Source organism: Chiloscyllium plagiosum, unplaced genomic scaffold, assembly GCF_037043375.1.
Source record: "Chiloscyllium plagiosum isolate Xiang-an unplaced genomic scaffold, Cpla_swu_hap1 HiC_scaffold_44, whole genome shotgun sequence".
Lineage (NCBI taxonomy): Eukaryota > Metazoa > Chordata > Chondrichthyes > Orectolobiformes > Hemiscylliidae > Chiloscyllium > Chiloscyllium plagiosum.
In genome coordinates this window covers 13,954,579-14,097,318 of record NW_028270182.1, presented here as the reverse complement: position 1 = coordinate 14,097,318, position 142,740 = coordinate 13,954,579, and the positions used below count along the sequence as shown (strand labels likewise).

General features: G+C 49.5%; 4 protein-coding genes across 5 annotated transcripts in view; 2 read left to right on the top strand and 2 right to left on the bottom strand.

Annotated features, from left to right (window-relative positions):
* mcm7 (minichromosome maintenance complex component 7) overlaps positions 1-29,913 on the bottom strand; it is a 37,141-nt gene extending 7,228 nt beyond the window's left edge. Inside the window, exons 1-13 of the mRNA XM_087982861.1 lie at positions 29,841-29,913; positions 27,805-27,884; positions 26,276-26,440; positions 25,374-25,498; positions 23,779-23,959; positions 21,255-21,392; positions 20,838-20,987; positions 18,473-18,587; positions 16,938-17,069; positions 12,906-12,989; positions 9,981-10,192; positions 8,616-8,797; positions 5,026-5,109 (exon numbers count right to left, since the gene is read on the bottom strand). Of these exons, the coding sequence (XP_087838987.1) occupies positions 5,026-5,109; positions 8,616-8,797; positions 9,981-10,192; positions 12,906-12,989; positions 16,938-17,069; positions 18,473-18,587; positions 20,838-20,987; positions 21,255-21,392; positions 23,779-23,959; positions 25,374-25,498; positions 26,276-26,440; positions 27,805-27,884; positions 29,841-29,862 (1,670 nt within the window). The 5' untranslated portion in view covers positions 29,863-29,913. The remainder of the gene's footprint in view (positions 1-5,025; positions 5,110-8,615; positions 8,798-9,980; positions 10,193-12,905; positions 12,990-16,937; positions 17,070-18,472; positions 18,588-20,837; positions 20,988-21,254; positions 21,393-23,778; positions 23,960-25,373; positions 25,499-26,275; positions 26,441-27,804; positions 27,885-29,840) is intronic.
* A 2,525-nt stretch (positions 29,914-32,438) lies between these two features.
* ap4m1 (adaptor related protein complex 4 subunit mu 1) lies at positions 32,439-51,991 on the top strand. Of its 2 annotated transcripts, XM_087982684.1 has the most exons (15): positions 32,440-32,600; positions 34,787-34,872; positions 36,343-36,449; positions 38,790-38,886; positions 40,239-40,349; positions 41,028-41,108; positions 41,376-41,438; positions 41,652-41,718; positions 42,426-42,479; positions 45,260-45,366; positions 45,641-45,732; positions 47,701-47,748; positions 47,852-47,902; positions 49,954-50,071; positions 51,510-51,991. In XM_087982684.1, the coding sequence occupies exons 1-15, from the start codon at positions 32,543-32,545 to the stop codon at positions 51,699-51,701; spliced, it is 1,332 nt and encodes a 443-aa protein (XP_087838810.1). In that variant the 5' UTR covers positions 32,440-32,542; the 3' UTR covers positions 51,702-51,991. The 2 variants fall into 2 exon arrangements, with proteins under 2 accessions (XP_087838812.1, XP_087838810.1); XM_087982686.1 differs by lacking the exon at positions 40,239-40,349 and having other exon boundaries at positions 32,439-32,600.
* Positions 51,992-52,566: 575 nt separating this feature from the next.
* Positions 52,567-112,662, bottom strand: stag3 (STAG3 cohesin complex component). Its single transcript, XM_087982683.1, has 37 exons — positions 112,502-112,662; positions 110,965-111,134; positions 110,037-110,136; positions 104,358-104,483; positions 103,645-103,782; positions 97,724-97,861; positions 93,478-93,612; positions 93,173-93,269; positions 90,913-90,989; positions 89,802-90,006; positions 89,035-89,186; positions 88,708-88,781; positions 88,330-88,453; positions 85,541-85,639; positions 85,253-85,332; positions 84,242-84,349; positions 83,297-83,411; positions 82,504-82,621; positions 81,604-81,707; positions 80,497-80,589; positions 79,721-79,810; positions 79,389-79,592; positions 77,752-77,822; positions 74,384-74,471; positions 72,775-72,855; positions 68,497-68,589; positions 67,593-67,761; positions 65,972-66,096; positions 65,250-65,351; positions 64,613-64,761; positions 63,099-63,227; positions 62,299-62,492; positions 60,734-60,917; positions 60,416-60,523; positions 59,515-59,614; positions 56,419-56,490; positions 52,567-52,976 (listed from the first exon to the last, which is right to left on the bottom strand). The coding sequence occupies exons 2-37, from the start codon at positions 111,120-111,122 to the stop codon at positions 52,968-52,970; spliced, it is 4,209 nt and encodes a 1,402-aa protein (XP_087838809.1). The 5' UTR covers positions 111,123-111,134; positions 112,502-112,662; the 3' UTR covers positions 52,567-52,967.
* Positions 112,663-126,548: 13,886 nt separating this feature from the next.
* fis1 (fission, mitochondrial 1) lies at positions 126,549-136,338 on the top strand. Its single transcript, XM_043683596.2, has 5 exons — positions 126,549-126,671; positions 128,371-128,503; positions 128,906-128,982; positions 129,293-129,398; positions 133,836-136,338. Exons 1-5 carry the CDS (start codon positions 126,567-126,569, stop codon positions 133,931-133,933), a joined length of 519 nt encoding a protein of 172 aa, XP_043539531.2. The 5' UTR covers positions 126,549-126,566; the 3' UTR covers positions 133,934-136,338.
* Positions 136,339-142,740: the final 6,402 nt, after the last annotated feature.

Genomic DNA, 142,740 nt, shown 5'->3' with positions numbered 1-142,740 from the left:
GATGGGGGGGAGGGCGAGGGCGAGATGGGGGGAGGGCGAGGGCGAGATGGGGGGAGGGCGAGGGCGAGATGGGGGGGAGGGCGAGGGCGAGATGGGGGGAGGGCGAGGGCGAGATGGGGGGAGGGCGAGGGCGAGATGGGGGGAGGGCGAGGGCGAGATGGGGGGAGGGCGAGGCGAGATGGGGGGAGGGCGAGGGCGAGATGGGGGGAGGCGAGGGAGAGATGGGGGGAGGGCGAGGGAGAGATGGGGGGGAGGGCGAGAGAGAGATGGGGGGAGGGCGAGAGAGAGATGGGGGGAGGGCGAGAGAGAGATGGGGGGAGGGCGAGAGAGAGATGGGGGGAGGGCGAGGAGAGAGATGGGGGGAGGGCGAGAGAGAGATGGGGGGGAGGGCGAGAGAGAGATGGGGGGAGGGCGAGAGAGAGATGGGGGGAGGGCGAGAGAGAGATGGGGGGAGGGCGAGAGAGAGATGGGGGGGAGGGCGAGAGAGAGATGGGGGGAGGGCGAGAGAGAGAGATGGGGGGAGGGCGAGAGAGAGATGGGGGAGAGGGCGAGAGAGAGATGGGGGGAGGGCGAGAGAGAGATGGGGGGAGGGCGAGAGAGAGATGGGGGGAGGGCGAGAGAGAGATGGGGGGAGGGCGAGAGAGAGATGGGGGGAGGGCGAGAGAGAGATGGGGGGGAGGGCGAGAGAGAGATGGGGGGAGGGCGAGAGAGAGATGGGGGGAGGGCGAGAGAGAGATGGGGGGAGGGCGAGAGAGAGATGGGGGAGGCGAGAGAGATGGGAGGCGAGAGAGAGATGGGGGGAGGGCGAGAGAGAGATGGGGGGAGGGCGAGAGAGAGATGGGGGGAGGGCGAGAGAGAGATGGGGGGAGGGCGAGAGAGAGATGGGGGGGGGCGAGAGAGAGAGAGATGGGGGGAGGGCGAGAGAGAGATGGGGGGAGGGCGAGAGAGAGATGGGGGGAGGGCGAGAGAGAGATGGGGGGGAGGGCGAGAGAGAGATGGGGGGAGGGCGAGAGAGAGATGGGGGGAGGGCGAGAGAGAGATGGGGGGAGGGCGAGAGAGAGATGGGGGGAGGGCGAGAGAGAGATGGGGGGAGGGCGAGAGAGAGATGGGGGGAGGGCGAGAGAGAGATGGGGGGAGGGCGAGAGAGAGATGGGGGGGAGGGCGAGAGAGAGATGGGGGGAGGGCGAGAGAGAGAGATGGGGGGGAGGGCGAGAGAGAGATGGGGGGAGGGCGAGAGAGAGATGGGGGGGAGGGCGAGAGAGAGATGGGGGGAGGGCGAGAGAGAGATGGGGGGAGGGCGAGAGAGAGATGGGGGGAGGGCGAGAGAGAGATGGGGGGAGGCGAGAGAGAGATGGGGGGAGGGCGAGAGAGAGATGGGGGGGAGGGCGAGAGAGAGATGGGGGGGAGGGCGAGAGAGAGATGGGGGGAGGGCGAGAGAGAGATGGGGGGAGGGCGAGAGAGAGATGGGGGGAGGGCGAGAGAGAGATGGGGGGAGGGCGAGAGAGAGATGGGGGGAGGGCGAGAGAGAGATGGGGGGAGGGCGAGAGAGAGATGGGGGTGAGGGCGAGAGAGAGATGGGGGGAGGGCGAGAGAGAGATGGGGGGAGGGCGAGAGAGAGATGGGGGGAGGGCGAGAGAGAGATGGGGGAGGCGAGAGAGATGGGGGGAGGGCGAGAGAGAGATGGGGGGAGGGCGAGAGAGAGATGGGGGGAGGGCGAGAGAGAGATGGGGGGAGGGCGAGAGAGAGATGGGGGGAGGGCGAGAGAGAGATGGGGGGAGGGCGAGAGAGAGATGGGGGGAGGGCGAGAGAGAGATGGGGGGAGGGCGAGAGAGAGATGGGGGGAGGGCGAGAGAGAGATGGGGGGAGGGCGAGAGAGAGATGGGGGGAGGGCGAGAGAGAGATGGGGGGAGGGCGAGAGAGAGATGGGGGGAGGGCGAGAGAGAGATGGGGGGAGGGCGAGAGAGAGATGGGGGGAGGGCGAGAGAGAGATGGGGGGAGGGCGAGAGAGAGATGGGGGGGAGGGCGAGAGAGAGATGGGGGGAGGGCGAGAGAGAGATGGGGGGAGGGCGAGAGAGAGATGGGGGGGAGGGCGAGAGAGAGATGGGGGGAGGGCGAGAGAGAGATGGGGGGAGGGCGAGAGAGAGATGGGGGGAGGGCGAGAGAGAGATGGGGGGAGGGCGAGAGAGATGGGGGGAGGGCGAGAGAGAGATGGGGGGAGGGCGAGAGAGAGATGGGGGGAGGGCGAGAGAGAGATGGGGGGAGGGCGAGAGAGAGATGGGGGGAGGGCGAGAGAGAGATGGGGGGAGGGCGAGAGAGAGATGGGGGGAGGGCGGAGAGAGAGATGGGGGGAGGGCGAGAGAGAGATGGGGGGGAGGGCGAGAGAGAGATGGGGGGAGGGCGAGAGAGAGAGAGATGGGGGGAGGGCGAGAGAGAGATGGGGGGAGGGCGAGAGAGAGATGGGGGGAGGGCGAGAGAGAGAGATGGGGGGAGGGCGAGAGAGAGAGATGGGGGGAGGGCGAGAGAGAGAGATGGGGGGAGGGCGAGAGAGAGAGATGGGGGGAGGGCGAGAGAGAGAGATGGGGGGAGGGCGAGAGAGAGAGATGGGGGAGGGCGAGAGAGAGAGATGGGGAGGGCGAGAGAGAGAGATGGGGAGGGCGAGAGAGAGAGATGGGGAGGGCGAGAGAGAGAGATGGGGAGGGCGAGAGAGAGAGAGATGGGAGGGCGAGAGAGAGAGATGGGAGGGCGAGAGAGAGAGATGGGGAGGGCGAGAGAGAGAGATGGGGAGGGCGAGAGAGAGAGATGGCGGAGGGCGAGAGAGAGAGAGATGGCGAGGGCGAGAGAGAGAGAGATGGCGGAGGGCGAGAGAGAGAGATGGCGAGGGCGAGAGAGAGATGGCGAGGGCGAGAGAGAGATGGCGAGGGCGAGAGAGAGAGATGGGGAGGGCGAGAGAGAGAGATGGGGGAGGGCGAGAGAGAGAGAGATGGGGAGGGCGAGAGAGAGATGGGGAGGGCGAGAGAGAGAGATGGCGAGGGCGAGAGAGAGATGGCGAGGGCGAGAGAGAGATGGGCGAGGGCGAGAGAGAGATGGGCGAGGGCGAGAGAGAGATGGGCGAGGGCGAGAGAGAGAGATGGGGAGGGCGAGAGAGAGAGATGGGGAGGGCGAGAGAGAGATGGGGAGGGCGAGAGAGAGATGGGGAGGGCGAGAGAGAGATGGGGAGGGCGAGAGAGAGATGGGGAGGGCGAGAGAGAGATGGGGAGGGCGAGAGAGAGATGGGGAGGGCGAGAGAGAGATGGGGAGGGCGAGAGAGAGATGGGGAGGGCGAGAGAGATGGGGAGGGCGAGAGAGAGATGGGGAGGGCGAGAGAGAGATGGGGAGGGCGAGAGAGAGATGGGGAGGGCGAGAGAGAGATGGGGAGGGCGAGAGAGAGATGGGGAGGGCGAGAGAGAGATGGGGAGGGCGAGAGAGAGATGGGGAGGGCGAGAGAGAGATGGGGAGGGCGAGAGAGAGATGGGGAGGGCGAGAGAGACGGGGAGGGCGAGAGAGACGGGGAGGGCGAGAGAGACGGGGAGAGAGAGAGAGACGGGGAGGGCGAGAGAGACGGGGAGGGCGAGAGAGAGATGGGGAGAGAGAGAGATGGAGAGAGAGAGAGAGATGGGGAGAGATAGAGATGGGGAGAGAGAGAGAGAGAGAGATGGGGCGAGAGAGAGAGATGGGGAGAGAGAGAGATGGAGAGAGAGAGAGATGGGGAGAGAGAGAGAGAGAGATGGGGCGAGAGAGAGAGATGGGGAGAGAGAGAGAGATGGGGAGAGAGAGAGAGATGGGGAGAGAGAGAGAGATGGGGGAGAGAGAGAGAGATGGGGAGAGAGAGAGAGATGGGGAGAGAGAGAGAGATGGGGAGAGAGAGAGAGATGGGGAGAGAGAGAGAGATGGGGAGAGAGAGAGAGATGGGGAGAGAGAGAGAGATGGGGAGAGAGAGAGAGATGGGGAGAGAGAGAGAGATGGGGAGAGAGAGAGAGATGGGGAGAGAGAGAGATGGGGAGAGAGAGAGAGATGGGGAGAGAGAGAGAGATGGGGAGAGAGAGAGAGATGGGAGAGAGAGAGAGATGGGGAGAGAGAGAGAGATGGGGAGAGAGAGAGATGGGGAGAGAGAGAGAGATGGGGAGAGAGAGAGAGATGGGAGAGAGAGAGAGATGGGGAGAGAGAGAGAGAGATGGGGAGAGAGAGAGAGATGGGGAGAGAGAGAGAGATGAAGAGAGAGAGAGAGAGAGAGAGAGATGAAGAGAGAGATGAAGAGAGAGAGATGAAGAGAGAGAGATGAAGAGAGAGAGATGAAGAGAGAGAGATGAAGAGAGAGAGATGAAGAGAGAGAGATGAAGAGAGAGAGATGAAGAGAGAGAGATGAAGAGAGAGAGATGAAGAGAGAGAGATGAAGAGAGAGAGATGAAGAGAGAGAGAGAGAGATGGAGAGGCTGCAAGAGACAGAGACACACGGGAGCGGGTGGAGGCTGGAGAGAGAGAAAGAGACCAGCCATCACTGACTTGATAGAGGCATGCAAGTTTTGATAGGCATAGATAGAGTGGACAGCCTTTTCCCAGGGCGACAATATCTACCACAAGGGGACATGATTGTAAGGTGATCGGAGGACGGTTTAGGGGAGATGTCAGAGGTAGGTTCTTTCTTCAGAGAGTGGTGAGTGTGTGGAACACACTGCCAGCCGTGGGAGTAGAGTCAGAGACATCAAGAACATTTAAACGATTCTTGGATATGTATGTGGAAGATAGTGCAATGTAGGTTAGTCTGATCTTCAAGTGGGATAAAAGGCCGGCACAGCATCGAGGGCCGAAGGGCCTGTACCGTCAATCGGACCAGGTTTAAAGATCAGAAAGTGGAATCATTTGGCTGCTTTGCTGTGACATTACGCCTTGATGATGATATTCTGTCTCTCTTATCAACCTTGGTCACCTGATGCTTTCTTATAACACTAGTACGCTTTCGGCCAATGCTGAGACAGAGAGTCACTGTACCTCATCAGCTTCATGTCCAGGGGCTGGAACTGCGAGGGAGGCTGCTTGCTGTGCTGGTGGACGTAGGTGATGTGCTGGGCCAGCCTAGAGGTGGGAGAGACACAGAGCGGGTTACTCACACACACAGATAGAAACATGATACACTGGAGCGACACGGCGAGAGAAGTGAGACTGAGGCAGTCCCACCGTCCAGGCCAGGCTGCGCCCCACCCTGAGGAAACGGCCTCGCTGTCAATGGGTAAATCGCACAGTGGCAAGCACCCAATTGCTTTCACCAACTCGACACCACCCCCACCCCCACATCTCGTTTGAAACAAACCAACACAGAGCTGTCGAGACGTACAGCCTGGAAATACCCTTCAGCCCAACGTGTCCATGCTGACCAGATAACCAGCCTACCTTTCAGAGTTCATAAGGAGATTAGCGACCTCTTAAAACAAGTTTGTAATCCGCAGATTACTCCCAGTGGGGGGGGGGGGGGGGGGGGGGAGAGAGATCGGATGTGCCAGTGGTGCTGGAGAAAGGGCTTTGGGATGGAGATGGAGTAGCTCAGTCTGAAAAGAGCCAGAACCGTCAGAGTGGAGAGGAAGCCAGGTGGTTTCAAAACAGCGTGACCCAAGGCCAACAAAGGATTAGGGGACGCAAATCCAATTACAGTAAAAACAAAGGAAAACTGGTACAGAATCACTACAGTGTGGACGCAGGCCATTCAGTCTATCCAGTCACACCGAATCCCAGAGCTTAAAAATGTGTTGCTGGAAAAGCGCAACAGGTCAGGCAGCATCCAAGGAGCAGGAGAATCGACGTTTCGGGCATGAGCCCTTCTTCAGGAATAAGGAAGGTGTGCCAAGCAGGCTAAGATAAAAGGTAGGGAGGAGGGACTTGGGGGAGGGGCGTTGGGAATGCAATAGGTGCAAGGAGGTTCAGGTGAGGTTGATAGGCCAGAGAGGGGGTGGGGGCGGAGAGATCGGGAAGAAGATTGCAGGTCAAGAAGGCGGTGCTGAGTCCGAGGGTTGGGACTGAGAAAAGGTGGGGGGAGGGGAAATGAGGAAGCTGGAGAAATCTGTATTCATCCCTTGTGGTTGGAGGGTTCCTAAGTGGAAGATGAGTCGCTCTTCCTCCAGGCGTCGTGTTGCCATGGTCTGGCGATGGAGGAGGCCAAGGACCTGCATATCCTTGGCGGAGTGGGAGGGGGAATTAAAGTGTTCAGCCACGGGGCGGTTGGGTTGGTTGGTGCGGGTGTCCCAGAGGTGTTCTCTGAAACATTCCGCAAGTAGGCGGCTTACCTCCCCAATGTAGAGGAGGCCACATCGGGTGCAGCGGATGCAGTAAATGATGTGTGTGTAGGTACAGGGAAATTTCTGATGGATATTGAAGGATCCCTTGGGGCCTTGGAGGGAAGTGAGGGGGGAAGTGTGGGCGCGGGTTTTGCACTTTTTGCAGTTGCAGGGGAAGGTGCCGGGAGTGGAGGTTGGATTGGTGGGGGGTGTGGATCTGACAAGGGAGTCGCGGAGGGAGTGGTCTTTCCGGAACGCTGATAGGGGAGGGGAGGGAAATATATCCTTGGTGGTGGGGTCCGTTTGGAGGTGGTGGAAATGACGAAGGATGATCTGATGTATCTGGAGGTTGGTGGGGTGGTAGGTGAGGGCTAGTGGGGTTCTGTCCTGGTGGTGATTGGAGGGGCGGGGTTGAAGGGCGGAGGAGCAGGAAGTGGAGGAGATGCGGTGGAGAGCATCGTCAACCACGTCTGAGGGGAAATTACGGTCTTTGAAGGAGGCCACCTGGGTTGTTCGGTATTGGTACTGGTCCTCCTGGGAGCAGATGCGGCGAAGGCAACGGAATTGGGAATATGGGCTGGCGTTTTTACAGGGGGCAGGGTGGGAGGAGGTGTAATCTGGGTAGCTGTGGGAGTCAGTCGGTTTATAGTATACGTCCGTGTTGAGTTGGTCGTCCGTGATAGAGATGGAGGTGTCTCGGAAGGGGAGGGAGGAGTCTGAGACGGTCCAGGTAAATTTGAGGTCGGGGTGGAAGGTGTTAGTAAAGTGGATGAACTGTTCAGCCTCCTTGTGGGAGCATGAGGTAGCGCCGATACAGTCATCAATGTAACGGAGGAAAAGGTGGGGGGTGGTGCCAGTGTAGCTGCGGAAGATGGACTGTTCCACATATCCGACGAAGAGGCAGGCATAGCTGGGGCCCATGCGGGTGCCCAGGGCTACTCCTTTGGTTTGGAGGAAGTGGGAGGATTAGAAAGAGAAGTTGTTCAGGGTGAGGATCAGTTCAGTCAGTCGAAGGAGGATGTCAGTGGAAGGGTACTGGTTGGTACGGCGGGAAAGGAAGAAGCAGAGGGCTTTGAGGCCTTCATGATGGGGGATGGAGGTGTACAGGGACTGGATGTCCATGGTGAAGATAAGGCGTTGGGGGCCGGGGAAGCGAAAATCATGGAGGAGGTGGAGGGCATGGGTGGTGTCCCGAACGTCGGTGTGGAGTTCCTGGACTAAGGGGGACAGGACCGTGTCAAGGTATGCAGAAATGAGTTCGATGGGGCAGGAGCAGGCTGAGACAATGGGTCGGCCGGGGCAGTCAGGTTTGTGGATTTTGGGCAGGAGGTAGAAACGGGCGGTGAGGGGTTGTGGGACTATGAGTTTGGAGGCGGTGGATGGGAGATCCCCTGAGGTGATGAGGTTATGGATGGTCTGGGAGATGATGGTTTGGTGGTGTGAGGTGGGGTCATGGTCAAGGGGGCAGTAGGAGGAGGTGTCCGCGAGCTGAAAGGATTAGGGGACGCAAATCCAATTACAGTAAAAACAAAGGAAAACTGGTACAGAATCACTACAGTGTGGACGCAGGCCATTCGGTCTATCCAGTCACACTGAATCTCAGACCCACCCACCTAGCTGAGATCTGTAACCCTGCATTTTCCAATGGTTAACCCACCTAGCCTGCACACCCCTGGACACAATGGATAATTTAGAACGGCCAATCCACCCTAACCTTTGGACTGTGGGAGGAAACTGGAGCACCCGGAGGAAACCCATGCGGACACAGCGGAGAAAATGCGAACTGCAGACGGACAATCGCCCCGAGACGGGAAGCAAAGCTGGATACGCTGGGGTTACCGGGGCAGGATAGGGGGATGGGGAATGGGTCTGGGCTGGACGCTCTTCTGGGGGCACTCGATGGGCTGATTGGCCTGCGCACACATTTGAGGGGGTGCAGAAAAGATGGAATTACGAAGAATAATTCCTGAGTTTGGCTTTGGGGCGAGATCGGAGAATTCTGGAATATCCCCAGAGAGGAGAAATTGAACACGGATGTATCGCAAGTGTCAATTCAGAGCAGCTAAAATGGTTATCTATCTGCAGTAGGGGCTAGGAGCAGGGGGTATTGATTGAAGGTGAACAGCACTAACTACTGCATGGATAAACTTCCTTCCTCTGTTCCTGCCAGACCCACCCTACCCCCGCCCCCAACAATGGCAGTGCCAACAAGCACCACGCTATCCCCACGATCGCCGCCCCTCAGTGACCACCCTCTGCCTTCCTGGTGTCAGCTGTGCCCCATTAGCCCGCACCCGCCCAAACCGGTCGCACCTCAGATCGTTGTCTCGGTCCGGCTTGTCCTGAATGAGCCACAGCAGGTCGAATCTGGACAGCAGCGCCGCTGGCAGCTGGATGTTCTGCTCCACCGTCTTCTTGGGATTGTAGCGGCCGTAGGCGGGGTTAGCTGCCGCCAGGATGGAGCAGCGGGCGTTCAGCGTGGTCATGATGCCAGCCTGTGAAGGAAGCACACGGTCTCACAACAGGGGTGGTGTCTCGTCCCCGGCACTGCCCCGGAGACGGGACAGGATGGAGGAGGGGGCTCACATCGAACCAGGTAACGAGAGGCTGGAATGGGGCACTGGTAACCTCAGAGTGTTGGGGGGGGGGGGGGGGAGCGGGGATCAGTTTGGGAACAAACAACTTTGCACCGAATCTTTCGGGTTTCACTCTCAAGCCAGGGCTAACTGGGAAAGAGACACGGCAAAATCAGGAATGGGAGCATAACATATCCTGAAAAGGCACAGATAGAGTCATAGAGGTGTATAGCACGGAAACAGACCCTTCGGTCCAACTCGTCCATGCTGACCAAATACTCTAACCTTCAGATTAGTTTCACAGGTCAGCGCAACATCGAGGGCCGAAGGGCCTGCACTGTGCTGTAATGTTCTAACCTAATCCAGTCCTCTTTGCCTGTATCCCTTTAAACCCTTCCCATTCATACACCCATCCAGATGGCTTTTAAATGCTGTAATTGTACCAGCCTCCACCACTTGCTCTGGCAGCTCATTCCATACACGCACCACCCCACTGGGAAGTGGAGTGGCTGCAGCTGAGATAAAATAAAGGCAGGGTAACATCGAGTCAACCATCAGCAATTTTCCAGGGCCAGAGACGAAAGATGCTGACAGATTAATCACAAAACTAAGTGCAGTGTTCAGACCATCTAATAACGAAAAGGAGGGAGGATATGCTAAATCTGTATCGACGTTAAACGGTTGTACCCAAAACGTTGACTTCTCTGCTTCCTGATGCTGCCTGGCTTGCTGTGTTCCTCAACGCCCTACTTGTGTACTCTGGTTTCCAAATTTGGTCTCTAAATCTGTAACAAACCGCAGCAAGGCTACATTTTGCAGCCAGTTCTGGTTGGCATGTTAGATAAAGGATAGAGAGACACTGAAGTGGGGGGGGGGGGGGCAACTCCGAAGGACAATACTAGGGTACAGAATCAGGAGGAACAGAACAGAAAGAAAAAGGTCGAGGAGTCTGAAAAGTGGCAAAAGCTCTGGTGGAGTAAATCAGTGGCCAATATAGGGTTGCCCAGGACTTGCGAGTGGTAACACGTAACGTTGTGGTCCAGCTGAACAAACTCCCCCCTTTCCCACCCCGATCCTCGGCCCCACTGCAAACGCCACTCACCTTAGCGATGGAGATGGTCTGCTGCTCCATCACCTCGTGAATGGCAGTGCGGTCGGAGTCCATCATCTTGTCAAACTCGTCGATGCAGCAAATGCCTTGGTCGGCCAGCACCAGAGCTCCGCCCTCCAGGATCATCTCCCCGGTAACAGGGTCCTTCATCACCGCAGCCGTCAGACCCACGCCCGAAGACCCGCGGCCTGTGGTGTACTGACCTGGGGACACACGGAGGTCAAGGTCAAGTCAGCACAGATCCTATCAGCAACACTCTTACTGCCACTGGAACGCTTATTCCGAAAACAAAATGAGGCGTGGCTCAGCAGGCCGTTATTGGCCACCCCTAGGGCAAGGGGGCCTGTTTTCGACTTATTTGGCAAGTTACAGGGAGTGGTACTCAGCTCCCCTCCATCCTGTATTCCTACATCCTTCACCACCCCATTCCCGTTTGGCTGACACCGTGCCCACTTCCCGTTCTCAGTTCTGCAGCCTCTCGCCCTCTCTCCTCACCACCATGCTCCGCCATCAGAGCTACACAGGGACAGCAGGTACTGGCACAATTCCCTCTCCCCTCCCCTCATCAGATTTGTGAACACATGTCTCCCTTATGTTAGAGCTGACCCTTCTCTGTAGCCGTAACACCATATTCAATACTCGGCTCTCATGTAGGACTTACCTGGACTGCACACAAAAACAATACTTTTCACACTATCTCGGTGCAGGTGACAATATTAAATCAAATCAACTGAGTGACTTGTTGGTCGAAAAGTGTGGAGCTGGAAAAGCACAGCAGGTCAGGCAGCATCCAAGGAGCAGGAGACATTCCTGACAAAGGGGCCGAGATGTCGACTCTCCTGGTCCTCGGATGCTGCCTGACCTGCTGTGCTTTTCCAGCACCACACTTATCGACTCTCGATCGCCAGCACCTGCAGTCCTCGCTTTCTCCCGAGTGACTTGCTCGGCCATTCCAGAGGCCTGTCAAGAGTCAACTACCTCGCTGCGGGTCTGGAGTCACGTGGAGAGAGGACGGGGGTAAAGACGGTTGATTTCCTTCCCTTAAAGACATTCATGACCCAGATGATTTGTCTAGCTATCACCATTGTTAACAGCTAACCCGAGAATGCAACTTTAAAGAAAAGGGTTTTGTGATTTACACATGAAAGTGAAACTATCACTGTATTCTAACAGATGAAAGGCTTAACAGACAATCAAATTTTCAATATATAATTTCAGTTACATTACTGTAAAGTTTTGCTATAAATTCTGTGTGTTAGGATGGAGCCCTCCACTATCACCTGCTGAAGCAGCAGCACTCTGAAAGCTAGTGTGCTTCCAATTTACCCTGTTGGACTATAAACTGGTGTGGTGTGATTTTTAACTTTGTATGACCCAGATGGGTAGTTTAAATTTCTGATTCAGATCTCTAGTTCTGTTTTAATTTGTTTTTTTCCCATAATGACAGCCGATGATGGTTACCATGGTCACTGCCAACAGGGGTTACCTTTACATTCCACATTTGTTAACCAACTTTAAATCTCACCATGATGGGGTTTGAACCTGCGCTCCCACAGCATGAGTCGGGACATTGAGACTCGAGGTCTAGTGACATTACTGCTAAGCCAACCTCATTCCTAAATAAGACCGTAAAAAATAGGAATAGGGGGTGCCTCCAGACTACTGTGCAATTCAACAGGATCTCCGATATCCCCCCTTCCCATTAACCCTCCACTCCCTTATCGATGAAGAATCTATCAACATACACAAGGACTCTGCCCCCACAGCTCTCTGTGGCAAGGAGTTCCAAAGGCAGCCAACGCTCTGAGGGAAGAAATTCCTCCTCATCTCAGTCTTAACTTGGCACCCCTTTATTCAGAGACTATACCCTCTGATCACAAACCCTTGCTTGAGGGGGAACAACATCTCAACATTTACCCTGTCAAACCCCGAAACAATACTTCTCACACTACCTCAATGCACCGGACAATAATAAATCAAATCAACTAAGTGACCTGCTGGTCGAAAAGTGCTGCAAAAACACAGGTTGCATCTGAGGAGGAGACATTCCTGACAAAGGGGCTGATTGCCGAAACATCTATTCTCCTGCTCCTCGGACACTCATAAGATGATCCCTCTTTACTAGGGATCACCGGAGTCAAGCTTCTCTGAACCTCCTGCAACGAAATAAGGCGACCAAAACTGCTCCAGATGTGAATATCGTGCCCGTGCTTAAAATATGCCAACAGTGGGGTGCTAAGAGATGAGGAGATACTGCCAGTCAGTGCTCCTTGATGTGGAGCAGTGCCCACAAGCTACAGACTCTGGCAACCTGTTCGAGGGGAAAAGAGCTACAGGAAAAGGCGCAAGGTCAGAATTGCTTCACGTGGACGGACTGAAGAAAAAGGTTTCATGCACGTAAATAACCAAATTTTCACAAATCTGTTTTGGACACAGCAAAAGAGCCTGGAGAAATGATTAGATTAGATTCCCTACAGTGTGGAAACAGGCCCTTCGGCCCAACCAATCCACACCGACCCTCCGAAGAGTAACCCACCCAGACCCATTTCCCTCTGACTAATGCACCTAACGCTACGGGAAACTTAGCATGGCCAATCCACCTGACCTGCACATCTTTGGACTGTGGGAAGAAACCGATGCAGACACGGGGAGAATGTGCAAACTCCCCACAGTCGCCAGAGGCCAGAATTGAACCTGGAACCCTGGTGCTGTGAGGTAGCAGTGCTAACCACTGAGCCACGTGCCACCCATAAATCTAATCCTACTCTAAACAGTGCAAGCTTGCATTGTAACTGGAAAAGGATCTAACATGCATTATATAACTGAAACCCGTTCCCACCCAGACGTTGGAACATCATGGACAATGTCAGTGAATAAATTCCCGGAGCCCGGCAGCTTCAGAGGTTGGACACTTACTCCTTGGTGCAAGCCGGTCGATGTAGCAGAGCAGCTGTGATTTGGCCACACCGGGATCACCCATCAGGCAAATGTTAATGTTTCCTGAAAGCAAACAGCAGGGAAACAGAGCTATTAGAATCACAGCTTCCATACAGTGCAGACAAGAGGCCTCCGAACGGCCCCTCACCCGGTCCCATCCCACATTTAGCGCGGCTAATCCACCTAGCCTGCACATCCCCGGACTGTGGGAGGAAACCGGAGCACCCGATGGAAACCCACGCAGACACTCACCGGAGACTGCACTTGAGCCTGGTCTCTGGCACACAGTCAGGCAGCGGTGCTAACCACTGGAACCACCCTGGGGAACATGTTGAACAGTCAAGGGGGCAAATGGCACAGCCGTCAGGATCTTTCTACAGTCTTACAGACACCTCCGAGTGAGCCTGGCTCATTCACCAGCTCCTGAACACAGCTACCCTCAGTGGGGACGATGCTTCCCAATTATTTAACGGAAGTCTGAAAAGGTTATCGGGATACGCACAAATGGAGATTTTAGCTTATAATCAGATCAGCCACAGACCTATTTAACAGTGGACGGGTCAGCGTTAGAGTTGAGGAGTCACAGAACTCCTTGTTTGTACATAATCAAGGTTGCATTACAGAACGCAGAAGCACGTTTTCAGAATATACATAGTTAAAGAGAGGTTACAAGATATTTTAAAGTCAAGTGGGCAATTCGTAGCTAGATACAATGACTGAATAGTGTTCGTGAATTGAGAGAACGAGGGATCAGAGACCTACACTTACAGCATATCCAAAGTCTGGGGAAGGGCGAGGATGAGTGGATTCTCTCTGGGTGCGAAACTGAAGAGTTTGGATTTTTATTTTCAAGATTCTATCGTGGGATGTGGGTGTCGCTGGTGGGCCACTCCTGTTGGTCAATGACAAGGTGGGGGTGAGCTGCTTCTTGACCCACTGCAGTCTGTGTGGTGTAGGGACACCAACAAAAAGTGCCCTTAGGGAGGGACTTCCAGGAGGGTGACCAGGCTACACTAAAGGAACGGCTCTGCATTCCCAAGTCAGAATGGCGAGCGGCTCAGATGGGAGCTCGCAGGGGGTGGTGTACCCATGTACCTGCTGCCCTCGCCCCCTCTAGATGGCAGAGCTCATGGGTTTGGAAAGTGCTGTCCAAGGAGCCTTGGCAAGTTGCTGCAGTGCATTTTGTGCAGGGTGTAACACTGCTGTGACTGAACGTCAGTGGCAACTGAATGTTTTAAGATGGATTGGCTGTTTTGTCTTGATGTTGGTCAATAAGTGTGGTGCTGGAAAAGCACAGCCAGTCAGGCAGCATCCGAGGAGCAGGAGAGTCGACGTTTCGGGCATAATGAGTCCTTCAGTCCTGATGAAGAGCTTCTGCTTGAAACATCAACTCTCCTGCTCTTCGGGTGCTGCCTGATCAGCTGTGCTTTTCCAGCACCACACGTTTTGGCTCTGAGCTCCAGCATCTGCAGTCCTCACTTTCTCCTTGTCCTGGATGGTGTCAAGCTCCTTGAGTGTTGTTGGAGCTGCACCCATGCAGGCAAGTGGGGCGTATTCCATCGCACACTTGACTTGTGTTTGTAGATGGTGGACAGGGTTTGGGGAAACCAGGTGAGATACTCGCTGCATGTTCCAAGCTCTTGTGAGCACTGTATCGGTATGGGCAGTTACTGGTCACTGGTAAACGCCAGGATGTTGATAGTAGGGAGGCTTCAGTAACATCAACAGGTGATGGACAGATTCTCTCTTTTTGTAGATGGCCTTTGCCAGGCAGTTGTTGGGCATGAATGTTATTTGCCAGGACAAAGCTAGACTGAATAGGCAAGGAAGTAAGAGAGAGATTAGATTGGGCAGGATGTCAGAGAGTACAGTAATAAGATACAGATTAGTGATACTAGAGAGCTATTGAGAATGGATGTGGTCTGGGTTAGACAGCAGGTTTAAGATAAGAAGCCCTGAATGATGGAAAAGATTGCCTCAATGGACCAAACACAGCCATGCAGCATGGAAACTTCAGGCTAACTCGCCCATGCTGACTAAGTTTTCCAATTAGACTAGTCCCACTCGCCTGTGTTTGGCCCATATCCCTCTAAACCTTCCCTGTTCAAGTACCTGTCCAAATGTCTTTTCAAGCTGGTAACTGTACTTGCGTCTACCACTTCCTCCCAGCTGCTCAATCCACATACGAACCATTCTCTGCGTGGAAAAGTTGCCCCTCAGGTCCCTTTTAAATCTTTCTCCTCTCGCCTTAAAAATATGCCACAAAGTTTTGAAGTCCCCCTCCCCCCAGGGAAAAGGCCTCTGCTATTCTCCCTATCTATGCCCCTCATCATTTTATAAACCTCTAGAAGGTCACCCCTCAGCCCCGTACACTGTACAACTCCCCAGTGAAAAATGTTCGCGGCTCTCCTCATAACTCAAACTCTCCAGTCCCAGAAACATCCTAGTAAATTCCTTTTGATTTGACGACTGTAAAGGTCTTTCTACGTAGACTGAGATAGTTGTGTTTAGTTCAGACCTTTACTATCATGTCCTGCTGTGGGAGGGATGTTATCGGAAGGGGGCAACCCAATAACATCCTTCCCACAGCAGGATATGATAATAAAGGTCTGAACTAAACACAACTATCTCCATTCTACACAGAAAGACCTTACAGTCTTCAAATCAGCTCTACCCAGAGTGAAACTAAATAGATTTCTGGTGTCCACTTCATCAGCGGGACAAGAGTCTGACCAAGTTTGGTGAGGCCACTTTTGGAATATCGCGTGCAATTCTGGTCTCCCTCCTATCGGAAGGATGTTGTGAAATCTGAAAGTGTTCAGAAAAGATTTCCAAGCATGTTGCCAGGGATGGAGGGTTTGAGCTACAGGGAGAGGCTGAATGGGGGGGGGGGGGGTGCGGTTTATTACCCTGGAGCGTCAGAGGCTGAGGGATGACTTTACAGAGGTTGATAGAAAGGATAAATGGACAAGATTCAGAGATGCTGGTGTTGGACTGGGGTGTACAAAGTTAAAAATCACACAACACCAGGTTATAGTCCAACAGGTTTAATTGGAAGCACACTAGCTTTCGGAGCGACGCTCCTTCATCAGGTGAATGTCACTATCACCTGATGAAGGAGCGTCGCTCCGAAAGCTAGTGTGCTTCCAATTAAACCTGTTGGACTATAACCTGGTATTGTGTGATTTTTAAATAAATAGACAAGGTGATTTTCCCTGGGGTGGCAGGGAGTGCAGAACTAGAGGGCATAGGTTTAGGGTGAGGGGAGGGGGAATTTAAAAGGACCTGAGGGGCAACGTTTTCACACAGAGGATGGTGAGAAGCTTTAACCTCTGTGTTGCTGGACAGAATTGTGTCAAGGTACTTTGATTCAACAAACTAATGACCCTTACTTGCGTACAGACTGCATTCAGTTGATTCTTTTGATAGATCTTGAACCAAGAGGTCCCTCTCGAGGGGTCATAAATTTTCATTATTTGAATTACATTCAAAAATTACACATTATTTATATGTTTAAGAGACAGTACAGCCTTAAAGACCAATCAAATGTAATAAGGTGACACGATTGACAACAGGCTAATCCAATATTATTCCCTGGGAAAGGGGTCTTGATTACATAAATCGTCATACCATGGTAGCAGTTCAAGGTTGGTTTGAATACCAAATCACTGTCTTCTGATTCATGTTATGTAAACTCTATTGTTTTCTCTTATCTCTGAATACAACCAACTTAGCAAAGCATCAGTTCAATTTCAATTTCAGGAATGAGCTGCCAGAGGAAGGGGTGGGGGCTGGTACAATTACAGCATTTAAAAGGCACCTGGATGGGTATATGAATAGGAAGGGTTTGGAGGGATATTGGCCAGGTGCTGTCAAGTGGAATTAGATTAGTTTAGGATATCTGGTCGGCATGGACAAGTCGGACTGGAGGGTCTGTTTCTGTGCTGTACATCTCTACGACTCTTAAGTCTACTCTGAGGCATGAAGCCAAGTTAATTCAGCAGCTCTTACCTCTGATCTTCATTCCTTTGGGAGACTGATCGACCCCTCCAACCAACAGCAGGAGCAGAGCCTTCTTCACGTCCTCGTGCCCGTAGATTTCAGGCGCAATCGAGGCTGCCAGCTTCTCATAGAAATCCTCTTCTGCAAAAGGGGGGGGGGGGGGGGACACGGTGGGTCAGCTCACGTCACCCACGACCGGACACAGTGCCAGCGCAGGGGACCAGGGCCACTGCAACCGGGCAGCTCCTAAACCGCAATGGTGCTCTGCCTTATCGAACTTTTACCCACTGACAGCACATCACCAGAAACACTCCGTTCACCAAGTACCCCAACAGCACGCTCACTCCTGCCCCTACATCAAGGCACAGGCCTTTAACCTGCTGGGATCACACTTGCAGCCGCCCAGTAGTGTGGACGGACAGGTTGGAGCCACTGGCATTTTGTAAAAACATCATTCAGTCACGGGGTGAGGGCATCGCTGGCGAGGCCAGCATTTATTGCCCATCCCCTAACTGCCCAGAGGGTAACCACGTTGCTTGGGTCTGGAATCACATTTGGTCCAGGCCGGGTAAGGATAGCAGTTTCCTTCCCTAAAGGGAACCAGACGGGTCCTTCTGAGCATCAATAACGGATTCACGGTCATCATTAGACTTTGATTATAGATTTTGACCGAATTGAAGTTCTACCATCTGCCGCGGCGGGATTTGAACCCACGTTCCCCAAGGCACGTGACCCAGAGGCCCACCCCTAAATGCCCAAAGGGTAACCGCATCGCTGTAGGTCTGGTGTCACATGTCAGTCAGACTGGGTAAGGACATCAGTGGACCTGATGGGTTTTTCCGGCAATGGATTTACTGTCATCACTCAAACGCTTAATTCCAGATTTTTATGGAATTCAAATTCCACCACTGTCATGGCTGGATTTGGACCCGAGTCTGCAGAACATGACAATGGTCTCCGCATTAACAGTCCAGCGACAATACTTCTAGACCATTGCTTCCCCTTCAAGCTGATGCTCAGCGACCTCCTCCCGACCCCTGCCGCAGTGGATTACTCCCAGGATCCACTATGATCGCCCAGAGACGACCTTGCACTGAGACTCTACTCACTCAGAGAATCCCTGCCGTGTGGAATCAGGCCGTTCAGCCCATTGAGTCCACACCGACTCTAATGAGCATCCCACTCAGACCCCTACCCGATCCCATCCCTGTATTTCCCATGGCTAACCCACCTAGCCTGTATATGCCCTGGACACTACGGGGCAATTAAGTGCGGCCAGTCTACCCTAACCCACACATCTCTGGACCGTGGGAGAAAACCGAAGCACTGTGTGGAAACCCTCGCAGACATGGGGAGAACATGCAAACCTGCCCTGACAGGATCCAACCGATGGGAACCACTAACTCAGTATAAACCATCACCCAAACCCGGGGTATAGGTACGTCACACCCAGTCACTACACTGCTCCTGCACGGCACACCAAATCGGCAGTGACCTCTCCCTGTGGTCACGCCTCCCAACCTCCCACACCGCCCTGTACATACCAGTGATCTGTCTCAGCTCTTCATCACTCAACTCCTGTGTCCCCAGCTCGTCGTCTTCAGTCTTGTTCATCTGAGAGATCCTGTGAGCCTCCAGGTAGGTCTCCGAGAGCAGACCCTGGGAGCACAGCGGTTTGATTAAACACCGCGACAGGCGGGAGCGCCTTTCCCACGCGATCCCTCCCTGGTGCTCAACCCACTCCCTTACGAGTGATTCTGCTGCCCCCACACCACTCCTGCTGCAACCTATCCCAATGCGTAACTAGCGTAACTAGGGTCCCCCCGCTCAGCTCGGTGTTATTGCGTGGTCATTCCCAAACTGTGTCTTGTGGTTCTCCAACCTCCTTCAAGCAGCTAGCGTTTCTCTCAATAAACCCTTTCTAAATAAAAACACTTCTCGCCTCTGAGTGCTCTAACTGCAGTGAGCATCAACGTGTGGTAAAATCCATGTGTGCGCGCTTGCCTCTCCGTGTGGGCACTCGCACATGCGCGTCTGTTTGAGAGACTCTTCCACTAAGTAAAAATGTCAAGGGATATGGGGATAGTGTAGAAATATGCGCTTCCTTTTCATTTATTCACAGGATGAGGACATTGCTGGCTGGGCCCAGTATTTATTGTACATTCCTAATTGCCCAGAGGGCAGTTAAAACTTAACCACGTCGGCTGTGGGTCTGCAGTCACATGTAGGTCAGATCAGGTAAGGATGGCAGTTGCCTTCCCTGAAAGACATTAGTGAAACAGATGGGTTTTTCTGAACATCGATAACAGATTCATGGTCATCATTGGACAAATCGCTCTGCTATAACCCGTGTTTCGTTAAAGTGAATTTGCTGTAACGCAATTGACAAACTGGGGAACACTGTTTATAAAGTGCGAATTTTTAAAATGTGCGTTGGATTTGATGCAATTACATCGCTGACACTTCAAGCGCTGTTTCTAAAGCGAGATTTTTCTATAACACAGGGTTGCACAACACAACCATCGCATTATAGAAGAACTACCATGTACCAGATTTCAGATTGTTTATTGAATTTAAACTCTATAATCTGATGATTGAAGGAGCGTCGCTCCGAAAGCTAGTGTGCTTCCAATTAAACCTGTTGGACTGTAACCTGGTGTTGTGTGATTTTTAACTTTGTACACCCCAGTCCAACACCAGCATCTCCAAATCATAATCTGATGGGGTGGCATTCGAACCCAAGTCGCTGGGACACGACCTGGGTCTCTGAATTAATAGTCCAGCAACATTACCACTCAGCTATCGCCTCCCTAAAGGTGTTAATGTAGATCATACTCAAAGCACTTTTGATTAGATTTCCTACAGTGTGGAAACAGGCCCTTCGGCCCAACAAGTCCACACCGACCCTCCAAAGGGTAACCCACCCAGTCCCACTTCCCTCTAACTAATGCACCTAACACTATGGGCAATTTAGCATGACCAATTCACCTGACCTGCACATCTTTGGACTGTGGGACGAAACCCATGCAGACACGGGAAGGATGTGCAAAGTCCACACAGACAGTTGCCCAAGGTTGGAATCGAACCTGGGACACTGGTGCTGTGAGGCAGCAGTGCGAACCACTGAGCCACTAATGGTTTCTTTTTGTTTTAATTCATTTGTGGGGCGCTGTTGGTTGGGTCAGCTTTCACTGCACGCCCCCAATAGGTGGATGAGCGTATGACAGCGCGCAGATTCTGACCCCAGCGCGACAGCAAAGGTTCGTTTATTTTTTTTTAAGGTCCAGAAATGAGAAGGAGCGATGCAGCCCCATCATAGAGGCATAGAGCTGTATCGCACTGCAACAGACCTTTCAGTCCAACACGTCCATGCCGATCAGATATTCTAACCTCATCTAGTCCCACCTGCCAGCACCCGGCCCATATCCCTCCAAACCCTTTCTATTCATACACCCATCCAGATGCCTCTTAAATGTTGCAATTGTACCAGCTTCCACCACTTCCTCTGCCAACTCATTCCATACACGTACCACCCTCTGTGTGGAAACGTTGCCCCTCTCTCCCCAAACCTATGCCCTCTAGTTCTGGACTCCCCCTCTCCAGGGAAAAGACCTTGTCTGTTTACCCTATCTATGCCCCTCATGATTTTATAAACCTCTATAAGGTCACCCCTCAGCCTCTGACGCTCCAGGGAAAACAGCCCCAACCTGTTTGGCCTCTCCCTATAGCTCAAACCCAGGCAACATCTTTGTAAATCTTATCTGAACCCTTTCAAGTTTCACAACATGCTTCCGGTAGGAAGGAGACCAGAACTGCATGCAATATTCTGAAAGTGGCCGAACCAATGTCCTGTACAGCTGCGACCTGACCTCGCCAGTCCTGTCAGGGACAGCTGGACTCTAGCCTTACCTGAATCACCTGCCTGAATCCAGTCCGCATCATGGGGAGGAAGATGCCGGTGATGGTGACATGGTCACCGGGCTGCGCCAGTCTCGTGTTCTCCCCTCGGCTGTACACGGTCATGCTGCGAGGAATATTTCCCACCGGCACCTGGTCGCTCTGGGCAGGGGAAGAAAACAAACCTCTCATTAATGAGGAGTCTGCAGCAAGAAGCACCCCCCCCCCCCAACAACGAGCGCGAGCGAACCCAAATACCGGTCACTTACGTGCCCCCCCCCCCAACAACGAGCGCGAGCGAACCCAAATACCGGTCACTTACGTGCCCCCCCCCCCCAACAACGAGCGCGAGCGAACCCAAATACCGGTCACTTACGTGCCCCCCCCCCCAACAACGAGCGCGAGCGAACCCAAATACCGGTCACTTACGTGCTCCTGGACCTTGACCTCCTGGAACTTGATGAACTTCGACCCTCGCGACTGCAGGTACAGGCGCCCTCCTGACTTGTTGGTCTGACACTCACGGCTGGGGCACATGATCAGGGGCATGAAGGTCGGCGACTGGATCTGAAACAGGGAGCGCTTTCAATCAGGGACGGCTGCGGAAAAAGCCCCGACACGGGGCAGGATGGTTGAGGGGGGGGCAAGCAGGATACATTGCAGAAACGCAGCCGCTCCGTCTCAAAGCACTAATGGGAGCAGTTGCTGGCTCTGCAATACACCCTCCCCCACCGTAACTCCACCACCCACCCACCCCACCCTAACATCATGCTGACCCACTCTGGGAAGCAAAACTCTCCCAGGTCCCGGTAGTCCAAGGCCAGAGGCCGAGTGGACGTAAGATGACAGATGCATCGGTGCAGGAGGAAGTCTGCAGGGCTGATTCCCACGCCCCACCCCTGAGTTTTAAAGTGGAGGGACTCTCTCACGCTGGATCGTGGACTGCTGGCCTGTACTTAGGGAGGACTGGAGTATGAGGACACGATGTTAATCCGCGGTTAAACAAAACTCTGCCCGCACCTCATGCCGTGCAGATCTTAAGGAGGGTCCACTGGCCTTGGGAGAGAATAGGTTACAAGAATGAAATGTGGACTTCAGCAGTTAAGGTACGAGGAGAGATTATACAAACGAGGCCTCTTTTCTCTGGAATTTCGAAGGTTATGGGGCAGTCTGATCGAAATCTTTGAAAATAACAACAGGAAAAGACAGGACAAAGATAACTACTTCCACTGGATGGGGATTCTAGAACTAGGGAGGAGGGTCTGAGAACAAGAGCCAGACCACTCAGGAGAGACGTGAGGAAGCCCCTTCTACACCCACACAGGGTGGGAGAGGTTTGGAACTCTCTTCCACAAATGGCAGTGGATGTTGGATGCAAGTTGTTAAGTTTAAATCCGAGATAGATTTTTTGTTTGCAAACACCGCGTGGCACGGTGGCTCAGTGGTTAGCACTGCTGCCTCATGGCGCCAGGGACCTGGGTTCAATTCCCGCCTCGGCCAACTGCACTTGTGGAGTATGCACAATCTCCCCTGTATCTGCGTGGGTTTCCTCCGGGTGCTCTGGTTTCCTCCCACAGTGCAAAGGTGTGTGCAGATCAGGTGAATTGGCCATGCTAAATTGTCCATAGTGTTAGGTGCATTAGTCAGGGGTAAATACAGGGTAGGGCAATGGGTCTGGGTGGGTTGCTCTTTGGAGGGTCAGTATGGACTTGATGGGCTGAAGGGTCTGTTTCCATACTGTAGGGAATCTAGTCTAATCAGACAGTTGTATGGAGTTAGGCCACAGAGGTCAGCCAGGGTCTCACTGAAAGGTGCAACAGGCTCGAGGGCTAAATGGTCTACTCCTGTTCCTATGGTGTCGATGGTTCCTTTGAAGGGAAAGAGAGATGGTGATGATCCCAAACAGAATATCCCATGATCCAGCTTCCTTGATGAGGTGTAACCAATAAGAGGACAGTCCTTTGATTGGATGGTGGTGAGATGAGATTCACTGTCAGGACACAGCGTATCTAAGCAGGGCACAGAGAGACAGAGATAGATGTAAGGAGGGACAAGTGTCTGACAGCGACAGTGTATGAGGAGTGCACACAAGAAAGCGAGCTCACTTGACAAAGGCGTGTGTATGAGGGAGGCACAGATAAACAACAGGATAAGAGAGACAGAGGTGAGTGGGTATGAGCGACGCACAGAGAAAGAGTGGAGACAGACAGAGGGGACAGCACTTGGCAGTTTGTGTCTCAGGCAGGCAAAGGAGACAAATTGTGCTTCACAGCAAGTGTGCATGAGGGGGGCAGAGAGAACGCATTTGTCAGGGAAATTGAATGAGGGGGCAGAAAGAAAGAGATAGAGAGAGAGAGAGCACTTGACAGGGACAGTGTATGAGAGAGGTGGAGAGACAGAGAGAGAGAGACAGAGAGAGAGACGGACAAACAGACAATGCTTCACAAGGAGATGTTTGGGTGCTGAATAGTACATTTTCGTAAAACCCAAAAGGAGAGGCGGCAGAATTGCTGGGTACAATTACAAAGAGACAGGTGGAATAGACACTGTGGCTCACTCAGACAGACACTTCCTCTACAGGAATGAGACATGGAGACTGCCTTGTGTGGGCAATTCCAGAACAAAGTGGGCCCTGTTTAAAACTTAGGGATCACTCCTTCAGGAACGGGATGCTGCCTCAGTAGGCGTGGACGGGTTACCCATTATTTCTGAGACGGAGACAGACTGTTGCCAGGCAGAGGGGTCAGAGGTTGCCCGGAGTGGGTGGGAATGTGGAAATTGAAAAGTCAGTCACGATCACAGAACGGTGGAGAAAGCTCAAGGGGCAGAATGGTCTCCATCTGCTCCTCGTGAGCCCCTCCCTCCCTCACCAAATCGAGTCCAAACTGTCCACCCCTACCACACAGTTCACAAACTCGCAGCCAAGCTGCCCGGCAAAGTGCCACGCCCTCACCGGCTGGTAGGTTTCGGCTCCGCACTGGTCGCACGTGTATGTAGCCACCACCATCATGGGCTTGACCTCGGTCACACGGGTCACGATGCCTCGGACGGTCACCAGCTTGCCGATGCTGTCCGCCTTGACATCTCGGATCACCTTCGGCTTCACGACGCTCGGAGGTTTGAAGTAAACCTCGCTATGGTTTTGGGGGGGGGAGTGGAGAGAGTGGGGGACAAGTCAGTTAACACTGGGCATCACCAACATCCTTGTTGCATTCTCCAACAGCACTTTCCAGACCCCGGGATCGTTATCATCGACAAAGGACAGGCAGACACATCAGAATACCATCCCCAGCAATTCCCCCTTCAAGCGACTTACCGCCCTGATTTGAAAATACTTCACTGTTGCTTCAGTGTCGCTGGGTACAAATTCTCAAACTCCCTCCCTAACAGTGCTGCGTGGGGTGACTCAGTGGTTAATACTGCTGCCTCACAGCGCCAGGGACCAGGGTTCGATTCCACCCTTGCGTGACTGTCCATGCGGAGTCTGCACGTTCTCCCAGTGTCTGCGTGGGTTTCCGCCAATCCAAAGATGAGCACATTAGGGTGGATTGGTTATGCTGAATTGCCCTGTAGTGACCAGGGATGTGTTGGGTAGTTGGACTAGCCATGGGAAATGCAGGGTTGCAGAGGTAGGGTAGGTTTGGGTGGGATGCTCCTTGGAGTGTCTTCAAATGTGCGCATTCGAACCAGCTTCCACACTTTGGGGATTCTATGAGCGGCAGGGACGCTGCTCACCCTAGGAGCTGGCACTGAGCTAGCTGGGTCAGTGTCATGTACTATACACATGTAAATAAAGAGTGACTTGGTGACAGGATTCTGGTCTTTGTGGAGTTATTTCAGTCTCCAACAGCATTGTGTAGGTCAACCTGGGTGGCACAGTGGTAAACACTGCTGTCTCACAGGGACGTGGGTTCGATTCCAGCCTCAGTCAAGTGTCTGCAACTGTTTGTGTGTTCTCCCCGTGTCTGCGTGGATTTTCTCCCACAGTCCGAAGATGCGCAGGTCAGGGTGGATTGGCCATCGCCCCGTGGTGTCCAGGGAATGTACGTTTGGTGCATACACCACGGGAAATGCAGAGTTACAGGAGCAGGGTAGGGGCGATGGTCTTTGGAGGGTTGGTGTGGATTCGATGGGCCGAATGGCAATTGTATGAACCTGCAGCAGTGGCTGAAGGTGACAGCTCACCATCTTCTCAAGGGGCAGCCGGGCAATAGGTACCAGCCCCAACCAGTGACACCCACCTGCGACTAACAGAAAACCAGCCGTGCCCCATCCCCTGAACTAAATAGGAGGAGTGAGTGTTTTGTTTTTGAACGTTTCGGGGATGGTTTGGGGGGAGGGGGGGGGGGGTTGCTCTTTCGCTGAACTTGCACAGGATAGATGGGCTGAATGGTCTGCGCTAAACAAGAGAACAGGAATCCCAGCACCTGCACCGTGATTCCCAGCCCTGCAAAAGCACCCTGAAGCCGGATTAGGGGCTGCCTCCATCCTCAAAGCCTCTCCCAGACACCTCCTCCACCCTCCCCACGCCCACACGGTTAGACTCACAATCGGCGCAGCAGCTCCTGCGGGTACTGGTTCTGAGCATCTCGGACCTCACCGGGATCACGGGTCCGCTGCTCCATCATCAGTCGGTGCTCGATGTAGACGTCCAGAGCATCTTTGTTGGCCACCTGAAGGCAGAGGCTGCAGGTCACCAACCGAAATGTTCAAATGGGGAGGGGCTGAGGAAAGCGACCAGATATCTCTCTCTCGGAGGGCGGAGGGCGGGGGGGGGCACCGACGAACCCTACCCCAACCCAGGGATCCACCAGAGGAGCCCAGTCGGTGCGAAGCCTGGATTCATGTCAACCCTGTGTGGGGAGTCATTCACCAACAAGGAGGCCCTTCAGCCCATTGAGTTTGTGCCAACCTGCACTAATCCCACTCGCCAACACTTGTCCCACAGCCTTGAATGTTGCAGAATCTACATTACAGGAGGAGGCCATTCGGCCCATCATGTCCGTACTGGCTCCCAAAAGAGCCCTCCAGCTTAGCACCACTCTCCAGCCCAATCTCCATATCTCTCCAACCTCACCACTTTCAGATATACACCCAGTTCTCTTCTGAAGCCTCCTATGACATCTGCCTCCACCACTCTCCCGGGCAGCTCGTTCTAAATCCAGGCAACTCGCAAAGTAAAGACATTTCTCCTTATCTCAGTCTGAGCTGACAATCTTAACATTGTGGCAATAACAGAAGTTGCTGGAAAAGCTCAACAGGTCTGGCAGCACCTGTGAACAGAAATCAGAGATAACACTAAGGTGGCCCTTCCTCAGGACTGCTCGAAGGGTCACTTGTGCCCAGGTGGTTTGCTCTTTGGAGGGTCAGTGCGGACTCAACGGGCTGGACGGCCTGTTTCCACACTGTGGGGGCATAGTGACCCGTGCGATTACTGCGCTCCGACCTACCTCCCGCTGCCTGTACCGCGGCAGCAGCTCCTGGACTGCGTCGGCAAAGAGGCTGACATAACGGCGAGTGTTCTCACAGATCGAGTCCACCAGCTCTGGATCTTCCTCCGCGACATCGTCGAGGTCAATGTACAGCGCTACCTGCTCACGGTGAGCTATCTGCACCTGTAGGGGTGGGGGAAGCAACTCAGGAGAGTTAGCATACCCTCACGAAACTCCACGCGTTACACACCCAGCTACACTTGCAGGAGGGAGGGGGGACAGAATGACCCCAGGAGAGTTAGCACACCCATCCGAATCTCCATGCGTTACCCACTCAGCTACACCTGTGGGAGGAAGGGAGGGGGAACATGAACGACCCAAGAGAGTTAGCACACCCACCCGAATCTCCATGCGTTACCCACCTAGCTACACCGGTGGGAGGGAGGGGGTACATGAACGACCCAGGAGAGTTAGCCACACTCACCCGAATCTCCATGCGTTACCCACCTAGCTACACCTGTGGGAGGGAGGGGGAACAGAATAACACAGAAGAGTTAGACCCACCCGTATCTCCATGCGTTACCCACCCAGCTACACCTGCTGAACAGATCGACCCAGGAGAGTTAGCAACCACCCCATACCCCCCACATCTCAACGTGTAAACCCCGAGCACCATCCAGTTCCGGAGACTGACATAACAGATGCCGAGTGGCAGGAATTAGCAAGGATCGAACATTCCGGCTCCCAGATTACAGGGTGGGGGAGGGAGACAACAGGTTTGCATTGCTGCTGCGTCTTCAAGTACAAAAGAACAGCTTTGAAAGTGCTTCACGCTCCTCCACTCCCCCAAACCCCAGCACTTTTTGAAACGTGCCCAACCGCCTTTATTTTGTCTGTGCACGTGAGCTCCTGCAGGAATCACAAACAAGTCATGCAGATCTGTCATAGACAGGTACAGCACGGAAACAGACCCTTTGGTCCAACTCATCCGACCAGATATCCCAACCTAATCTAGTCCCATTGGCCAGCGCTTGGCCCATATCCCTCCAAACCCTTCCTATTCATATACCCATCCAGACGCCTTTTAAATGTTGTAATTGTACCAGCCTCCACCATTTCCTCTGGCAGCTCATTCCATACATGCACCACCATCGGTGTGAAAAAGGTTCCCCTTAGCTCCCTTTTAAATCTTTCCCCTCTCACCCTAAACCTATGCCCTCTAGTTCTGGGCTCCCCCATCCTGTGGAAAATACCTTATCGATTTATCCTATCCATTCCCTTCATGATTTTATAAACTTCGGTAAAGTCACCCCTCAGCCACTGACGATCTAGAGAAAATAGCTCCTGCCTATTCAGCCTCTCCCAACAGCTGTTCTTGTGATTACCATGGTTGACTCAGGCTCACTGGACATGAAGGTATGAGGTTAATGTGTCTGGGACACAGGAGAGGGAGAGATTGAAGGTATGTGTTTGGGCCTCAGGGAAAGCTGAGGACACAGGGACTACAGGCAGAAAGGGCTCAGCGAGCGTCTGAGGGAGATGCTTACCAACTGGTCTGCATATTTGAAATGTTTCTTGCCGAGTCCCGTGTCAGTGTAGAACTCCAAGAGGAACTTGGTGCACTTCTCTGTAACAGATAAATACAGGAGACTTTCAGCATCTTCTGGCAGGAGGCAGACAGACGAGACCTTTGGGATGAGGGAGGGAAGGAGGCAGAAATGGGGTGGGTGGGTGTTGGGCAGCAGTGGGGGTAGGAAAAGAGGGAATAAAGGGAAAGAAGGGTAGGCGATGGGATTATTAGGTCTCTCTTACATCTAAGTAACAATTCCCCCTCTTTGAACCACTCCGTGTGTACATTGGGCGTATTTACCCCTCTCCATGTGTGTACACTGGGGGCATTTCCCCCTCTCCCTGTGTGTGTACACTGGGGGCATTTCCCCCTCTCCCTGTGTGTATACACTGGGGGCATTTCCCCCTCTCCCTGTGTGTATACACCGGGGGCATTTCCCCCTCGCCCTGTGTGTATACACCGGGGGCATTTCCCCCTCGCCCTGTGTGTATACACCGGGGGCATTTCCCCCTCGCCCTGTGTGTATACACCAGGGGCATTTCCCCCTCGCCCTGTGTGTATACACTGGGGGCATTTCCCCCTCGCCCTGTGTGTATACGCTGGGGGCATTTCCCCCTCTCCCTGTGTGTATACGCTGGGGGCATTTCCCCCTCTCCCTGTGTATATATGCTGGGGGTATTTTCCCCCCCTCCCTGTGTATATACTGGGGGTACTTCCCCCTCTCCCAGTGTGTGTACATGTTGGGGGTATTTACCCCTCTCCCAGTGTGTGTACATGTTGGGGGTATTTACCCCTCTCCCAGTGTGTGTACATGTTGGGGGTATTTACCCCTCTCCCAGTGTGTGTATATGTTGGGGGTATTTACCCCTCTCCCTGTGTGTACATGTTGGGGGTATTTACCCCTCTCCCAGTGTGTGTATATACTGGGGGTACTTCCCCCTCTCCCAGTGTGTGTACATGTTGGGGGTATTTACCCCTCTCCCAGTGTGTGTACATGTTGGGGGTATTTACCCCTCTCCCAGTGTGTGTACATGTTGGGGGTATTTACCCCTCTCCCAGTGTGTGTATATGTTGGGGGTATTTACCCCTCTCCCTGTGTGTACATGTTGGGGGTATTTACCCCTCTCCCAGTGTGTGTATATGTTGGGGGTATTTACCCCTCTCCCTGTGTACATGTTGGGGGTATTTACCCCTCTCCCAGTGTGTGTATATGTTGGGGGTATTTACCCCTCTCCCTGTGTGTACATGTTGGGGGTATTTACCCCTCTCCCAGTGTGTATATGTTGGGGGTATTTACCCCTCTCCCTGTGTGTATATGTTGGGGGTATTTACCCCTCTCCCAGTGTGTATATGTTGGGGGTATTTACCCCTCTCCCTGTGTGTATATGTTGGGGGTATTTACCCCTCTCCCTGTGTGTATATGTTGGGGGTATTTACCCCTCTCCCAGTGTGTGTATATGTTGGGGGTATTTACCCCTCTCCCAGTGTGTGTACATGTTGGGGGTATTTACCCCTCTCCCAGTGTGTGTATATGTTGGGGGTATTTACCCCTCTCCCTGTGTGTACATGTTGGGGGTATTTACCCCTCTCCCTGTGTGTATATGTTGGGGGTATTTACCCCTCTCCCTGTGTGTATATGTTGGGGGTATTTACCCCTCTCCCAGTGTGTATATGTTGGGGGTATTTACCCCTCTCCCAGTGTGTATATGTTGGGGGTATTTACCCCTCTCCCTGTGTGTATATGTTGGGGGTATTTACCCCTCTCTTACCCCTCTCCCTGTGTGTATATGTTGAGGGTATTTACCCCTCTCTTACCCCTCTCCCTGTGTGTATATGTTGGGGGTATTTACCCCTCTCTTACCCCTCTCCCTGTGTGTATATGTTGGGGGTATTTACCCCCCCTCCCTGTGTGTATATGTTGGGGGTATTTCCCCCTCCCCCAGTGTGTGTATGTTGGGGGTATTTCCCCCTCCCCCAGTGTGTGTATGTTGGGGGTATTTACCCCTCTCTTACCCCTCTCCCTGTGATAGTCCATGGCGGATCCTGGAATCTGAAACTGGCGCGAAACCGGGGACCACGTGATACTTTACGGATTCAGCCACGTCCCCTCAGAAATGGGGGAGATCTCACAGACCGTGGGCCGAAATAAAGACACAAACAGCAACGGAATGAAGAGGGGGGAAACGCCCGGCTAGAAGATACTTGGTGTTTAAACTCAGAACCAGACTGAACCCCGGACAGGAGCCTCTTGGTGCAGCAACACAATCAATATTTAACTTCCACCCCCTCCTTTCAGATGGAAGAGTCCTGAAGGCGCCAATCCACATAGGTCCCGCCCCCTCAACGTCACATCCGTGTCCGAACCCCGGTTCACTCCCCAACATACCCTTTATAATCCGCATCACGTATAATATACTTACATACCGATAAGATGTATATCCCGCTTCTAATATAATACACACCCTCTACACCTAACAGATATATATATTCCACATTCTGTATAATCTACACACTATATACCAAACAGATGTATATTCTACATCCCATGTAATACACACCCTATATATCAAACAGATGCATACCCATGTTCCTTATAGCTCACATCCTAGATGCCCACCCAATACATATCCCGCATCCTGTAGAATCCACACCATTTATAATCAATAGATGTTTACCCTACATTCTATGTAATATGCACCCTATCCACCCAGTTGTATGCCCTGTATCCAGTATAATCCACATTTCAAATATCTAACCAATGTATTTCCCGTATCCTATATAATCAGCACACAATATACACACAAGGTACATCCCGCACCTTGTGTAACACACACCCTACATACTCAGTTGTATACCCCGCATTTTGTGCAATTCAAAATGCAAACCTTGTGTAATCCAGACTCTCTAATACTGGAGAAAGTAAGGACTGCAGATGCTGGAGATCAATGTCGTCAGTGTGGTGTTGGACAAGCACAGCAACCAAGGAGCAGGAGAATTGATGTTTTGGTCATAAGCCATTCATCAGGGAGGACTGTAATACCCCAACCCCTTGCATAATCGACACCATATATACCCTATACCAGGTGTAATTTGCATATGCTATGTACACCACACAGAATCCACACCCTGTATAACTGCAACCAACATATCCCACATCCTGCATCCAATACACCCTACACCCTGTATAATCTTCACATTGTATAATCTAAACCCGATATATTTTATGTCATGTGTAATCCGCAATTTATATATCCCACAATTTTACAATACACTACATTCTATATAATCCATACCCTATATCCCTCATAGCCTGTATATCCTGCACATTGTATAATTCTAAACCTGTATAAGCCACACCCTGAATAGTCCACACTTTAGATACACATCACCCTACTAAATATGCGCCCCCACACTGCACACCCTGTATATCCCAAACCTTAATTCCCCACATGCCATATAATCCACATTCTATACATCCCATACACTGAATAATCTGCACTCAATATACCCCAATATACTGCACACTTCATATACACTTTACCCAGTTTAATCTGCACCCTTTATATCCCACACCCCATGTATCCTGCAATTCATATCCTCTACACCCTGTATAACCCACATCCTACATACTCCACACCTTGTATAACATGGACCCTGTACAATGCACAACTTGTATATGTCACACCTTATATAGTCCACACCACATATACTGGGCACTCTATATATGCCACACCATATGTAATCCACACTCTACATGCTCCACACCCTGTATATCCCACATAGTTTGCACCCTACACCTCATGTAAGACCCCAAAACCTGTAAAATCTTCACTATATATATATATCTCCTAGTATGTATACCCCCACTACATAATCCACATCCTATATACCCTGTATAATCCAGACAAAAAATACACCACACCTTATTTAATTCATATCCAATATATAGTCGAATTATGTATAATCCATACCCAATATATTCTAAAATCTGTACAATCAGCATCCTATATTCCCACAGTCTATATATCCCACAATTTAAGTACACCGTACCCTGTTTTAAGGGCATCTTGTATATACTACACCTTGTATATCCTACTCCCTTTGTCATCTGCACCCTAGACATCCCACACTCTGTAAAATTGACACATAATATACCCCAAACCCCATATACACACACATATATGTCACACCCTATATATTCCTCATCCTCTGAACCCTAAAACCTTGTATAATCCAAACCCTACATCTTCTAAACACTGTATATTTGGCATCCCATATAACCCAAACCCTACACCCTATATAACCCTACAGCCTATATAACCCATCTCATGGATATCTGATATATATATATAATCCACCCCCATATAATCTCCCACAGGATATATTTTATATATTTATACTCTCTGTATAATCCCACATCCTATATAACCCACCCCATATAATCTCCCACACAATATATATTACATGTATACTCCCTATATAACCCCACAGCCTATATAAAGAGCACGCTAACCATGCTCCTCTCTCTGATTGGCTCTCCCTCCCGGTTGCTGTGGTGACCGGACGCTGATTGGCGGCGGTTTGCTCCAATCGGGAAGCGGAGCCGGGTTAGGCCCGAAGCCTGGGGGTCGGAGTGAGTGAGTATCCGGGACATCTCTCCCTGTCCCCCCGTGTGGGTGAGCAGTGAGCTGTCGGTGGGACGGAGAGAGAGGGCGATGATCTCTCAGCTCTTCATCGTGTCGGCCCGAGGAGACCACCTCATCTACAAGGACCGTATCCCAGAGAGAAACAGCCCCCACCCCCAGACACCCTGATCCCCACAGCCACCCCCCCCCACACACTCTGATCCCCACACCCCCTGATCCCCACGGCCACCCCCCACACACACCCCCTGATCCCCACCCCCACAGCCACCCCCCCCACACACACACCCACAGCCCCCACACCCCCTGATCCCCACCCCCACAGCCCCCACCCCCACACCCCCTGATCCCCCCACACCCCCTGATCCCCACCCCACAACCACCCCCCCACACACACCCTGATCCCCACCCCCACAGCCACCCCCCCCCACACACACACCCACAGCCCCCACACCCCCTGATCCCCACCCCCACAGCCCCCACCCCCACACCCCCTGATCCCCCCACACCCTCTGATCCCCACCCCACAGCCACCCCCCCCACACACACCCTGATCCCCACCCCACAGCCACCCCCCCACACACACACCCTGATCCCTACACCCACAGCCACCCCTCCCACACCCTGATCCCCACACCCCCTGATCCCCACAGCCACCCCCCCACACCCTGATCCCCACACCCCCTGATTCCCACCCCCATAGCCATCCCCCCACACACACCCCCACAGCCTCTACCCCCACACCTCCTGATCCCCACAGCCAACCCCCCCACACACACACCCTGATTCCCACCCCCACAGCCACCCCCCCACACACACCCACTGATCCACACCCATCATCCCACCCCCGATCCTCACCCCCCACACACACACCCACTGATCCCCACCCATCACCCCACCCCCTGATCCTCACCCCCCACACACACACCCACTGATCCCCACCCATCACCCCACCCCCTGATCCTCACCCCCCCCCACACACACAAACACTGATCCCCACCCACCCAACCCCACACACACACAGATCCCCACCCACCCTACACACACTGATCCTCACCCTCCCCACACCCACTGATCCCCACACACACACCACCACCCCCCCACCCACACACCCAGAGAGACAGGTGGGGGCACAGTGCATGGGGACGAAAAAGGGGACAGGGGTGTGTGGGTGTGATGGGGGGGGGAACAGGATGTGGGGATGGGGGTGGAATGGGGCAGGGTGTGCAGGTGATGGGGGAACGAGGGTACTGGGGATGGGGTGGGAAGTGTGGGGGGTAGTGGTGGTAGAGACGGGGAGAATGGGGGCAGTGTGTGGGTGTGATGAGGGCACGGGGTGTGAGGATGGGGGGACGTGGGGTGGGGACGGGGGTGCCAGGGCGAGGGAGGTGGGGACAAGTGGAACTGGGGTTGGGGTTGGTGATGGGGATGGGTGTGTGGGGATGCGGGGGTGTGGGGAGCGGCATGGGGATGGAGTGATGGGAGGACAGGGCATGGGGTGGGGACAGGGTATTAGGGTGTGGGCATAGGAATGAGGGGACAGGTCATGGGGGTGGGATATTGGGGGGACTGGGGGGGGGGGGGGGGGGGGGAGCAGGGCCCAGGCATGGAGTATTGGGGGACAGTTTCAGTTTGTGAGGGTAGGGACGGGTGGACAGGGCAAAAGGTTGGGGACGGGGGTGTGGGTGGACAGGATGGGACGGCTGCATGAGGGACAGGGGGTGGGGAGTGTGTGTCAGTGTTAGAGTTCATGCATTAGCTTTTCTCCCTGTGGAACATCCTGGAGGCTTTAGCTGTGTACAGTGGGTACAGCTCTGTGCTTGTAGGGGAAGGAGGTCATGTGGAGGTCCCTGTCCCTGAAGGAGGGGGCCTGGGGGAGATTCCCGGCCCTCAAGGATGGGGTCATGGGGAGGTCCACGTTCCTGGGGGAGGGGGTTCATAAGGAGGCCCCTGTCACTGGGGGAGGGGGTCATGGGGACATCTGTTTACTCAGGGTCTCTGTACTAAGAGGGTCTCTGTCTCTGGGAGAGTGGGAGGGGGTCAGTGTCCTTGGGGGACTGGGGAGTTTCTCTGTTGGAGACTAGGTGTCTCTCTGATCCTGGGGAAGTGGGAAGAGCTCTCTCTGTCTCTGGGGTGTTGGGGTGTCTCTGCCCCTGGGGAGTGGGGAGGTCTATCCCTGGGAGAGTGGGGTCTCTGCACTGGGGTAGTGTGTCACTGTCCTTGTGATAGCCTCTCAGTACTTGGTGAGCGGTGTGGAAGGGTGCTGTCCCTCTCTCTCTCTCTCTCTGGCTGTTTTCCTGACTGTGCTACATTCAGTTCGAGGGGAGGAGTCAAAGGATGTGGTCGATATTTTCTACCAGAAGGTGAGGTCTTTGCCCCGAGACCAGGCCCCTGTTGTCATGGTGAGTAGATCAGGCTTATTATCATCCGTATTCATAAACTATCTCCCACTTCCTTCCCTCTTCCCTCCAACCCCTCTTCCATGTTCCCCTCACCCTCCACCTCCTTGTCCCCTCCACCCTCCGTCCCTTCCACCCCCCACTCTCCATTTCCTCCTCACCCTCACCTCCACCCCCCCTTTCATCTCCTCCATCCACCCTCACCCCGTACCCTATGCAGACACATGTTGAGATTCTCTGGAACTGCCTTCCTCCTTAGGCAATACAGTTCGAGCCTGGGGATGTTTCTCTGGTGATTCTGGGTAGATTCTCGACAAGGGTGGTGGGGGTGCGGGGTGGGTGAAAGGTTATCGGGGTGGGGAGGGAGGAAGCAAGGCAGTGAAGGTGAGATACACGGTTCGGCCACGGTCTTATCCAACGGCTAAACAGGCTAAGGCAGACGATTGGCCTTACACAGTTAATGGTCAGGTCCTGGGAAGTATTATCGAACAGATGGACCTTGGGGTGCGGGTACACAGTTCCTTGAAAGCGGACTCTCAGCTAGACAGGGCAGTGAAGAAGGCGTTTGGCACACTTTCCTTCATCGCACTGAGTCCAGGAGGTTGGGATGTTGTATTGTAGCTGATCATGCCAGAGTAATATGTAACATTCTGGTTGCTTGTGGAAGGATGTTGTTAAACTGGCAATGGTGAAAGAAGAATGTTACTTGGTGGTTGAGCTCCAGGGAGAGGCTGTTTTCCCTGGAGCGTCGGAGGCTGAGGGATGATCTTAGATTAGATTACTTACAGTGTGGAAACAGACCCTTCGGCCCAACAAGTCCACACCGACCTGCCGAAGTGCGACTCCTTCACCTAACACTACAGGCAATTTAGCATGGCCAATTCACCTAACCTGTACATTTTTGGACTGTGGGAGGAAACCGGAGCACCCGGAGGAAACCCACGCAGACGCTGGAAGAATGTGCAAACTCCACACAGTCACCTGAGGCAGGAATTGAACCCAGGTCTCTGGCGCTGTGAGGGAGCAGTGCTAACCACTGTGCCACCATGCCGCCCACACATCTTATAGAGGTTTATAAAATCATGAGGAGCATGGATAGGCGAACTAGACAAGGTCTTTTCCCTGGGGTGGGGGTGTCCAAAACTAGAGGGTATAGGTTAAGGGTTAAAGGGGAAAGATATAAAAGGGATCTAAGGGGCAACTGTTTCACACAGAGGGTGGTGTTTGTATGGAATGAGCTGCCAGAGGAAGAGGTAGAGACTGGTGCAATTACAGCATTTAAAAGGCATCTGCACAGGTACCCAAACAGGAATATGGACTAAACAGAGGCAACTGGAACTCACTCGGTTTAGGAAACCTGCTCCCCCATTTCCCTGACCCCTCCCACCCTCTGCACCCCTATTTCTCCACCCCTTATTTCCCTTGCCTCTCCCCATTCTAATAGTGTCGTCTGTTTGTTTCTCACTCTGCCAGCATCACCAGGGCCTGCAGTTTATTCACATCCGACAGGACACGCTCTACCTGGTGGCGACCACACGTTGCAACGTCTCTCCGTTCACTGTCGTCCAGTTCCTCGTCAGGTACCGAGATGATTCACCACCTCCCAGTGACCGGGGCATGGTGTGGGTGGGAGGTGTGGTGGTTCTGGGGCTGGGGGTCATCAGGGTATCCTCTGTCTCTGGTCACTGTCCAAGGGGCTTTGTCTTACCTAGCCCAGAGCCTGGATTCTCTCAGGTAGGGCGGGTGCATCTGCACCCACCACGCACACGCTGACTCACAGACTCTGTCACACAGACTCGCGGACTCTGTCACACACGCTGTCATAAGAACATAAGAGCTCGGAGCAGGAATAGACCGTCCAGCCCTTCGGGCCTGCTCTGCCAGTCAATAAGATCATGGCTGATCCCATCGTAGACTAAGCTCCACGTACCTGCCCTCTCACCGTAGTCCTGAATTTCTTTACTGTTCAGAAAATTATCTATCTTAGCTTTAAAAACATTTACTGAAGAAGGGTCAACCACTTCACTGGACAGGGAAGATTCACAACCCTCTAGATGAAGAAGTTCCTTCTCAATTCCGTTCTAAACCTGCTATTTTGAGGCTATGCCCCCTTGTCCTAGTTGCCAGTGGAAACTTCCTCCATACTTCTCCCTTACCTGTTCCCTTCATAATTTTATATGTTTCTATAAGATCCCCCCCACATTCTTCTGAATTCCAACAAATATAATCCCAGCCTACTCAGTCTCTCCTCATAAGTCAACATCCCTCAGCCTGAGCGACAAATCTTCTCAAAACTTGCTAACATCCCCCCCAACTCCGGAATCAACCTCGTGAACGTCCTCTGCACCCCCTTCAGTACCTGTACATCCTTTCTGAAGTAATGAGACCAAAACTGCATGCAATACTCGAGGTGTGGCCTCACCAGCACCCTGTACAGCTGCAACATAATTTCCCTGCTTTTGATCTCAATCTCTTTCGCAATGAAGGACAAAATTCTACTTGCCTTCCTAATTGATGTACCTGCAATTCAACCTTCTGACCTTCATATACAAGGACACCCAGGAGCCTCTGTGCAGAAGCATGCTGCAACTTTTTATCATTCAGATAATAGTCCTTTCTACTGTTATTCCAGTCAAGAACTACACCTCATTCCCTGGACTGTATTTCCAGCTGACCCCAGCAGTGTGTGCCACCAGGCTGCCCTCTGACCCCAGCAGTGTGCGCCACCATAACCCAGGCTGCCCTCTGACCCCAGTGGTGTGAGCCACCATGACCCAGGCTGCCCTCTGACCCTAGCAGGGAGTGCCACCATGACCCAGCCTGCCCTCTGACCCCAGCAGGGAGTGCCAGCATGACCCAGACTGCCCTCTGACCCCAGTGGTGTGAGCCACCATGACCCAGGCTGCCCTCTGACCCCAGCAGTGTGCGCCACCATGACCCAGCCTGCCCTCTGAACCCAGCAGGGAGTGCCAGCATGACCCAGGCTGCCCTCTGACCCCAGCAGTGGGTACCACTGTGACCCAGGCTGCCCTCTGACCCCAGCAGTGTGCGCCACCATGACCCAGCCTGCCCTCTGACCCCAGCAGGGAGTGCCAGCATGACCCAGGCTGCCCTCTGACCCCAGCAGTGGGTACCACTGTGACCCAGGCTGCCCTCTGACCCCAGCAGTGTGAGCCACCATGACCCAGGCTGCACTCTGACCTCAGCAGTATAGGCCACCATGACCCAGGCTGCCCTCTGACCCCAGCAGTGTGTACCACTGTGACACAGGGTGCCCTTTGACCTCAGCAGTGTGAGCCACCATGACCCAGTCTGCCCTCTGACCCCAGCGGTATGTGCCACCATGACCCAGGCTGCCCTCTGACCCCAGCAGTGTGTACCACCATGACCCAGGCTGCCCTCTGACCCCAGCAGAGCATGCCACCGTGACCGAGGCTGCCCTTTGACCCCAGCAGTGTGTACCACTGTGACCCAGGCTGCCTTCTGACCCCAGCAGAGAGTGCCACCATGACCCAGGCTGCCCTCTGACCCCAGCAGGGAGTGCCACAATGACCCAGGCTGTCCTCTGACCCCAGCAGGGAGTGCCACAATGACCCAGGCTGCCCTCTGACCCAGCAGGGAGTGCCATAATGACCCAGGCTGCCCTCTGACCCCAGCAGAGAGTGTCCTCGTGATTCAGGTTGTCACTCATTGTTGACCTTTCCTGAAGCCCCTCTTGCTGGGTCTCTCCTCACTGAACACCTCGGCCAGTCCCAGATCCCTATCCCTATTTCGGGCAATCGTTCAAACCCTGTGCTCCTCTGGTGTTCTTCCCCGATTTCTGCTCCCATGACAAGACAGTTAAAAATCTTTTCATTGCAGTTTCTTTTGCCCAGAGTTTGTTGCGAAGCGAGCAGAGATGTAAACGTTTGTGTCCTCAGGTTGGTCAGTCTCATTAAGGATCACTGTGGAACTCTGAATGAGAAGACGCTGCAGTTAAATTTCGCTCTGGTCTATGAACTGCTGGATGAAATGTTGGTGAGTTTATACAGAGTGGGTTCCAGGGCAGGTCAGAGACATCGCCCAATCTTCAGACAGAGAATGGGGCTGAGACAGTCCCCTTTTTCAGACAGAGACAAGGACTGAGACAGTCCCCTTCTCAGACAGAGACTGAGGCTGAGACAGCGCCCTCCTCCTATACAGTTCCCATCTCAATCAGACTGCCGACACGACCATCTTGGTCTTCACATGCCACGAATTGAATCAACCTCTGCAGTGCCCGGTCAACAACAGGAACCACCTCCAACCCCACTCTTTTCAAATTGCCCATCAGAAGGGAGCAGGGGGTGGGATTAGTTTGGGATCGGGAAAGGGCTGTGCAGACAGCTTGGGACAGTTGGATTAGTTTGTGATTGAGAGAGGACTGTGGAGAGATTGTGGGGCAGTGGGATTAGTTTGGGTTTGACACAGGGCTGTGGGGAGAGAGCAGGGCATTGGGATTAGTTTGGGGTTTGATACAGGGCTTTGGGGAGAGAGCAGGGCAGTGGGATTAGTTTGGGGTTTGATACAGGGCTTTGGGGAGAGCAGGGCAGTGGGATTAGTTTGGGAATTGGCACAGGGCTATGGGGAGACAGCAGGGCATTGGGATTAATTTGGGATTGGTACAGGGTTGTGGGGAGAGAGTGGAGCATTGGGATTAGTTTGGGGATTGATACAGGGCTATGGGGAGAGAGCAGGGCATTGGGATTAATTTGGGATTGGTACAGGGTTGTAGGGAGAGCATGGGGCATTGGAATTAATTTGGCACTGGTACAGGGCTGTGGGGCAGTGGAATTAGTTTGGGATTGATACAGGGCTGTGGGGAGAGCAGGGCAGTGGGATTAGTTTGGGAATTGATACAGGGCTGTGGGGAGAGAGTGGGGCAGTGGAATTAGTTTGGAGATTGATACAAAGCTGTGGGGAGAGAGAGCAGGGCAGTGAGATAAGTTTGGGATTGATACAGGGCTACGGGAAGAGAGTGGGACAGTGGGCTGTAGGAGTGAGGAGAGCTGAGTGACTGAGAATTGAAAACGTCGCTGCTGATTCTGTGGAAGTAAAAAGAGGGAAAGAAATTTGCCCATCCGTGTGAAGTTATTCCGGGGGCTGAGGATTCTGATCCATGGGGAATCCCAGCAGATAGACATAACAATCAGGACATTTTCCCAGAACATCACACGCTCTGTGGGGATCTGGCGGAAGGGAGGGGGGAGTGGGTGGATGCACCCACCAGCGATCTGCTCTGAATGGGGCTGACCAGCCCCATTCTGGTGGGACAAGGAATGGGCCCTGTAGGGTGGGAGGGTGGGGGTGACAGGGTGTCGGTGGAATTGACCGGACTTTCCCCCACACAGGATTATGGGTACATACAGACCACCTCCAGCGACATCCTGAAGAATTTCATTCAAACGGTGCCAGAAACATCCAAACAATTCAACCTCTTTGAACTCAGCAACATTGGCCTGGTGAGTGTTGGGAGTTGAGCCCCTCCACCCCTGAATTCTCCCCTCTCATCCTCCCCTCACCCTTTGGCCATTCCCCCATCCGTTCCTCCATCCCCACTTGTCCATCCCTCCCTTCCCTCATCGATTACCCCCTCCGTCCATCTTCCCTTGTGCTCTTCCAATTGCCTCCTTGCTCCCCTCGTCCAATTTCCCCCTCCCTCCCCTCCTCCGTTCCTCCACCCACACCTCTTCCATTCCCTTCTCCTATCCTCTGTTCATCCCTCACATCGTCCATTCTTCCCCCCCACTCTCTTTCCCCTCCCTCTTGCTCCCCCACACCCATCCCTCCCCCTCTCCCCATTCCTCCCCCTCTTTCCCTCACGCCCCCCCTTTGCTTCACTCCATCCCCGCTGTCTCTCCCCCACATGTACCCCTCTCTTCGCTCGCTTTCCCTATATTCCACTCTGTCTCCCCACCCCTCTCGCTCGCTTTCTCCCTACCCTGCTCTCTTCCCCCAACTCCTCCCGCCCCCCCCTTCCTCTCATCCCTTGTACTTCCCCGTCCTCCTGGCCCTCCCCAGGGTGTGCCTGAATGTGCTGGGGGAGCGTGAGGTTCAGGGCTTACAGAGAATCCCAGTTTGGGTGGAGCTCTGTTGGGCTTCAGAAGCCCCATGTCTCTAACCTATGCTTCCTTTTGCAGTTTGGAGCAGACACCCAGCAGAGCAAAGTGGCTCCCAGCATCGCTGCAAGCAGACCGGTGTTCGCAATGCGCACTGAAGAGGTGATTATCAGGAGCTGCACCCGGTTGTGGGGGGGTGGGGAGGGGTGTTACCCGCTGGGCCTGAGACAACACTCCTCCCAGTTTCTCAGCAAGGGTCTCCTGAGTAGAGGCCCCCAGGACAGTGACACCACTCCCTCAGATAGAAGTCCCCTGAGAAATGACTCTCACTGGGGAATGGGACTGTACGACGGGTACGGGTCCTCTGGGATTGGTCTGGGGGTCCAAACGGAACATTTAATACATACAGATTTTGTATCATCACCACAGGGGCTGAAGACGGAAATCTTTGTGGATGTCATTGAGCGACTGACGGTGGTCATCGGAGCCAACGTGAGACAATGTTTTATCAGAAGGATTGGTATCTGGGGGTGTGGGAGTGTGTCAACGCTCTGTATCAGGGCTGGGAGGGTGTGGGAGGTATCGACGCTCTGTGTCAGGGCCCAGGGGGTGTGGGAGGTGTCGATGCTCTGTGTTGGGTTCAGTGTTATCGGGGCTGTGTTCCTGATCTGTCATGACTTACCTCTCACTGGGAATGTGTTCCAGGGCAGTTTGATGAGGGCGGATGTTCAGGGAGAGGTGCGGATGAAATGTTTCTTGCCCAGCAGCACAGGTACATGTTCCAGCTCAGCCCTAAACTAATTCCTGCACAAATTCAGGCTGTAAACATGCCAGTCTGTCTGCCTGTCTGTCCCCTTCTTTCTCCCAACTCTATTCCTTCCACTCTCCCAGCTTCTCTCCCTCCCTCTCTTCTCCCCCCCTTCTCTTCTCCAACTCTCTTTGCCATCCTCTCTGTCTTTCACTGTCCCTCTCTCCTTCTGTTGCCTCTTTTTGTTCTTCTTTCTCCTTTTTCTTTCTCTCTCTCTCTCTGTCCCTCCCTGCCTTTCTCTCTCACCTTTATCTTCCTCCTTTTTCTCTTTCTCTCCTTTGCCCCTCTCTCTATCCTTTTCTCCTACCTTTCGTCTCTCACTTGCCCCCATCTCTCTGCCTCCTTTTCTCCTCCCTCTTTTCTACTCTCCCTCTTTTTCCCTCACTTCTGCCCACTTTGTCACCCCCTCCTTCCATCTCTCTTTGTCCCCACTTTCCTTCCCTCTCTCTATCCCCCCTCTCCTTCCCTCCTCTCTGTCACCCCCCCCCACCGTCCCTCCGTCTCTCTCTCCATCCTGAACCTGTTCACATTTGATGATCCTGCTAGCCCTAGCTTCTCCCCATCACCATCCTAATCTCGGTGTCTCTCATTCTGGGCGGGTCTTAGTAACTTGCAAGATTTTGCCCTCCTCCGGTTATGAATGACACTTTTTTATTTGTCTCTCCTGCCAGAAATCCGAATGGGGTTGAATGAGGAGTTTAGCATTGGGAAAGCCGACATCCGAGGTGAGTGGGTTCGACAGGAGGAGGGTTGGCGCTCAGGGGATGTAGGGCGTACGGGGTGAAATGATCATGCACTCCGACAAGCCATGCCAACACTCAGTTTCTGTCACCTCACGCACTGCCTGACCTGCTGAGCTCCCCCAGCCTTCTGTCTGTCTGTTTGTTTCAGACGTCCAGTCTCCGCGGTGTTTTGCTTTTATAGAATCCTGGCCGATCCAGTCCCTCTTCACACGTCAGTCCTGCCATCCCAGGAATCAGTTCTTTATACATAACAGCGCAGTACAGGCCCGTTCACAGGATCCGGGTGTTGCTGGGATAGTCCAGCTTTTATTGTCCTTTTCTTATTGCCCCTTGAACACGGTGGCTGGTCCACGTTGCTGCGGGTCTGGAGTTACATGTAGGCCAGACCGGGTAAGGATGGCAGATTTCCATACCCTAAAGGGCATTAGTGACTCAGAAGGGTTAGCGCTCGCCTTCTCATTCCAGATTTGGTCACTGAGTTTGAAATGCTACCACTGACCGTCGTTAGAGTATCACCTTTCGAAGGTTTAACACAGTCCTCTCTGTTCGGAATACTGTTACAACACAGAGTAAACCCCTCTGCTAATTTAAACCCGACACACAAAGAAGCTCACTTCACGCTACAATCTGTTAAATTTTGAGAGGCAAAGACCTATTCCAGAGTCACTATTTAAAGTAAAAATAAACAATTTTATTCTTTAAGTCCAAAAAAGAACATTAAACAACTGTTTATAACTCCTTCCTCTTAAACCTACCTTTTACCTCCCACTCGACAATACTGGTCCGATCTGTTCTCCTTGGTTGAGGGGTCAATCATGAGCAGGCATTTCTTTAGGTAAAGGGTGGGACATTCAGAGGGGATTTGGGAAAATACTTTTTCACTCAGTGGGTGGTGGGAATGTGGAATGCACTGTGGCTTGCGAAGGTCATGGAGGCTGGAAACCTGACAACCTTCAAGAGGTGTTTGGATGAGCACTACAGTATTCTGCCTCACAACTCTTTCATATGATCAGGTACCTTTCAGAGAGCTATTCTGCTAACATCTATACTTGTTGGTGTTCTTGGCAGTTCTCCCCCTAACTGTTCAAAATGTTGGTTTTATACCCCCGAAGCATCGAATCATTTCATTGATTTGATGTCATCCCAAACAGTAAAATGCAAATTTGATTGGACTTTGACAGTAAAATGCAAATTTGGTTGGACTTTGGTATCTGGGGAATAATTTCAACTAATTGGCCGAATTTGAATTTGTTGTTGTTCCATGGCAACCCAGAACCAGCTATTTGTGTCAACCAAATGTTACGTTTTTACTTTGTTCAGGACACTCTGTGCTTTCAGTCAGTCCTTGTTCACTTCCTCTCTCTATCTTAAAGGTACAGTACACACCTACACCTTGACAACAATACCTCCAAGTTTCGTGTCATCTGCTAAGTTTGAAACTGTGTCCTGGCCAGTTGAGGAGGGATTGCTCCAGATTGAGGGGGTAGGGAGAACTGTTTTGATGAACACCGAGATATTGGAGGCTCTGTTGGGCTTAAAAACAGACAAGTCCCCTGGCCCGGATGAACTGCATCCCAGGCTGCTGTGAGAAGCAAGGCAGGAAATTGTAGCACCTCTGATGCAAACTTTTAATTAGAGTCATGCAACACGCACATAGACCCTTCGATCCAACCAGTCCCTGCCGACTATAATCTCGAACTAAACTAGTCCCATCTGCCAACGCTTGGCCCATCTCTCTCCAACATTTGAGTGACTGCAGTCCAGCGGTGTTCCACAAGGATTAGTACTGGAACCCTGAATGTTTGTTTTATATATATAAATTATATAGATAAACATGTGGGGGGAATGTTAAGCAAGTTGACAGATGACACCAAGACGGGGGAGGCGGTGTTTTGTGATTGGGATGGGTGAGCTGGGTGGGGATGTTTTGTGGTTGGGATGGGGGTGGGTGGGGTGTTTTGTGGTTGGGATGGGAGGCTGGGTGGGGGTGTTTTGTGGTTGGGATGGGGGTGGGTGGGGTGTTTTGTGGTTGGGATGGGAGGCTGGGTGGGGGGTGTTTTGTGATTGGGATGGGAGGCTGGGCGGGGGGTGTTTTGTGATTGGGATGGGAGGCTGGGCGGGGGGTGTTTTGTGATTGGGATGGGAGGCTGGGTGGGGGGTGTTTTGTGATTGGGATGGGCGAGATGGGTGGGGATGTTTTGTGGTTGGGATAGGGGTGGGTGGGGTGTTTTGTGGTTGGGATGGGAGGCTGGGTGGCGGTGTTTTGGGAACATGATGATGATGAATATCAGAGTTTGGGATCTGGGTGGGGACAACTCTGTCCTGGGATGGGGAGGAGAGCGAGGTGGGGTGGGGGGGATGGAGTGCAGCTGTGTCCCGGGATTGGGGGAATGGGGAGGCTGTGTGCCAGGATTGGGGGCATGGAGGAGACTGTGTGCCAGGATTGGGTAGGGATGAGGTGCAGCTGTGTCCTGGGATTGGGGAGGCTCTGTCCCAGGATTGGGTAGGGATGGGGTGCAGCTGTGTCCCGGGATTGGGGGTTGGGGATGGGGGAGGCTGTGTCCCGGGATTGGTGGGATGAGGGAGGTTGTGTCCTGGGATTGGGGGGATGGGGTGCGGCTGTGTCCCAGGATTAGGGGGATGGGGGAGGCTGTGTCCTGGGATTGGGGGGATGGGGTGCGGCTGTGACCCAGGATTAGGGGGATGGGGGAGGCTGTGTCCCGGGATTGGGGCTGCTCCTCTCATTGCTCTCTCGGCCTCAGGATACGCAGCTGCCGTCAAGGTCGACGAGTGCAGCTTCCATCAGTCGGTCAATCTGGACGAATTCGAGAGCGACCGGATCCTGAGAGTCGTCCCTCCCCAGGGAGAGGTAACTCATCTTCAAACGTGCCCCCCTCCTCCCCTTCCTTTCTATCCTCCTGTAACCTGCCACACCCCAACCCATTTTCCCTCTCCAACTGCACTCCGTTCTCATCACATCATCCCCCCCCAAACCTGTCCCACTTCACTCCCCCCTCCCATCGCATCCCTCAGCCCCCACAGTTCTTTCTCTCTCACTACCTCTCCGATACATTCTGTCTCTCCAGCTGACTCTGATGTAGTCTCCTTTCTCTCTCTCTCTCTCTCTCTCTGTCTCTCCCCAGCTGACTGTGATGCAGTATTCGTTATCGGACGATCTTCCAGTCTCTCTCCCGTTCCGACTGTTCCCAACTGTGGACAAGGACACCGACAGCAAGTGAGAAACTTCACCTAAAAACTCCTCCCTCACCAGAGTAGTGTACTGAGAGGTTTAGTTGGGGGTAGAGTTGAGGGAATAGTTTGGGTTAAGGAGCAGGGGCCAAGTTTTGTTTTTCCCCCCAAAAGAATCCCCCCCCGAGCTCTCCTCTCGCTGATTACACTTTGAATTCCAGGGGCCATGTTTTGTTTTTGCAGGGGCTCCTTTATCTTTCGCAGTAAGTTGGTGCAGTCTCATATAAATACCATCATCTGTATTTGTGTTGATGTACGGGGTATTCGAACTTTCCAAACAGTTGGATTAGTAGAATTCAACAATGTCTTTTTGCAAAGTCTTGGAATGTTATCTCTTTTCTAATTAAAACGAGAAAGTGATTTCACTCATTGGCAGGATTGAAGGTCCGAGTCCCAACGTATCTCTTTCCTCTCAGTTCACTGACAAATTTCCCCTTAGAAAAATCTGTTGCTGGGCAGTAACTTTTTGTAATCTTCAAAGATTATTCATATCAGCAGGTCTTAAATGTACCAGCCCAGTTCCCAGTAAAGTGTAATCATTCAGTGACCACACAGCTCCACTTTTCCTTTGAGGTGTGGGGTAAAGCACCTAATAACTGAATTATTATTTCCTAATAAAAATCTGTTGTCCTTGCACGACATATATAAAGTAGGCGTTGGTTTCCCAGAGACCACATGTTTAATTTGGCACAAGACAGTAGTCATAAGTTAGCAACGAGAGATTTTTTTTAAAAAACTGACACATGCTTCCACACACAAAATAGACCATCGCCCTCAATACAAATGAGGACCATGAGCTGGAGTAAGCCATCCGGCCCTTCGAGCCTGCTCCACCAATCAATATGACCATGGCTGATCACCTACCCTCTCACCACAAACCTTCATTCCTTTACTGTTCAAAGAATTGCCTACCTTAGTTTTAAAAACATTTACTGAGGAAGCCTCCACCCACTTCACTGGACAGGGAATTGCATGGATTCACAACCTTCTGGGTGAAGAAGTTCCTTTTCCATTCCATCCTAAACCTGTTCCCCCGAATTTTGAGGCTATGCCCCCTTTGTCATAGTTTCCCCTGCCAGTGGAAACATCCTCTCTACTTCTATCTTATCTATTCCCTTCATAATTTTATATGTTTCGATAAGGTGTTCCCCCCCCCCCCCCCCCCTTATTCCTCTAAGTTCCAATGAATATAATCCCAGTCGACTCAGTCTGTCCTCATAAGCCAAACCCCTCAACTCCAGAATCAACCTCGTGAACCTCCTCTGCACCCCCTCCAGTGTCAGTACATCCTTTCATAAGGAAGGAGACCAAAACTGCACGCAGTACTCCAGGTTTGGCCCCACCAGCACCCTGTGCAGCTGCAGCATAACCTCCTGTTTTCAAAGTTATGCAGCAGACCCTTAGTCCAACACGTTCATGCTGACCAGATTTACCAAACTAAACTAATCCCATTTACCCACTTCCCTCTAAACCTTTGCTATTCACGTATCTGTCCAAACGTGTTGTAACTATACCTGCAATTACCATTTTCTCCAGCAGTTCATTCCACACACCCCTCTGTGTGGAAAACATTGCCCCTTGGGGCCTTTTTAAACCTTTCTCCTCTCGGCTTAAAACTGTGCCCTCTAGTTCTGAACTTCCGTACCCTCGGCAAAAGAGACTTTTGCTGTTTACCTAATCTGTGTCCCTCATGATTTTATTAACCTAACCAGCTGTGCACAGGTGAGGTTACAACTGAACACATCTCTTTCTTCACTCTGGTCACCACAGGGATTGTGTTGCAGACCTTCAGGGAGAGAATTTTCCCTCAGCCCTGAGTGTTTGGAGCATTTAGTAGGGGGATGTTGGGGTGGGCATCTGTTTCTTTTCTTGCTTTGTATCTCTTCTGTCTCAGTGTTTAATTATTGTCAACTATATTGAGCTCTGCTCAATTTTCCCTCTGTCCCTCTTGCAGCCGCCTCATGGTGTATCTCAAACTCAGGTGTGATTTGTCTCCAAAGAGGTGAGTAGCTGATCCTCTGGGCTCACACGAGATGTCAGCGCTGATATTGCTCAGTTTTAACCCCTGACCCGAGTCACTAATTGCCTTTTGTTTTGATCTACAGTCAAGCTTTGAACGTCACTGTACACCTACCTGTGCCCAAAGGGACAACAAGGTCAGAAAATACATCTTGCTTTACTCTGTATCTAAGCTTGTGCTCTGTCTGTTGTGGGAATGATTCAGACGGAGCTTTACTGTGCGCCTAATCCTGTGCCGTCCCTGCCCTGGGAGTGTCTGGTGGAGATTAGCACTGCTGCCTCACAGTACCAGGGATCCAGGTTCGATACCAGCCTTGGGCAACTGTCTGTGTGGAGTTTGCACATCCTCCCCATGTCTGCGTGGGGTTTCCTCTGGGTGCTCTGGTTTCACAATCCAAAGATGTGCAGGTCAGGGTGGATTGGCTATGGTGAATTGCCCATAATGTTCAAGGATGTGTAGGTTCGGTGCTTTAGTAAGAGGATCGGGGAATGAGTCTGGGTGGGTTACTCTTTGGAGGGTTGGTTTAAGATTTGTTAGGCCAAAAGGCCTGTTTCCACACTGTAAGGATTCTATGATTGATTCTGCTTTCATTTTAATAAACTAGAAAGCTGGCTGTGGTGGTGTTTGTTGCCATGGAGAAGGTGATGGTGAGCTGCCTTCTGAAACTGCTGCAGCAGTCCCACCCATACAGTGCCGTTCATAGAATCCCTACCTCTGAAGGCATCTTTCTCATACCACCCCTGCCATCCCTGTAACTCTGCATTTACCGTCGCTCATCTACCTAGCCTGCATACCCCTGGATACTACAGGCAATTTAACATAGCCAATCCACCCTAACCTGCACATCTTTGGACTGTGGCAGGAAACCCATCCAGACATGGGGAGAACATGCAGACTCTAAGACAGTCACCAGAGGCTGAATTAAACCTGAGTCCTTTGTACTATAAGGCAGCAGTACTAACCACTGAGCCATTATATCGCCCTTTTGACTCTGACAGTGAAGGAACAGTGCTGAGTCAATGCTGGGTGGTCCATCTAGTTTAAGTCAACGGCTGTGTCGTCTGTGCCTCAGGCTGGTTAAGAATCAAACCCCACTGCTGTCGGTCTGGAGTCTCCTAGACCAGACTAGGTAAGGACAGCTGATTTCCCTCCCTAAGGAACAGGAGTGACAGAGACCAACATTTACAACCACCAGCCGTAAAGAGAGTTGGAGCTGATCACTGAGCTCTGGTGATGTAATAAAAACAGAACTATGGAGTTAGCAGCAGGATCACATCCTGGATTAGATCCGGTCTGAGGGAAGATCTGTTCCTGGACTTGGATCCATTCTGGGACAAAGTCTCACTGTGGATCAGGATCCTTTCTGGAACAGTGCCTCAAGACGGTTCAGGATCCCGTCTGGGTTAGGTTTCCACTCCTGACTCTAAATCTATTCTGGGGCAGTGGCTCATTGGAGACATGGAATCCAGGCTGGAGCAGGATCAAATCATTAGATTTACAGTCTGTCACAGGGGCTATCACTGACTCTGGGTAACAGTTTACAGTCTGTCACAGGGACTGTCACTGACTCTGGGTAACCGTTTACAGTCTGTCACAGGAGCTGTCACTGACTGTGGGTAACCGTTTACAGTCTGTCACAGGAGCTGTCACTGACTGGGTAACCGTTTACAGTCTGTCACAGGGACTGTCACTGACTCTGGGTAACCGTTTACAGTCTGTCACAGGGACTGTCACTGACTGTGGGTAACCGTTTACAGTCTGTCACAGGGGCTATCACTGACTGTGGGTAACCGTTTACAGTCTGTCACAGGGGCTATCACTGACTGTGGGTAACCGTTTACAGTCTGTCACAGGGACTGTCACTGACTTTGGGTAACCGTTTACAGTCTGTCACAGGGACTGTCACTGACTTTGGGTAACCGTTTACAATCTGTCACAGGAACTGTCACTGACTCTGGGTAACCGTTTACAGTCTGTCACAGGGACTGTCACTGACTGTGGGTAACCGTTTACAGTCTGTCACAGGGACTGTCACTGACTGTGGGTAACCGTTTACAGTCTGTCACAGGAGCTATCACTGACTCTGGGTAACCGTTTACAGTCTGTCACAGGGACTGTCACTGACTGTGGGTAACCGTTTACAGTCTGTCACAGGGACTGTCACTGACTCTGGGTAACTATTTACAGTCTGTCACAGGAGCTGAGCAGTCCCGATCAGCGTGCAGAGCTGGACTCAGTCACTCGGTCTGTGCACTGGACCATCCCACGTTTCCACGGAGGCTCTCAGCTCTCTGCCCTCTTCAAGGTGAGTGGAGTGGGGCAAACAGTTTGCGAGGAGTGGTGGAAATAGACAGTTGAGGAGGGGCGCGAGAGAGAAGGGAGCTGGGTAAATTTGTTCGGACACGTCCAGAGTTATGCAAGATTGAGTCAGGAAGAGTGCTAGCGATCAGCAATAAGGTAGATTTAAAAAGTAGGCTTTAGCTTTAAACTTTAACAATTAAAAAGCTCGAAAGAATTTTCCCTAAAGTTTCAATACCCCAAGTAGGTGGATTACTAACAGTCGTAAAACCCGGCTATTGCATAAAGGCCGTTCAACTCATCAAGTCTGCAGAAACCCGAACAGCATCCCACCCAGACCCTAACCGCATAACCCTCCATCTTTACCATGGCTGATCCTTATATGCAATGCTGCAATTCACCGTGGCCAATCTACCTAACCTGCTCACCTCTGGACAGTGAGGACACTCGTGCAAATGCCACATCGTCACCAGAGGCTGAAATCAAACCCAGGTCCCTGGTGCCACAAGGCAGCAGTGCGAGCCATCGTAGATCAAAAAAGAAAAAGGGGTGTCAGGGGTGAGGGAGTGTTCGTGTGAATCCCTGTAGCAATGCCAGGGAGCAAATTGTGAACTGTTTGAGTGGGGAAGGCTTGGCGGAGAATAGACAGAATCAGCAGCATACTTAATTCCAGCTTCACACAAGGTACTGGGGAGAGGACAATCCTCTGTTGATTAAAGATTCACTTTACATGAACAAAGACTGGGACAGGGGTTAACGTACAGATAGACCGATCAGTGGAATATGGCTAGTATTTTCCCGCAAGGTGGTGTTCATTGGGAATTCAATTATTCACCACTATTACTAATGGACTTGGGATGACGGAGTGGAAAAGCCCATACAAATGGCAAGTGTTGGCCTAATCTCAGCAATGCAGACAGACGCATAAAATTGCAGCTGTCTGACAGACTATAGGTTACAGTCGTTCCTGTAGAAAAGGCTCAAAAGAAGAGGATCCAAAACTACAACTAAATAGAAGATAGAACAAAGAAGTGACACCAGAAGATGTTCCAAGGGGACAGCAGTGGGCTGGCCATCAACCTGGAGAAAGGAATTGACTCACGAAGCAAGAGGCAGATTTTTGTTAGTGTGCATTTGGAGAGAAGGCTGGGTGATGCAGTGGTTTCAGATTCACAAAGGCCTAAGATATGGAATGTAGAACTGGGCAGAGCAGGTGAGCTCTATGTTTTAGATGGTCGGATGACTGACTGCAGTTTGGGTTTGTTTGTACACAAATCACCAAGTTAACATGTCAGTGTTAAGCAATCAGCCAGAAATATGTCTGTGTTTGGATGGGTTTATGGAGGGTGATGCTCCTCACCCTTTTGCTGAGGAACGTGTTAAGGGCTGAGGAATGCGAAGTGACCATTCTAACTGGTGTCCACATTTTTCCCCACCCTCTGCAGCTGGAGGTTCCAGGATTAAGCGCCTCGTCTCTGCTGGAGCTGGGTCCCATCTGCATGCAGTTCGAGCTCCCCATGAGCACCTGCTCAGGGCTGCAGGTTAGGTTCCTGCGTGTATCCAGCACACATCCCCCACTGCCCCATCGGTGGGTCCGCTACGTCACACACAGCGACTCCTATGTCATCCGCCTGTGAATGGGAAGGAGTGGGGGCCTCCTGGGTCTGTAAAGTGGTCTCAGGCGAGGGGGCTTGACCGAAAAGCGAAATGGTCTCTCTTCTGGAGCGAGGACGGCCCTGGGTTGCTTCAAGTCAGCACCTCAGGTCACAGCTATGAGGGGAGCCTCTCCAACACACCTTGCCACTGATGCAGATCATGCCAAAAACTGTGCTCAACCATGTCTGAATGGGATATGGCGGGGGATGGGGGGAGGGGATTTTTCTAAACAAGCGTACAAATAAAAACCTGAGATGAAGTTGTCAGTAGACAGTGTAGAAAGTGTTCAAGTTTATCCTTCAATGGGATTTGCAAGGCTGGCATTTGTTAAAATCCCTGATTGAACTGGAGCTTGCTGACCCATTCCCAGGGACAAGCGCTGGAAAGTAGGATGAGAATAGTAAGGTGCCCATTTTTTGACTGCTGCAGACTTGATGGGCTGAAGGACATTTTTCTGTGCCATAGGCTGGAAGAACACAACAAGCCAGGCAGCATCAGAAGGTGCAGACGTCAACATTTCGGGTACAACCCTTCCTGAAGAAACGTTGACTTCTCCACCTGCTGCTGCCTGGCTTGCTGTGTTCTTGCAGCCTCCTGCTTATGTACTGCGGATTCCAGCATCTGCAGGTTTTTGTTTGTCTCTAAGTAGGCCAGACTGGGTGAGGCTGGCAGATTTCCCTCTCTCAAGGCCTTTGTTGTTAAAATCTATCAATATACACGAGACAGGTGTTCATCCTTATGCTTACTCCACCATTCAATAGGATCATGGCTGATCCTCACATCCAGTTTTCTGTGTTTTTCCTTTAAGCCTTCATCCACAAGACATGACTCACAATATGCCACAAATTATGTGAACGCGATATAACTTTTAATAATGGCTGATAAACTAAACAACAAAATCTCTTTACATCAGAACTATACAAAAAAAAGTTCAACTATACAACAGAGGCAAGAGACCCTGTCCGGATCCTTACTTGTGGGGGGGGGGGGGGGGGGGGAGAAAGAGAACACATTCACCTGCTCTCGGTGATTAAACCTCATCCAAAAATCACTTTTGCAGACACGTGATCAACAAATACAACTGAAATCAGTGCCTTTGGTTTTGTCACTGCGAGCAACTGGCCTCTAGCACAGAGAGACCCTCAAACACAAAATCGTTCCCTCCCCATATCCCAATTCACTCCAGCCAATGACAGCTCCACGGTGCAGGACTGAAGGCCAGACGTCGGCAAGTTCATTCAGTTGCTTCAGAAATCCTGAGAAGACAAGAGGCAAGAACTAGAGGGGCAGCGTTCTGGGTCAACATGGGATACAGTAACAGCGAGACTGATTGAGCCCAGATCCCACCCCCACCCACCAGTTAGCTGCAGAATGGTTTGGTGAAAATTACAGACGACTTGGGGTCAGATGGATGGCCCTCCAGCTTGATCTAATTACCTACCCGTGCCCCACCCTGCATGCTTTCATCACCTCATTCCATGATTCTTCCACTTCTACATCATAGCTGAACAGCTTTGGCTTGGACTCGCTGGTGTTCAGAGGAACAACAGGGGAAGGGGATCTGATTGAGACACAAAGTGAGACTGCTGACTTATTCACTGAGCTTGTAAGTTGGTTGGCAGGAATTTCATCACCGTACCAGCGCGCCTCCAGATGAATCGTTGGCGTTCTGTCCTGCGTGCATATGTTTACGTGATCCCAGTTTGCTGAGGTGGGTGCCATCACTTCTGGCTATGTTTGTTAATGGTTGGTATATGGGGTCTAACTTGACATATTTGTAAATGGACTTCTGGGTGGAGTGTAAACAAACTTACCAGCTCAGCGAGCAAGTCAAATTACTCACCCACAGTCTCAGCTACAGACCTTCAGATGTATAAAATGCTAAACGGGGTTGATAAGATAAGGGCATTGGCTTTAAAAGGCAACCATGTAGGGGTTTATAAATCCATGAGGGGCATGGATAGGGTGAATAGACAAAATCTTTTCCCCTAGGGTGGGAAGTCCAAAACCAGACGGCCCAGGTTTAGGGTGAGAGGGGAAAGATATAAAAGGAACCGAAGGGGCAACCTTTTCACACAGAGGGTGGTGCATGTATGATTAGATTAGAGTTAGATTACATTACAGTGTGGAAACAGGCCCTTCAGCCCAACAAGTCCACACCGACCCGTCGAAGTGCAACCCACCCAAACCCCTACATTTACCCCTTACCTAACTCTACGGGCGATTTAGCATCTTTGGACTGTGGAAGGAAACCGGAGCACCCCGAGGAAACCCACGCAGACACGGGAAGAACGTGCAAACTCCACACAGTCAGTCGCCTGAGGCGGGAATTGAATCCGGGTCTCCGGCGCTGTGAGGCAGCAGTGCTAACCACTGTGCCACCGTATGGAATGAGCTGCCAGAGGAAGTGGTGGAGGCTGGTACAATTACAGTATTTAAAAGGCACCTGGATGGGCACGTGAATAGGAAGGTTTAGAGTGATATGGGCCAAGTCATAGAGATGTACAGCACGGAAACAGACCCTTCAGTCCAACTCATCCATGCCAACCAGTTGTCCCCAACCAATCTAGTCCCATCTGCCAGCACCCTGCCCATATCCCAGTGCTGGCAAATGGAACAAGGTTAATTTAGGATAACTGGTCGGCACGGACAAGTTGGACCAAAGGGTCTGTTTTTGTTTTGCACAAGGAGGAATGTCTGTTATAGTCTTGAGCAAGAGGAAGGAGCTTCAAAACTGAGGTGAGAAGTAACTATTACATTCAGAGGTTTGTGAAGCTGTGGAACTGTGTCCTAGAGGGCAGTGCAAGCAGAATAAATCACCAGATTCAAGAAAGAAATAGATAAGTTTCTGGTGAAAAAGCAGGATAAAAGGCTATGGGGATGAGGTAGGAAAGACAGAGGTAAGGGCTGAACTGCCTGCTCCAGCTCCTAACTCCTGTACTCCCACCTTAAAATTATTCAAAGACATTTGAGCAGAGTTCCAAAGACTGAGGACCTGTGACAAAAAAGTCCTTCTCTTCGGTTTTAAATGGGTGAGCCCTGGTTTTTAAATAGCAGTTAGAGAATGACATTCAAGGGAGCAGCTGAGATTTATTGAAATGGTCCCACTGTTGGGGGAATTATAACTACGTGCACGAATATGGAGACACTTTATGATGAATGGCTCAGATAGGGCAAACAAAAGACTGTTCCCAGAAACTGGAGGATGATAAACAGAAAACACAATGAAGCTAATTGACAAAAGAACCAAAGGTGACAGAGTCTTAGACATGTACAGCACAGAAACAACTCGTCCATGCCGACCAGATATCTTAAATCAATTTAGTCACATTTGCCAGCATTTGGGCCACATCCCTCTAAACCCTTCCTCTTCATATGCCCATACAGATTTACAAAATTATGAGGGGCATGATTAGGATAAATAGACAAAAGTCTTTTTCCCTGGGGTGGGGAAGTCCAGAACTAGGGGGCATAGGTTTAAAATGAGAGAGGATAGGTATAAAAGAGACGTAAGGGGTAACTTTTTCATGCAGAGAGTGGTACGTGTATGGAACGAGCTGCCAGAGGAAGTGGTGGGGACTGGTACAATTCCAGCATCTAAAAGGCATTTGGATGGGTGTATGAATAGGAAGGGTTTGGAGGGATATGGGCCGGGTGTTGGCAGGTGGGACTAGATTGGGTTGGGATATCTGGTCGGCATGGATGGGTTGGACCGAAGGGTCTGTTTCCGTGCTGTACATCTCTGTGACTCTTAAGTGTTGTTCTTGTACCAACCTCCACCATATCATCTGGTCAAAAGAAAACAAAAAATTCCACAGCATTTTTGGGTTTCTAAGACTTCCATTTGGTGGACGAATGTCTGACCATGAAACATGGATTCTCTTTCTTTTACTTCTTCCCAGGGTGCGGGTGTCACCTACAAAGCTGGCACTTGTTGCTGAGCTCTAGTTGCTCTCGGACTGAGGATGGTTTAAGTGTCAACCATATTGGCTGTGGGTTCAGTGTCACATGTAGACCAGGAAAGGACAGCAGACTTCCCCTTCCCTAAAGGAAGCTGAGGCCCAGGCTTATGTTGTGGGAACTCGGGTTCAAATCCCAGCACAGCAGCTGCTCCATCTAAAATTCAATTCATCATAACATCCAAAATCCATCTGGTTCGTGGATTCTTTCTCGGGAAGAAAATCTGCTATCCTTACAATGTGCCTGACTCCTAACTGTCCTCGGAAATAGCTGAACAAGCCACTCAGATCAAGAGGTAATCAATCAGAGATGGACAACATGTACTGAGTTTACCAGCAGCACTGACATCCCGTGAAAAACATAAACGAAAAGAAATAATGATTCATGGACATGGAGGGGGTGAGAAGAGGCAGGATGAGGGGCCATTACCTCAAAAATGTAAAATCAGATCATTCAGGGGTAATGTCAGGAAGCACTTCCTCGGATAAAAAGTTAGTGGAAATCTGAACTCCTCCTCCCCAACTTCTAAAAACTAGCCATTGGGACAATGGAGAGAAATGGAACAAAGGACTTTAAAATACAGAGCAGTTTGGATCGAATTGTAGATGGAATAGGCTTAAGGAGGTCAATGGTCTCCTTCCTGTTACTGTGCAGCACATTTGAGGGGCTGAACTCGCCACCCCCTGTACCAGTGAGATCGGCTCGGGGATTTCAGTGTGAACAGGCGCAGTTACTTACATCAATGTCGAGAATACTGGAGTCGAACAGATCCTGCAACAGACCGGCTCGGCCCTGTCTGATCGGCGGAGCCTGAAAGAGCGAGACACACACACACACAATCATAGAAAGGATTTCAAGACAGCTACAAGCCAGCAGCATATAGATCCCTGGAGGTCGACACAGAGAGATAGCAGTGAGTTGGCAAACACCCAACACGGGCCAGCCGTGGCTCAATGACTCTCATTTCAGACGATTGAGTAGATAATCTAAGCTGACAACCAACTAACTGCAGTGCAGCCATGTGGTTAGTCATTTACAGGTACCATCGTGGGCGGGGTAGGGTCAGTCAGTGCCGCAGGAGTGCCATATCAATCCCATGTCAGTCAGCACCGAGGGAGCGCCGCACCATTGAAGGGTCAGTCAGCACCGAGGGAGCGCCGCACCATCGAAGGGTCAGTCAGCACCGAGGGAGCGCCGCACCATCGAAGGGTCAGTCAGCACCGAGGGAGCGCCGCACCATCGAAGGGTCAGTCAGCACCGAGGGAGCGCCGCACCATCGAAGGGTCAGTCAGCACCGAGGGAGCGCCGCACCATCGAAGGGTCAGTCAGCACCGAGGGAGCGCCGCACCATCGAAGGGTCAGTCAGCACCGAGGGAGCGCCGCACCATCAGAGGGTCAGTCAGCACCGAGGGAGCACCGCACCATCGGAGGGTCAGTCAGCACCGAGGGAGCACCGCACCATCGGAGGGTCAGTCGGCACCGAGGGAGCACCGCACCATCGGAGGGTCAGTCAGCACCGAGGGAGCGCCGCACCATCAGAGGGTCAGTCGGTGGCGAGGGAGCGCCGCACCATCGAAGGGTCAGTCAGCACCGAGGGAGCACCGCACCATCGGAGGGTCAGTCGGCGCCGAGGGAGCGCCGCACCATCGGAGGGTCAGTCTGCACCGAGGGAGCACCGCACCATCGGAGGGTCAGTCTGCACCGAGGGAGCACCGCACCATCGGAGGGTCAGTCTGCACCGAGGGAGCACCGCACCAACGGAGCGTCAGTCAGCACCGAGGGAGCGCCGCACCATCGGGGAGTCAGTCGGCGCTGAAGGAGCGCCGCACCATCGAAGGGTCAGTCAGCACCGAGGGAGCGCCGCACCATCGAAGGGTCAGTCAGCACCGAGGGAGCGCCGCACCATCGAAGGGTCAGTCAGCACCGAGGGAGCGCCGCACCATCAGAGGGTCAGTCAGCACCGAGGGAGCACCGCACCATTGGAGGGTCAGTCAGCACCGAGGGAGCACCGCACCATCGGAGGGTCAGTCGGCACCGAGGGAGCACCGCACCATCGGAGGGTCAGTCGGCACCGAGGGAGCACCGCACCATCGGAGGGTCAGTCAGCACCGAGGGAGCGCCGCACCATCAGAGGGTCAGTCGGTGGCGAGGGAGCGCCGCACCATCGAAGGGTCAGTCAGCACCGAGGGAGCACCGCACCATCGGAGGGTCAGTTGGCGCCGAGGGAGCACCGCACCATCGGAGGGTCAGTCGGCACCGAGGGAGCACCGCACCATCGGAGGGTCAGTCAGCACCGAGGGAGCGCCGCACCATCGAAGGGTCAGTCAGCACCGAGGGAGCGCCGCACCATCAGAGGGTCAGTCAGCACCGAGGGAGCACCGCACCATCGGAGGGTCAGTCGGCACCGAGGGAGCACCGCACCATCGGAGGGTCAGTCAGCACCGAGGGAGCGCCGCACCATCAGAGGGTCAGTCGGTGGCGAGGGAGCGCCGCACCATCGAAGGGTCAGTCAGCACCGAGGGAGCACCACACCATCGGAGGGTCAGTCGGCGCCGAGGGAGCGCCGCACCATCGGAGGGTCAGTCTGCACCGAGGGAGCACCGCACCATCGGAGGGTCAGTCTGCACCGAGGGAGCACCGCACCATCGGAGGGTCAGTCTGCACCGAGGGAGCACCGCACCAACGGAGCGTCAGTCAGCACCGAGGGAGCGCCGCACCATCGGGGAGTCAGTCGGCGCTGAAGGAGCGCCGCACCATCGAAGGGTCAGTCAGCACCGAGGGAGCGCCGCACCATCGAAGGGTCAGTCAGCACCGAGGGAGCGCCGCACCATCGAAGGGTCAGTCAGCACCGAGGGAGCGCCGCACCATCGAAGGGTCAGTCAGCACCGAGGGAGCGCCGCACCATCGAAGGGTCAGTCAGCACCGAGGGAGCACCGCACCATCGGAGGGTCAGTCAGCACCGAGGGAGCACCGCACCATCGGAGGGTCAGTCGGCACCGAGGGAGCACCGCACCATCGGAGGGTCAGTCGGCACCGAGGGAGCACCGCACCATCGGAGGGTCAGTCAGCACCGAGGGAGCGCCGCACCATCAGAGGGTCAGTCGGTGGCGAGGGAGCGCCGCACCATCGAAGGGTCAGTCAGCACCGAGGGAGCACCGCACCATCGGAGGGTCAGTCGGCGCCGAGGGAGCACCGCACCATCGGAGGGTCAGTCGGCACCGAGGGAGCACCGCACCATCGGAGGGTCAGTCGGCGCCGAGGGAGCACCGCACCATCGGAGGGTCAGTCGGCACCGAGGGAGCGCCGCACCATCGGAGGGTCAGTCGGCGCCGAGGGAGCGCCGCACCATCGGAGGGTCAGTCGGCGCCGAGGGAGCAGCGCACCATCGGAGGGTCAGTCTGCACCGAGGGAGCACCGCACCATCGGAGGGTCAGTCTGCACCGAGGGAGCACCGCACCAACGGAGCGTCAGTCAGCACCGAGGGAGCGCCGCACCATCAGAGGGTCAGTCGGCGCTGAAGGAGCGCCGCACCATCGAAGGGTCAGTCAGCACCGAGGGAGCACCGCACCATCAGGGGGTTAGTCGGTGCCGAGGGAGCGCCGCACCATCGGAGGGTCAGTCGGTGGCGAGGGAGCGCCGCACCATCGGAGGGTCAGTCAGTGGCGAGGGAGCGCCGCACCATTGGAGGGTCAGTCGGCACCGAGGGAGCGCCGCACCATCGGAGGGTCAGTCAACACTGAGGGAGTGCCACACCATCAGAGGGTCAGTGCTTTGGGAGCACTGACAGTGCCTTGTCCCACACCCTGCCTCCAAGGCCCCTCTATAGATACTGACCAGACTGATCTCGCTGTTTGCATCAGAACGCTCGCTCGTGGCATCTGATATCATTTCTCCTGTCTCTGACTCTTCACCATCTTCCTCCATCAGACTGAGCCTGAGAGAGAGAGAGAGAGAGATAAAACAACATACCCATGAAACTGAGCATCCGAGAGAATTACACATAGAAGAACGATGCTGAACTGAGAAAAGGCCCCTTTCCTTTGGAACCCTCCACCCATATTCCTCCCCACCCCAACCACCCATTTAAGGCTGCTCTGTTGCATGAAGAACCAACCCAGCTGGAGAAACCGAAACTCATCTGACCCTGCCACTTCATTCACTCTCCCCTACTCCAGTTCAGCTACTACATTCCAGAACCAACCTCGTCCGAGTCCTCAAGCCCTCCTTATGCCCAGTAAAGCCACACTGCCCACAGCCCCTCCATCTCTGCTTCACCCCCTCCCCACAACAGAAAATCAAAGACCCCCTGCCAACTCCCTGCTTCTGAGAGGAATGCATTATCCATTGAGTTAAACTGATGCAATGGGCCCTGATGCTGACACAAGCCTCCCCTGTCCTGGTCTTTGCTCGGTCTCATAGCGGTGAGGCACACAACCTGATTTTCCACCTTCAAATCACAATGCTGCCCCCTTGACACTGATTTCCCCCTCCCCCTCACCATGTCAGCACTGCCTGGCCCGTGACACTAACATTCCCAGTGACAGAGTTGCCCTGCGATGCCACCCCCCCCCCCCGCGTTGCTGTCCCTCTCCCGGTGTTGAGCTTTAACGCCAGATCCGCTGTCTCACTGTTGCCCCATGACACCGGTCTCCTCTCCCCGGGGCTGCCAAGGAGGTGGGGTTAAACACTGACAGTGAGGTCCAAGCGCGCAAGTCACCAAAACCCAGTGACGTACAGCTGCTGTTTCTTGTGCCGCTGTCGCATTCGGTTCTTCTGCTGCTGGTCCTTCTGAACTCTCTTGTTCTGCCTCTTGTTCTGACTTTGCGACTCAAGCCAGGAACGACTGGAGAAGAAGGGGGAAAAGGAAGAGGACGTTAGGTGCCTCACACAGGCAGCCACACAATCATACGGACAGCAAACTGGCTTCGGTGAAAGGGGTGTGGATGGAATACTCGTCGACAGTGTTAGTGGTGGAAATGAAAGACAGTCCCAGAAGCACTTCATTGCTTGCGAGAAGCCTGGCTTAATCTTTCAGACTGCAACCCGAACCTACCTTTGTGCAAATTCAGACTCTGACCCCTTCTCCGAATCCTGGTCATCAGAGCTCTGCAGACTTCTCGTGTCCCACTGGGGTGGTCTCAGGATGGTCGAGGTCAGTATCGGAGTTCTCAGTTTACCGCCCACGGGCATGCTGCCACCACTCTGCAGCCACACACCATCCGAACTCAGATCTGAAACTGGACACAGACATGCAGACGTGGGCAGTCAGCAACACTCACAGCCTAATTAATTACAGAGATCCAGAAGCAGCCATGGTCGCCTCTCCCATCCCACACTATCTTCCCAAATGGGGTTCCAGGTCCAATTCTGCACCCATCAGCACAAAAACCAAACGCTTTGAAAGATGGGGTGGAGGCATGAAGCCAGTCAGGAAGATCTATTTATTTTTTGTTTTACAGGATGTTGGCAAGGTTAATGCTTGTTGCCTATTCCCCATTGCCTTTTGAGGCCAGCTAACAGTCAGCTACACTGAATGTGGGTCTGGGATAACACGTAGGTCAGGCCAGGTAAGGACATCAGTGATCTACAGGCAGTTCTGCGATAACACATTTTTCATTAATGCCATTGGGCGAATGGGGAATGCAGTTTCCAAAGCGTGAACTTTTAAAGTGCGTGTCAACTGTAGGGCGATTAGATTGCCAACATTTTTAGGTGTTGTTTGTACTCTGAGATTTTTGTCTAATCCCGGGTTGTGCGGGAACACCACTATCGCATGTTTATTCATAGAATCCCCTACAGTGTGGAAATAGGCCCTTCGTCCCAGCAAGCCACACCAACCCCAAAAGAGTAACCCACCCAGACTCATTCCTACCACATTACTGTACATTTAACCCCGGCTAATGCACCTAACCTACGCATCCCTGAACATTATGGGCAATTTAGCATGGCCAATTCACCTCACCCGCACAGCTTTTGGATCGTGGGAGGAAACCAGAGAACCCGGAGGAAGCCCACGCAGACACGGGGAGAATGTGCAAACCCCACACAGACAGTTGCCCGAGGCTAGAATCGAACCCAGGTCCTTGGTGCCGTGAGGCTGCAGTGCTAACCACTGAGCCACCGTGCCAACCCGCTCTATAACTGCCTGTATGCGGTATTCACAAATCAGATGGAGGGTCTGATGAAGGGTCGCTGGACTCAAAACACCAGCTCTGCCTTCTCTCCACAGATGCCGCCGGATCTAACTGAGATTTTCCAACGTCTTTATTTCAGTTTCAGGGTCAGCTTTCAATTCCAGGTTTTGTTTGGAGCCATTTTACTGAATTTAAATTTAATCAAATGCCAAGTTTGGATTTCAACCCACACCTCCGAAACATGAGCCTTGTTGGCTGGAATACTGGTTACTGGACTATTGGTTATCTTACTACGAGACCATTGTGTTTGTTGAGAGGGAAAGGATGCAGACTCATGGGGAGGAGCAGGATATTAGAAAGGGGGGCTTTGGAGAGGGTGCAGAAATCAGTGAGATGGAGCCCAAGGATGGGGACTGAAGGTGGGTTACAGAATCCTGGGGCAGGGAGGATGGTTTTGGGATGTTGCAGTCCTTCCACTTCTTACCTTCCAGCCTCCTCCTCTTGGCAGACGATGTTGGTGCTTTTTTGCTGCGGGCACTCAACGTTCTGCTGCTGATCACAGACACAGTGTCATCTTCCCCCCGAGCCAGCAGCGAGCGACGGTACAAGGTCAGCGGGAGCCAGCCCTGGGTGCTCAGGTTGACGGGAGCCGGGAACGTCTTGTCCAGGTAGCCGAGGCTGCGGGCAGAAGAGCGGGTTAGCAGAGCATCACCGCCAACACGGAACTGGGATGGCACGGCAGCTTACTGGGGGAGAGGGAAGGGGTTTGGGGGAGAGGTGGGGTAGGGGAAGGGGGGTGGAGGAGGGGGAAGAGAGGGAGGTGTGGGTGGGGGGGAAAGGGGGGAGGTGGGGTTGGGGGAGCGGGGGAGGTGGAGGGGAGGGGGGATGGATTAGGTGGTGGGTGACAGGTGGGTTAGGTAGGTTGGGGGAGGGGTGGGATGGGGAGTGGTCAGGGGAAGGGTGGGATGGGTTGGGTAGGACATGGGGAGCGGGGTAGGTAGGAATGCCCAACGGAAGGTCAGTGCAGACTCAAATGGCCCAAATGTCCTGTTTCCACACTGTAGGAATTCTATGATACTGTGACCTGCCATCTCCCTACCATGTCAACATTGTCTTCTTCGACAATGCTCGTGTGAACTGTCTGGGATGTTGCGCTACACTGGAGATGCTACACAGATTATTTCTTGTTCCACATGCACAGACCCAGGAATAATCAACTGTGCAAAGTTGAACCCAGGCTCGCCCACACACCCTGTGTCCATGCACCTAACCTAGCTTACTCACACTGCCTTCTTGTCCTGACGCAGCAGTTTGACTGAGAATTCACTGATGACATCGAGGAACAGCAGGTTCTGGGGAGGCAAGTCTGAAGCACTCGGATGATACTGCTGGAAGGCGAATCTTATCCCATCCCTACGATGAGAAGGAGCAGACCAGAGGCAGGAGAAAGTGATCAGAATACAGGCAAATAAATCAGAGACAAACTACAGATGGTGAATAAATGCTTGCAACCTTTATGTAAACACATTCACAGACGTGGATGTGATTGGCAAGGCCAGTATTCATTGCCCACCCTAACTGTCCTTGATAAAGTGATGGTCAGTGCCCTCTTGAACTGCTACAGAAACTGGCCTGTAAACGTTAGGGAGTTCCAGGATTTTGCCCCAGTGACACTGAAGTAATGATATACTTCCAAGTCAGGATGCTGTTTGGCACTGAAGGGGACTTGCAAACTGTGTTCCCATCCTTCTGCTTGGCCCTTCCCAACAGAACGGGTTGGGGTCTGCACAGCGCTGTTGAAAGAGCCTTGGTGTGTTGTGGCAGTGTATCCTGTACATGGTCCACGTTGCTGGCACTGTACACTGGTAGTGGAAGGAGTTAACTTTAACCTATAGGATGCCTGTTAAGCAGGCTACTATGTCGTGGATGGTTTTGAGCTTCTTCAGTACTGTTGGAGCCACATCCATCCAGATACAGGGGGAATATTCCATCACACTTGTGCCTTGTCAATGCCGGACAGGCTTTGCAGAGTCAGAGAAGGAGTTACCCACTACGAGATTCCCAACTTCTGTCCTAGCCATCTTTAAAGTGATACAGAGTTCAGCCAGAAACAATTTTTCTCAATTGATCTCCATTTCCCCTCAACCCTAGAATTATTTGTCTGCTTGTATTATTCGTAACGGCAACACGTGTAACGTGAAAAAATATTGTTTAAGTATCACCCTGCCCCAGACCATAAATGTCTGCAAGCCACTAGATCATATTCTCAGGTGGCACAGTAGCTCAGTGGTTAGCACTATGCCTTACTGTACCAGGGACCAAGGTTCAATTCCACACTCGGGCAACTTTCTGTGAGAAGTTTGATATCCTCTCTGCTTGGGTTTCCTCAGAGTATTCCAGTCTCCTCCCACAGTCCAAAGATATGCAGGTTAGGGTGGATTGGCTGTGCTAAATTGCCCATAGTGTCAAGGGATGTGCAGGCTTTGTGGATTAGCCATGGGGAATGTAGGGTTACAGGGATAGGATAGGAAGATAGGTCTCGGTGGGCTGATTTTCGGAGGGTCGGTGTGCACCTGATGGGCTGATTGGCCTGCTTGCACACTGTAGGGATTCTGTGATTCTCAGCCAATTATACGGATGCTTCCCGCAAACATTACAAGACTGAAAGCTCTGCGTGCCCACTGCACAATACTATCGCAACATTCAAAACTGCACTTAGCATCCAGAGACTCACATCCTGCTTCCTAGACCCTTCCCTGCCTTCCCCATAACAGTCCAGATCCAAGTCCCATACTCACAAATGCAGCGAGACCACAGACTGCCTGCTCTTGATCAGGTCTATCCCAAAGGTCAGTGCAAACCTCCTGCCGAGATCTTTAATGGTGCAGAAAGCAACAGAGGATCGGTCGATGACAGGGCCCTGATCTTGGACTAGTTCGTTGAACAACTAAAAGGTGGACGACAAAACACAGTGAGGACAAAACTGGTAAAATATAATGTCAAAAGGACTCTGTGTTGGGGGTGTCCAGAACTAGAGGGTATAGGTTTTGGGTTGGAGCGGGAAGATTTAAAAGGGACTTAAGGGGCAATTTTTTCACTCAGAGGGTGGTGAGTGTATGGAATGAGCTGCCAGAGGAAGTGGAGGAGGCTGGTACAATTCCAACATTTAAAAGGCATCTGGATGGGTCGATGAATAGGAAGGATTTAGAGGGATATGGGCCAAGAGCTGGCAAATGGGACTAGATTGGGTTGGGATATCTGGTCTGCATGGATGAGTTTCCATGCTGTACATCTCTAGGACTCTGTAGTTCAGATGGATAGCAATGTACATTTGGTGACCTTACCTGGCATTAGAACATACTGAATAGCTCATTGGGTTAAAAGGGAGTCGTTGTGCCTGTTGTGCTGGAAGACTGATCATGCTGACACACTCACCTGCTGTAAACTGAGCAGGAGAGTCTTGGCACACTCCACTTTATCAATCAGCCGTGCTTTAGCCAACATCTCCTTGATAATGTCACCATAGTCACCATAGTACTGCAATGAAGAGGACAGAGCTATCAATGTTTGACCCCAAACCATTGGTCCATAGGGCCCTATTCATTTGTAACTTGCTCAGCATCTCCCCAACTGCCTGTAAGCTGTCACTCCAATCCACATGCACCACTTGCTCTATATCCTCATACTTCTCGAAATTAAATGCACCCTGCTACCTCCGACCTCAGACAAAATGTAACTACTTCAGAATCCTACAGCCATCCAAAATCCTTCCCCAGCCCCTTGTTCATTTCTCCACCACGGAGCCTGTTACACTGTTCCCCCAGACTACACAGACCTTGTCCCGCTCATCCCTTCCCCTACACCCACACCAACATATCTGAATCCACACCTTTCATTCTAGATCTCCAAATGTTCTTAGTGGTGGTGATGGGAGAAGAGAAACAAAACTTAATGGCCCGGCCCAGCCACCCACCCCAGTCCCTTCAACCAAGACTGAGCAGCCCCCTGCCACTTAGGTTGTGGTGAGTTGTTTGACCAATGGGGGCCATTGTGGTGGGGGAGATAGAATGCAAGCCCTGTGTGGCATCAGAAGTAGCTTCTCTCACCCCACTGAGCCACCAGCCCTACAAGTCAGCGCTGGTCAGGACTACCCTTACTTTCATGTAGTGTTTGAAGATGTCAGCTGCGGTCCTCAGATCCACCATGTTGTAGATTACAAGTTTACAGAATCCAGCCAGGAAATTCCTCCTCTTGTGCAGCATCTCAATCTTCAACGTCTCATCTTAATTCAAGGAAATCAAGGAAATTAATATTGAACCAGAGCCAAGGGAAGTCCCACAACACGATAAAAGCTTTGAGTTGAAGTCAACATGAACAGCTGCTAAGGGAGGCTGTGGGAGCTTGCCATTATCTCCCAAGCATCTGTAGATACGGGGGAGGCACCAGAATATTGGTGAGTGGCAAACATGGCACCCTTATCCAAGAACGGGTATGACGGAGAACAGAATAACCATCGTGGGGTGGGCTGGGGGGTGGAAACTTAAGAAAAGCATTTGGAGAGGTTTGAATTAATTAAGGAGAATCAGCGCAGATCCATAAAAGGAAGATTGCGTTAACCTAATCTGATTTAATTTTTGATTGAAGTACAGAAAAAACGTGGAACGTGTCGTCTACTGAGATATTAAGTGTTTCAAAAAAAAACTAACTACTCCTTATAAAAAGGTTGGATAACAAAATTAAGGCCCATAAAATAGACTAGTTAGCGTAAAGTTGGGGGAAAAAAATTCGAGAGCAAATCAGCTGGTCTTGGTAAATGGTTACTTTGTTTTTTTTAAAAAAAGTCTCCTTAGAGGATAGTAGGCAGTGGTGTTTCCCTCAGGGTCAGTACCAGGACTGTATTTGGTTTTGACATTGGTATAAGTGGCTTGGGGTACTGGAATACAGATAAAATCATAACAGAATCCCTACAGTGTAGAAGCAGGCCATTTCATCCATAGAGTCCACACCAACACTCCAAAGATAATCCCACCTGGATCCACCCCTATTAACTAACCTTATCCCCGTAACTCTGCATGTCCCATGGCTAATTTTACCTGACCTACACATCCCTGGACACTATGGGTAATTTAGCACGGCCAATCCACCCTAACCTGCACATCTTTGGATTGTGGGAGGAAACCAGAGCACCCGGAGGAAACCCATACAGACACGGGGAGAATGTGCAAACTCCACACAGACAGTCGGCTGAGGCTGGAATCGAACCAGTCACCCAGACCCCGTGAGGCAGCAGTACTAACCACTGAGCCACCCTGACAACATTTTCTGATGGTATCAAACTTGGAAGTCTGTCACACTTGGAGGATACCAATCCAGACTGTAAAAGGACAGAAATAGGCTGGCCGAATTGGCAGGTGTAAGAAATAGAATTTAACGCTGAGAACACAAGGTGATGCATTTTCACAGAAGGGTTAGAGAGAGGCAATGCAGAGTTAATGGCATTGTTCTAAATAGTGTGCAATCACATGGGGGCATTATAAAATTTATAAAGTTCTAGTTAGGTCACAACTAGAATAATGCATTCAGTTCTGGTCACCACGTTTTAGGAAGGTAAGCATCCCAGAGGGCTCCAGGGGTAAGGGATTTTAACTCCAAGGCAAGTTTGGAAACAGTGGAGTTGTTCACTTCCAAGAGAAGGAGTGACTTAGTTGCAGTCTACGAGATTATTGCATGCTTCGACATAGCAGCTTTGTAAAAAGAAAACCTGCTGGAGTCCCTCACCATCTCCATCCTCCTCCAGTTCCACAAACACATGGTCCATGACAAAACTTAGCAACTCAGACACCAGCGGAAGGTCAGCAGTGAAGACCAGGGGCTGGAGATCGTCGTGACCATCCCTCGTCATCTGCGAGCTGAAGATTACCAGCAAGTCACACAGCAGGATGAAGGACTGCAGAACAGCAAACAGGGAGATTACCAGCAGAAAGAGACAGTCATCAACCAGGAAATCCAGCACGCAGCTCAAAGCTATTGCACAATACCTGGAGTGTGATGTTTTGTGATTAATTCCACAGCACTGTCTGTCAGTGCACAGTTATTTCGTTATAAGGAGAGAGATTGTGTGAGCAAGCCGCAGGTTCTCAGACAACTGTTCACTGCCCAGCCCTGAGACTCTAAGACCGTACGTAGAATCGTAGAATAGATCATAGAATCCCTCCAGTGTGGAAGCAGGCCATTTGGCCCATCAACTCCCCACCCTGATCCAACCCATCCCTGCATTTCCCCATGGCCAATCCACCCAGCCTGCTCCTCCCCAGACACCACTGACAATTCAGCACGGTCAATCCACCACGGTCAATCCACCTAACCTGCACATCTATGGACTGCAGGAGGAAACTGAAGCACCCAGAGGAAACCCACGCAGACAGTGTGCAAATTCCCCACACAGACAGTCGCCCGAGAGTGGAATCCCTGGTGCAGTGAGGCAGCACTGCTAACCACTGAGCCACCGTGAAGGTGCTGCCTCTTGGAGAACAGTTCCACAGCTGCACATGTGTACAGAGGAGGGCAGCAGCAAGGTTGGAGCACTTCGGTGGGACATAATGAGGGTACCGATCGATGGGGAAGATGGGAATGGGATCTGACTGCACAAGGGCCCAAGCGCATTCAGCTTGCATTCACTAACCTGCTCTCTCACTCTGGAGCTGACATTGGACAGGCCGTGCTGACACATTATGAAGACTTTGTTCCGTTGCTTCCTCAGTCTGATGATTTGCTCCTGTGAATAGCAACAAGTGCACATTTAGTGGTAATAAGCAGGTGTCTACCCACCCATCCCATTCCTCGAGACACCCCCTACCCTCCTCAGCCAGGCTCCAGCTCAGCTGATGGTGTCTTGAATGGTGTTTGTGCAGAGCAGGGGTAAATGGTCTGACAAGAGGATCTATTAAGCAGTGCAACCTGACTGTATTTGGGAAGCAATTTGATTGGACTATTCAGATTGCAAAGCTTTTGACAAATTTCCAAAAACAAACTGATGGGGAGGAGGGTCAATAACAAGGGGGCGTAATTTTAAGGTGAAAGGCAGGAGGGCTCAGAGGGGATTTGAGGCAAGTTATTTTCATCCAGAAATGTTGGAATTCTGAAACGCACTGCCTGGAAGTGTAGTTGAGGTGGAAAACCTCAAAACTCTTTAACAAATACTTCAAGTGTCATGCATTCAAACGATCAGCTTAGTGACCATAAGGACCCTCACCAACTTTTACAGATGCAACATAGAAATCATTCTATCTGGGTGCACATGGCAACTGCTCTGCCCAGGACCATAAGAAACTACAGAAAATAATGAACACAGCCCAGAAGCCAACCACCTCCCAACCACAACCTTCCTGATGAAGGGCTTAATGTCTGAAACGTCAACTCTCCTGCTGCTCAGATGCTCCCTGACCTGTTGTGCTCTTCCAGTGCCAGACTTCTCAACTCCCATCCATGGACTTCATCTACATTCCTCATTGCCACGGCAATGCTGCCACAACATCATCAAAGACCCCCTCCATCCCCAGTAATACTCTCTTCCAACCTCTTCAGTCAGGCAGAAGATCTAGAAGCTTTGGCACATGCAGGTTCAAGAACAGCTTCTTCCCTGCTGCTTTCAGACTGCTGAATGGATCTCTCCAATTTCAAATCTAACGTTGATCTTGCTGTTGTGCACCTCCTCTGGAGTTGCATGCCTCGCTCTAAGCGATCTGTACGTCCTTGTTTGTTATGATCTGCCTGTACTGCTCACAAAATGAAACCTTTAACTGTACTGTAGGTACAGGTGACAACAATAAATTCAATCAAATTAAGTAGTGCTGGAAGGTGGGACGAGTGTAGATTTAGTGCAACTTTGGTGGTACAGACCGAATGGGCTAAAGAGCCTCTGCTGTGTCAAGCGGTTCTATTAACCTAAACGTGATTCTCACGCCAAAACTGCAATGGGAGGCGCAAACTGCAATCAACAGATAACACTGACAAACCAAATTATCTGGGAACAAAAGATAATGTACCATGTGCCTTCCTAATTGCTTACTGAAGCGCAATATTAACATTGTGTTCCATGTGCAAGGACATGCAGGTTGCTCCAAATTCAAATATTGCTCTCCCCATTCAAAAAAATATTCCGCTTGTGTTTTTCTGACTGAAGTGGATACGTCCACTTTGCTACACTGTATTCAGTTTGGCATGGTCTTGCCCACTGACTCAAACCACCTCTCAGCTGCTTATTGTAGGTCCTCCTCGCTGCTTAGGATTACACCTGTCACTGCATGATCAATAAACTTCAAGACGTGGCACCTAAGTCAATAATGTAGAGGTGCCGGTGTTGGACTGGAGTAGACAAAAATCAGAAATCATATGACACCAGGTTATAGTCCAACAGGTTTGTCTGAAATCACAAGCACAGCCCCTTCATCAGGTGAAGTGAAAGAGAAGAGCACACAAACACACAGTTTCTAGGTAGAGAGATCAAATGGTTATACAACCAGTGTGAATGGAGTGTCGAATAATAGGTCTCTGCAGGTAACCAAGAGTGCCCTATTAACAACTCTCCTCTAATATTCTCAGTCCTTTGCTGTTCCTTAGTTCCACCCAAACTGAATCCACATGTAGATTTTCAGAGTTGAGAAGTCTAATGTCAATATCCCATCCTTCACAGTCAGAGGTCTCCATGCCTCCCTCAATCTGCCCATCCCCGATAAAAGCTAAGTATCCTCGATTATTTATTTTACAACTTGTTAATCATGTCACTTTAATGGCTATAACACCAAACCAGATTAGTTTGGGCACTCTTGGTCACCCGCAGAGATTTATTATTTGACACTCCATTTGTATGATCTTTTGATCTCTCTGCCTATCAACTCTGTGTCTGCGCGCTCCCCTCTCTCACTACACCTGACGAAGGAGATGCACTCCGAAAGCTTGTGATTTCAAATAAACCTATTGGACTATAATCTGGGTGTTGTGTGACTTCTGACTTAAGTCAATAATGCAGATTTAACCATCTCATTCTTCACACCACAAGAAATAGGAGCAGGAGTGGGCCATTCGGGCTCTCAAGCCTGTTGAACAGGATTGTGGTTGATCCAACTTTCCTCATGTCCTCTTTCCTGTGTTTTCCCTACAATCCTTTATTCCCTGACTGATCTGAGAATTTATCCCAGCCTTAAAGGACTCTGGGTAAGGAGTTCCAAAGGCTCAACCCTCAGAGGAAAGAAATTCCGCCTCATATATTCGGAGATATCTACCATGTTCGCTTTCTGTTTTTAGTTAAGACCCCAGTTCCGGATTGAACCAAATTATTCCCAAACTCAATGTAGAATTTTACATCTTCCCTCAAGGTCCCTTTGATTTAAGATTATTCCATGACACCTCCTTACTGTACAGTACTGCATCTAAAACAGATCTTGGCCTTGGCTGATACCTCAACATATTGATGTAGAAAAATGCCTTTCATACTGATTCCACGGACACACCTTTCACACTTTTATTCCAAAATTTGGTCTGATCATTTTACAGAAAGATTAAGATTACTCTCTTACCCCGATCACGTGCACCGCAAATATCCTGAATTCTAATGGGACTTAAACTCAGTTACTCTCAGTGGTCCTCTCAGTGAACAACTCTCCTCTCATATTCTCTGTCCTTTGCTGTTCCTTAATTCCACCCAAACTGATTCCACATGTCGATTTTCAAAGCTGAGAAGTCTAATGCCAACACCCTGTCCTTCATAGTCAGAAGTCTCCCTGCCTCCCTCTCCTCCTCCAATTTGCCTACCCGTAATAAAAGCTAAGCATCCTGGACTATTTATTTTACAACTTTTGTCACTTTGCAACCACGTCACTTTAATGGCTATTGGACCAAACCAATTAGTCTGTGCAGTTTACACATCCAGGTTGTTCACTTAACAATTTTGACACTATTCCGGACAAAGCTGCCTGCTTGATTAGCACTGTGAGCACAAACGTTCACTCCCTCCCCACCAAAGTACAGGAGCAGCAGCATGTATCATCTACAAGATGCACTGCAGAAATTCAGCAAGGCTTCTTAAACAGCACTTTCCAAACCCAATACCACTGCCATCGTGAAGGACAAAGGCAGCAGATACGTGGGAAGACCATGGCCTGCAAACACCCCTCCAAAACCTTCACCATCCTAACTTGGGGAATATTTAACTATTCCTTCAGTGTTGCTGGGTCAAAGTGCTGGGACACCCTCCCTCGTGACATTGTGAGTCTACCTACACCAAACGAACTGCAGCGGTTCAAGAAATCAACTCACCACAACTTTCTCATCAGCAACCAGTGAACGGCAATAAATGTTGGCCCAGCCAGCAATGCCAACATTACAAAAATGAATTTTAAAAATGTTTTGTGCATTCAAAGATTGAACATAAACTTGGATAGTTTGCTCAGTGACTGAAACTTTTGTTACTCTCTCACTTTCTTCCTGACCCACTCTGCTTATTTACATCCAAAACCCACATCTGCTTGACAGTTCTCTCACAGCTTTTGGATTTATCTACATATGATTTAGGAAGAGTAGGCCATTCAGCCCCTTGAGCCTGTTCTGCTGTTTGATAAGGTCATGGCTAATCCGATTGTGGCTTCAACTCCGGCTTCCCTGCCTGTTTCCTACACACTTGTGTCTGTCCTGTCAGCCAAGAATCTAACTGGGCCTGAAAAATATTTAATGACCGGGCCTCCAACGTTCTCTGGGGAAGAGAATTTCACCACAGCAACCAAGAACGGTCAGAGAAGCCAGCTGATACAAACTGCACACAAAATAAATAACATTCAGGATCTGTTCTGGGTCCATTATCTGTTATCAGCTTGGTTAAGCCCACATCCTCTTATCTGGATGGGGTGGAGAGGATGGTGTTGAGTGGCCAGCTGTGGAAGATCATCAGACAGGGGTTGCCTGTTACCTTGGTTGCTGAATACTCCGAGATGACAGCCAGCGTCCAGAGGACGTGAAAGTGAGCACAGAGCAACGCTTGGACAATGATCTGAGGAAGAAGAGGGGGAAGAGGAAGAGTATTAAGCATATGTAACGTTTTAGATTCAGCCAACTCAACTATTCAAACCCGGAGAAAGTGAATGCAGCCTTTTCTCACTGGGGTTTTAAGAGGCATGCAAGATGTTCTCACTAAAATATACATGATTCTGAAGGGGCCCGACAAGCTAGATAATGGTATGATGTTTCTCTTAGGTACAGATTTTAGAACAGGCGATTATTGCCTCAGGATAAGGGTCAGCTGTTTGGGACTGCAGTACGGAATAGTTTCTTCACTAAGGAGACAAAGAATCTTTCGAATTCTTGACTCCAGAAGCTGTTATTAAATAAATAATGGTGATCGGTTATTTCCTTAAATTTCACGAGGATGTGTGATAGTACAGGAAATGGGATTGAAGTGGATGGTCAGTCATGTTGCATGGCACAGTGTGACAAAGGGGTTGTACACTCTACAACTGCCCAGAGGTCTCACATTCTCCTCTCAAACCTGCTCCCACCCCTGCCAAATGGACATGTGAAGGCATATAGAGTCCAGCAAGGAACTGGAGGAGGAAGTGGCCGCTCATCAGAAAGAGTGAAACTGCCCGAGTTACATGATCTCTTGTAACATCAGTCCTTTCTGAAAGGGCAGCAATCATGCCTTTGCGGTAGACATTCAAGGGATCAGGTCCCACGCGAGCAATGGTCAGGCTGATATAGCGCGGGGTTGGGGGGGCTGCATTCTACCCAAGAGCGAGCACCCAGGGAGTATTGCTGTGTTGGAGGGTCTGCATTCTGGGAAGTGCTGGGTCAGTGCAGTGGGAGCACTTGAACTGTTAGAGGGTCAATGCTGATGGAGCACTGCAATGTTTTCAGAGAAAACATCAGGTTTGCTCGGGATCTTAGCCAATAAACAAACATTAAACTAAACAGATTAGAGACAAAACAAAAACTGCAGATGTTGGAACCCAAGGTAGATAAGCAGGAAACTGGAAGATCACAGCAATCCAGGCAGCATCAGGAGGTGGAGAACTCAAACGCTTCAGGACCTGAAGAACGGTTACACCTGAAATGTTGACTACTTCACCTCCTGATGCTGCCTGGCTTGCTGTGCTCTTTCAACCTCCTCCTCGTCTACCGTGGATTCCAGCATCTTCAGTATACCTGGCAAATATTTCATTGCTGTTCATGGAATCTTGCTGTTTACAAACTGACAAACATTTTCTGCATGACTAGGAACTACACTTCTAAAGCACTAAATGGCTTTAAAACACCTCAGGGCATTACCAGCCTCTTGTTTGGTTTAGTAAGGGCCTTAAACATCCATTTGTCTTGAATAGTCCAGCATCAAGTGCAACCTGTATTTGAATTTATTTGCCCAATGAAGAACATCCCCTCTAGCAGGGAAACCAAAAAACAATCACTTGTCGAGAAACTTGACCTCCTATTGGTCACAAAGCTCAGCAGCTTCTTCTCCGGACAGTGTAAAGAATCTCCTGCACTGTTAAGACTGGGAGCCAGCTGGCATGCAGGTGCTTTACCTGTTCTGGGACGTCCCCTGTGTCAATCCCTCGTTCCAGGACACGGCAGCAGTTATCGAACAACTCCCATCTGGTAAGGTCATGGGCACTGTAAAGACAGGCACAAGCAGATGAGGAACAGGAGTCCTCACTCAAGCAGTAACAACGTCAGTGCCTGTGACATAATAGAATGTCCCACGACACTTCTATGGTACCTTATGAAACAAAGTTAGATTAGATACCCTACAGAGTGGAAACAGGTCTGTCGGCCCATCAATAGATAGAAAGTCGCATTCTAAGATCGTGCAGCAGATGTCCTGAAGCTTGGTGGAAGAGGAAAGTTTTAAGGAGCTTTCTGATAGGTTATGAGTAGAGAAGTGGAGTGATTTAGGAAGGGAATTATAAAGCTGAGGGCTCAGGCAGCTGAAGGCACAGCCACCAACAGTGCTGCAGTTAAATTCAGAGACTTACAAGAAGGCAGAATTACATGAGCAGAGAAATCTTGGAGGTTGTTGGGTCTGGATGAAGTCACACAGATAGAACAGGGGCAAGGTCACAGAGGGAGGCAGCAGAATTTGAACATTTCAGTTGCTGGACTAGGATCCAGAGTCAGTCAACATGGACAGTATGATGGTGATGGTAGGAAATAGACTGCAAAGTTTGGGATGACCATTTTTGTGCTGTTGGGGTTAGGGGATCAGATATGTCACCAAGGTAGCAAATAGTCTGGCTCAGCCTCAGAGGTTTGCAGGGAGACGGAAGGAGTCAGTAGTTAGGGATCAGAGTTTGGATTGTGGACCAAAGATAATGGCTTCAGGCTTATCAATAACGTAACAGCAACGTAGCACAAAATTTAGTAACAATGAGACAGTCAGGAGAAGTGGTGATGATGTAGATCTGTGTTGCCTGCATACACATAAAAATGAACATTATGTTCTCAGAGGTGGTTAGTAGGGCCACTCCCAGAATATACAATTTATCAAGATAGCTGAATGCGTTAGACTGGCAAAGCAAAATTTTCTTACCACTAGGTGCAGGCTGGGTGGATTGGCTGTGCCAAATTGCCCATAGTGTCCGGAGATGTGTAGGTTAGGTGGATGAGCCACGGGAATTACAGGATTACAGGGATAGGGTAGGTCTGGATGGGATGCCTTTCGAAGGGTGGGTGTGGGCTAAATGGGCTGAATGGCCTACTACCATGCTGTAAGGATTCTATGATTTGCATTCCCTTTAGTCGCCATTATGCTGTCTCTGACCTCTGCTGCGAAACTGGATGCGAACTACTGGTCTAATATACCTGCCCATTGTTGGAGAATCAGCTGTGTTTGTCCTTAATGGAACCACACCTCTGTCAGTTACTGGGTCATTCCAGGGGAAGCAGTGGTATAGTGATAGCATCACTGGATAAGAAATGCAGGAATGCAAGCTAATACCCTGAGGGGCATAGGTTCAAATCCTAATGCCGTAATGGGTGAAATTTAAATTCAGTGAAAATCTGGAATAAAGAGCTGCCAGCTGGCAGTCATGTCACAATTGCAAATTGTTGCAAAAACCCATCTACCCTCCAAACATAGGCCAGACTACGTGTGACTGCAGACCCACAACAATGTGATCAACTCTTAACTGCCCTTTGGGCAATAAAAGCTGGCATTGCCCACACCACACAAATGAATAAAAACAAATTTCTAATGCAAGGGGATCCCCAATTTAAAGATGCAGAATATTCACCATATTTATGAACAGCTTTTTTATATTGTCCTGCACTGTGCTCCAACATACGCACAAATAAACTCGCGAGTGGGACTCAAGGGCAGAACTTCTTCGCAACCCAGAGACTGCTTGTACTTAGAAAACCTTCAATTCTTGGCAGTCATTGAACACTGGCAAGAATGTGGTGCTGGAAAAGCACAGCAGGTCAGGCAGCATCCAAGGAGCAGGAGAATCGACGTCTCAGGCAAGAGCCCTTCATCAGGAATTTGGCTTTGCCTGAAATGTCGATTCTCCTGCTCCTCGGATGCTGCCTGCTGTGCTTTGCCAGCATCACACTCTCAACTCTGATCTCCAGCAGCTGCAGTCCCCACTTTCTCCTAGTCTTTGAACACTTCCTACTGCTCGATTTCCCAGTGGGTCTGCTTGTTTCCAACTAAACCCAGGTTAGCATCGTTGTATCTGTTAAACTTGTTAAAAACAATATAAGCTGAAAGAACTGCGGATGCTGCAAATCTGAAGAGAAAAAAAAACAGGGAACTGTTGGAAAAGTTCAGCAGGTCTGGCAGCATTTGTGGAGAGAAATCAGACTTGCCGTTTCAGTGACACTTCCTCAGTGTTAGAAAAAGCAATCCTAGTTTCTTATGAAGATCTCCAATTCAAAGCTGATCACGTCATGGTCACTACATGCAAGATGCTCTCCTATTGTTACATTAGACATTAGCTCAGGCTTGTTAATCAGTTGTTACAAAGTGGCCATTGTGGAGAAAGTGGCCAGTTGTTTTCCTTGTTGGTTCTATAATTTACTGATGAGATGTGATCAAGATGATGTGCCCAGAACTGCTGAACTCAGCACCTGCTGCCAAGGTAGAGTTATGTTCAGGATTCTGTGCAAACCCCAAAACAGAAGCAGAAATTGCAAAATCTCTCATTAACAAGCAAATGCCAGCAGTGGGGGCTCGTGGCATTGTGGTAGCATCACCGCACTAGTAATCCAGAGTCCCATATCAATGGTCTGGGGAACAGAGGGTTAAAGGAGCAAGTGAGGCCTGAAGGTGCTGGAGAGTCAGAGTTGATAAAACATGGCACTGGAAAAAGCACAGCAGGTCAGGTAGCACCCAGGAAGCAAGAGAGTCAAAGTTTCAGGCCAAAAGAAGGGTTAGGCTCGAAACATCAACTATCCTGCTCCTCGGATGCTGCCTGACGTGCTGTGCTTTTTCCAGAGCCACGCTTTATCAATGTGGGGGGGGGGGGGGGGGGGGGGGGGGGGAGGGGGGGGGTTCAAACCCCACCACAGCAGCAGGTAGAATTTAAATTCAATTCTTAAAAAGATCTTGAAATGAATCACTTGGTCTCAGTAACAGCCACTATGAAGCAGTCATCAATTGTCAAAAACTCCCGTCTGGCTTACTCCCGGTCTCTCAGGGATGGAAACATGGCATACCTACCCTATCTGACTTATCCAGTTAAATGCAGGGTCCAGACAGCTGCAATGTTATCTGGTTATACTTGGGATAGGGGTCCAGGCTGATCACACCCAGACAGAAGTTCAATGCAAGCTGGGTACATCCTAGGGGTGCAAGATCCAGGGTGTTTTTTTTGGGGGAGGGGTGCTCCTGCTGGGGCTGCAACCACGTTTCTCCTAGAGATTAGTGTTGCCTTAGATTCAATGCCTCACTTACTTGTAAAGAGCTGTGATTCTCTTCAGTGATGTCGCCACTGTGTACAGGTTATCCTCATCTGTCTCTCCAACCTGAAATCATAGAGGCAAACATCAGTCACTCTTCAGTGTTCCCCAGAGCTCCCCTACCCCAATATCTGTCGCCCCCACTGTCTCCTCCATCACTCACTGCTCCCCATTCTCAATGCGCTGTTCCCACTGTCAGTGCTCATCACCCCTACATCTGCTACCCCTTCAATGGGAAGAATGTGTCCCCTTCTCCCATTACTCTTTCATAGAAAGATAGAAAATAGGCACACGAGTAGGCCATTCAGTTCTTCGAGCCTGCACTACCATTCATTATGATCATGCAATAGATAATAGACAATAGGTGCAGGAGTAGGCCATTCAGCCCTTCGAGCCTGCACCACCATTCAATATGATCATGGCTGATCATTCCTAATCAGTATCCTGTTCCTGCCTTATCTCCATAACCCTTGATTCCACTATCTTTGAGAGCTCTATCCAACGCTTTCTTAAATGAATCCAGAGAGTGGGCCTCCACTGCCCTCTGGGGCAGAGCATTCCACACAGCCACCACTCTCTGGGTGAAGAAGTTTCTCCTCATCTCTGTCCTAAATGGTCTACCCCGTATTTTTAAGCTGTGTCCTCTGGTTCGGCACTCACCCATCAGCAGAAACATGTTTCCTGCTGCCAGAGTGTCCAATCCTTTCATAATCTTATATGTCTCAATCAGATGCAATTTCAGTATACCGCCCCGCTCTCTCTCCATACCCCTTGATTCCTTTAGCTGCAAGGGCTGCATCCAGTTCCCTCTTGAATATATCTCACAAACTGGCCCCGACAGCTTTGTGTGGTAGAGAACTCCACAGCGGAGACTGAGGGGAGACCTGATAGATGTCTATCAAATTATGAGAAGCTTAGGTAAGGTTAATGGTCAAAATCTTTATCCAGCCCAGAGTTGAAATGTCTAAAACTAAAGGGCATGCATTTAAGGTGAGAGAGGGAAAAGTTCAAAAGGAGGTGTGAGGGGGAGATTTTTTATACACAGGGAGTCGTAGGAGTCTGGAACACGTCGCCAGGGGTGGTGGTGGAGGTAGATATGATAGGGACTTTTACGGGAATTTTCGATAAACATATGAATATGTAAGGGATGGAGGGATATGGGCCAAGGGCAGGCAGAAGGGATTAGTTTAATTTGGTGTCATGTTCGGCACAACATCATGAATCAAACATCCATCCCTGTGCTGTACTGTTCTATGTTTTCTGAGTGAAAAAATTCTTCATCATCTCAGTCCTGAATGGCTGAGCCCTTATTCTTCGACTGTGAGCCCTAGTTCTGGATTTCCCCAACATCAGGAACCATCTTCCTGCATCTTGCCTGTCCAGGATTTCATGTGTTTCTACGAGATTCCCCCTCTTAAGACACAATGCAAAGGAGGAGGGGTTTAGGGATGGAAATCCAGCTGCTGAAGGCACAGCCCCCGATTAAATTTGGGAACAGTAAAGAGGTCAGAGGTAGAATAAAGGCTCGAGGAGATTACAGAGTGAGGGTGGGATTTGAAAGCAAGGAGGAGGAGTCTAAAACTGACTTTGGTCGCACCCGGGGATCGGTGAAGCTTGTGGTTTTAGTCTGACCTCATGCAGCAGCTCCTCCACGGAGTGAGTGAATATCTCGACCAGCGTGTCAACGATTTGACTGCGTGCAATGTCAACACGATTCCGGATGGTGTACTCCTCGTTGCACAGGGTGTAGTACGCCCGGCTACACGCCTCCAGCACGTCCATCTCCGTGTGCTTCTCGACAATCTCCCGGATCTGCTTGAGCAGAAGGTCCAAATACTGGAAAGGTGAGGGAGATGGTTAGCATGGACAGAGGTTGGGGACTAATGGTGCAGAGGTGGACAGGAGTGGATAAGTGAAGAAGCAAGCCTGGTCAGACAGCATTCTATGCTCACACCCAATCTTACCTTCTCCAGTCGCCTGCTGCAGTAAACGTCCAAATCGAAGAAACCAGGAATCAGCAGCAGATTTGCGACTTTCTCGGCATCTGCAGAGTACTGAAACAAAAACACATACTGCACATCGGTAAAAGCCCCTCTCGTTCATATCCTCTCTTAAAATCAGCTATTTCAACAATGACACTCGCACCCTCTGGCCACCTCAGTAGGGAAGTCTACTCTGCACCCCTCCCTTCAATAAATGCCATCCCCACCCATCTTCGTATCCAGCTTTGGCCCTAATCCAAAGCTGTGGGATGACCCACTCCTCATCTTATGATAGCTGGGGACTGCATGATGCTACGCTCCTCCCTTCACTTTGGCCAGGATTGTGCAATGATGCCCCCCCTTCCCCTTATCTTGGCCAGGAGTGATAATCAGCGAAGTATGGAAACAGGCCATTTGGGCCATCGAGACCACAATAACCCTCTGAAGATCATCCCACCCAGACCCACCTTCTACACTATCCCGTAACTTACATTCCCCATGGCTAATCCATCCCAACCTACATATTCCTGGACACTACGGGGCAATTTAGCACAGCCAATCCAGCCTAACCTGCACACCTTTGGACGGTTAGAGGAAACAGGAGCAACCAGAGGAAACCCACGTAGAGACTGGGAGAATGTGCAAATTCCACACAGACATTCGCCCCGAGGGCAGAATCGATCCTGGGTCCCTGGCACTGAAGCAGCAGCGATAACCAAGCCGCCCAACTTGTGCAATGATATCCCCTCTGCCCTTACCTTGGCCAGGAGCTGTGGAATGATGACAATTAAATGCTCAGACAGTTTAACCCGATCGTCCATCTGTTGCTTCTTCTCTTTGACAGTCAGGAACTGTTATGAGACAAGACAACTATCAGACCCGAGAATCCAGAGTTTCCGGACCAATATCCTGACACCTCAACCCATTGGGTCACCTAATTGACAACACATCGTTCCTTCACCCTGGGTACTGCTCCCTCAGGGTCATCTTATACACATCACTCTGACCCTTCTGCATCTTCCCTTCCCCAATGAGGATACCAGCTCCAGTATAATGCTGTCCTCTGTTGGTTCTCTTAGCTTTCCCAGAGCTCCAACTGAGCAAGCATATCCAAAATCAGTCAGGTAAGATGCAGACTTGGCCAATATCCATATTTGGGCTGAAAAGTGGTAACATTCAGATTACGCAGAAGCCTTCTCCAACAAGAGAGGATGTAACAATCGCCCCTTGGCACCGGGCACACACACACAAAAAAAGGGGGTCCACAACTGCAAACTCGCCTTCCTCTGCTAGACTCCAAGGAGCAAGTCAGGAGTGTGACGGTATTACCCCAACCCCCACCACAAGCCTGGATGGGTGCAGCCCCAGCAGCACTCATGAAGCTCAACACCATCCAGGATAAAGCAGCGCACTAAATTGACACCACATTCACAAATATCCGTCACAGACGCTCAGCAGCAAGCAGTGTGTACCATCTACCATGCACATACTGCAGAAAGTTCCAAACCTTCAACTAGCACCATCTACAACACAGCGTAGCAGATACATAGAAACACCACCTCCTGCAGATTCCTCTCCGAACCACTCTCCATCCTCACTTGGAAATATAACAATGCTCCACCACTGTCGCTGGCTCAAAACCTGAAACTCCCTTATTGACGACGTCATGGCTCTCCCAACACCAAATGCATTACAGCAGTTCAAGGGGCAGCTCATCACCACCTTCACAAGGGCAGTAGGGATGGACATTAAAGACTTGCCACATCCCAATTAATGAATAAAACAAATAACAAAACTGAGTCCAAACTACCCTCCTCCCCCTCCCAGGCTTGTAGAGGACACCTTACCTGAAAACGTAACATTACCTTTTTGCCAGATTGCCGGCCAATCGGTGGGTGGCCCTCCACTGCTTGCCGCATCGAGCACACCATCAGTTCAATCAGAGCACTCTCCTCCTGATCAGTAAGTCCTATAACATAGGGGAAGTACCATTACAGACGCAAGATCCAGCTCCCAAGCACACAACACAATAGCAGATACACATGAACACATAGCTCAGCAGGCCAAGTGGGGGCACAGCGCAGCCCCATCCTAACCCAGCGCAGCCCCAGCGGGGTTCCACTCATTCTCACCCCAACACTGCAGCGTGGGTCCACATACCTCACAGAAACCTAGTACGGAACACAGCAGGTCAGGCAGCACCTGAGGAGCAGCAGAGCCAATGCTTTGGGCATAGGTTCTTCATCAGGAGTGTGGAGGGGGAAGGGGGCTGAGAGATAATTAGGAGGGTGGGGTCAAGGTAGCTGGGAAGATGACAGGCACATGCAGGTGGGAGGTGATTGTGAAAGGTCGGTGGGAAGGAAGATGGACAGGTGGGACAGGTCAAAAGGGCAGTGCCAAGTTGGAGGGTGGGATCTAGGATAAGGTGAGGGTGGGGGCGAGGGAAAATTTGGAAACTAGTGAACTCGATCTTGATGTCGTGTGGTTGAAGGGACCCAAGGTGGAAGATGAGGTGTTGTTCCTTCAGCTGACTAGTGGCTTCGATTTGGTGATGGAGGCGACCCAGGATTTGTATGGCTTTGGGAGAGTGGGAGGGATGTTTGTGAAGGGCTTATGCCTGAAATGACAACTCCCCTGTTCACTGGATGCTGCGTGACCTGCTGTGCTTTTCCAGCATCACAATTTTCAAGTCTGACTCTCCAACTTCTTCTAGAAACATGGTATAGCCATCCGCACATACACAGAACCAATAACTACGAACTTACCCTCCTCACCGTCCCCGATCTCCTCCAGGAGCAACTCCGTCATCCCTTCCCAGTCCTTCAGGACTGAGCCAGCGTGGTCCCACAGACTGTCTACTAGGTATGCACAGTGCTCATGGAGCTGAGAAGAGAGACAGGTAAAGAAACATTCATCAGCTTTCAGAGCAGGAAGAAAGGTATTCTTGTCGCCAGTTCGCAGTAATGTTGAGCAACATCTTTTATGAATGTCATTGCTGGTGGGAACATGGACTGATGATTGTCTCGTCAAATCAAACAGCATGTTCCTTTGAAATAGGCAGAGGACATACCCTACTCAACCAGTCTGCATTTGCAAAACCCAAAACAAAACCTGTTGTTTGATGCGATTCCATGGCTGTGCAACACTATGCTGAGCAATCTTGAGAAATTGCTACATCAATAACTTAGTCGGTCAAGCTAATAACGTAGCTCATTTGTGCTCAATAGGTACGGCCCAATCTCTGCAAGTTAAAGGAATATATTCAAATCTGTGCTTGTTTTGAATTATCTAGGAGCTCGGGGAGACTATAATTCCCTTCTGTTTTTCCCAATGGCAAGGCCTGGGCTCACAAGGGTCAGCTTGCTAACCAATAAGCACCCATGATCCTCTGACCCAAAACCAGACAGGCCTCCAAGAGCTCCCGATCCTGGGATACCTGTACCCCTCCCAGGGCCTCACAGATCACCACATCACCACACCTTGGTCGGATTACCCTGTCAGCAAGCAGAAAGGTGACCACGAGTGTTAGACCTTCCCGTCAGCAATACTGCACTGTACCTCACTCTCCAGGAAAAAGGTGAGCACCAATTTAATGAATTCGCCATTGACACTCCGCCTTCCATGGTCTTTGGCCAGAGCCTTCTCACGTTCTGCGTCATAATGCCTCCGCAGCCTGAAGGAAGAGAGACCGGCAGCCGATTACAGCTCAGACATACAACTGGGGTGAGCATAGCTGAAGACAACTCGCATCCATCGGCGTGTCTGCCAATTTCTGGAGACAGAGTGTGCCAAACATCACAAAAATACTCGCTTCTCCTTCACCATTCCCGGTGCAGTGGGTGTCCTGATAGTGTTTTCTGCACGGTCACGCTGCTGACCAGCTTTATACCCAATTTACAATAGCTCTGAGGAAGGGTCACCAGTTCCGAAAACGTTAACTTTGATATCTATCCATGGATGCTGCCAGACCTGCTGAACTTTTCCAGCAATTTCTGTTTTTGTTTACAATGTGATCACTGGACAGAAATCTCAGGAGTGGAAGCCTCTGTTGCATAAGATCATATGAAATAGAAACAGGAGGAGGGTTTTTGACCCATTGAGCCTGCTGCTCCACCATTCAGTAAGATCACGGCTGAGCCAACTATGACTGGAGCTCTGCATTTCGGTCGGTATTCCAAAAGTCAAAAATCTGTATAACTAGGCCTCGAATACATTAGCTTCCTAGTCCCCATTACTCTTGGGTGGGGTATGAAAGACTAGCAACAAAATCTGACTTAAACTATTTTGCTTGAAACTCTGCCTGAGTTGGAGATCTCCCCCCACGAGGGGAGATACTCTTTCAGCATGTACCTTGTCCAGCCCCTTTGGAACCACGTGTTTTAGCATGACTAACACTCATTTTTCTAAATCTAATTTCAGATATTAAACTTGAGTAGAAGGTCAGCGACTATGTGCCCAAGTATTAAAAACAGCGAGATTACAAAGAACCGGAACCTGACTTACTTCACGTGGACAAATTGTCCAGCAGCAGCTGCAGTGGGTCGGTGAGAGGCGTACACCAGCGGGTAAACACACTCACACTCCTCATGGGTCAGCACATCTTCAGTATTCCTACAGGGGCCACATGAGAGAATGAGCAGCATTTAAACGACATCTTAAACAGGATGTCCCAAGTCACCCTTTTCCCACCCATTATTTACTTTCTGAAGTGGTATCACTGCTGTAATGTAGAAACTGAGACAGCCACACTTACGAGGTTGCAAACTTCCAGGCATAGAAATGAGATCACAGATGATCTTACTAGTGCTATTGACTGAAGGGGGTGGATGTTGTTCAGGACACCAGGGACAGCAACTCTGCCCTTCTTTGTAATAGACAATAGGTGCAGTAGTAGGCCAATTGGCCCATTGAGCTAGCACCATCATTCATTATGATCATAGCTGATCATCCACAATCAGTATCCTGTTCCTGCCTTATCCCCATAACCCTTGGATTCCACTATCTTAAAGTGGGATTTTTTTACCCAAGTGAAAGGCTAGGTCTTGGAGATGTCTATCGAACTCTGCATTGGGTAAGGTCACAGGCTCAAGTTTCTCGAGTGGATCTTGAACCTGCAACATCTTGATGGAACAAAGCATCAGGAAGCTGAGAGGACCAAGTGAGAAATCAAATCCCACTGCAAGGATCGAGAATTCGGATGCACTCGTAAAGGCTCCCTCGACAACACCTTCTAAACCCAAGGACCTCTACCACCGAGAAGGAGAAAGGCTGCAAGTGTACGGAAACACCACCAAGCTCCCTCGCAAACTGCTCGCCAATCTGATTTGGAACTACATCACCGTTCCTTCACTGTGACTGAGTCAATGTCCTGGAACTCCCTCCCGAATTGCAAAATAGAAATATCCTCACCATTTCACCCATGGGTAAGCAGAGGGAAAAGAGGAGATATAAGCTGGTTGAGCAGGGGCACCCACATCCAACAAATCAATAGTAGATATATTAAAAAAAACTTACTGCAGAATGAGAGTCAATAGCCTGACTGCTTCCACTGCGACATCATAATCCACATCCAGGACCATTGACACCATCCTGTCCTATACAGACATCAGAAGTACAAGGAGTCAATACAACTACAGAGCAGCATCTGTTACAGTCAGAGAATAGGACAGTGCTGGACACCCTGCCAGAGGGCAAGCAGAACCAGAATGCAATCCAGTACTAGCCACACTATTCACTGTCGAAGGGCTTTTGCCCATTGCTCAAAGCTCTCGACTTGCACAACCAATTAAGGAAGACATTTACCTTGAATCGGTTGGTGAACAGATCCAGTTTCTGAGTGATTTCTTTGCTTTCGTACAGATTCTGGAGGGACTTCAAACATCTCAGCCTCACCTCCCGTTGCTGAAAAAGACACACCAACAGTCATGACCAATTGGGAGGGAAGGGTGCAGGAAAGCTCTATCTTTCAGCTCACTCAGTCCACGCAGATGCCACCCTCCTCCCCACCACCCCAAAACACCTGGAAAAGTGCATGGCTCCAGACGGGAAAGCAGGAACAATTTTCACAAAAGGGAAACGTGCGTGACATACCTGAACCTGAGCTGGAGAACTGCTACCAACCCAACCCAGGAAGTCAAGCCTCTCTGGTGTTACCCATCTCTCAAATGCCTGATCCCATCTCTGTCCTGCCTCAGTATGTGAATAGCACCCTCCCATGACACTTATCAGAGTATAGCCTGAGCACAGCTTAGTACAAGGTTGTCACCACCTCCTCTACATTCGAGCCACAGATCTTGATGATATATCAGTAACGTTGATTGTTGGCCTGTACTGGCAAAATGGAATTACAAATACTATCACAAATGACTGTAACATTCAGTAACAGTAACTGATCCTCAAGGTTCAAGGAGCTGAATGGCCAAATCCTATACATGCTCTGATGTGGAGGTGCTGGTGTTGGACTGGGGTGGGCAAAGTTAAAAATCACACAACACCAGGTTATAGTCCCACAGGTTTATTTGGAAGTCCAAGGTTTGGGAGCACTGCTCCTTCATCAGGTAGCTAGTGGGACAGGATCATAGGGCACAGAATTTATAGCAAATTATCAAACTGTCATACAAGTGATATGTATTGAGCAAACCTGGATTGCAATCAAGTCTTTAATCACTTAGAATGGGGATGCAGGTTTCGATTGATTAATATGTAAACCCCAGAACTTCTTTAAGCCATATTCTCGAGATAACGAGGTTTTATTAAAAAAAAAGTGACATCTCAACACAGAGTGCATTAAAGCCATGAGGCTAGAGGTGGTCTGCATACCAACTTGGGATTTATATATTAATCAATTGAAACCTGCATCCCCATTCTAACTGATTAAAGACTTGACAGCAATCCAGGTTTGCTCAATACATTGTATCAGTTGTATGACACTTTGATCTTTTGACTATAAATTCTGTGCCCTATGATCCTGCACCACAAGTTACCTGATGAAGCAGCAGTGCTCCCAAAGCTTGGACTTCCAAATAAACCTGTTGGATTAAAAACCGGTATTGTGTGATTTTTAACTATATAGACTCAAAGTTTCACACTGCGTTTGCAAAAACACTTGGGTCTCCACACATTCAACCTTCATGATTTGAGCATCATTATAGGAATGCAGTGCACTGCACTTGTCTCCTTCAATAATCCTCTGATCACTTGCACTGATCCCTTCGCTCACTCTAATTCCACATCGATCCTTCACTATTCTGCCATGCTTTACTTTAAAACAGTGAATGTCGAGACAGGCCGCAATTGAGATATATAAAATTATGTTTGGGTAACACAGTGGCTCAATGGTTAGCACTGCTGCCTCACAGCGCCAGGATCTCAGGATCGATCCCAGCCTAGAGCGACTGCCTGTGTGGAATTTGCACATTCTCCCCGTGTCTGCGTGGATTTTCTGTGGGTGCTCCCGTTTCCTTGCACAATCCAAAGAATTCCAGATTAGGTCAATTGGCTGTGCTAAATTGCCCATAGGGTTCAGGGACTTGTATGTTAGGTGCACTAGTCTGTGGTAAACGTAGAGTAATAGGGTAAGGGAATCGGTCTGGATGGGAGACCTTTCAGAGGGTTGGTGTGGCCTGTTTCCACACTGTAGGGATTCTATGAATGGACAGGGTGGATAGAAAGCAACTGTTCCCCCTTAGTTGAGGGGTCAATAATAAAGGGGAATCATTTGAAGGTGAAAAGCAGGAGGCCTACAGAGATTTGAAGATTTTTTTTGTCCACCCAGAGGATGGTGGGAATCTGGAATGCACTGCCTGGGAGGGTAGCTGAAGTGGGAAATCTGGCAACGTTTTAGAAAAAAAATACTTGACCTTCAAGGGTCATGTCTAGAGGGTCATGTCCTGGGAACCACAGGCTAGAGTGAGAGCAGTTATTTTGCTGGTGTCATCCACCCTCTAGAAGGACAAGGACAGCAGATACATGGGGGCACCGGCACCTGCGAGTTCCGCTCCAAGCCACACACAAAGCAGATTTAGTAATATGTAGGCCATTCCGTCACTGGGTCAAAATCCAGGAACTCCCTCCCTGACAGCACTATGCCCCCGTACAGCACACAGACTACAATAATTGATGAAGAGTAGGTCACCCCCATCTTATCCAGGGCAATTAAGGGTGGACAACAAATACTGGTATCCTGATAACCGTTCACCCCTTCATTTATCAAAACCAATTCAGCTCTGTCTTTGAAAGATTCAAAACCCTCTTCCACTGCCTTTCAGATATGGAAGATCCATGACCCTAAGAGAAAAGGATTTCTCGTTATCTCTGCCTTAAATGGGTGATAGCCTTATTTGTAAAGTGATACCCTAGTCCTAGAGACTCCCACAAGAGGAAACGTCCTTTCCACCTTCACCCTGTTGAGTTTCCTCAGGATCCTTTATGTTTCAACTATGCCCACTTTCCCTCCTGAATCCCATGTACCTATGCTTCCCGAAGCTTTCTGAATGCCCATTAACGATCATTCTGACCCCTTAAACATGCCACTGAAGAGTGAGTCCGTGCCACATACAGTCTCCCTGTGAATGCCGATATGGTGTCAGTACCTTGTCATGCAACATCCAGCCAACATACTTCAGGTAGCTGTCGTTGAGAAACGAGTTGCTATAACGCTTCATCCACACACCAATCTCCTCCATACAGATAGCGCGGATCTCCGCGATCAAATCCCTGCACAGCGAACAAAAAAAAAAAATCAGACTCACCACTACAGACTATAACACTGTATAAAACACCACAGCGATATGCACGCGCAATTGGTGCCCTCTAAAACACGGACACACTGGCAAATTATTCCGACAGAGGGGCACGCACTGGCGACAGTGACCCCGACAGAGAGAGAAACATTTGGGACAACTTTCTCAGCATGACCACCAAGACGTCACACAAGTGTCCATTTCTGCATCAGAGCAGTTCCAACCTACCGATATCGGTGGACAAACACCCCCTTAAAGATTGCATTCATCATGTTCTCAATCTCTTCCTGATTCTGTTGGAGCTGCAATGGAACAGAAGTGTTAACATTGAAACGTTGCACTTTGCAGAACATCAGCTAATGCACATGTGGTCAGCCCGCGTTAGTCTGAGACCACATGCCAGCTCTTCAGTTGGTCAACAATGATGGCTAAACAATCTCACTTGGTCAGCCAGGGAATATTGCTGTGAGTGCCAGAGGGGGACACAGTGACCCACAGCACTTGACACCAGTCCAATATACACATGTATTTTCATGTCTACTTGCACCCCCTCACCTCCTTGCGTTTCTGCAGCAACATTTCCAGACGGTCATTGGCCCGTTTCCCTGCAGCTTTGTTCCGCTCAGTGTCGTACTGACGCTGGATGTTTTCCTGATGGCCATTCAGATTCAAAGCCACATCCACCAGTGCGGTCATTAGCTTCATTGCTGCAGTTATAAAAACCAGACATGAGACAGAGCAGAGGACTTTGCACATGGAGAAATCCAGATGCCTGACCCCCAACCCGAGAGACTGCTCTTGCACCAGGATCCTGCTCAGAGAGACCCAGGTGTCGGACACCCTTCCCCCATAGAGACCACCAAGACACTGGCCACTCCCTCAGAGTAAACCAAGCGCTAGAACTGCTCCCTTCGCCCCCACCTGGAGACACAGACATCTACCCACGTTCCACCAGAAAGACCCGGACACTGGACCCTTCCCTCAGAAGAACCAGACACTGTCCCCCTGTCCTCTCCCCACTGCTCTCCTCGACACACAAAGACAGGACCTCTCTCCCAGGGAGACTCAGACACTGACACCCCCTCCACACCTCAGATACGGCACCATCACCCGCTTCAGAGGTCGCCTCCTTTAGCAGGAACCAGGCACTAGTCCCTTCTTCCCTGAACAGCCATGGGCCTCCCCCTCCCAGAGGGGGACTTTGTACAACAGACCCCTCTCCCATAGAGCCCCATACAGTGCAGCCCACTCTAGAACCTTAAGATGGGATTCAGCAGCTCAGCTAAGATTACGGACAGACAGTTGCAGTGTTATATTCTCACCAGCCAATGTGCTGGTGTGTCGGAACGCTCGGACCTGAGAATCAGACAGTCCTGTCAGCAGGGAGATCAGTACGTCCACCATATATTCATCGTAGATGACATTGTACTGACACTGACGCACCAACACGGTAATGAATTCACAGAAATTCTGGCGGAATTTCTTCCACATGGGACCTGCCATCGATAGAGGGTAATCACCGCTGTCCTGAAATAGACAGGGAGGGAATCACATTATACAGCATTGACACAAAAAGCTGCACTTGCTCACTGCAGGTCCACACGCAAGTGCACACACACGCAAGACCGAACGTACGTACGTGTATAATATATATATATATACACACACACACACACACACACACACACACACACAGTGCAGAGAGTCAAAGACATGGCATATCAAGGAACAAAGATATGGAAACATAAACAAGCGCGTGCACACAGCAACTGGTGCACTTGCGCACACACTCAAGCAGAGACAAAGATACTGAGGCACACACAGACGTATGAGCACGCACGCACTCCCACCACTATCTATACACAGCTTACTGCCACTCTGCTGGAGAAACTATGATAAAATGACCATATGGGTTATACACAGATAATGGGCGACTGATTGAATCAATTACTTTCTGCGTTGCAACTCGTCAAACGCCCACCCCCCACTGTAACCTCAGAACCGGCGGGATCGGGCTCCCAATCGTGCAGGTCATAAGGGCCTGTCCCTGCTTGGCGCCAAAGTTCACCCCATTAGGAGATCTCTACCCCCACCCACCCACCCAAAGTAGCAAACAGGACCAGTTAGAGGCTCCACACAGTCATTGAGCACAGAGCATTCTCAGATCCACACCCGAGTCCAAGTGGGGCACTCAGCTTTTCCAGTGAACATGAGAGCAAGGGGAGGCCATTCAGCCCCTCCAACCTTTTCCGCAATTCAGCCAGATCACAGGTGATCCTACCACAATTCCATGCCTCCATAGAACTTCATATTCACAGCTAGCAGAACTAACCATTGATCTCAACCCTTTTACCCAAGTCATGAACAGAAACGATAAACCATTGGAGGGTTCCGTTCAGATCCTCAGAGTGTAAGCAGAGCTACCAGAATTACCTCATCAAATTCCTCAGTCATTTTCCGGATGATCTCGGCATTTTGCAGCTTGTGGAACATCTGTGAGGTAATAATCCCTAAAACAAACATGAAAAAAAACACATCGATGTGAGCTGGATCGATTTAAATGATGGCCCTCTGACACTTGCTGTACCTGACAGAAACAGGAGGCCACTCAGCCATGGAGTCTATTCTGCACAATCATTCAGTCCCACAAGACCAACCGCTTAAATCTTAAATTTAATGTTGACCTCACTCTTTGTGCACCTTCTCTGCAGTCGGGGCATTGTATCCCTCACTCTGCTTTATTACCCTTACACTCTTGGTGTGGTATGACCCGCCTGCACTGCACACAAAACAAAAAACTTTTCACTCTGCCTAGGTACATGTATGTGACAATAATAAATCAAATCCAGCAGGAACAGTACAGAGTCATTCAGAACCAAAGATTATTACAGAGGAAGAGATCATTCAGTCCCTTCAGCTTGCTACACAGGAACAGGATGAGGCCATTCTGGCCCCTCTGAGAAACAGGAGGCAGCAATTCACACCTGTCACACCAGAAGAGGTGGCAGCTATTAATCCCTACAACCTGTTACATGGAACAAGCCTATGCAACCCTTCAAACTGCATCAAAATGTGTGGCGCTGGAAAAGCACAGGAGGTCAGGCACATCTGAGGAGGAGAATCGATGTTTTGATTAGCGCTGCTGCCTCACAACATCGGGGATCTGGGTTCAATTCCAGCCTTGGCTTACTGCCTATGTGGAGTTTGCACATTCTCCCCACATCTGCTTAGGTTTCCTCTGAGTGCTCCAATTTCCTCACTCAGTCCAAAGATGTGCAGTTATGGAATGGCCGTACTAAATTGTCCCATAGTGTCTAGGTATGTGCATGCTAGGTGGATTGGCCATGGTAAAATGTGGGGCTATGGGGATAAGGAGAGGACTGGATGGTTGCTCCTCAGAGAGTTGGTGCAGACCAGATGGGCCAAATAGAATCCCTACAGTGCAGGGAGAGGCTATCAATCATCCTTCTACAACTCTCCCTCCGGCTATCAGCTGATGGATGTGACCCGCTCCTGAATTAGCTACTTGAGGATCCACGCTGCCAGGGTCAGAGGGAGGGGGTACCTCCCTGTGGTGGGAGGGGGGGGGGGGGGGGGGGGGTTAGATTAGAGCTCAGCCAGCCAGGGGTGCGCACACTCGCCCTCGTCCACCAAACGAGAGCATAGCCTGGGGTCCTGGGCAAGGCGGAGACACAGTGGCACACTCAGCAGAGCCAGGTCACTCTGTTGGTGACAGCGAGAGGAGCCGGTGGTAGTGACTCATGCAGCAGCAGGACAACACCAGGAAGACGGCCCTCAGATTATCAAGGTTATCAAGCAACAGCCACTGGGACTGTGGCCTATGCGTATCCCAATCTCTCTCAGATCAGCAGTGGATTAAAGAAACATGGGCTGAGTAACAGTTGCCATGGGCCAGGCAAAGGGTGGAAAAAGGGCTGCCTCACAGCACCAGGGACCCGGGCTCGATTCCAGCCTCAGGGGACTGCCTGTGTGGAGTTTGCACATTCTCCCCATGTCTCCGTGAGTTTCCTCTGGGTGTTCTGGAGTCCTTCAGCATCTGCAGTCCTCACTTTCACTTCCTCCCATAGTGCAAAGATGTGCAAGTTAGATGAATTGGCCAAACTAAATTGCCCATAGTTTTCAGGGATGTGTAGGTTAGGAATACAGAGGGCCCTCGATTATCCGAATGTCGGATTATCCGGCAAGATCGCAAGGTCCCGATGCTTGGTTAAACTATGATATCCAGCAATCAATTAACCAAACAAAATACTCCCTGACCGAGTCCTTCGGATAATCATGGTTCCTCTGTATACAGTAATAGGGTAGAGGAATGGGTCTGGGTGGGTTACTGTGCAACAAGTATGGACTTGTTGGGCCGAATGGCCTGTTTCCACGCTGTAGGGATTCTATGAAAAGGAGAGGAATCTAGTGAACCAAAAGATTTTTTAAAAGATGGTGATGAAGGACAGATTCTTCTCTCAGAGGGACACTAGTCCTGGGAAAGCTCTCCCCCAGCAAAGCAAGAGAGACTGCGTCCGTGAATATATTTTTCATCCACCAAGTGAGTAGAGGGTATGAGGACCAGGCGAGAATATAGAGTTACGGACAAAATCAGATCAGCCACGATCTTATCAAACAGCACTGAGCATCAGTCCTGCTTGCGGACGCAAAGCATGGCCTCAACACCTCTCACCTTTACACCCACAGCTGTGGATGAAGAAGTTCAGGAGTTCCAGCAGACCAGTCTCTCTGTCCAGCTTGTAAACCTCCAGCCATTCGTCAACCAGGGTCTGCAGGAGGAGCACACAGTCAATTACATTCAATAGTGGTGTCGCTCCACACAGTCAGTCACATCCACAGTAGTGCCAGTGCAGGTGGTACGCCCTCCCGGAGAGTGACGCATTATCAAATCTCACATGAACATTCCCAATATAACCAGAACCGAAACGCCAATGGGGTGCCCACCCCACCCACAACCAGGCGGCATCAAGTCTTGACCTGCATGGCACTTTTTGCAAGCTTCACCGCCTCGAACAGGTTGCTGGCTTCTTTCTGTTGACCCGGAGCGGCTGCTTTCACACCCGACTTCTGTCCCGCTTTCGCGGCCGACACGTGTCCCGCTTTCCTGGAGGACTAGAGAAACAGAGTTCAGACAGCCAACTATCAAACAGCTCCAGCAGTGTCTCACGCACTGAGTGCATTTATTGCAGAGGGTGGTGGAGGCCTGTGACCAGCAGTGTGCCACAAGGATCGGTGCTGGGCCCATGACTTTTCAACATTTTTAAAAATGATTTGGATATGGTTAGTAGGTTTGCAAGTGACGCCAAAATTGGAGGTGCGGTGGACAAAGAAGGAGGTCAGAGTCGAAAAGTGTGGCACTGGAAAAGCACAGCCAGTCAGGCAGCACCTGAGTGAAAGATTCGATATTTCGGCCATACACCCTTCATCAGGAATGTGGTGGGAGGGAAAGGGGGTTGAGAGCTGGGGCTAGCTAGGAAGATGATAGGTGGGGGGGTGATTGTGATAGATTTTGGGGGGGGGGGGGGGGGGGGTGGAGCGGAGATGTGGGAAGGAAAATGGACAGGTGGGTCACTTCAACTCTCCCTCCACCAAGGACATGCAGGTCCTGGGCCTCCTCTACCACCAATCCAAGTCACCCCAGATCTGGAGGAAGAATGCCTCCCCTTCTGCCTTCAGACCCTTCAACCACATGGCATCAATGTCAAATTCGCTAGTTTCCAAATCTCCTCTCCCCCACCTCATCCCAGATCCAACCGTCCAACCCAGCACTGCTCTCTTGACCTGTCTCACCTGTCCATCTTCCTTCCACCCCATCCCACCCTCCCTACCGACCTGTCAAAATCACCCCCCCACTTGCATCCACACTTTCCAGGTACCCTCCCCTCAGCCACACCCATCATCCTCCTATTTATCTCTCAGCTCCCTTCCCCCACCCCCAATATTGCTGAAGGGCTTATGCCTGAAACGTCGACTCTTCTGTTCCTCGGAAGCTGCCTGACCTGCTGTGCTTTCTAGCACCAGACGTTTCGGCGCTAACTCTCCAGCATTTGTAGTCCTCACTTTCTCTCAGAGAAGGCTACCTCAGAGAACAACAGGATCTTGATCAGATGGACCAAAGGGCCGAGAAGTAGCAGACGGAGTTTAATTTGGATAGATGTGAGGTGTGTGTTTTGGAAAGGCAAATGAGGGGACGGCTTATACACTTAATGGTAAGGTCCTGAGGTGTGTTGCTGAACAAAGAGTCCTTGGAGTGCAGGTTCATAGCTCCTTGAAAGTGGAGTCGCAGGTAGATAAGATAGTGAAGGTGGCATTTGGTATGCACGCCTTTATTGGTCAGTGCATTGAGTACAGGAGTTGGGAGGTCATGTTGAGGCTGTACAGGATATTGGTTAAGGCACTTTTGGGATACTGTGGTCAATTCTGGTTTCCTGTTATAGGAAGAATGTTGTGAAATTTGAAGAGGTGCAGAAAAGATTTACAAGGATGTTGCCAGGAGGATTTGAGCTGTAGGGAGAGGCTGAATAGGCTGGGACTATTTTCCCTGGAGTGGAGGCTGAGGGGTGACCTTATCGAGATTTATAAGGTCACGAGGGGCATGGACAGGATAAACAGACAAGGTATTTTCTCCGGGGTGGAGTCAACCAAAATTAGAGGCCATAAGTTTAAGGGGAGGGAGGAAAGATATAAAAGGGATCTAAGGGGCAACTTTTTCACGCAGAGGGTGGTGCATGTTTGGAATGAGCTGCCAGAGGAAGTGGTGGAGACTCATACAATTACAACATTTAAAAGGCATCCGGATGGATATATGAATAGGAAGGGCTTAGAGGGATACGGGCGAAATGCTGGTAAATGGGACTAGATTAGGTTAGGATATCTGGTCAGCATGGACGAGTTGGACCGAAGGATCTGTTTCCGTGCTGTCCATCTCTATGAGTCTGTGTGTTCAGGAAGAATTTCTCATGCAGTATGTAGAATAGGCCTACTAGAAAAGGGGCAAAACTTAATCTCTTCTTGGGAAACAATGCAGAGTTTGTGACGAATGTGTTAATAGAGGAGTACTCTGTGACCAGTGACCATAATTCAGCGTGATTAACAATAGCTATGGGAAAGGACGTGTCTGGTTCACAAGTTGAAGTTCTAAACTGGAGCAAGGCCAATTCTGATGATCTTAAAACAGAAACTTTCAAAGGTTGACGGGGGAGGCTGTTTGCAGGCAGAGGTACATCTGTCAAGTGGGAGGCTTTCAAAAGTGAGTTACTGAGGGTTCAGGGCCAGCAAGCTCCTGTTAGAGTGAAGGGCAAGGATAGCAAGAGTAGGGAACATTGGATGACTAGAAGCTCTGGTCTTGGAAAAAGGAGGCATATGATATGTATAGGCAACTGGAATCAAATTAGTGGGCGGCACGGTGGCACAGTGGTTAGCACTGCTGCCTCACAGCGCCAGAGACCCGGGTTCAATTCCCGCCTCAGGCGACTGACTTGGTGGAGTTTGCACGTTCTCCCCGTGTCTGCGTGGGTTTCCTCCGGGTGCTCCGGTTTCCTCCCACAGTCACAAAGATGTGCAGGGTCAGGTGAATTGGCCATACTAAATTGCCCGTAGTGTTAGGTAAGGGGTAAATGTAGGGGTATGGGTGGGTTTCGCTTCGGCGGGTCAGTGTGGACTTGTTGGGCCGAAGGTCCTATTTCCACACTGTAATGTAATCTAATCTAATGTAATCTAATCTAATCAAATGAATTCCTTTTGGAGTACAGAGGCTGCTGGAGTACATTTAAGAGAGAAATCAGGAGGGCTAAAAGGGGACATGAGATGGCTTTGGCAGATAAGATGAAGGAGAATCCAAAGAGATTCCAGAAGCACATGAAGGGCAAAAGAGTAACACGGGAGAGAATAGAGCCTCTTAAAGATCAACAAGGTCACCTGTGTGCAGAGCCACAAGGGCAGGATGAAATCCTAAATGAATATCTGTCAGTATTTACCACTGAGAAAGGTATGGATGTTAGGGAACAAATAGCGATACCTTAAAGAGTGTGTTGGTGATAGCCAAAGATGAAGTGCCTGAAGACTAGAGGGTGGCTAATGTCATTCCATTATTTAAGAAAGACTGCACAGAAATGCCTGCGAACTACAGACTGGTGAGCTTAACACCCACGGTCGGTAAGTTGTCAGAGGGGATTCTGAGAGACAGGATCTACAGGCATTTGGAGAAGCAAGGACTCATTTGGGATAGTCAGCATGGCTTTGAGCATGGGAAATCGTGTCTCATGAATTTGATTCAAGTTTTCTTAAGAGGTGACCAAGAAACTAGATGACATTGTCAACATGGACTTTAGTAAGACCTTTGACAAGGTACCACATGGTAAGTTGTTAAGGTTAAATCGCAGGGAAAGCGAGCCAATTGGATACAAAATTGGCTTGATGGTCAAAGACAAAGTGTGGTAAAGGGTTGTTTTTTTTCAGACTGGAGGCTTTCGACCAGCAGTGTGCCATAGGAATCGGTGCTGGGTCCACTGTTATTCATCATTTATATAAAAGATTTAGAATTTAGGGAGTGAGTTTGCCAAGATCGCTGAGGTAGTGGACAGTGAAGGTTATCTGGAAATGTAGAGAGATATTGATTAACTGGGCTAATGGGCTGAGCAATGACAGACGGAGGTATTTAGATAAGAACAGCACTTACAGTTAATGGTAGGGTCCTGGGGAGTGTTACAAAACAAAGAGATCTCGGGATACAGGCTCATAGCTCCCTGAAAGTGGAGTCACAAGTGGACAGGGCAGTGAAAGCAGCTTTTGGAATGCTAGTTTTCATCAGTCAGAGTGTAGGATTGGGACGTTTTATTACAGCTGAACATCAACTTGGTGAGGCCACATTTGGAGTTCTGCGTGTAGTTCTGGTTGCCCTACTATAGAAAGGATATTATTAAACCAGAAAGAGTGCAGAAAAGATTTACTAGGACGCTGCCTGGACTGGAAGGTACGACTCTATGAGAAGGATTGCGAACAAGGTGGGGTGTGTTTGTGGCTGAACTACAAAGTTGAGAAAAGGAAGGCAGATGGGAAAGGGTTGCATGTGATGCCATTAACAGCTTTACATTGTGAGGTAGGAACAGTTAGCATTCTCTGAGTTGTCACTGACAAAACTCCCACTAATTCATCTCTAAACATGGAATGCCCAATATTTACTGAAGCAATGAAAACATCAGCCTTCTCCATCTCAGATACTTACTTGAGCCATACTTTTCAGCTGCCTGATGCTCACCGATAGATTACTCGTTTCCTGATCACTGCTCGGGTGCATCGAGACATTTTCTTTCCCCGCTGTCTGGGGGTTACTCTTTGCTGGCACCCGCCTTGATCTCGAGAGCTGGAGAACACACCGGAATGAATGTGAGTATACATGGCAGACTGAAACACGTGCAAAAGAATTACATTCTTCCTGCAGCTTGTAAACAAAGAGGCCTTTTGACCCAACTCATCCGTTCTGATTTTTAAACAATTATTTCATGGGTTACGGACGTCACTGGGTCTGGTGGCCGACCCTAGTTGGCTCTGGAGAAAACAGTGGTGAGCTGCCTTCTTGAACCAAAGCAGTCCATTTGACGTAGGACCCCACAATGCTGCTCAGGATGAAGACTTCACACCTATTCAACATATTGATTCACAGAATGAGAGTGTCACTGGCTCAATTAGCATTTACTACCCAGCCCTAATTGCCAGGAGGGCAGTTAAGAGTCAACCACATTGCTGTGGATGTGAAGGCCAGACCAGGTAAGGATGACATTTTCCTTCCCTAAAGGACATTAGTGACTGGATGTGTTTTTTCCAACCACTGACAATAGATTCATAGCCATCATTTACTATACAAAACGCTGGTGCGGCCACACTTGGAATATTGTGTACAGTTCTGGTCCCCATATTTCGGGAAGGATGTGGAAGCATTGGAAAAAGGTGCAGAGGAGATTTACCAGGATGTTGCCTGGTCTGGAGGGAGGGTCTTATGAGGAAGGGCTGAGAGACTTGGGTCTGTTCTCATTGGAAAGAAGAAGGCAAAGAGGGGATTTGGTAGAGACATACAAGATGACCAGAGGATTAGATAGGGTAGACAGTGAAAGTAGTTTTCCTAGGATGATGACGTCAGCGTGTACGAGGGGGCATAACTACAAATTTAGGGATGATAGATTTAAGACAGATGTCAGAGGGAGGTACTTTACTCAGAGTGGTAAGGGCGTGGAATGCCCTACCTGCTAATGTAGTCAACTCTGCCACATTAGAGAGATTTAAACAAGGTTGAAACTTTATTGCTGGAACAGCACAGCAGGTCAGGCAGCATCAAGGGAACAGGAGATTCGACGTTTCGGGCACAGGCCCTTCTTCAGGAATGAGCAGAGAGTGTTCAGCAGGAGAAGATAAAAGGTAGGGAGGAGGGACTTGGAGGAGGGGAGTTGGAAATGTGATAGGTGGAAAGAGGTCAAGGTGAGGGTGATAGGTCGGAGTAGGGTGGAGGCGGAGAGGTCAAGAAGAAGACTGCAGGTCAGGAAGGCGGTGCCGGGCTGGAAGGATCCGGCTGAGACAAGGTGGGGGGAGGGGGGATGAAGAAACTGGTGAAGTCCAAGTTCATCCCCTGCGGTTGGAGGGTTCCCAGTCGGAAGATAAGACGCTCCTCCTCCGACCGTCGGGTTGTTGTGGTTTGGCGGTGGATGAGTCCAATGACCTGCATATCCTCGGTGGAGTGGGAGGGGGAGTTGAAATGCTGTGCCACAGGTTGGTTGGGTTGGTTCGTCCGGGTGGCCCAGAGGTGCTCCCTGAATCGCTCCGCAAGTAGGCGGCCTGTCTCCCCAATATAGAGGAGGCCACACCGGCTGCAGCGGATGCAGTAGATGATGTGGGTGGAGGTGCAGGTGAATCTGTGGCGGATATGGAAGTTTCCCTTGGGGCCTTGGAGAGAAGTGAGGGGGGAGGTGTGGGCGCAAGTGTTGCACCTCCTGCGGTTGCAAGGGAAGGTGCCGGGAGTGGTGGTTGGGTCGGTGGGGGGTGTGGATCTGACAAGGGAGTCGCGGAGGGAGTGGTCTCTACGGAAAGCTGATAGGGGAGGGGAGGGAAATATATCCTTGGTGCTGGGGTCTGTTTGGAGGTGGCGGAAGTGACGGCGGATGATGCGCTGTACATGGAGATTGGTGGGGTGGTAGGTGAGGACCAGTGGGGTTCTGTCCTGGTGGCGGTTGGAGGGGCGGGGCTCAAGGGCGGAGGAGCGGGAAGTGGAGGAGATGCGGTGGAGGGCACCGTCGACCACGTCAGGGGGGAAATTGCGGTCCTTGAAGAAGGAGGCCATCTGTGTTGTACGTATTTTGAACTGGTCCTCCTGGGAGCAGATGCGGCGGAGACGAAGGAATTGGGAGAATGGGATGGCGTTTTTACAGGGGGCAGGATGGGAGGAGGTGTAGTCCAGGTAGCTGTGGGAGTCGGTAGGTTTGTAGTAGATGTCCGTGTTGATTCGGTCGCCTGAGATAGAAACAGAAAGGTCTAGGAAGGGGAGGGAGGAGTCCGAGACTGTCCAGGTGAATTTGAGACCACTCCCTCCGCGACTCCCTTGTCAGATCCACACCCCCCACCGACCCAACCACCACTCCCGGCACCTTCCCTTGCAACCGCAGGAGGTGCAACACTTGCGCCCACACCTCCCCCCTCACTTCTCTCCAAGGCCCCAAGGGAAACTTCCATATCCGCCACAGATTCACCTGCACCTCCACCCACATCATCTACTGCATCCGCTGCAGCCGGTGTGGCCTCCTCTATATTGGGGAGACAGGCCGCCTACTTGCGGAGCGATTCAGGGAGCACCTCTGGGCCACCCGGACGAACCAACCCAACCAACCTGTGGCACAGCATTTCAACTCCCCCTCCCACTCCACCGAGGATATGCAGGTCATTGGACTCATCCACCGCCAAACCACAACAACCCGACGGTCGGAGGAGGAGCGTCTTATCTTCCGACTGGGAACCCTCCAACCGCAGGGGATGAACTTGGACTTCACCAGTTTCTTCATCCCCCCTCCCCCCACCTTGTCTCAGCCGGATCCTTCCAGCCCGGCACCGCCTTCCTGACCTGCAGTCTTCTTCTTGACCTCTCCGCCTCCACCCTACTCCGACCTATCACCCTCACCTTGACCTCTTTCCACCTATCACATTTCCAACTCCCCTCCTCCAAGTCCCTCCTCCCTACCTTTTATCTTCTCCTGCTGAACACTCTCTGCTCATTCCTGAAGAAGGGCCTGTGCCCGAAACGTCGAATCTCCTGTTCCCTTGATGCTGCCTGACCTGCTGTGCTGTTCCAGCAATAAAGTTTCAACTTTGATCTCCAGCATCTGCAGACCTCACTTTCTCCTCAGAGATTTAAACAATCCTTATATACGCACATGGATGATTTTGGGATAGTGTAGGGGGATGAGCTGAGAATATTTCACAGGTCGGCGCAACATCAAGGGTCGAAAGACCTGTTCTGCACTGTATTGTTCTATGTTCTATTAGACTCTTAATTCCAAATTTTTAAAACTCAGATGTTTACAGTACAGAAGTCAGTCATTTGGTCCATCACATCAATTCCATGCTTTCTTTAACTACCTACCTACCTAACCTAACTAACCTACCTACCTACCTAACCTACCTACCTTGCCACCTTCACGGATTTGCAGAAATGCAAACCCAGGATTGCTCTGATCTTCAGTACTTTCCAGAGTCCTACATTTCACTTGTAATCGTTGGCCTTGTTAGCCCTTCCCAAGTGCATTATGTCACTCTTCCGGGCTGTGCCATTGGTCTGCCCAGTCTGATTATATCCTCCTGCAGCTTTCAGCTATCCTCCTCACTACTTGCCACCCTGCCAATTCTCATGTCATCCATGATCTTCTTGATCACAGTCCTTACAGTTATACCCAAATCATCACGTACACCACAAACAACAAATGCCCCAGCACCGAGCCCTGCAGGACTCGAATGAAAACAGACTTCCAGTCTCTGAAACATTCCCCCTACCATCACTCTACTTCCCACCTCTCAGCCAATTTGGATCCAACATGCCGTCTCGCCTTGGATCCCACTGGCTGTGTCAAAAGCTTTGCTGAAGTCTGCTGGACGACTTCAAATGCATCACCCGCAGCAACTCTCCTGGTTACCTCCACAAAATAATGACTGAATTTGTCAAACATGACTGTCCTTTAACAAATTCACGCTGACAATCCCTGATTGAAGTGTCTCTCCAAGTAATGATATATTATGCCCCTCAGAACTCTTAACAACTTCCCACCAGAAGTTAGACTGATTGGGCTGTAACTCCTGATCTATCAATTCCTCTCACTTTTAACAATTGGATATTAGCAGTCTTCTGGTAGCTCATCTGTGGCCAGAGAGGATTCAAAAATTACTGTCAGGACCAATGATACCTCCTCCCTTGCTTCTCTTAACAGCCTAGGATACATCTCATTCAGGCCTGCAGATGTATCACCTTTTAAAGCTGCTACACCACGAGTAACACAAACTGAAGTTGCTGGAAAATCTCAGCAGGTCTGGCAGCATCTGTGAAGAGAAATCAGAAGGGTCTGAGCAAGGATCACCAGATCTGAAACATTAACTTTGATTTCCCTTCTCAGCCACTCACTATCCTGATTTGGAAATATATCGCCGTTCCTTCAGCATCACTGGGTCAGAATCTTGGAATTCCCTCCCAAGGGCATTGTGGGTCAACCTGTAGCACATGGACTGCAGCTGTTCAAGAAGGCAGCTCACCACCACCTTCTCGAGGGCAACTAGGGACAGTCAATAAATGCTGGCCAGTCAGCAAAGCCCACTTTCCATGAATTAATATACAAAATAAAACTTGTTTTATTGATAAAGCAAAACCTCCAGAATTTTGTGTTTCTGTTTCAGCAAGACCACTTTGTTAAAACTGCAACACGACAAAGTGGGATCTATCAAGACAGGTTCCCAACTGGGATTTCGCTTGTCCAGTGATAACATCAACTGGGATCATAGTACTTCTAGGTCCTTGAACGCAAGACACATCTCACTACCAATAAAAAAATCTCCTCCATGTCCATCCTACCAAATATTTTTGACAGGTCATCCGGTATAGGAAACCTGACCCAGTCTGTTCAATCTTCCTAATAGGAAGAAGCTTTCATTTGAGTAAAATGTTTTTTTAAACAGTCCAGTGTTCCCACTGTATTAGACAGCCTCACAAAAACATGATAAAAATTGACAAAAGACCATAAGACATAGGAGTGGAAGTAAGACCATTCAGCCCATCGAGTCCACTCTGCCATTCAATCATGGCTGATTGGCATTTCAATGCCACTTACCTGCTCTCTCGCAGCATCCCTGAATTCCTTGCAAGATTAAGAATTTATCAATCTCTGCCTTGAAGACATTTAACGTCCCGGCCTCCACTGCACTCCATGGCAATGAATTCCACATAACCACTCCACTTTTTAATTCTATCCCTCTAGAAATGAATCCCACTGTTTTCTCAGAAATGTAGAATGGTTGCAAGCCCAGGAGAAGGAGGCCATTCATCCTCAGATAGCTCTAAGATTCCTTAAGACAACTGACCACCCTTAGTGCCCTTCAGAAGGTGGCAGTCAGCTACCTTTTTCAACTGCTGCAGTCCGTTTGGTCTAGATATACCTAATGCTGCTGCGAGAGAGATTGACCCTGAGATGGAGTGGTGGTAATGTTCCCAAATCAGGATAGTGAGTGGCTTGGAGGAGAAATTGCAGATGGTGATCCACGGATTTGCTGCCCTCACCCTTCTTGATGGCAGTGCCATGGGTTTTGGAGGTTGCTGCCTAAGGAGACGATGCACTTCTGCAGAGCATCTTGTAGCTACTACACTGTTGCTAAGTGTTGGTGTTGGAAGAGTGAATGTTTGTGCACATGTATCAATCAAGTCGGCTGCTTTGTCCTCGATAATTTCGAGTTTCAGGGCAGGCCTTGAGGGCAATAGACATGCAGGTATAGAAGAGGGAAATGGAACCAGTTGGACTGCGGTAGAGAGCTGGCACGTATACGACAGGCTGAACTGCCTCCCTCAGTGCTAACATGAATCTGTCGAAGGGGATCAAACTCTTATACCCACCTCCTGTCCCTGACACTCACCTGCCGTGCACTTTGAGACCGGGTGGTGCTGACAGACAGGTTACTGGTCTCCTGATCGCTGTCCAACCATGCTGTACCAGCGTCTTTAACCACTTTCTGGTTGCTGTCTGCCAACACTTGTCTTGATCTCCTGGAGGACTGTCAACAGATTAAAAAGATGTGAATAAAGCACTGAATGCTGAAAGCACGCCCATAAAAAAGGATGCGATATATGTGCAGAATTAGATTTGGCTCAGACACCCTTTAACTTGCCCATCATGAACTAGAATCACTATTACAGACCAAACAATCGACGGAAGGAATGGGACAGAAAAAACGAGGAATTAAACACTAAGGGTCCAGGATTATTGGCAACTGCTGAGAGATAGAGAATACAGAAATCGGGTTAGAAAGCAGCATCTGTAATAGAGATGAGCAAGATGCACCGTGGCAAGGAGAGGAGGAATGTCATCTCTGACACACATTCCTGCCAACACACACGTTCCAGCCAATAATCCAGGTTGGAACAATCAGTACGGTATGCAGGGCAGAGTGAACTAATGGAGGGTCATGCCAAGGGAGCATGGTCCCACCAGAGGGTTAGTGCTAGAAGGTACCATCTTGTAAAAAGGTTGGTGCTGATGGAGCACCCTCCCATCAGAGGGTCAGCACCAAGGGAGCATTGGTCTCCTGTCAAAGGGTGAGTGCTGAGGCCTGCTATCACTAACACCCACCTGTGGGGCATCCTTTGCCAGGCTGATTGACTGCTGTACAGGGCTAGGCTTTTGCTGTTTGCCAGGGTTCCTCTTCTGCGGAGCCACTTTCTTCTCCACTGGTGTATGCTTTGGCCTCTTGGCGGGCTGTGAGTACATCAGGACATAAAGTAGAATGTTAACACCCGAATGCCTCAACTGCAGTGCCAGACACAGCTCATTGACAAGCAAGGGTCCCATCTGTGTTTCGGTTAATTCCATACCTACCCCAACGCCCTCCTGACTGGCATCTCAGCTGCCACCTCAAAAGTTCAGCTCATCAAAAGTCCTGCTGTCTGCATCCAAACTTGCACTACATCCCACTCATCTAGCAGCCCTGCACAGGCTGACCAAAGATCATAGCAGGTATCGGCAGAACAAGGACAGCATCTATCCAGGATTTTAAAGAAAACTTTACTCAGTACCTCACCCCATGTCATATCTGCCCTGGAAGTGTTTGATGTGGACAGTGTAGAGGCAGCTTTACCCTCAGCTTTAAATAATAGTGAGGGCATTACTTTGATTGAAGAGATGTCAGTTCTGGGAGTATTTGACAGGGACAGTGTGGCAGTATCATTACTTTCAGTTGTAAAAGTAAGGGGAGCTTTGCGTCTATCCCCATGATGTACCTGCCCTGGGAGTGTTTGATAGCGACAGTATGGAGGAGGCATTACTTTCAGTTTAAAAAGTTACAGGTAGCTTCACTCTGTATCTCACCTCTTAAATAAGGAGATCAAAACCACACACAACATTTGAGACATGTTCTCTCCAATGTCCTACAAAACCTAAGCACAACAATATACTCATATGTTGAATTCATCTGGGACTAAAGGATTGTGTGCAATTCTGGTCTCCCTCCTATTTAAAGAATGTTGTGAACTTTGAAAGGGTTCAGAAAAGATCTACAAAGATGTTGGCAGGGTTGGAGGGTTGAGCTACAGGGAGACGGTGAATAGGCTGGGGCTATTTTCCCTGGAGCCAGAGAAACTGAGGGATGAATTTGTACGGGTTTATAAAATTATGAGAGGCACAGATAGGGTCTTTTCCCTAGATTGGGGGAGGTCCAGAACTAGACAGCATAGGTTTAGAGTGAGAGGGTAAAGATTTAAAAGAGACCTGAGGGGCAACTTTTTCACGCAGAGGGTGGTGCGTGTATGGAATGAGCTGCCAGAGGAAGTGGTGGAGGCTAGTACAATTCCAACATTTAAAAGGCATCTGGGTGGGTATATGAATAGGAAGGGTTTAAGAGGGATACGGGCTAAGTGTTGGCAAATAGGACTTGATTAATTTAGGATATCTGGCCAGCATGGACGAGTTGTACCAAAGAGTCTGTTTCAGTGATGTACATTTCTATGACTCTATGGTTGCATTCCATTATCGTTCTGAGTTACTTGCTGTACCTACATTCTAATTTTTATGCCTCATGCACCAGAACTCCTAGATTCCTTTGCACCTCCAAAATTCTGCAAGAGCGTGTGAGCGAGAGAGAAAGAAAAAAAAGTTAAAGAGGAAGAGATAGAACGAGAGAGTCAAAGATGTAAGGACAACATTTTTTTTTAAAAGAGAAGTTTATTTTCTTTGTTTTCTGTACCAAAATAGATAAAAGAACGTTTTAAACCAAAGATTGTGTCGAGTGTTACCGTATTTTTAAAAATAAGTTACTGAAGAGAAACCTCTAACGAAGAATCACCACACTAAATGTTAACACTGCCTTCTCCCCGTAGATGCAGTCAGAACTGCTGGGTTTCTCCGCAGTTTCTGTACTTTTGTCACTGGAACTCATCGTGAGTTGTATTTAAACTGTTGCTTTGCTCACGCAGTCGGGGGAGGGGTCAAAGATGGCACTAGAGTACAAGTGTGCATGTGCAGAGGAAGCTTCACCCAGAGCCGGACTGCTGATCAGTTTGTGAAATCAGAAGCAACTGTGGAGGCCAACAGTCATAGCACGATACCAACTCTAACTGGCTGCTGGGCAAGTGAATAGAGTGAGTGGACATAGAAAGACAAGGTCTGTCTCTGTAATGAAGTAAGCAAAGCCTGTCTAGCTAGAACCTGTCACTTCTAACCAGTGACTGAAATACTGTACAATTAATGTGTGCCAACCATCCTGTACCTGCAAATAACCAAAAGAACCTTAAAGCAGCAAAAGGGATACTTCTTCAAACTATTAAATTGTGTTTCCCCAGCACTCCAGCTTGTCTGAATCTGTCTGCTTGTACATGTCAGGGTTTAAGGGGATTAGTTTCAAAAAGTTGTTTATGTTGATATTTCCTATTTTTGTTTGCCTGTGGCCAGACTTACTTTCTTTGCCATAAATAGTATCTTCTTGTTCTGTCCAGATGGGGACAAGCTCTGTGCAACTCCATATATTTCTCTCTGTGTCATTGCCTGACTGTGTGGGCTGAATGTACTTTCATTTTCTACAAACCCACTGGCCTGACATTTTCTACAAACCCACCGACTCCCCACAGCTACCTGGATTACACCTTCTCCTACCCTGCCTCCTGCAAAAATGCTATCCCCATTCCCAATTCCTCCGCCGCATCTGCTCCCAAGAGGACCAGTTCCACCAGTGAACACATCAGATGGTCTCCTTCTTTAAAGACTGCAAATTCCTCTCCCATGTCGTTGAAAATACCCTCCAACGCATCTCATCCACACCCTGTACCTTCACCCTCGAACCCCACCCCTCCAACCGCAACAAGAACAGAACTTCCCTGGTCCTCCTCTTCTACCCCATCAACCTCCGTATACATCGCATCCTCCGCCAACATTTCCGCCACCTACAAGCAGACCCCACTACCAGAGATATATTTCCCTCCCCATCCCTATCCGCTTTCCGTAAAGACTGTTCCCACCGCGACTACCTGGTCAGGTCCACATCCCCTAACAGCCCACCCTCCCCTCCCGGCAACGTCCCCTACCACCGCAGAAATTACAAAACCTGCGCCCATACCTCCCCCCTCACCTCTGTCCAAGGCCCCAAAGAAGCCTTCCACATCAATCAAAGCTTCACCTGCACTTCCACACGTCATTTACTGTATCCATTGCTTCCAAAGCGGTCTCCTCTACATTGGGGAGACTGGACGCCTACTCACAGAGCGCTTCAGAGGACATCTCCGGGACACCCGCACCAATCAACCCCACCGCCCCGAACATATCGACTCCCCCTTCCACTCTGCCGAGGTCATGCAGGTCCTGGGCCTGCTCCATTGCCACTCCTTTACCATCCGACGCCTGGAGGAAGAACCCTTCTGCCTCGGAACCCTTCAATCCCATGGCATCAATGTGGACTTCACCAGTTTCCTCATTTCCCCTCCTCCCAACTTACCCCAGTTCTAAACTTCCAGCTCAGCACCATTCTCACTATCTGTCCCACCTGTCAATCTTCCTTCCCACCTATCCGCTCCATCCTCCCCTCTGACTTATCACCTTTACCCCCACCTCCATCCACCTATTGCACTCTCAACTACCTTCTCCCCAGCCCCACCCCCCTCCCATTTATCTCTCCACCCCCGAGGCTCGCAACCTCATTCCTGATGAAGGGCTTTTGCTCGAAATGTTGGTGTTCCTGCTGCTCGGATGCTGCCTGACTTGCTGTGCCTTTTCCAACACGACTCTAATCTCCAGCATCTGCAGTCCCCACTTTTGCCCAAATGTACTGTATCGTCAAATTGCTTTTGGTGCTTGTCTCAAGCTTTCAAATCTGATTCCATTTATTTCTGTCATTCTCAAGTCAGAACTTGATTCAGTCTTTTGAAGTAACAATGAGGTTTGATGAGGACAGAGCAGTGGACATGATCCATATGGACTTCAGTAAGGCATTCAACAAGGTTTCCCCATGGGAGACTGGTCAGCAAGGTTAGATCTCACGGAATAAAGGGAGAAGTAGCCATTTGGATACAAAACTGGCTCGAAGGTAGAAGACAGAGGATGGTGGTAGAGGGTTGCTTCTCAGACTGGATGCCTGTGACCAGTGGTGTGCCACAAGGATCGGTGCTGGGTCCACTACTTTTCGTCATTTACATAAATGATTTGGATGTGAACGTAGGAGGTATAGTTAGGAAGTTTGCAGATGACAACAAAATTGGAGGTGTAGTGGACAGCGAAGAAGTGGACATCAGACTTTGATCAAATGAGTCAGTGGGCTGAGGAGTGGCAGATGGAGTTTAATTTAGATAAATGTGAGGTGCTGCATTTTGCAAAAGCAAACCTTAACAGGACTTATACACTTAATGGTAAGGTCCTAGGGAGTGTTGCTGCATCAAGAGACCTTGGAGTGCAGGTTCATAGCTCCTTGAAAGTAAAGTCATAGGTAGACCTGATATTGAAGAAAGTATCTGACATGCTTTCCTTTATTGGTCAGAAAATAGTGTATTGGAGTTGGGAGGTCATATTGCAGCTGCACAGGATGTTGGTTAGGCCACTTTTGGAATATTGCATGCAATTCTGGTCTCCTTCCTTTCAGAACAATGTTGTGAAACTTAAAAATCACAACACCAAGCTATAGTCCAACAGGTTTAATTGGAAGCACACTAGCTTTCGGAGTGTCCCTCCTTCATCAGGTGATAGTGGAGGGCTCAATCCTAACACACAGAATTTATAGCAAAAATTTACAGTGTGATGTAACTGAAATTATACATTGAAAAATTGATTGTCTGTTGAGTCTTTCATCTGTTTGAATACCATGAGAGTTTCACTTCTTTCATGTGTAAATCACAAAACTTTTTTTTAAAAAGTTGCATTCTCAGGTTAGTAGTTAACAATGGGTGATAGCTAGACAATATGTTGGAGGTGTTAGCTCCCTGTGTTCTCTGTTCATGCCATGATGTTTAGATTGATTCTAATCTTAAAAGTGAGATAACGGAGTTTTACATGAATTCATGCAGTTTTTGAGCTGAGAGATTTACATGAATTCACTATCCACTATCGCCTGATGAAAGAACGACGCTCCGAAAGCTAGTGTGCTTCCAATTAAACCTGTTGGACTATAACCTGGTGTTGAGTGATTTTTAACTTTGTACACTCCAGTCCAACACCGGCATCTCTAAGTTGTGAGACTTGAAAGGGTTCAGAAAAGATTTACAAGAATGTTGCCAGGGTTGGAAGGTTTGAGCTAAAGAGAGAGGCTAAATAGGCTGGAGCTGTTTACCTTGGCGTGTCAGAGGCTGAGGGGTGACCTTCTAGAGGTTTATAAAATCATGAGGGGCATGGATAAGGTAAACAGACAAAGTCTTTTCCCTGAGGGTGGGTGAGTCTAGAACTAGAGGACATAGGTTTAGGGTGAGAGGGGAAAGATTTAAAAGGGACCTAAGGGAAAACTTTTTCACACAGAGGGTGGTGCGTGTAAGGAATGAGTTGCCAGAAGAAGTGGTGGAGGCTGGCACAATTCCAACATTTAAAAGGCATCTGGATGGGTATATGAATAGGAAGGGTTTGGAGGGATATGGGCCAAGTGCTGGTAAATGGGACTAGATTAGGTTCGGCTATCTGGTCGGCATGGACAATTTGGATCTAAGGGTCTGTTTCCATGTTGTACAGCTCTACGACTCTACAACTCTTAAGCCTGTAGGGTCAGAGAAATTTATTACCAAACAATACCAACACAGAGCTGAAAGGTCACCCGCGCCCGCCAGGTTTGCACTGGGCACAATCACTTACTGGGGCCCTGGAAGGACGAGAGGCCATCTGTTTCCTTCCTTTGTTCAAAGTGTCCTCGAAATCGCTGCCAGTGTCAGACTCCGATTCACTCGTTACGTTGCTAGGAGAGAATGGGAAGAGTGTCAGAGATCAAGGAATTGGTGCACGGAGACGGTTCTCAATGCTACAGATCCAGATAAAGGGCCAGTCACAGCAGGAAAGGACAAGATGTGGGACTGATCCCACATGCCACTGGTAGCAGATCACACAGCTTTCAGGGCCCCTGTACAGAACTCCTTTTGTATAGAGTTCCCAACATTCGGGGACTCAAACAAAAGCACTGATATCCCTTGGGACAACTGACTGACTACTTGCTCAGCCTTTGGTCAAGACGTGTGCAGCTGAGATTTGAATGTACTTAGATTTACACAGGGTAGACCAGTCAGGAATGCGTTGGAATATTTGTGTTCAAAGATAATGAAGGCATAGATGACGGCTTCAACAGATGAGTGGAGACAGGGGTGAAAGCAGGTGATGTTACAGAGGTCAAAATAGAACACTGATTAATGAGGTGGGAAGCTCACCTTGGGATCAAACACAACATCAAAACTGCAATTTTATCTTGGACTAGAATGAGGAAGAGGAATGGAATAGAAGTGAATGGACCTGATGACAGTAACTTGTATCCCAGTTAACTAACCAAAGCAGGCATTGGATTTATGTCCAGCACGTCTGCTCCTTCAAACAGTGTCATTCACCTGAGCAGACGGATAACACCTCAGTTTGTCAACCACAGTGCAGAACTGCCAAGGAATGTAACGAGGCTGGTCAGGAGCACAGCATTCAGAGGTTGGGAATTCACCATGTGAAAACGATACACTGCAGCAGGATGGTACAGGTATATCAGAGACAAACCTTCCACCGCCTCCCCAGGGTGACAGCCACTTACTCGGAGTCCAGGTTATCTCCAATCAATAGCTCCGCCACCTCCTCCCTGCGGAAATAGGTTGGGCTGGAAAACCGTGATTCGACACTCCCAGCAACGCTCACCGGAGACATGCCTTTCTCAGAGCCAGGGCTGGCTTTCCTCGATCTCAACACCGGCATCGCTGCGAAGAGCTGAAACACAAAAAGTAATCCCACTCACAGATAGATTGAAACAAAGGCAGGGCCACTCTATCTGTCACATCCTCTCCGTCTCTCCATTCACACCCCCTACTTCCTTCAAGGTCCTCTTCCATTCATACTTCTGCTGTATTTCACTCAGTTTTCTATTTTGACCCCAGTTTCTCTCAGTATTTCCTCCAAGTTCTTTTACTTTTACCCTTAGTTTCTGGCTGTATTTCTCTCAGGTTCTCTATTTTTGCCCCAGTTTCTCCCTGTTTAGCCCAGCTTTTCTATCTGTGCCCTCAGTTTCTGGCTATATTTACCAGAGTTTCTCTCCTCTTATCCCGTTTCCTTACAGTATTTCCCTGTTTTTCTATTTTGACCCAAGTTTCTGGCAGTATTCCTCACAGATTCTCTATTTTTACCCGTTTCTAGCTGTATATTAACCTGTTTCTCTATTGTTGTCCTCAGTTTCTAGCTATATTCAACTGAGTCTCTCTTGTCTTACCCCTATTTCCTGACAGTATTTCCTGACAGTTTCTCTTTTTACCCCAGTTTCTGGCAGTATTTCTCTCAGAATCTCTATTTTTACCCCAGTTCATAGTTGTACATAGCTCTGTTTCTCTATTTTTACCCCCAGTTTCTGGCTGTAGTTACCTCAGGATTCTCTAATCTTACCAGTGTTTCTTGACAGTATTTCCCAGTTTCTCTCCATTTTGGTCCTCAGTTTCTGGCTGTATTTACCTGAGTTTCTCTGTTCTTGTCCCTGACTATTTCCCTGTTTGCATATTTTTACCCCAGCTGCCTGGCTGCATTTTTGCCAGTTTCTCTATGCTTGCCCCAGTTTCTCTCAGTGCTTCCCTCCAGTTCTCTTACTTTTACTGCAGGTTTCTGGCTATATTTCCCTCAGGTTCTCTATTTTTGCCCCAGATTCTCACTATTTCTAACCTGTTTCTGGCTGTATTTACCTCAGGATTCTCTCTTCTTACCCCGACAGTATTTCCATTTGTGTGTGTTTTACCCCAAGTTTAGATTAGATTCTCTATAGTTTCTGGCTGCATTTCTCCCAGTTTCTCTCTATTTCTACCCTCAGTTTCTGGGTGTATTTACCTCAGGATTCTCTATTCTTGCCCCTGTTTCCTGACAGTATTTCCCACTCTCTCTTTATTTTTGTCCTCAGTTTTCTGGCAGCATTTAGATTAGATTCCCAACAGTGTGGAAACAGGCCTTTCGGCCCAACAAGTCCACACTGACCCTTTGAAGGGTAACCCACACTGACTCACTCGCCACATTTACCCCCAACACTCTGGGGCAATTTATCAACGGCCAATTCACCTCAACCTGAGATTCTCTATTTCCCTGTTTCGCGATATACTTACCCCAGTTTCTGTCTTTTTATTCCTCTTTCCCACCTTTATTTACTTGGGTTACTCTCCCGGTTTGTTTTCGGGACTCCGCTTCTTTCCCGCGCGCTCGAATTCCGCGCCAATCTGCCGTGATGACGCCACAGCGTTATAACAATGGCCTCACCCCCAACCGGCTGCCGCCATCTTTGTAACTGGCAGAAGCTTCGGACCGATTTCGCTGTCACCGCTACCTTTGTGACTGGCAGAGCTCCAGCCTGGTTCCCCTGTCGCCGCCATCTTTGCGACTGGCAGAGGCTCCAGCTTAATTCCACTGTCGCCGCCATCTTTGCGACTGGCAGAGGCTCCAGCTTAATTCCACTGTCGCCGCCATCTTTGCGACTGGCAGAGGCTCCAGCTTAATTCCACTGTCGCCGCCATCTTTGCGACTGGCAGAGTCTCCAGCTTAATTCCACTGTCGCCGCCATTTTTGCGACTGGCAGAGGCTTCAAACTGATTCCCTCTGCCGCCGCCATTTTTGTGACTGGCTCAGGGATAAGATCTGTGGCTGTCCAGAGAAGGATGTTTGGTATAGCCCTTCACAGCCTAACTGCTTTAACACTACCCCTCCCCCCCCAAAAAACACCTTTCAAAATTAAATCTTTTATACCCCACTCACTCACCCCTAAAAAATACCTTTCAAAATTAAATCTTTTATACCCCACTCAGTCAATTTAACTGAATTGTCCCACTACTGAAAAGACTAACTAAAATTTAACCAAGTTAAAAATCACACAACACCAGGTTATAGTCCAGCAGGTTTATTTGGAAGTACGAGCTTTCGGAGTGCTGCTCCTTTATTAGGTGATCCTGGAAGTTAAGATCATGCTCACAGAATGTAACAGTCATCTGTCTGTCTAATGAGAGAGTAGGACTATGGCAATTCATCTTTTAAATGTCCTCACCCACTGGGTGAAAACGATTTTCCTCAGATCCCCTCAAATTCTTCTGCTTGTTACCTTTAAACTGTGTCCCCCGATTATTGAACCCCTTACTCGAGGTTTCTCCCTATCCAATCGGTCTTGTCCCCTCATAATTTTGTACACTTCATTTAGATCCTTCCTCAGCCTTCTCTACTAGGGAATAAAAAGCATTCTGTCGGCGCAGTGGCTCAGTGGTTAGTACTGCTGCCTCACAGTGCCAGGGACCTGGCTTCAGGCGAATGTCTGCATGGAGCTTGCACATTCTCCCCATGTCTGCATGGTGTGCAGGTTAGGGTGAATTGGCCATGCTAAGTTGCCCATGGTATCAGGGGTGTGTAGGACATTCTTCAGGGATAAATGTAGAGTAGTAGGGCAGGGGAATGGGTCTGGGTGGGTTCTCTCCAGAAGGTCGATGTGAACTTGTTGGGCCAAATGGACTGTTTCCGCACTGTGGGGATTCTATGATTCATAGCTGAATTGCTCCATCCCACGCAACTTCCTGGTGAATCTCCTCAGCACCTTCTCTAAAGCAGTCACAGATTTCCCATACCATGGAGACCAGAACTGGCCACAGTACTCCAGCTGTGACCTAACTGACATTTGTGACCAGTTCCTTCATAACCTCCTTGCTTTTGTATTCAATGCTTTGAATATTGAAAGCAAGCACAGTCAGAGAGTTTTGAGAAGATTTGTAGCTCAGGTTGAGGTTCTGGATGTAGGTTTGCTCGCTGAGCTGAAGGATTCATTTTCAGATGTTTCCTCACCATACTAGGTAACATCTTCAGTGAGCCTCCGGACGAAGCACTGTTGATGATTTCTGCTTTCTATTCATAGAATACAAATAAATAGAAAGCAGGAATCATCAGCAGTGTTTCGTCTGGAGGCTCACTGAAGTTGTTACCTAGTAGGGTGACAAAACGTCTGAAAATAAACCTTCCAGCTCAGTGAGCAAACCTACATCCAGCAAGTACAGTCAGTTCTGCTATAACACGGTAGTTCCGTTCTCATGCAATCCTGTGTTATAAGAAAGTCGCATAACAGCAGCACTATTTAAACTAATGAGGCCAGAATTGTGTTATAACCAACACACGCTTTAAAACGTCGTGATTTAGAAACAATGTCCTCAATTCATCAGTTGTGTTATAGCGAATTCTCTTAATGCAAGGTGCATTATCGCAGAACGACCTGTATCCCATATATCTCCATAGTTAAAAATCACACAGGCTATAGTCTAACAGGTTTATTTGGAAGCTCTAGCTTTCGGAGTGCTGCTCCTTCATCAGGTGATTGTGGAGAATAAGATTGTAAGACACAGAACTAATAGCAAAAATTTCCAGTGTGATGTAACTAAAATTATATATTGAAAAAGAACCAATTGTTTGTTAAGCAATTCTTCTTTTAAAATGAGATTCTGGATTAGAGTGGTGCTGGAAAAGCACAGCAGTTCAGGCAGCATCTGAGGAGCAGGAAAATAGATGTTTCGGGCAAAAGCCCTTCATCAGGAATAGAGGCACAGTACCTACAGGGTGGAGAAATAAATGAGAGGAGGGTGGGGGTGGGGACAAAGTAGTATAGAGTACAATAGATGAATGGGGGAGGGGATGAAGGTGATAGGTCAGGGCGGAGGGTGGGGGAAGGTAGCAAAGAGTACAATGGGTGAATGGGGGTGGGGATGTAGGTGATATAGATCAGAGAGAAGGGTGGAGTGGATAGGTGGAAAGGAAGATAGGCAGGTAGGACAAGTCATGGGGACAGTGCTGAGCTGGAAGTTTGGAACTAGGGTGAGGTGGGGGAAGGGGAAATGAGGAAACTGGTGAATTCTAGATTAGAATGACCATATTGGTATCAGTTGTTTCATACTTAAATCGCAAAACTTTTTTTTAAAAAGTTACATTCTCAAGTGCACTTTAACAATTGTTTACTTTAACAACTAACAATAACACTTTAACAATTAACACTTTAACACCAATTGCTAACACCAAATGTGGCACAGACAACTTAAAACTGAATGGCCACCCTGGGTGCTGGGGGAAAAAATAAGCACTACCACACTTAGGTGGTAGTGTGGGGGTTAAATTATAAAAAAAAAGGGGAGTTTTTAGTCCCGACATCCCCTTCACTGTTTTGATCACCCAGCACTGCCCTTTGATGTGAAGGGCAGTGTTTGTCACTGGCCACCCGGGTGTTTTCCTATCTTCCTGGTGGTGGAATTTGAATAAAGATTTGTGCACTTTGTGTCTTTCACTGTGTCTCACCCCTGCACACACACACCATGGGTGCTGGGGGAAAAAATAAGCACTACCGCACTTAGGTGGTAGTGTGGGGGTTAAAATAAAAATTAAAAAAAAAAGAAAAAAAAGAAAAGAAAAAAAATAAAACTGAATGGCCACCCTGGGTGCTGGGGGAAAAAATAAGCACTACCACACTTAGGTGGTAGTGTGGGGGTTAAATTATAAAAAAAAAGGGGAGTTTTTAGTCCCTACATCCCCTTCACTGTTTTGATCACCCAGCACTGCCCTTTGATGTGAAGGGCAGTGTTTGTCACTGGCCACCCGGGTGTTTTCCTATCTTCCTGGTGGTGGAATTTGAATAAAGATTTGTGCACTTTGTGTCTTTCACTGTGTCTCACACCTGCACACACACACACCATGGGAAATTTAAAAAAAAGAAAAAAAATAAAACTGAATGGCAGAGCTCCTGCAATCACCTCCCTTGCCCCTCACTGCAGTGTGGGGTACATCATTTTTTTGCATATTCACTTGTGCGATGTGGGCGTCACTGGCTGGGCCCAACATTGATTGTCCGTCCCTAGTTGCCCTTGAGATGGTGGTGCTGAAAATGTGTTGCTGGAAAAGCACAGCAGGTCAGGCAGCATCCAGGGAACAGGAGAATCGACGTTTCAGGCATAAGCCCTTCTTCAGGAATCGTCCGAAACGTCGATTCTCCTGTTCCTTGGATGCTGCCTGACCTACTGCGCTTTTCCAGCAACACATTTTCAGCTCTGATCTCCAGCATCTGCAGCCCTCACTTTCTCTTGAGATGGTGGTGGTGAGCTACCTTCTTGAACCGCTGCAGCCCCCAGGATTCTGACCCAGCGACAGTGAAAGAACGACTGACATATTTCCAAGACAGGATGGTGAGTGGCTCGGAGTGGGGTTGCAGGGGATGGTGTTCCCATGTATCTGCTGCCCTTGTCCTTCTAGATGGAAGTGGTCATGGGTTTAGAAGGTGCTGTCTGAGGATCTTTGGTGAATTATCTCATCAGGGTATTTACCTGGGTACTTATCCACATTCAAGCCTGCTAAAGCTGCTAACACCTCATCATTCCTAATGCCAATTCATTTGAGTATATCAGAGTACCTGGCCCTGATTTCCATATCTACTTTCTGTACAGTGAACACAGATGCATTGTACTCACTTGAGTCCTCAATTACGTCTTCCAGTTTCACACAGAGATTTCCACTTTGGTTCCTAAGAGGGCCTTTCTCTTTAATAAAACAATGAACTGCGGATGTTGAAGATCTGAAACAAACAGAAACAGAAATTGCTGGAGAAATTCACCAGGTCTGGCAGCATCTGTGGAGGGAAAAACAGAGTTAACGTTTCGCGTCCAGTGGCCCATCTGTTCCTGGTTATTCCCCAAATATACTGATAAAATGTCTTTGGATTTTCATTAATATCAGCAAACAGTGTTTTCTTCAACGCCCCTTCTTTTCTCTCCTAATTTCTTTTCATCCTTCTGGTCAGCACATTACAGGAATGATGTGGAGCCTTTGGGGAGGGTGCAGAAGAGGTTTACCAGGATGCTGCCTGGATTAGAGGGTATGAGCTATAAGGAGAAGCAAGAGAAACTAAGGTTGTTTTCTCTGGAGAGGCGGAGGCTGAGGGGAGACTTTATAGAAGTCTATAAACTTCTGAGATTCATAGATAGGGTTGACGGTCAGAATATTTTTTTTCCCCAGAGTTGAAATGTGTAAAACTCGGGGGCATGCATTAAGGGGAGAGGGGGAAAAATGCAAAGGAAATGTGAGGGGAAAATCTTTGTACTCAGAGAGTGGCGGGAGTCTGGAAGGTGCTGTCAGGGATGGTGGTGGAGGTAGATATGATAGAGATGTTTAAGGGGCTTTCAGGTAAGCACATGGGTATGCAACAAATGGAGTGATATGGACAAAGGGCAGGCAGAAGAGATTAGTCTAATTTAGTTATGTTCGGTACAACATTGTGGGCCGAAGGGCCTGTCGCTGTAATGTTGTATGTTCTTACTCCAGCATTTTCCATACTCCTCTGGGGCATCTGCTGTTTTGAGCCTTCAGTGTCTATTATAAGATTCCTTTCTTTTCTTATCAGATCCTGTAAGTCCCTTGACACGCAGGGCTCTCCACACTTAGGAAGGCACCCTTTAGCATTATTGAAATATGTTGGTCGTTCATTCTCACTACTCCCCTTTATAGTGTCTTCCAGTGCTCCAAGGTGGATTTTCCTACAAGTACCTACTCCCAGTTCCACTTTGGTGTGACCGTATTAAAATTGGCTTCCCCACAATTCAGAACTCTTATTTCTGGTCCATCTTTGTCGTTATCCATAATTCCCTTAAATCTCACTGAATTGTGGTCACCATCACCAAAATGCTAACATAGAGCAAAGACCAAAGGGCCTGTTTCCACACTGTAGGGAATCTAATCTAATCTAAAACTGCAGATCTGAAATAAAAAAATAGAAATTGCCAGAGAAACTCAGCAGGTCCGGTCGGTCTAGCACCAAAATGTTGTCCCCACTAACATATCTATCACTTGCCCAACTTCATTTGGGGGGGGGCACGGTGGCTTAGTAGTTAGCTACCTCACAGCAGCAGTTTGATTCCGCCCTCGGTCCACATGAGGTTTGTATGTTCTTCCCCTACAGTGTTTGCATTGTTTCCTCCAGGTGCTGCAGTTTCCTCCCATAGTCCAAAGATGCGCAGGCTAGGGTGGATTGGCCATGTTAAATTGCCCCGTACTGTCCAGGGATGTGCAGGCTAGGTGTGTTAGCTATGCCAGTGTAGGGTAATAGGATATGGGGTTGGATGCTGTTCAGAAGGGCGATGTGGACTAGATGGAACGAATGGCCGGCTTCCACATTATAGGAAATCCCAAAAATAGGTTCAGCCCCACCCCCCTCTCATAGGACTTCCTACGTGCTGACTTGAAAAACTCTTCCAGACACATTTTAAGAATTCTCCCTCTGAGCCTTTCACATTTTGTCTGTCTCAGTAAATCTTGGGGAAGTTGAAATCCTTAATATTATAATGCTATTATTTTCTCACTTCTCTGAGGCAAGCTATATTATTCAGCTGAACAGGTTATTTAAGGTCTGATCAAAATGAATACAAAAAGAAACACATGTTTTGATAAAAAGCAAATTAATTAGCTTAATCTAATTTGGCTACAGTAAATGTTTTATTAACCAGCACCCATGGGACCAGGGGTGTGCCATTGACTGAATATTCCAGACAATCAACGGGTCCACATAATCTATGTAAAAGCACACTCTAAGTAACAGGAACGTAATGCATATGTCTCATTGCTAAACATTAATTACAGAATAAATTGCTTAAATAATAATGCAACTTTGCCTGAAATAAAACTTACCATTAGAGGGCCTTCTCACACAACTGACTACTTGGACATTGTGATAAATAGATCATGAGACTTAAGGAGACCTTGACTCAAAATTGAATGCATTTAATATTCTGTGTGCCCATTCGATTGAACAAGAGGTGTATTTACATTGATTATGTTAGAAAACTACAATAATTTGGACAGAATAGGAGTTGGGAAGTCATGTTGAGCTTATACGGGACATTGGTGAGGCCTCTTCTGGAATACTGTGTCCAGTTCTGGTTGCCCAGTTATAGAAAGGATATTATTGAGGGTTCAGAAGACATTTACCAGGAATGGAAGGTTTGAGTTATAAAGAATGACTGGATAGGCTGGGACTCTTTTTTTTGCTAGAGCATAGGGGGTTGAGAGGTGACCTGTTGGAGTTTATAAAATCATGAGGGGTATAGATAGCATTAATGGTCTTTTCCCCAGGATGCGGATTTCAAGAATAAGGGGCACATTTTTAAGGTGAGAGATGTAAAAAAGGACATGGGGGCACAGAGGGTGGTTCCTGCAGAAGTGGTGGATGCGGTTATAGTTACAATGTTTAAAAGACATTTGGATAAGTACATGAATAGGAGAGGTTTGGAGGGGTACGGGTGGGACTAGTTTAGTTTGGGATTATGTTCAGCATGGACTGGTCTGTTTCTGTGCTGGATGACTCTACGGCTCTAAAAGTACAGTAAACTTTGTGGTATTTGATGCATATAATTTTTGCCTGTTTATCTAAGCTGCTGGTTAAAATAAAGAATGCTGGATATGCAAACTAACAAGTGAATCTATTAGCTTAAAACTACTTTAGACATTTTCAACAAGTGAGTCTCATTGCCCTCTGCCCTCTCTAGGGTGACAGCTAGCACTCAGAGCTCAATAGAACATAGAACATAGAACAGTACAGCATAGTACAGGCCCTTTGGCCCTCGATGTTGTGCCAGCCTTTCATCCTACTCTAAGATCAGACTAACCTACATACTCTTCATTGTACTAACTTGCATGTGCCTATCCAAGAGTCACTTAAATGTCCCTAATGTATCTGACTCTCTCAGTTTCCATGGCACTGGTCTCACGAACCCCAGTCCGATGGTGAAAGGTCCTCCATCTTGAAAGTTTGTCCAAGCTGGGAAAAGTCTCCAGTATTAATGGTGTTCTGAATCTGAGACTACATGCTGTATTGCCATGCGGAGTACTTTTCCCCTGTGCTAGTCACAAACAAGTCCAGGTGTTGCTGCAAAATAGACTGTTCTCAAGCCAATTCAAGGTTGTTGCCAGCCATAACAGGCTTTTATATTAAGCCTGTTTTTCACATATTTTCCTTCCATTTCTTGTTGCCATGTCCAATTAACGCTCAATGATCTGGTTTGGAGATACCGTTTTTGAGTCTAACACGACATCTGTCTTTTGTTCCCTCCCTGACTGTTTGGGGGACTACAGTGCACCCTCAACAATGTGATTTCCCCCTTTTTGTTTTCAAACTCTACCCATAATGGCCTCATTTGAGGAACCTTCAAAGATATCACCCTTTCTTCCTGCAGCCATTGTTTCTGTCATCAATATTGTGTCCCCACTTCCTTTTACAGCCCCTCCTTTCCTGCCTGGAGTTTTTAATACCCCAGAATATTGAGCTACAAGTCTTGTATCTCCCTCAAACAAGTCTCTGTGATGGCATTTATGTCACATCACTATGCATTAACTAATGCCCTCAATTAATCTGCTTCACTTGCAGGACACCACACATTAAAATAAATGCTACCAATCCTTAACATGCTTGCCCCATACTTTAACTTCACTGTTTTCACACTGTATCCCAGATGGACTTGGTCCTTCTTTGATTCTTGTCTGTGCAATCGCCCCTACTGCACCTCAAAACTCTGATACCCAGGTCTCAGAGTAGCCTTCTACAACTGGATCCCCAGCTCCCTGACCGACAGACCACAATCAGTGAAGACAGACAATAGCACCTCCTCCTCAATAACCCTCAAAACTAGATCCCTTAAGGATGCGTTCTCAGCTTCCTACTGTACTCCTTGTACACCCACGACTGTGTAGCCAAGTTCTGAATGAACGCCATCTACAAGTTTAGTGATGACACCACCATGGTAGATCGGCTATCAAACAATGATGAGTCAGAATACAGGAGGAAGATAGCGGGCTTGCTTGGTGTCATGGTGCAATAATAACAACCTTTCTCAATGTTGGCAAAACAAAAGAACTGATCATTCACTTCAGGAAGAAAGGAGGAGGACACACCCCTGTTGACATGGAGGTGGAGAGGGTTGAAAGCATCAAGTTTCTAGGAATGACAATAACTGACAATCTGTCCTGGACCTCCCATGGAGATACGACAATCGAGAAGGCACAACGCCTCTTCTTCCTCAGGCTGCTCGGGAAATTCGACATGTCCATAAGGACCCTCACCAACTTTTACATATGTTCCATTTCTTGCAGGTGCATAATGGTCTGGTACAGCAACTGCTCTGCCCAGGACCGTGAGAAACTACAGAAGGTGGTGTGCACAGCCCAGACCATCACAGAAGCCAGCCTCCCATCCACAGACTCCATTTACACCTCTCGTTGCTGTGGAACATCAAAGACCCCTCCCCCACCCTGTTCCATCAGGCTGAAGATACAGACATTTGAACAACAAGTTCAAGAACAGCTCCTTTCCTGCTGTTATTAGACTGCTGAATGGACTCACTAATTTCAAATAATGCTGATCTTGCTTGGCACACCTCCTGTGCAGTGTAACCTGTTTGCCTCACTCTGTCTAAGTACCCTAAGATCTGTACATCTTTGTAGGCTATGATCTGCCTGTACTGCTAACAAAACAAAGGTTTTCACTGTACCTAGGTACGTGTAACAACTATAAATCAAATCAAATCAAACTTACTTGCCAAATTAATTGAAGCCAGCACCAATCACACTAGCAACGCTCCCCTTCCCCCTCACAACCATTTTGATCCTATTCTGGTTCAGGACTTGCACAGGTCCCAGCTTCCTCTGAAATGAACCCAGTGATCCAAAAATCTCAAGCCCTCCCTCATTCTCCAGCACACTTGTCTGGGGTTCCATCCAGAAACATTCCCAAAATGTGAGGGTGGTGTGGAACTTTAAAAGAACATCAAATCATTGATGGAATGGATGAAAAATAGCTGTGTAATCCCACCATCAACCATGTACCCACCCCTATGCCAGTGTAGTTCCACCACTGCCCATTGTACCAGTCCCAATGCGCACTGTAATCCACCATCGTCCATTGTACGCAGCCCAATGCCCACTCTAATCCCGCCATTGTCTATTGTACAGCCCAATGCCCACTGTAGTCCCACTATCACTCATTGCAACCATCCCAATGCCCACTGTAATCCTACCATCGCTCATTGTACCCGTCCCAATGCCCACTGTAGTCCCACCATTGCCTATTGTACACAGCCTAATGCCCACTGTAATCCCACCATTGCCCATTGTACCCGTCCCAATGGGAGAAAGTGAGGATTACAGGTGCTGGAGATTAGAGTCGAGAGTGTGGTGCTGGAAAAGCACAGCAGGCCAGGCAACATCCAAGAAGCAGGAGGGTTAACGTTTCGGGCAAAAACCCTTCATGAGGAATGAGGCTGTGAGCCAAGGGGGTGGTGAGATAAATGGGAAAGGTTGGAGCTGGGGAGAAGGTAGCTGAAAGTGAGTTAGGTAGATAGAGGTGGGGGTAATGGTGATAGGTCAGAGAGGAGGGTCCAGCAGATAGGTGGGAAGGAAGATGGACAGGTAGAACACGTCATGAGGGCAGTGCCGAGTTGGAAGGTTGGATCTGGGATAAGATGGGGAAAGGGGAAATGAAAAACTGGTGAAATCCACATCGATGCCATGGGGTTGGAGGGTCCTGAGGCGGAAGGTGAGGCGTTCTTCCTCCAGGCATCGGGTGGTTAGGGAGTGGCGATGGAGGAGGCCCCAGGACCTGCATTACCTTGGTAGAGTGGGAGAGGGAGTTGAAATGTTTGGCCACTTGACGTTGGGGTGCGGGTGTCCCAAAAATGTTCTCTGAAGCGCTGTGAGTAGGGGTTTGTCTCCCCAATGTAGAGGAGACTGCATTGGGAGCAATGGATACAATAAGTGACATGTGTGGAAGTGCAGGTGAAGCTTTGATGGATGTGAAAGGCTCCTTTGGGGCGTTGGATGGAGGTGAGGGAGAGGTCTGGGCTCAATTTCTGGGTGCAATTTTGAAAATTCTGCAGTGGCAGGGGAAGGTGCCGGGAGGGGAGGGGAAGTTGGTTGGTGGGGGGGGGGGGGGGCATGGACCTAATGAGTGAGTCGTGGAGGGAATGGTCTTTACGGAAAGTAGATAGAGGTGGGCGGGAAATATATCTCTGGTGGTGGGGTCCGTTTGTAGGTGGCGGAAATGGCGGAGGATGATGTGATGTATATGGAGGTTGGTGGGGTGGAAGGTGAGAACCAGGGGTTTCTGTCCTTGTTGTAGTTGGAGGGGTGGGGTTCGAGGGCAGAGGTTTGGGAAGTGGATGAGATGCGCTGGAGGGCATCAACCACATTGGAGGGGAAATTGTGGTTTTTAAAAAAGGAGGCCATCTGGTGTGTTCTGTGGTAGAAATGGTCCTCCTGGGAGCAGATTCGGCGGAGGCGGAGTAATTGGGAATAAGGGATAGCATTTTTACAGGAGGCAGGGTGGGGGGAGGTGTAGTCCAGGTAGACGTGGGAGTAGGTGGGTTTGTAGGAGATGTCAGTGTTAAGTTGGTCACCATTGATGGAGATGGAGAGATCCAAGAAGGGAGGGAGATGTCAGAGATGGTCCAGGTGAATTTAAGGTCGGGTGGAATATATGGTGAAGTTGATGAACTGCTCAACGTCCTTGTGGGAACATGAGGTGGCGCCAATGCAGTCACCAATGTAGCAGAGGAAAAGATGGGGAGTGGTGGCGGTGTAACTACGGAAGATGGACTGTTCTACGGAGCCGACAAAGACACAGGCATAGCTGGGGCCCATGTGGGTGCCCAAGGCTACCCCTTTCGTCTGGAGGAAGTTGGAGGATTCAAATGAGAAATTATTGAGGGTGAGGACCAGTTCAGCCAAACGAATGAGAGTGTCTGTGGAAGAGTGCTGGTGGGGATGTCAGGAAAGGAAGAAACTGAGGGCTTGGAGGCCCTGGTCACGGCAGATGGAGATGTATAGGGACTGGACATCCATGGTGAAGATGAGGTGCTGAGGGCCAGGGAAACAAAAGTCTTGAAGGAGGTGGTGTCCCGAATGTATGTGAGGAGTTCCTGGACGGGGGTGGGGATCTGGAAATAGGACAGTATTGAGGCAGGTGGAGATGAGTTCAGTGGGGCAGGCGCAGACTGAGACAATAGGTCAGCTGGGTAGTCAGGCTTGTGGATCTTCGGTAGGAGGTAGAATCAGGCGGTGCGGGGTTCCTGAACTATGAGGTTGGAAGCTGTGGGTGGGAGATCCCCTGAGCTGATGAGGTTGTGTGTGGTCTGGGAGATGATACTTTGGTGATGGGAGGTGAGGTCAAGGTTAAGGGGGCAGTAGAAGGAGGTATCTTTGAGTTGGCTACTTGCTTCAGTGGTGTAGAGGTCAGTGCGCCAAACTACAACTGCACTCCCCCCGCCCCACCCGTCTGCTGGTTTGATGGTGAAGTTGGGGTTGGAGCAGAGGGAGTGGAGAGCTGCGCGTTGTGAGAGGTTGTAGTGGGTGAGGGGGTGAACAGGTTGAGGCAGTCAATGTCTCAGTGGCAGTTGGAAATAAAGAGATCGAGGGCGGGTAGTGGGCAGCAGTCTTGATAGGAAAAGTAAGCCTAGAGGCAGAGGCAGCCGAAGAAGTGTTCAATGTCACAACGCATTTTGAATTTGTTGATCCAGGAACGGAGGGGGATGAAAGCGAGGCCTTTGCAGAGGACTGATCGTTTTGTTCTCAGTGAGGGGGAGGTCTGTGGGTATGTGAAAACCTGGCAGGGCTGGGAGCTAGGACCTAGTGTAGGGCTGGAGCTGGGAGTTGGGGTAGCGATTGTACATGGCCCAATGCCCACTGTAATCCCACCATCGCCCATTGAACCTGTCCCAATGCCCACTGTGGTCCCAATATTGCCCATTGTACACAGCCCAATGTCCACTGTAGACCCACCATCCCATTGAACCCGGCCCAACTACCACTGTAACCCCACTAACTCCACCTGGACCATCACCACTGTAATGTCACTCACTGTACCTGGCAACCTCCTACTGTAACCTCACTCACTGTACCTGGACCTGAGGGCATTGTTGCTAGGTTTGCAAATGACTGAAAGGGAAGTGGAAGGAGTTAGTGTTGAGGCAGTTGGGAGACTGCAGAATAACTTCAACTGGCTTGGATAGTGGGCAAAGAAGTGGCAGATGGAATACAATGTGGGGAAGTGTGAGGGTATGCACTTTGGTTAGAAGAATAGAGGCAGACACTATTTTCTAAACTGGGAAAGGCTTCAGAAATCTGAAGCATAAAGAGAGTTGGCAGTCCTGGTTCAGAATTCTGTTAAGGTTAACATTGTAGGTTCAGTTGGCAGTTAGGAAGGCAAACGCAATATTAGTATTCATTTTGAGGAGGTGAGAATGCAAGAGCAGAGATGTACTGCCGAGGTTGTGTAAGATTCTGCTCAGACCGTATTTAGAATATCGTGAGCATTTTTGGGCCCGATACGTAACGATGTGCTGGCATTGCAGGGGGTCCAAAGGAGATTTACAAGAATGATACCAGGGGTGAAGGGTTTGTTACGAAGAGTTTTTGATGATAGGTTCTGGGTGTGTACTGGACAGAGTTTAGAAGGATGTGGGGGTGGGGGGAGGTGGGGAATCTCATTGAAACTTTCAGAATACTGAGAGGCCAGGACAGAGTGGAAGTGGAAATGATGTTTCCACTAGGAGAAAGTAGAACCCAAGGGCACAGCCTCAGGGTGAAGGGGTGACCATTTGGAAGTGGTGAAAAAGCACACGACTCGAGGTTATAGTCCAACAGGTTTATTTGAAATCACAAGCTTTTGGATCGACAAACCTTTGTCAGGTGCACCAGCCCAACATCAGCACCTCTATACCTTTGGAAGCGAGCTGAGGAATTTCGTCAACCAGAGGCTGGTGAACTTGTGGAATTCATTGCCACAGAAGGCTGTGGGGGGGCAGGTCATTGAGGTGCGTAAGACAGAAACAGACAGATAAGAGGATCAAGGTTATGGGAGAGAATAGGTGTTGAGAAACATATCAACCATGACTGAGAGATAAAGCAGATTCAATGGGCTGAGTGGCTAATTCTGTTCCTATATCTTGTGGACTGTCTGCACCATGTATAAATCCACGCTAACCTGCTGTATCTCTGCCCACAGACACCAACAACACCCACTCCCTGTCAACCCAACCCTGCTTTCCTACCGCCAGTATAAAAGATGACGAAAATCACACCAGCACCGGAAGTATCGGCCGCCAGCATTAAAGATGGCGGACCATATTGAAGATGAGCATGCGCACTGACGGGACAGAATCCGGATGTGACGAACGAGGAGCTTCTGGAATCATGGAGGCGATTGTAAACGAAACAATTTCACCAGAAGATCTAGTGGTGAGGGAGGGACAGAGAGATATATACACGGGGTGGGGGCGGCAGAGAGGGAAATATACACACGTAGGGAGAGGGATAGGGATAGGGATAGGGATAGGGATAGGGATAGGGATAGGGATAGAGATAGAGATAGAGATAGAGATAGAGAGGTATAGAGAGAGGTGGGGTGGTGAGACACAGGGGGGGACAGAGACTGGGAGGGAGAGGGGGTGAGGGAGACGGGGGGGGTGTGTGGTTAAAGGAGATGGGGGGGATGGGTGTGGGTGAGGGAGACGTGGTGAGGGGGGAGAGAGAGGGGGTTGTTGGGAAGGGCAGTGGGGGGGTTGGGGTGAGGGGTCAGGAGACGGGTGGCGGATGTGGAGTGAGTGAGATGGGGTGGATGGGAGGGGTTGGGGGTGGGGTGGCTAGGGAGATCAAGTGGTGGGGGTCTAGGGAAATGTGGTGTAGGGAGACGGTGGTGGGGGTGCTGGGGAAACTGGGTGGTGGGGAGGGTCTGGGGGAAACGGTGGGGGACAGGAAGATGGGGGATGCTGATGGGATGGAGATGGGGAGGGGAAGAGTGATGGGGTCATGTGGAGGGTGACGGGAGGAGAGAGATGGGGAGGGAGGGGTGAGAGAGACGGGAGGGTGGGGAAGAGAGAGGGGAAGGTGGAGGGGAGGGGAGGGATGGGGGTGGGAGATGGGAGGGAGAGGGGGCGGGAGGGAGAGGGGGGCAGGAGGGAGGGGAGGGAGAGAGGGGCAGGAGGGAGGGGTTAAGAGAGATGAGGAAGGGAGGGGGGGAGAGTGGGGGAAAAAGACAAAAGGGGGGGTGGAAGAAGGGAGAGGGTGGGGGAGTGAGATGGGGTCCACTGGGCGGGGGGAGAGGGTTGGGGTCTGGGAGCAGAGAGTGCGAGTGTGGGATAAATATCAGGGTAGGACAGTGAAAGTGATAGGGGTGGAGTGGGTGAGGAATGAGATGGGAGGGAGAGGGTTGGGGTATGGCTGGAACAGGGCATGTGATAGAAAGATAGGAGACCGGGGCAGTGCAGAGAGAACAAGAAGAGGAGGGTGAGAGACTGACAGTAAGAGAGGAGAGGATGGTGGAGTGAGTAAGTGAGTGACAGGAGTGATTGAATAATGGATGGTGAGTGAGTTGGAGGCTTAGAACAGTGAGTGGCGGGAGAATCAGAACATAAGTGGGGAAGGGAGAGAGAGAGAGAGAGAGACTGAGTGATTGAAGGTGAGAGAGAGAAGGGACAGAGTTGGTGGGGGCAAGGTGCAGTGAGTGGAGGCTAAGGGACAAAAAGACAGATGGAGAAGTAGAACAAGTGTGAGGGGAAAGAGACAGAGAAGAAGTGGAGAGATAGTGACAGATTATTGGGGGGTGAGGTGGGAGAGAGAGGGAGAGAGAAATGGAGCAGGATAACAAGAACGAGCCAGAAGACAAGAACTGGGTTTATCGAGAGAGAAAATGTCAATGAGTATGACAGAGCAAAAGAGACCCCACAGGGGTGGACATACAGAAAGGGATGCTAGTGGCAGTGAGGGGACAGACAGAAACTGGACTGGGGATGACAGAGGGGAAGGTGAGAGGGTCAGGAAGGAGCCTAGGACATCAGGCAGGTGTGAGAGGGAGAGAGAGAGAGAGAGGGGAAGGGGTGGACAGGGACAGGCAGGGCACTGCAGCTGCATGGTTACACCTTGTGTTTCCTCTTTGCAGAAGTTTGAGAAAAAGTACAATGCAGAGCAGAAACAGGGCGCATTGTCCCGAGCGACCCAGTTCGAGTACGCCTGGTGCTTAATCCGCAGCAGGTACTCTGCTGACATTGTGAAAGGAGTTGTCATTCTGGAAGGTGAGTTGGAACTCTCTGCATCTAGAGCTGATCCTGTTTGGAGAGGGTGGTGTGTGGGGCTGGCAAAATGTGTACTCTGGTTGAAACTGCCGCGCTGGAGCTGCACTCTGCTCCAGTCTGGTCTCAGTCTCCCCCCTGCTGCCCCAGTCATTCTCAGTCTCTTGTCCCCCAATCCCCCTCATGACTCGTGGTCTTGTCACCTCAGTCTGTTCTTCCCCTCCCCCACCCCCCTCCTCTGCCTGGTGGTCTTCCCTCAATCCCTTGACCCCTGAGTCGTCGTGTTGTGATGATAGATTGGCAATGCTCTGAAGTGAAGATGGTCGCATTGACTAATCTCACGCTCTCTCACTCTCTTATCATCCCCTCTCCCATCCTTCTCTCCCCAACCTTTCCTCCCAGCAGAGATTTACCCGACCGCAACTAAGGATGAGCAGCGAGATTACATCTTCTATTTGGCTGTGGGAAATTATCGGATGAAGGTGAGTGTGCAGATTTCAGTGCGTGCAGGTTTGGCTTTTGAGTGGTGGGGGAATTCCTTTTAATCTGGGAAAGTTGTTGAAAGGCTAATCCGTGAAATACACCCCCCCCCCCCCCCCCCGCCCCTGGGTGATCAAAAGGCATCTCCCTCCTTTCCTGTCCCCTCCCTCTGCTCCGCACCCATCTCCCTTGCCCCACTTCTACCCCCTATCTTCCCTTGATCCCATCTACCTCTCCTCCACCCCTCGCAGTGCCCATCCGCCCACCCAACCACCTTCGTTGCTCGTCTGATTGGCTGCTCTGTTTCCGCAGGAGTATGAAAAAGCGCTGAAGTTCATCCGGACTATGCTGAAGAACGAGCCAACCAATCAGCAGGGTTTGGAGCTGGAGAAACTCATCAATAAAAAGATGCAGAGAGGTGAGAGCTGGGGGGCAGTGTGCCCGGATTGAACAGTGAAGCCAGACGAGACTGGTACACGGGGCAGAAGAGACTGAATGGGCGTCAGTGAGGGAGGCTCAGACTGTCACAGGGAGCAGCTCGAAGACAATGGGCATTAGTGATGGCACGCTGATATAGCAGGAACATTGTTTGCCAGACCCTGTTGGGTTTCTCAGGCACTGTGTTGGTTTTTTTTAAAAACATCCAGGTCCACCCCTCTCCTGCATCTTCTTTAGAATTGCATCTTATTTTATGTTGTGTTCCAATCAAAATGAATTGCTTAACTCTAACTTAAGTTTCTGCCACGTGTTCACCAGCCCATGTTCTTTTGCAGTCTTGACACTGTGCACCTCGCAGTTTGCTAGACTTCCGGGTTTTATCAGCTGTACATTTTGATGTTGGGGACCCTGTACACTGAGCTTCTCTGAGCGGTCCACATTTAGATGTTTATAAAAAATGAGGGGTGTGGATAAGTTGCACATCAAAGCTGTTTTCCCTAGGGTAGGGCAGTCCAAAGCTGGAGGCCGTGGGTTTAAGGTGAGAGTGGAAAGGTTGGAAATGGACCCAAGAGGCAACTTTTTCACACTCTTTAGGGTGGCACGTATGTGGAATTAGCTACCAGAGGAAGTGGTAGAGCGGGGTACAATTACAACATTTCAAAGACATTCGGTCAGGAACGTTGATGGGAACAATTATGGGCCCAGCACAGGCAAATGGGAACCAAACAAAGTGCAGATGCTGCAAGTCAGAAACACAAACAGAAACTGTTGGAAAAGTTCAGCAGGTCTGGCATCATCTATTGGGAATGGTCAGAGTTAACTTTTCAGTTCTGAGGAAGGGTCACCCGACCGGAAACATTAACTCTGATTTCTCTCCACAGATGCTGCCGGACCTGCTGAGACTTTCCAGCACTTTGTTTTTGTTGGGGCAGGCAAGTTCAGGCGAGTCTAGCTTAGGAAACCTGGTCAGCACAAATGAAGGGTCTGTTTCTATTCAGTGCACCTCTGTGATTCTATGACTCTAGAAACTACAATACCACCTCTTTCTTGTAAATCTCTTCTGTACCGCTCCTAAAATGTTTGTGGTCGGGCTTAATCTGCAATGCTTGGAGCTGAGCGCTGTTCTCCAGCAGGTGGCTGGCAGCTGCCTTGTATCCGTTTGTGGTTTATAATATTAGCACAACTTCCCTGCCTTGTACTTCATTCCTCTCAACCAAGCCCAGGCTCCTAACTATGTTATGAGCTGTCTTGTTAATCACTGCTACTACCTTGGAAGGTTCTCGCACAGATGCTCCAGGGTATACTGTTTTTACGCTCAATTTGATTTTTAAAATTCTCACCCTTGTGTTCAAATCCTCGTCCCTCCCTGTTTGTTTAAACTCCTCCACACCCTGACCATGTGATTGGATGTTGCCCTTATTTTACCCAGGTGTTCCTGGCTTCTACATGTTTAAAAATGTATAGTTTTTATTGCGTGCAGTGGCAGCCCATGGGCAGTGCCAGCTGTCCCTTTACCAGAAGGATGTGGATGCTTTGAAAAGGTTGACCATGGTGTTGCCTGGTATGGGGGATTTTAGTGATGAAGAAAGTTTGGATAGACTGGCCTTGTTTTCACTGGAACGCAGGAGGCTGAGGGACGAACTGATAGATGTTTATAACATTGTAAATGGCATGGATAGAGTGGAAAGTATCAGGCTTTTTCCCAGGGTGGAGGGGTCAATTACTCGGGGAATGGGGGGGGGGGGGGGGAGACAGGTTCAAGGTGTGTGGGGGGGGGGGGGGGGGGGGGGCACATTTCTCACACAAAGGGTGATGAGTGCCCGGAACGTGCTGCCCTTGGAGGTGGTGGGAGCAGACCAATAGCAGCTTTTAAGAAGCACCTGGCCGAATGCCTGAATAGGAAAGGGAATCGTGGGATACGGATCCTGTGAGTGAAGACAGTTGTAATATGGAAGGGCAAAATGTGAACTGCATACAATGCTCCAGCTGTGTCTAAACCAAAGTTCTGTTCAGCTTTAATATAATCTCCCTTTTATAATCTGTGCATTGACTGATAAAGGGAAGTCTTTTTAGCCAACCTCTGAACCTTCAGGATTTGTGGGCAAGCACTCCAAGATTCCTCTGAGCTTCCTGGTGCCCTAATATTCATTTGAATGCTCCCTTGTCTTGTTACAGAGAGATCTGGGTCTTTGAGTGCATGGAATCCCTACAGTCATAAGCAGGCCATTCGACCCATCAAATCAACACCAACCCTCTGAAGAGTATCTCCACCTCCCCCCACCCCCCCCCACCCCCCACCCACCACCACCAAATCCCTGTAACCCTGCATTTCCCATGGCTCATCCACCACATTTGCATGTCCTTTGGATGCTTTTGGGCAATTTTAGCGTGTCCAATTCATCCTAACCTGCACATCCTTTGGCCTGTGTGGGGGAAACCGGAGTACCCAGAGGAAACCCACGCAGACACGGGGAGAATATGCAAGCTCCACACACACAGTCACCTGAGGCTGGAATCAAACCCTGGTCCCTGGTGCTGTGAGGCAGCAGTGCTAACCACTGAGCCACCATTTATTCTTCACGAAGGGAGGGACATGGGTACAGGAAGTACTCAGGAAGGCTAACAGAATATTGTAATTTATTGAGAGAGAAATTGAACACAAATGGGGGGATTATTCTTCAGTTCTGCAAGACCACATCTGCAGTATTGTCTAAGCATTGGTCCCCTTATTGAAGGGAAGATATAAACGTATTAGACAATAGGTGCAGGAGTAGGCCATTTGCCCCTTCGAGCCAGTACCACCATTCGTCATGATCATGGCTGATCATCCACAATCAGTATCCTGTTCCTGCCTTATCCCCATAACCCTTGATTCCACTATCTTTAAGAGCTCGATCCATCTCTTTCTTGGAAGTATCCAGAGACTTGGCCTCCACTGCCTTCTGGGGCAGAGCATTCCATACACCCACCACTCTCTGGGTGAAGACATTTCTCCTCAACTCTGTTCTAAATGGCCTACCCCTTATTTTTAAACCATGTCCTCTGGTTCTGGACTCACCCATCAGCAGAAACATGTTTCCTGCCTCCAGAGTGTCCAATGCTTTAATAATCTTATATGTCTCAATCAGATCCCCTCTCATTCAACTAAACTCGTGTATACAAGCTCAGTCACTCCAAGCTTTCAACATATGACAGTCCCGCCATTCTGGGAATTGACCTCGTGAAATTATGCTGTGCTCCCTCAATAGCCAGAATGTCCTCCTTCAAATTTGGAGACCAAAACTGCACACAATACTCCAGGTGCGGTCTCACCAGCACCCTGTACAGCTACAGAAGGACCTCTTTGCTCCTATACTCAATCCCTCTTATTATGAAGGCCAGTATGCTATTAGCTTTCTTCACTGCCTGCTGTACCTGCATGCTTGCTTTCATTGACTGATGTACAAGAACACCTAGATCTTGTTGTACTGCCCCTTTACCTAACTTGACTCCATTTAGATAGTAATCTGCCTTCCTGTTCTTGCCACCAAAATGGACAACCACGCATTTATCCATATTAAACTGCATCTGCCAGGCATCCGTCCACTCACCTAGCCTGTCCAAGTCACCCTCTATTCTTATAACATCCTCCTCACATTTCACCTGCCACCCAGCTTTGTGTCATCAGCAAATTTGCTAATATTACTTTCAATACCTTCACCTATATCACTAATGTATATTGTAAACAGCTGCGGTCCCAGCACCAAACCTTGTGGTACCCCACTGGTCACCGCCTGAAGGATTGGAAGCAGTTCAGGGCAAGTTTCCAAGTCGAATACTTGGAACAGATGTGTTATCTTACATGGAAAAGTTGGATAGGATGGGCCTGTTGTTGGGTTTAGAGAGTAAGAGAAAGGCTCAATGTGGAAAGAATTTTCCTCTTGTGGGAAAGTGTAGGACTCAAGGTCACTGTTTAAAACTGATTAAATTTGATTTGATTTTTTTTGTCACGTAGCTAGTGATAAGTCTTGTTTTGCGTGCAATACAGGCCGGTCATACCATGCAAAGTACATTAGAACAGAGTGAGGAATACAATGTTACAGCAGGGAAGGTGCACACAGAGCGAGATCGACACTGAAATGATTCGCCTACTGGAGAGAGGGATGAGGAGAGATTTTCCCCCTCGGAATCTTTCAAACTCTCTTCCTCATAAGGGTGCGGGAGCAGAGTCTTTGAATCTGTTTAAGGTGGAGATGGATTGGTTCTTGATCAGCAGTGGAGGGATGCAGGGGGTGTTGGGGTGAAGGCTTATCAGAGGGTGGCCATGATCTTACTGCGTGGCGGAGTGGACATGAAGGGCCGAATAGCCTGCTGCTTGTTGACACGGTCTTCGCTCTGCACACCTGGACTGACCCCTGCTGTCTCTTGGTCTCCACAGATGGCCTCCTCGGCATGGCGATCGTTGGGGGAGCTATCGTGGGATTGGCTGGAATGGCAGGCCTGATTGGCTTGGCTGTCAGCAAGGGTAAATCGTGACCAGTGACGATGAAGATCGTGTGCGTGTGTGTGGGTGGGTGTCTCGCTGATGTTTAACGATCACCTCAACCTTTAACAATGAAGTCAAATGCACAGACTGGCTGCCTGATTTTCTAGTCTCTGTCCCGGAGCCTGGATTCAGATGATTGTTGTGTTGCATGTTTCATAGATGACATTTTTTTCTAATATTCTATCTGTTTTGATTCCTTCCTGGAACATGTGTTCAGGTAGCCTTCAAAGCAAACTGGACTAAACATTGTACATACTGCTTTCTAAAATAATAAATACCAGCCAAACCTGTAGAATTTCGATAAATGTGTCAGAGAGAAGCCTGATGTCCAAAATTAAACTCCCTCTAGATTGCCCTGGGTGTGTGTGTGTAATGAGGGCAAGGTACACCACAGGGTTAGATACGCAGTAAAGCTCACCCTACACTCTTAAACCGCAAGTAAGGCAAACTCAGCACGATCTCCATCAAACGCTTCTGGGATATGTACAACACAGGGTTCGATACAGAGCTTCCTTTGAACGTAAGGAAGTAAAACTACACTTTGTCCCTAGCAAACACTCCCAGGGCAGGTCATGTGTTTGAGGGATGTTGTGGAACTGAGGGATCAGGTGAGAAATACAAACTAGGAAATGCTGCAGAAACGAGAGCATGTGTGAAGCGAGTGCGTGCTTCAATTCTGATATGAAGAGCCAGAGTAGACTAGAAGCTTTAACCGTTTCTCTGTCCACAAATGCAGCCAGACCTGCTGAGTTTCTCCAGCACTCTTCAATTTTTGTTTCAGATCTCCGTCATCTGGCGAAAAGGTGGGTTACTGACAAAGGGTGATTGTATTGAGAGATTGGGTTACGTGGGATTCAAAGATGTATTGGGGAATTAAATGAGGGATGTACATTGGGAATTGACACAGTACGTGTGAAGGCGGTTTGGGGGGTTTGATGGTGTTGAGGGGCATTGCTGGATATCTTGAAGAGTGTATGGATAAATGCAGAGGAGAATTGGAATTAGCTTTATTGTCACATGTACTCAAACGAGTACCATGAAAAGTGTACAAGTTGCCACTTACGGCACCATCTTCGGTAAAAAGGTCCCTCGGTACTGTTTTTCAGTTACTGTTCTTGGAAAAATAGAGAAGTAAAAAAGTCCAGCTTGTAGGTTTTCGGAATAAATTAAATGGTGGAGAAAAAGACTGAGGGAAGCACATGATTGCGGTGTATCAAATTGAGGGGCATAGACAGTAACGTTTCCTCTTGGCAGAGGGTTCAATGATCAAGGGGGCATACATTTAAGTTTAAGGGACAGGAGGTTTAAAAGGGTGTGTGAGGAAACTCTTTCTCAAGAGGTTGGTGGGAGTCTGGAACTCACTGCCTGTAAGGGCGGTCGAGGCAGAACTCCTCGTAACATTGAAGAAGCATTTAGATTTGTATGTGTGATGCTAGTGCGTGCAAGGCTACGGACCAAATGCTGGGAAATGGGATCAGAATTGTTAGACGCGTACTTGATGGGCCAAAGAGCCTTTTTTTTACGCTGTAGATGTTTAGGATGTTGCAGTAGGCACCTGCATTTCTGATGAAGGGCTTTTGCCCGAAACGTCGATTTTACTGCTCCTCGGATGCTGCCTGAACTGCTGTGCTCTTCCAGCACCACTAATCCAGAATCTGGTTTCCAGCATCTGCAGTCATTGTTTTTACCTAATTGGTGGTTAGCTGAGATTGTAGAATGAGAAATCAGAGTCCTTCTAACTTGTTGAGTCTATGCTGGTTCCCTCAAAAGCAATCCAGCAAGTCGTCTTTCCATGCCATCCTTCACTATTGTTTATGCTTCATGGGCCTGTCTAACTCTGTTTTCAAATTATGGTTGAATCTGCCTCTGTCAGGCTCTCAGACACTGTTGTCAGTCATTTCTTCTTGCTGCCTTTAGTTGTTCTACCATAAATCACCTTATATCATTGTCCTCTGGTTCTAGACTTTCCACTAATGTCAACAGTTTCTTCCCCCACTACTTTTGCCGAAGCTGCCCAGATCTTTTATCAAGTTCCTTCAAATGTGCAGTCAATGCTGTGGTGATCTCAGGAAGTTGTGCACGTGTTTCACTCAGCTGACTGCCATCTCCAGGGGCTTCGAAGGAATGGATCTACTGTTCCATGTGACTCAAGGTCCAAGCCTAGGGAGTGAAAAAAGAAGTGAGAAATTTGAAATATTTATATGCTGAGTTGGACTGAAAATGTGACTTCATGTTTAGGGATAAATGCAAATGCTGGTAATCTCATGAGATAGTGTTTGCTCTGCCTATTATTCCATCTGTAATTAACAATTCGTACGGACTTTAATTAGCCTGTTGATTCTTGTTTGACTTACAGGAATTCTGGTGTTTAAAATAAAAGGTACGAAAAGTGAAATCTTGCTGGCAATTTCTTAATCGGGGATTCTCTATTCATAGTCATAAAGCACAGAAACAAAACCCTCAACTTATCCGTGTTGACCATTTTCCCAAACTAAAACTCGTTCTATCTGCCTGCGTTTGGCCCATATCCCGCCAACCCTATTCTATTGATGTACTTATCCAGACGTAACTGTATTTGTGTCCATTGCTTCCTCTGACCATTCATTCCACACACTGACCACTATATATTTTTTAAAAACCGCCCCCATGTCCTTTTTATATCTTTCTATTCTCATCTTTAAAAGTATTCCCCCTAGTTTTGAACTGCCTCCTCATAGGGAAAAGACCTGTTCACTCTGTCTATGCCTGTTATGATTTTGTAAAACCTCTAGAAGGTCACCCCTCAAACTCCAGCTCCAGTGAAAAGAGTCCCAGTCTGACCAGACTATATTTATAACTCTGTCCTCAGCAACATCCTGGTAAATCTTTTTTGAGCCCTGTCCAGTTTAATAATATCCTTCCTATAGCAGGGTGACTAGAACTATACACTACTCCAGAAGAAGTCTCTCTGATGTCCTGTACAACATCAACATGATGTTCCAACTCCTATCCTCAAAGGTCTGAGCAATGTTCTACAACACTATCCATAGCTCTACCATTAATTGTTCATGTCCTATGTTTGTTTGACCAAACTACAATACCTTGCATTTATACAAGTTAAGCTCCCATCTGCCACTCAGCCCATGACCCAATTGATTAGATTCCCTACAGTGTGGAAACAGGTACTTCGGCCCAACCAGTCCACACCGACCCTCCGAAGAGTAACCCACCCAGACCCATTTCCCTCTGACTAACGCACCGAACTTATGGGCAGTTTAGCATGGCCAATCTACCTGACCTGCACATCTTTGGACAGTGGGAGGAAACCGGATCACCTGGAGGAAACCCACGCAGACATAGGGAGAATGTGCAAACTCGACACAGATAGTTGCCCGAGGCTGGAATTGAAACTGGGACCCTGGTGCTATGAGGTAGCAGTGCTAACCACTGTGCCGCCCATTGATCGAAATCTCCTTGTAAACTTCGACCATCAAAGTTTGCGTAAAGATTTGTAGCTCAAGTGGCAATTGTCAGAGAATTTCTCGAAGAATGACACTCATCCACGGACTCCATCAACAAACAGCCACTATACTGGTCACTGCAGCGAACAACTGGAAGCAGCAGGAATGGAGCCAATTAAATTCCAGAAGAGAGAGTGCTGCAAATTAACTTCCCAGCTCGGCGAACATACCATACCCACGACAATCCTAGCTAATCTTTGTCCACCAGCAATTCGGTGTCATTCTCACAACCTTACTAACCATGCCTCCCTATACTGTCATCTAAATCATGTATATCAATGACAACCAAAAGGTGGACCCAGTCCTGATTCCTGGGGTTGTTTAGTAATATTGGTTTATGGCTCCCTCAGAGTAATTAACTAGTATTTTAGAATGAGATTATAGTTCCTTATGTTTGTGTGCTATTTATAAAACCCTTGTAAAGCATTCGTAGCCATTTTAAGCATTTTCTCAACCAATGTGTCACAATTCTGCTCATACGCGCCTCGCTTTCTGTATTCCTTCGCCACCTTTCCAATCAAACCTTCTATCTTGGGCAACACGGTGGCTCAGTGGTTAGCGCTGCTGCCTCATAGTGCCAGAGACCCGGGTTCAATTCCCGCCTCAGGCGACTGTCTGTGCGGAGTTTGCACATTCTCCCCGTGTCTGCGTGGGTTTCCTCTGGGTGCTCTGGTTTCCTCCCACAGTCCGAAAATGTGCAGGTTAGGTAAATTGGCCATGCTAAATTGCCCGTAGTGTTAGGTGAAGGGGTAAATGTAGGGGAATGGGTATGGGTGGGTTGCTCTTCGGAGGGTTGGTGTGGACTTGTTGGGCCGAAGGGTCTGTTTCCACGCTGTAAGTAATCTAATCTAATCTTGCTGGCTCCTTCTTTACACCGACATGGATAATTTCGAGCTTCTTTGCATTAACTCTCAACTACTATGCGTTCATCTATTTCATTGGCCAGTCAATGCCCTGTGGAGGGTCTATCCTTACTCTGCAACTTTCGAAGCATCTGTAGCTGTGCCCTCAAGTCTGAATCTCACGTACAACTAACACCCATCCTGTGGGAACCTCGCTATAAGCATTGCTCCAATTTTGGAAACCTTTCTGGAGTCACTAGGCCAAACTGGGTGAGGATGGCAGGTTAAGAATGGCAAGAAACTCATATTATGGGGTTTTTACAACACTCGACGGTGATTGTCATCATTATCAAAGCTCTTAATTATGTTTCTTCTCCGGGAGCCAGTTTTGTACTCAAATTGCCTCTGCCCCTTATATTCCATCCCCTTTGCCTTTGGTGAGAAATTTGTTATGAAGCACTTCTACATTTTTCACAATGCAGCTCAAACTTTGCCGTATTTAAGGAGGCCCTTCATGCACTGTCTGTGCTGCATGGCAAGTTTCTACATGATCCAGAGGAGAGGCGATAGTACCATTTTACCTAGTGGACTAGTAATACACAGGACTTGGCTAATGCTCTTGGGACATGGGTTCAATTTAAATTGAATAATAGATCTATTCAAGGTGGTTAAAAAGACATGCTTGCCTTCGTTACTCGGTCCTTTGAGTATAGGCGTTAGCGTGTCATGTTGAACTTGTATAGGACATTGATGAGGCTGCTATTGGGGTACCGTGTCCAGTTCTGGTCACCCTGCCATAGGACAGCAATTACTAAGCTCGAGAAGGTTCAGAAGAGATTTGCTAGACTGTTGCCGAGTGTGGAAGATTTATGTTATAAAGAAAGGTTGGATAGGTTGGGACTTGTTTCACTGGAGCATAGGAGGTTGAGAGGTGACCTTAGAGAAGTTCATAAAATCATGAGGGGTATGGATAGGATTAATGGTAGTTGTCTTTTCCCTAGGATGGGTGATTTCAAGACTGGGGGTGTATTTTTAAGGTGAGAAGAGAGAGATTTAAAAAAGACATTGGGGCCAAATCTTTGGTTGACCACATGTGGAATGAAATCCCTGATGAAGTGGTGGATGTGGGCACAGCCACAACATTTAAAAGACATTTGGATAAGTACGTGAATAGGAAAGGTTTGGAGAGCTAGGGGCCAGGAGCAGGCAGGTGGGACTAGTTTAGTTTGGGATTAGGTTTGGCATGGACTATTTGGGCGAAGGGTCTCTTTCTGTGCTGGATGATTCTGTAATCAAGAGCCTTCATAGCGATGACAACCACCGTCGATTGTAAAAACCCCATATGAGTCTCTTGACATTCTTAACCTTCCATCTTCACCCAGTTTGGCCTAGTGACTCCGGACCCACAGCAATTCTGGTTGACTGCCCTGTGCAGTGACCAATCGAGTCCTTCCATTCAAGTAAATCTGAGAAGGACAACAAATGTTGCCCTTACCAGTTAACTCCCAGGAACGATTCAAAACATTCTATTTTTTCAAGTCCACTTCAAGTCCAACTCCTGTACAGATGTTTCCAATAGCACCTCAACCATGAAGATGTCACGGTGAGTCTTGAGTGCTTGTTTAAACCTGTTGAGGTTTCTATCTCCACTCTTCTTTCACACATTTCTTTCCATAGTCCCAGCACCCTCGAGTTGCAAATGCAACTCTTCAACTCCCCCCTAAATGCGAACAGATTTATCAGACTGATTCATGGGCTTGTAGGACTGACAAAAGAGAGATTGGATCAATTTGGGCTATATTTATTCATAGATTCATACAGTGCAGAAAAGGCCCTTTGGCCAATGGAACCTGTACTGACATAAAAGTGCGGTTTTCCCAATTTCCTGCACTTGTCCTACTATCCTTGAATGTTATGATATTTGAAGTGCTCATCCAAGTAGTTTTAAAAGGTTGTAAGGTTTCAGCCTCCACTACTTTCCCAGGCAGTGCATTACAAATTCCCACCACCTGCTGAGTGAAAAAGGTTTGTTTTCCCTCAAAACCCCTCTGAATCTACCACCCCTTACTCTGAAGCTATGCCTTTGTTTTACTGGAATCTTGAAGAATTGTGAGAATCTCATAGAAACCTACTCACAGGATTGGACAGATTAGGTCAGGAAGGGTGTTCCTCATGACCGGGGAGTCTAGAATCAGAGAGTCACAGTGAAAGGGTATGGATCAAGCCACTTGGGACTGAGATGAGGAAGAATTTCTTCACTCAGAGAGTAGTGACCCTGTGGAAATCTCTGCCACATAAAAGTGATTGAGGTCAAGACATTGAACATTTTCAAGAAACAGTTAGTTACAGTTCTCAGGGGTAAAGGGATCAAAGGGTATGAGGGAGGAAGCAGGTATAGAGGACTGAGTTGGATCATCAGCCTTGATCCTATTGAATGACAGAACAGGTTTGAAGGGCTGAATGGCCCGCTCCTACTTCTATGTGTAATGCTTCCTCGATGTACTTTAATTGTAATCTGATTATTGACCTCTCTCCAAAGGAAATAGGACCTTCCTCCCTGTGCCCCCCCCCGCCCCACTCCATGACTTTGCCCAGAAAGATTAAACCTCTCTTCGTCATTTATTACAAAGAAAGCAACCTCAGTCGATCTAGTCTTAGAACTCAAAATTCTCTCGTCCAGGCAACATCCTTGAAAATCTCCTTTGTATCCTCTGATGTGCAATCCCAGAACTGTACTCAGGACTCCAGCTACATTGTACAGTTCTGCCATCATAAAGTCTGAGTCATGCAGTACAGAAACAAATCCTTCCAATCCAACTCATCCAAGTTTCCCAAACTGAACTATTCCCATTTGCCTGCACTTGGCCCATTTCCTTCTCAACCTTTCCTACTCATGCACCTGTCCTAATATCTTTTAAATGCGGTAACTGTACCTGCATCTAGCACTTCCTCTGCCAGTTCACACGAACCACTGTCTGTGTGAGAAAGTTGCCTCTCAAGTCCCTTTCAAACCTTTTTCCTGTCACCTTAAAATTATGCTTCATGGTTTTGAATCCCCCACGCTACCTTTGCTATTCGCCTTATCTAAGCCACTCATAAACCTCTGTACGGTTACCTCAACTTCCTGTGTTCCAGTGACACTTGCCCCTTTTGTATTTTGAGGTTATAAAGGAAATAGTTTGCACAGCACAATTTGTCTCCCTTCTTCAAGTTGGTTATGATTCCTGCTTTCTCAAAGTCAGTGAGGGGGACATCTCTTCCTCCTCTCTGTCTCCCTCTCTCTTTTCCCCCCAATTGAGTGCATGGAGTTCGGAAATCATCAAAACTTCAGTGTTTTTCAAAGACCTCAGCTAGAATAGGTAAAGGCAAATTTACCGTAGTCCCAAGGCCTTCATGGTGACCACAGCCAGTTTGGGAATTGAACCCATAGCTGTTGGTGTCACTCTGCATTGCAAACAGCTGTCCAGCTACCTGACAAACAACTAGGATGCCTTCAGGCCTTGTTGCATTTTATAAAAAACATTGTTCCTTTTGATGATCTGGGTATCATTGACAAGATCACCGTTTATTCTTAAAAAAAGTATTATTCACGAAATTTATTTATAAATATACATTGCAAAACATTTCAGCTTGGATATTACAAAATTTACAGTCAAATTCAACGAACACAGCATATGCCACTTAATACAGTTGTAATGGCTGTCTTATTTAACAGTACAATCGTAATGGTCCTCTCATTTACAAAATATGCTCCATGTTAGTCTGAGGGTAGAACATTTCAACTCTGAAATCACAGAAAGTGCAGTCGAATTAAACTTCTCTCCTCGTATTTCCAGGCTTGGGGAATTGAGGACAAGAGGGCATCAGTTTAAGGTTAGAAGGGGAAAGGATAAAAGGGAACCTGAGGGGCAACATATTCCATATGCGTACCACAGAGGGTGGTACGCATATGGAATAAGCTGCCAGCAGAAGTGGTTGAGGGGGGTACATTAACAACATTTAAAAGGCATTTGGGCGAGTACATGGATAGGAAAGCTTTAGAAGGATATGAGCCAAGTGCAGGGAAATGGGGTAGATGTGGATGGACATATTGGTCAGCATGGAGCAGTTTGGGCCGAAGGACCTGTCGCCGTGTTGTCAGAGTCTATGACTCTATGACACCATGTTCCACTCTGAGGTGCTTCAACACATTTTCAGTACTCAGCTCTGCTGAAGAGATATACCAGATTCAGAACGTTAACTCTGCTTTTCTCTCCACAGATGCTGCCCAGACCTGCAGTATTTTCTTTACTTTTCAATCCTCTTGATAATCATGGTGTACATTCTTTGTCAGGCACACAGCTCCAAGAGTCCTAAAGATTCAAGCCCAGTGTATTATGGCCAAAAAACCTTAGTGACACTTCCCCATTCTATCTTTGTAAACTAAAAAGCTTGTGAGGCCATTTCAGAGGGCAG

Excerpts from the sequence above, each read along its gene's own strand:
- stag3 (XM_087982683.1), bottom strand. The coding sequence starts at position 111,122 with ATGCCGGTGTTGAGATCGAGGAAAGCCAGCCCTGGCTCTGAGAAAGGC. Across the intron at positions 90,007-90,912 it reads TGACTGAGGAATTTGATGAG|GACAGCGGTGATTACCCTCT; the intron begins GTAATTCTGGTA and ends TGTCTATTTCAG. Across the intron at positions 72,856-74,383 it reads CAGGGGACGTCCCAGAACAG|ATCATTGTCCAAGCGTTGCT; the intron begins GTAAAGCACCTG and ends CTTCTTCCTCAG.
- ap4m1 (XM_087982684.1), top strand. The coding sequence starts at position 32,543 with ATGATCTCTCAGCTCTTCATCGTGTCGGCCCGAGGAGACCACCTCATC. Across the intron at positions 40,350-41,027 it reads AACTCAGCAACATTGGCCTG|TTTGGAGCAGACACCCAGCA; the intron begins GTGAGTGTTGGG and ends TTCCTTTTGCAG. Across the intron at positions 47,903-49,953 it reads GTGCCCAAAGGGACAACAAG|TCTGTCACAGGAGCTGAGCA; the intron begins GTCAGAAAATAC and ends AACTATTTACAG.
- fis1 (XM_043683596.2), top strand. The coding sequence starts at position 126,567 with ATGAGCATGCGCACTGACGGGACAGAATCCGGATGTGACGAACGAGGA. Across the intron at positions 126,672-128,370 it reads TTTCACCAGAAGATCTAGTG|AAGTTTGAGAAAAAGTACAA; the intron begins GTGAGGGAGGGA and ends TCCTCTTTGCAG. Across the intron at positions 129,399-133,835 it reads CAATAAAAAGATGCAGAGAG|ATGGCCTCCTCGGCATGGCG; the intron begins GTGAGAGCTGGG and ends TGGTCTCCACAG.